Source organism: Argiope bruennichi, chromosome 7 (assembly GCF_947563725.1).
Source record: "Argiope bruennichi chromosome 7, qqArgBrue1.1, whole genome shotgun sequence".
NCBI lineage: Eukaryota > Metazoa > Arthropoda > Arachnida > Araneae > Araneidae > Argiope > Argiope bruennichi.
Genome location: NC_079157.1, coordinates 130,129,764 through 130,251,659, shown reverse-complemented (window position 1 = coordinate 130,251,659; position 121,896 = coordinate 130,129,764). Strand labels below are relative to the sequence as shown.

General features: G+C 30.5%; 1 protein-coding gene across 2 annotated transcripts; it reads right to left on the bottom strand.

Annotated features, from left to right (window-relative positions):
• Window positions 1-2,351: 2,351 nt before the first annotated feature.
• Window positions 2,352-67,750, bottom strand: LOC129976069 (phosphatidylinositol 4-phosphate 5-kinase type-1 alpha-like). 2 transcript variants are annotated; one of them, XM_056089441.1, is made up of 17 exons: window positions 67,204-67,750; window positions 50,280-50,320; window positions 40,005-40,166; window positions 38,365-38,495; window positions 38,148-38,265; window positions 37,078-37,230; window positions 33,481-33,540; window positions 31,548-31,868; window positions 29,406-29,463; window positions 28,703-28,850; window positions 23,734-23,866; window positions 21,963-22,050; window positions 19,241-19,354; window positions 16,023-16,248; window positions 9,235-9,422; window positions 5,995-6,084; window positions 2,352-4,453 (listed from the first exon to the last, which is right to left on the bottom strand). In XM_056089441.1, the coding sequence occupies exons 1-16, from the start codon at window positions 67,295-67,297 to the stop codon at window positions 6,008-6,010; spliced, it is 2,112 nt and encodes a 703-aa protein (XP_055945416.1). In that variant the 5' UTR covers window positions 67,298-67,750; the 3' UTR covers window positions 2,352-4,453; window positions 5,995-6,007. The 2 variants fall into 2 exon arrangements, with proteins under 2 accessions (XP_055945416.1, XP_055945415.1); XM_056089440.1 differs by lacking the exon at window positions 2,352-4,453 and having other exon boundaries at window positions 4,494-6,084.
• Between the last annotated feature and the right edge of the window lie 54,146 nt (window positions 67,751-121,896).

The window sequence follows — 121,896 nt, the reverse complement described above, 5'->3', positions numbered from 1 at the left end:
ATGTAGTACAAAAGCAAAAATACACTGGTAAAGTGTTTAAGAATGAAATAATTTGTTTCCTTCAAGTGGTTCTCACTTATCCATACTATTTACAATCAAGCAATTCAGAACTGAACAGTAATTCTACGAAGAGAAAGAAAAAATCATTTATAAATAAAAAATGAAATCTCTACATCAAAATTGCATTGACTTTTAGCCCAACTGCAGTAAAAAATTGCCTGTATGCTTTCTGAATGCTTAACTCCTAAAATAAGAGAAAGAAGTGGAAAATTGGACCTTATCTTTTTCTTTACTGCATAAAAAGAAAAATGTTTCAAAGGTATAAATTTAAAAATAGATAGAATGAAAGAATTTTGTACATTTTTGTGGCACTGAGTTTCATATACATCAGAACATATAAAAAATGCTGCCCTTCTTTAAAAAAATTTTTTTTTTTGTGTGTGAAAGCTATAAGCTAAATGTATATGTATATGAAACAAATTAATTTTTGATGCTTAGTATTATTTTCAAACTATACAGCATTTCGCTGAAGATATAGGGATTTTTAAATGACAACAAAATAAAAAAATAAAGAAAATATTAGCAATAAGGGCTATTCCAAGTCGTCCATATAAAGAATTTAGTATATTCATATTCATAATGTTTAAAAATAAACAAAAAATTGTTTTAAGGAAATATTAGCATTAAAGTCCCATATTTCATAATTCACTAAAAGGATCTCCAAGAAGGTAAAAAAATTATTGCAAAATGCTTATTTAATCAAAGTAGAGATTTTCAGCATTATAATAATGGGGCAACATTTTACAGCTATTTTAAATAGTTTTGAATATTATTACTCACAATTCACACTTCACTTTCGTAACACATGGTATGAATGATTTGACATTCAAAGAGAGATGAAAAAAATAGTTCCATATATATCTTTTTAAATAAAAGAGACCATTAAAGCTTAAAATCATAACAGTAATGTGAGTTGTGCTTTAGTTAGGCTGCTTTTTTTTCCACAGAACTGACATAATTAGCAATTGCACTTTTCACTAATTATATTGATACACTTGACATTCTGAAATAAAAGCAAACAAAAACTCTTTGGAAAATATTATATATATATATATATATATATATGCAATAAATTAAATGCGGTGGTCAATTTTCTTTTTCATTGTAACTTCAAATGTTAATTGAACCAACTTAACATACTAAACTGTTTTGATTAATGTTAAAGTTAGCCACAATTGTGACAGTATCCAGAAACGATGAATTAAAGAAATATAATATCATCAAATTAACATTGCAATATCATAAATAATGTAAAAATATAGAGTAAAGGAATAATTTTTTTTAGATAAGTATAAAGAATATAAATATAAGGCAAATAATAAACTTGTTAATAGACGCAAAACAGCCGGCACAATTTGAATCAGAAAACATTGTAAGCTAGATGTACAAGAATTAATCTTCAGCATGGAAGAAACTTCTTAAATATATCACTGACATAAACGAAATGTCTCTTAAATTTAAATACACAGCCTGGTGCAAAGTCAGAAATGTTTCTGTTTTTGATTATCAGTAAATGTTTGATTTTCATTAGTTGCCACCAACGTTTCATTCAATTTGTGAAAAAATACTAGTGAATTATCATGTTCGATAAGAATTACCAATTAATAAAAAAAGCTCCAGTTTTAACATAAATTTATCTGACTTTTTCAGATCTCCTGGAATTCTGTTTTCCCAGTCAGTTGACCACCTTAAAAATATTTTTTTTAATTGAATATTACTATTTTTTTTACCTAAATTGGATGTAACATTTGGTTTGAAGCAAGTGTTTAAATTACAAATTTTAGAAAACCAAACCACATGAATATATCATATTCTGTAGTCTTGAGATGAAAATTTTTACTTAAAATGGTGTTTAAAATTATTTTTAATTAATCTGTACACCCAGAAAAGATCAATCTCAATTTCTAAATTTTATAGTAAAACTGAAATTAATATTTAATTTTGAACACAGAAGCTATTTTTATAGAAAAAGTTCATTTATATAAATTTCTTGGCTTAAGTATTATTTACTGATTTTCAAAGAAAATGATGAATTGAATCACAGAGAATTTATTTTATAAAAATGACTGATAGAATTTAGATCACAACCATAAATAAAAATACATACACATAAAAAAATGCAAATTGTGTATATAGTTTATCATGTCACCAAAATGTTGTCAAGATATTTTTTGAATGTATACTTTAATGGATATATATATCCATTATATATCCCTCCAATATATATATATATATATATATATATTACGATTCTATAATTAAATTTTAATCACATTTAAATTTAATGCTCACAAGGGATATTGTACATTCCATACATATCAATTTCCAATGATCCTATACATTATGTAAATATAAGTAATTACATTTTCTGCAGATGACATTTTTAAGACAACTATCTGATGCAGCAGAAGATTCTGCATCTTCAGATTTAAGAATAGAAAGCTAATTAGTCAAGGATTTGGTCATCACTTTATCTCATTATCTTATCTGGTTATACTTATTTATAATTACACACCACATTTAGACTGCCGTAGCATATTCATACAATTTGCAGAATCTGCCAAGAAAACTTCTGTAATCTGCCGTATAATGAGGGCACTTTACACTAAATCCTGCTTTTTTACTGCATAATAGCCATATTTTCAATTTTCTTCTTCTTTTTTTTATTTTAGTGAATATATCTCATAATTATTTTCCACCATCTTTTTGATTATACTGATCCTAATATTCAATCATATGATCAATAATTTCTAATAATTTTAAATTTCATAATTATTATTTTTTTCATTGCACACTATATCTACGGTTGAATAATAATAATAAAAAAGGTGAAAACATAAAGACTGAACTCCATAAAAATGCATCAGCAGGTTCTTTAATCACATATTGGTATTGGTTTACAATTTGAACACCGCCATACCATATTAAAAAATAAGATATATCCAATAAAAAATATGCACTTTGGATATGAATTTATCATCTAAATATATAACTGGGTATCTAATTCAATGTATCATCATATTTGTTAAAATGATTAGAATTATTCCTCATTTCATATCAATTATTACCTGCCCAGGTTGAATTATCTTTCTTGGAGAAATTTAGTAAAGACTCGAATTAAAGAGAAATAAAAGACATTTAATGAAAATAAAACTGCAGGGATGAAAGAAAAATAAATATGACATAAGTTCTTTTGTAATATATATCACATATTTTTATTTAATGGGGGTTCCATTTAACAATTCTACAGGGATCCTCAAATTTCAAAGGTGTGGTACTAATTATATTTTCTACATGCAATGTGCTTTCTTTGATCACCAATTGATTATATTTATACATGAAATGACTGCAAAATAATAATTATATTTTTAGCATTTAATGAAAATATTCATCATTAAAGAAATCAAAAACATAATAATCTTATTAATAAACTTAAGTTCAGCTTGTGAAACTATGATTTAAAGAGCAAGCATGAACTGAAAAATAAAATTATGGGCAGAACATAAATTAAATTTATTGTTTAGTTTAGAAATATACAAATATAATATGGATAACAAATATTTTACTATCCAAATAGTAATCATTCATTCTCTGCATAAAGCTTAGAACAATTAAGTTGATAATAATAATCATATATGTTATTATGATTGTAATCCTAAACTTTATTCAATTGAAAATCAATCATTTAATTGAAATAGCATAGTTTAGTATAATAGATTAATTGTCATTTTGTGAATTTGAATGTGAGCAAAGTTTTGTGCATTCATAATTTTACAAATATTAATACCACATGAAAAGGCACATCATTTTGGCCACTAAACATAAAGCAAGATTTTATCTAATACTGAATGAAATTTCTGTACATGTTTAGCAAAAATTCTTCAATGTTGTAAAAAGTTCTTTCATATATATGTATCAAGTTTTTGATAAATTATCAAAAAAAAAAAAAAAAATTAACAAAATATTCAAGTAATTAATACCATTCAGTTAACAGCTAAGACAAGCACATAAATATCTATATATTAATATTCAATAAAATCCAAATAATGATATGTAAAAAAAAACATTTACAGAGTCATGTTTTTTAAAAAAACATTCAACAAAAAACAAAAATTTCACAAATTAAATTGTATCACACAAAAATTGTATCACACAAATGCAATTTCGTTAATAAAATTAATTTCATAAAATAGAACTCCTCACGCAAAAGTGTTAACATTCATCCAAAGTACTGATCTAAGAATTATCAACTATATGTTCATAAAAGATATCAACACTATATTCAGAGGATAAGTAGGAAGCAAAAGGTTTCAGAAGGCATTTCCTTTCCTTTTTTTTTTTTTTTTTTTTTTTTGAAACACTTCAAAAAAATAACAATTTAAAGTCTTCATGCCTGTATAAAAGAAACATATGTATATTTCAATCATTTACAGGAATACATAATACTAATTGTTAAAAAATTAAGACAACAATTCTATATTTATAATAAAACAAAAATAAATCTGCAAATTTTTAATAAAATTTCCCTTTTTAATTAATTCCTTTTACTATACCACAGAGAACTAAACACATAAACAAAGCATTTTACATTGAAGAAATAATTTTTGAAGAATGAATTAATAATGAAGAATGAATTTTGAACATCCAAAATAAAACACTATCAGTGTTTCCAAAAAAGACATTGCCAGTTACAATATTGACGTATAGATTTAATTTTATATTAAAAATTAATTTCTCCTCTATAGAAATAAATAGCAGAATAAATAGAAATAATAAAACATAAATCTTTCTTTCACTCTCTATTTTTCTTTTCCGGTTATCCGATAGAATTGACACAAAATAATTAAAATCCAAAATTATAAATTAATTAATAATATTTCACAGCTTTTCTAATGAAAACAAAATAAAGAAATGAACATAAACAGTCTTTATATAATTTCAAACGTACAAAGAATTTAAAAAGAACAAATCAACACACAAAGAATGATCAGAGCTAAACCTAGTTAGGGTAAAATGGTCTTTAAAAAATCTGTCTTATGTTATCTTGTGAATATGATGAGTGATTTTAATTTGATCCGAATCAGCAAGTAATATATTTTAGAGGGAAAATGTAGGCCAAATGGATTGCAACCCAGTTTAAAAGCAAATGGAAATAGTGGAGAACAGAAGTATTTGTTCCTCTAGAATTTCCTTAATATTAAAGATAGAAAAATAATTCAAATTGAATGAATTGTCTTATCATAACAGCCCCCCTTTTTTTTATAGCTGCAATTTCTTACAAGTTAAGAGCAGAAAAGCAATATTGAAGGAGAAGAAAATTTTAGCCCACTCTGACAATTTCCCTTGAATTTTTATAAGAGTTTAATCTTTAAGTGTGGAAGAGAATATAAATGATGAGACTGACTTTTCCAATGAGAAGCCACAAGTTTAGTTGAAATTCACTTCAAGAATTCATTTTTAAGAATTTAAACTTCAAAAATTTACTAGACAAAATTTAATTGAAATAGTTAAAGTTTGGGAGTTGAAAATCATTTTTCTGTCTCCAACTTCAAAAGAATAAAGCAAATAAAAAATTCATTGCAAATTTTGGAATAATCATAATAGATCATTTTACTCCCCCCTATCAATAGTAGGGAAATTATGGGGAAACACACTTCCACCATAGAGTTGGATAGTCAAAATATGAATCTGGGAAACATTTTCATCTTACCTATTATTCATCAGTTCAAATTTATCAAAATTCATCTACTTGCCATGTTTACAAGGTATATGAGACAGGTCATAAAGCACCCTACATTGCATCAAGGTTGAGTTTCCAAGCACACATTGTACAGTGATTTGAGCTTCCTTAGTTCTGTTCTGTCCTGTCCTGTCACTTCTTAGAAGAACTAACATGAATTTGATTAGTTTCTGAAAATATGGATACTAACTTACCACTTTGTAATTTTTATAATTCTGTTTCCCCTAATGATAAAATGGAATCCAAAGACTTTTTCATAATTTTTACAGGAGTTGTTGGGCAAGCTAAAATAAAATAAATAATAACTTATCAAGGAAGTAATGGATTACAAATATAAAAATATCAGTGCTGCAGTTTTTTTAAATAATCTTGAATTATTCTATTTAAAAATATTTAATTGAAAATGATATTTTATGCAGATAATTTAATCATGATCAAAAGTAAAAATATTATACTAGTAAAACAAATTTATGTTTAGATCAGCTCTTTGATAATACTGGCTTTGACATTCACATTCTAAATGCTGCTGTTTGCCATCCTTGTGCTAAATCCAGAATGATTAAACATGCACCCAATAACTTAGTCAACAAAGGGTGTTTCTTTATCATTTTTTTTTTTTTTTTTGCAGAAGCTTTATTTACATCATTATAAATGAAATCTCAAAAGTACCCCTAATTCTGCTATATGCTCTTCATGGAGTGGCTAAAACTGCAATTTAGTAATCTGTACATAGGCTTGTGACTGAGAAGCTACAAATCGGAAGAAAATTTATGGTTAAAATTTTATAACTTTAATTACTTCTGTTTTGAGCGAATATTCCAAATCCTCCCCCCCCCCCCGAGTAAAATGAAATATTTTTTTTCCAGTAAATTACTAGAGGATAATATTTTCAATGCTAAAATTGGTTTCCACAAAAATTGAGAAGCATAAAAATAAATGCAAAATAAATACTATTGTATATTTTGCTGCATAAGTATGAACACTAGCTCTTACTTAAATTCTGATGCTTTTCTAATTAAAAAAAACTCAATGTAAAATCTTAAATTTAAAATTTGGTTTTTTAAAATATATTTCAGGTTTTGATTACTTTCAAACTTACCTTATAAAATAATAAGATCATAATAATAATGCAAACTATTTGGTTATCATCAAATAACCAATAGTATATTTGAAAAACAAATTGCAAAATGAGTAAATAATTAGCACTTGGAAGCTCATCACAATTGATAATAAACAGGAATCTTTTAATCGCATGAATATATAGTATCATGTAAGAACATTTTCAATGCTTTTTAGTGACACATCTTCTCAGTCTCCTTATAGGAGAAAACAAGGTTTCATTCATTATCACATTTTTGTAAGATTTAGTAAAAACAAAATAGAAAAATTTTTCTGCAGTATATTAGCTAAAGCTATACTAATTCTCTTTAATATTAAAAAATGAAGAACCTTTTAATGGTTTAAAAGGGTATTCTTCCAATTAATATATAAATGGCAGAAATATTGATTCAAATATTTTAAAATATCAATTCCCATTAAATTCCTAGTTAATCTATGCTATGGAAATGGATTACAGACATAGAAACCAATCATACACAACAATCAGTTTAAATTAGAAAAAAAAAAATTTTTTTTTTAAGAATAACATGAGTGTGAAATTTACTTTATACAAATATTTTTCTTTTCTATCATTAAAATAAGAAAACTATTCACAGATAAAAAAAAATAACCTTCAGAAAATAAATTTCATACAAGAGTTGCAGTAAAATTTTTTCATTAATGTATGAAACCCTAATGGCTATTTGCTCAACCAATCAAAAGGAGATTTCATTTATTGTTATTTGAAAGTATGTGTGTAGCATTTGTGGCTTTGTGTTTGCAAAAATGCAATTCTAGTAACTGTTCTGGTTCTCACAATAGACATTTATTGAAGACTCAGATGGTACAATACAGAAACACACACAATGGAACTACTGTAATAGAAGAGATGTAACAAGATGCAGTCCTTGGTGAGTAAAAATAAAGATGGATCATATAATTTTGAAGGCTTTACAAGAGCCAGCATTCCTTTTTATAATTTAAATTATACTGATCATTTCACTTGATTGCTGCTGCACAATTAGTGCACAGCTATTTTGTTATCAAAGGAGCTCACCTCAGCCCCTTACTGTTATCCCTTTCTCTTTGATCTCCCCCAACCAACCAAAAAAAGTAGTGTCACCTCTTGGAAGGCAGGAAAAAGGAATAAGAACATTACAATGTGCTTGAAGTTATGATGATTTAAAACAATATTGCTTTCATGGTTATGATCACAGTGAAAAATTACGAAATTTTTGAAAGGCAAAACTCATTTTCTTCTGGCACAAATTGACCAGTGCAATGAGAAATCATAAATAGTGCTGGAACAATGCACATATGTTATTAATTGTTAATAATACCATCCTTAAATGCTTTGCCTTTCTTTTTATCTTTTATTTGAGTCACTTGTACCCATACATTCCTGTACAATAAATGATTGTTTTAATTAATGTACCATTGTTGAACATTTCATTAAGATGTTACGTTTTATTAAAATTTTATTCATGTTAAGTTAGAAACAATGTCTTGTTTCAGTTGAATTCATATACCCTATTTTTATTGATAAAGAAATGAATTGCAACTTAGGTTTTCTAAGTGAATATTATTTGGATCCTTGTTCTCTACCTCCCCTCCAAGTCTATACCATGAATTTGGAATCACCCTGTATAAAAATTTCACCATCTTAAATACTGAGAGTGCTGAAAGCCTTCAGAAAATCTTTTTCTGTTATTTTTTATAAATTCACAGGTAAAAATAAACAAACAAAAATAAACCCCTTTTGATCAAAATATTTCATCAAAAGTGATCAATAACAATTTTAAATTGAATTTATTTCTACTAATCAAAGCAATGCTTATTTATTTAATCGCTTATTGTGGAGCCATGATGAATTTTTCAACTTTTATGAGGAAAATATTTAATCATTTTTATTATAATTTAATTACTTATTAATATTATAATGGGGGATTATTGAATTGCTTTCTAAAAACCTACAGCCATTTTTAACTATTTCTCCAAATAGCTGTATAGTGTAAAAAGAAAGGGATATTGCAAAGAAATTATTTGTTATATGCAAAAAAAAAAAAAAAAAAATTATTATTATTATATTAAGCTAACATTGTTCTTGATTTCAAAATTATGTACACAAGCTTTGAATGAGAGCATCAATTTTGATATTATATTTTTTACAACGATTCAATATTATGCTGCATAACATAAAATATACATTACATATCTTTTAACAGAGAGAAATCTAAATAAAGAAAGATATTTTTTTATATTTAAAACGCTCATATTAAATAAGAGAAAATTAAAAACCTTTTTCATAAGAAACTGGTGTAGCCAGTGAATTATACCTGCATCTCCACTTGCACTGGATTCTGTGTATGATGGGGTTCCTTCCGTATGAGTGGGAGTTGAACCTTCAAAACTATGAGGAGGAGTATACACAACTGGTGGTGCAACAGAACCAAGACCTGAGGTGGCTTCAGATATACCTTCTGATGCTGATTCCATCTGAACAGTCATTTGGGATAAACTAGACCTGTGTAAAATTTCAAACATTAATTACTATCCTCTACATTTCAATCCATATAATTAAACTCATCTTTTACTTTTCCAAAAGACTTGATTTTTTTTTCTTCAATCCCAAAAGCAGATAATTTATTTGGACATTTTTCTTAACACTTAATTTTTTTTCTTTCATATTTCAACAATTTTACAGCATATTAAAAAAAATGCAGTAAAATCATTGAAATATCTAAAATATCATTTTAGAATTAAATTAGCCACTTAACATATCAAAATGATTTTGTTTAAATAAAAGTGAGGCAGGGAAAGAAAAATCAGAAGAAAAACTTATCATTCAGAAAAACTAAACACAATTATGAAGTTTTTAGGAAATCAAAGGACTATACAAAATTATCATTATTATTTGTAATGATTTTTTCACTCAATTAAAAATATCAACCGCACTCTAGTGAGACTTATGTCAATCGTGTTATTATTTCAAATGAGAAGGAATTGAGATTTCTTTGGATGAGAATAATGCAGTTAAAAAGAAACCCCACTATTGTTGTATATGGAGCAGCTCATCATAATAATATCATGCAAAATATTTTAAGAAATAAGTTTAAAGAAATTCTACATTATGAAATATTTTTTATAATAATGTTGATATGAATCAGTAATATTAGAAAGTAATGTCTCAAGTAATTGATTGAAAAAGCTGATCAGAAAATAATTTACAGCTTCGCAGGATCATTTTTACATTTAGCATGTGAAGTCATTCAAAACAGCATTAATAGTGCAGATCATTTAATATAAATCGACATTTTTAGAAATGTTTTACACATTTATGCCATTCTCATTACTTTGCAAAACCTTTTACTTTTAAAATTTTATATCGACACTTTCACCATAGACAGTGCTCATTTTATATCACTATTTGCATCTAATATTCAAAAAGGGTTGCTTTCAAATCTGGAAACAAAATTCCATTGTTTTCCTGAACATATATGCAACATAATAGAAAATGCCCGAACAGCATTCATGAGCAAGTTATAATGAAATAACAGCACTTTATAGTTTTAATGAATGAAAAGAGCAAGGTTCTTCAATAAATATGGATTTACAAAAGATGCAGTTATTAAAACATTATAATTTTTAGACATGAGTTCTAATACTTTTTGTAATATTCTTCACAAATACAAAATACTCTGTTAAAAATATTTTTATTTCTTCGATTAAGCTTCTTTTGACAATGGTAACAAAAATGAAAAGATTTTTATATAAGAAAGGCCCAATTGGATCAGATGTCTGAATTTTTTAAAGAAATGGCTGATGAATATTTGCAATATAAGAAAAGTTAATTTGAGTCAGAATCAATTTATCCTGACATAATATTATCACTTGTGGCAGATGCAAGAAAAGTTTTTTTTTTTATATTGAAATCTATGTATTCTTTTATGTTATCAAAAACTTATATTTATAAAACTTTAAGCAAACATGGATATTATCTACCCAGTGGAAGCAACAAAACTTCCAATAAAAATTCAGAAAACCCAATAATTTCCAGGAAATTGGTTTGTCCAGCTGGAATACCTTTAAATATTTTATACATTGCCCTTAGAATAAAATCTATTTTCCATTCAGTAGATTTATGTTCATACTGATATACTCCATGGATTAAGTGTAGTCCACAAGTATCTAGATCTAAAATTTTATTATCAATTTTTGCATGGAAGTTCTTCCTTAACATGTTTTAAAAATTTTAAATTTACATTTGGTCCACCTATACTAATTTGTAAAAATAACTGTATGTTCTACACTTAATACAACTTCTTCAAAATTCCCAAACAATTCTTGAACAGTGGTATGCCTAAAAAATATTGAATACCAAGATCTTGTGGAGACCCTAATGATTCATTCACACCAATATCTTATAATAAGATACATTTGGCATTTTTGTGAAATGTGGTTCAAAACTTTGTTATTGTTTAAAGATTTCTAAAGAGATTGTTGAAAAAATGGAACTAATCCGTAACAAATAATGTATGATATTTTTGTATGACTTAAAGTACACTTTTTAGTTATTTCATTATCAGTGCACATATGTGAAAATATTTGAAATATATCATTGAATGCATGACTGAATGACTGTGATGCAACAAGTAAATGCCCATAAAAGTTAAGTTTTAAATGATTATTCCTGAATTAAAAAGTACGAAATCGTCTTATTTTCGGATATCAAATTTCATGTGCTTTCTTCTGCATTCTTTTTAGATACAAAGTCCAATATCAGTGATGACTTTCTTGAACTGTCATGCAATTTTGAAAATTTTTCTCTTTTGGCATGATTAATATGTACATGTTTTTCCATGCTACTTAAACTTATTAAAAAAGAGAGCAGTATGCAATAAACAGATTTTGCGAAACTTTTCTAACCCATTCAGCAAAATTATTTAATTCATATTTTTATCCATCAAATCAGTATTAAGGATTTTGAGCGGCTCATTGTTTAAAAGCATTCTTTTAATCTTCTTTGAATAAGCTCACAATTTCTCAAATAATAGAGAAACCATTCAATAATCTTGTAGATAGTTGGTCCACCACACAGACACGACAGGCAAGTATGAACTAACTTTATTTACAATCAAATATTATATATATACAACATGAATAAATTTACATGTCGTTCAGAACGAGTAGTAACACAGGATCGTTGGAGATCAGGCTTTGGGACGGATGTCATTGAACTTGGCGTGTCACCGGAAAGGATACAGGATGGCTTGATGTGATCCACAGTGACGTGGACTGTCTTTGTATCAATGCGCAGCACAAAGACTTTTCCGAGACGCTGCACAATGTGATAAGGGCCTGAATAGGAAGGTTGCAAGGCTCCTCGAAGGGAGAAGCATAACAAAAGTACAAGTTTTTAAATCACTGAAAACAAAAGGCGCCATGCGTATGGCGAGAAGCAGGTAGAGGACGCAATTTGCCCATGTAAGTCCGACTGGTTGAAAGTTTTTTGGAGAAAAAAGCAAGCGGCCTCCAATTACCAATATCATATTGCATCAGTGCTGCTCCCACATAATGCTTCGAAGTATCAGGGAAAAGTCCCAAAGGAACTATCAGGGGCTGAGAGCGACCTTATCGCTATCGAGAGCGTATCACCCGAAACAACGCTTCCTTGCACTTCGTAAAAGTTGCCTCAAGTTCAGGAGCTCAAAACAAAGGTTGGGAGCTTCGAAGGCCGGACAACTAGCAGTAATTGGTAAAAAATAGCGGTAAAAATTCACCAAAGAGCAAGAAAACGTTGTAAATCTCGTGCAGTTTTGGGAATCGGAAAGTTCTGAAGATCACAATGCGATCTGGTACTGGACGTGTGCTGTCAGTGGACACTTCATAGCCAACGAATGTCACACTTGTTGCCCCGAAGACACTTTTGGGAATATTCATTAGGGGACCATAATCCGATAGGCCCTGCGAAAGAAAGTGAAGATGTTGTCTGTGTTTATCGTCATTTGTAGAGAAAACGAGAGTATCCTTAACATAGGCAAAGCAAAAATCCACACCATGCACACCACCGATCACTGAAAGGCTTGGCCCTGCCTTGAGAACCAAAGCACTTACACGGAAACTCGAATATTCCAAACGGTGCTGTTATTGCAGTTTTCGGTACAACTTCTGGATTTAAAGGAATTCGAGCATAAGCCTTCACCAAATCGATGATAAAGAAAATATTGCTACTCCTTAATCGGCTCAAGTAGTCATAGAAGTGCGGACAAGATAATGATTTGGGGTTGTTTGGACAGTAAGAACCCTGTAATCGCCGCACGGTCGTCAGTCCCCTGACTTTTTAGATATGAGATGAAGCAGAGACGCCCATGGTCTTTCACCACGTGTAGCTGTTCCTTCTCTTTCCATCGCCACAAATTCAGACTTGGCAATTTTCATTCATTCCGGAGGAAGACATTGTGGCCGACAAAAGACGGGAGGTCCCGGTGTCGTTTGTATATTATTAATTGTAGAATGACAAACGTTGCGAAGAATTCCGGCAGGACGTGTGAGTATTGGAAATTCCTTCGAAATATCGTTGTAGGGTGTAGACTCACCCGAAATGAATTTAACGTTAAACGGAGGGCGATTAACCAAATGTTGTAGTTTCGAATGTAGCTGTTGTGGATAAATTCGTAATTGTATCCAAAAGAAGTCTGTTTCTACAATCTGGAAAGAGTCCAAAATAAGGCAGGAAGTAAGATTCAGTTATAGACAAAGGAACGTGAGCAATAACAAAACGGCAGGGAAAACACCCATGAAGTTCAAGGACTAAAAATAACATCAGAAAAATCATAGGTATTAGAGTTGTTGGCTATGACCAGATAGAAATTTGAATCTGACTTTCAAGGAGGCAAGAGAGAGAGAGAGCGTAAGAACACACAAAGGTCCGAACTAATATCAATGAGAAATTGTCTTTTGGAAGGCTAATCGGTAATGAGGAGATGACTGTTTCTACCATGGCGACTACTGTTCGTTTCAGTATTCTGAGACGACCACTTTTCGACAATTCCATCTCATGAAGGGGAGAGACGAGGAAGGATGGGCACATTTCCGGAATTCTTCGTCATTGATCTTGATTTTTGCCTTATTAGATAACTTTTTGTTCAATTTTTTTTCCACGTGTATGTGAATATCGTGTCGTTTCTGCCCGTATTATTTTAATTCAGCCAGCGAGAAGTCCGAGTTTATTTGATTGTTAAATGTAAGCATCCAATCCTTTCATCTTTCGTATTTTCATATTTCGACGAATTAAACCGTGCTAACGCATCCGCAAAAGCGCGGAAATCCGTTTAGAATCCGTTGTCAAACAATAGTAGCCGCCGTTACTGGTTGCCCGGAGCGTTTACAGGTTTTATCCCGCGCTTGGCCTTGTATCGAAAACGTCAATGATAAAAACATACATTTGGTTCTAAAAGTAGGATGAAGACTCATGCAAAATCTATGCAATGAGCTCCGTAAATTCTTGGATTTGAGTTTGTTTGCAGCAGCTTTACTTGTTCAGCAAGATCCTCGATCTTTGCAGCAAGTAATCCAATGTCACTGCAGCTGCGGGAATTTAGAAGCAACCAGTGGTTGTGTAGAATTCGCAGAAAGCAAAGAAGATGGAAGAGAAATCTTTATGATTCTATCAGTCATTGTTCTGGTTCTAGAGAAGAAGAATCCCTGAGGAATAGCCTGTACGTGAGGAGGTAACGAAAGAATATGGATTTTATTTCGAGACTGCTGACCAATGGAACGTAGATATCAAAAGAACAGGGATGGTTTGAGATCTCCAAGTTCTTCAAGCTCCAAAAGCTGTCGCACACTCTGTTCTTCGAACAGTGCGAGTCAACGGATAAGTTGCTTTTTTAGCGTTTCGTACATAACTGTAGTTGGAGAGTTAGTAATAACAACGTCGATTTCAGAGGCATATCTACTATCCAAGTTAGCCACAATGTAGTTGAATTTTGTGCCGTCTGAAATTATGCGAGCTCATGCAAATTGAGAATCAGCTTAAGCGAATCATAATACTGCTTTGACAGGCCACAAAGAAGACTGTTTAAGAGAAATTAGATAAATTGCAGACATATCCATTAAATCGTTTTCATCATCTACAGCAGATGATATCTTTTGCTGACTTTGTAGCCGAAATATTTCTTGTAACTTCGTAATTTCTCTTTTCAAATTCTCTTCTTCGCTCATGATCAAATTTGAGGAAGTAGGCAGGAAACCAGAGGGTTTTCTTGAAGCGTGGCAAAGTTCAACTTTTCAGACTGAGAGAAATGGCCCTCCTGTACGTTCAGATTACGAAGACTCGATGGTTTCAAGACAGGGGACTAGCAGCGACATGAGTGGTGGAGACTAGCAACATTGCAAGGAAACTCAGGCACGAGCAGAATCGCGATTGGAGTAGGCAGCAGATCCACTTAGCATGAGCATTAAAAGAAACTGGATCACCAATGCAGATAGATAAACTACATAGACACGACAAAAAAGTCTTAGCTAACTAACTTTATTTACAATTGACATTATAAACATACAACATTTATAAATAAAAAATAATGGTAGTAAACAAGACAATATAATACGAGTCTATATTTTATAAAGATAGTGATAGAAATGTTGTTTAGCCACAAACTCATGTTTGAGTTACTAAACACCACTGCGATATTTCTGCAGATTGAATGTTGCTATTGTATTCTTTGACACACATACAACAGTCTCAACTATCCTCATTAGCTGCAATTTTGGAATCTTATGGAAAGAAAACAACTCTCTCTGAAACTGAAATGAAAAAGATCAACAGAGAATAAAAGGAGAACAGGTAAAAATGGGACGAGTTTCCCCGATTACACAATTGTTTCATTTTGATGCTATGGCTACGATCTTTTATTCTAGAAACGTTCCCAGATCGACAATTTTAGATACATAAAAAAGTCACAAACTTAAAATTTTCTGTATTTTTCCGATTTTTATGGAAATTTTCAAATTTCCCTCTGTTTTCCTGTTTTTTAGATGATTTTCAAATTTCCCATATTTTCAAGGTGCCGTTGAAACCCTGTCAAAATTAGAAATTTAAAAAAAAATAAGAAAGTTTTATTACCTCACATATTCCATTCTATCGCCTACAGCAGATGTTTTATATACATTGCTTGCAGAAGATCGCAGGGAAAGTACCCTTGGTGGAACTGCATCAGTACTGATAATACCAGATTGCTTTTTTGCTGTTAAAGGACTCCAAGATAGACCATTTTTTACTTCAGCACTAAAAGTTGCAATGTCTCCTTCAGGTAGTGTTGATGGTAAGGATACAGGGACAGGCGGAGAATCTGAAATGTAAATTCAATCTAGCTTCAAAATTTTACCCAAAGTGTCTCATAAGGATAAAAAAAAGTAAATTTTGATACAGTAAATAATAAACAGGGATATTATCCCTTTCACACACCCTATTTTATCTCACACTAACAAGATTTTGTGTTTTGTCATATAAGGAAGAAATTTAAGTATGCATTTTGGTTTCACTGATAAGTGTCAAACTAAGTAAGCATACTAAATGCATACTAAGTTTCACTAAGTATGCATTTTCATGACACTGACAAGTGTCAAAACTTTTATATAGATCTACATTTTTGAAGACAAAGCCACATTTAACGGAATGCATTCCTGAATTATTGCATTCATACCTACTGATCAATATAAAGGTCAGTGTGGGTGAGCAGCACAGCTAATAGATGGCCAATTATTGGCAATTTTATACATATCTACTTTGATACATATCTACAATTTAGATTAATAAACTTCACTGATGTAGCTTTTTTATTTTTGAATTTTTACTTATAAAAACTTTTTACTCTTTGAAAATGACAATTTTTTGTGGCTACAATGAACAATTTATGTCTGAAAATCCATTATTTATTGAAAATAAGAATAATTTTCTATTCATTAGATGTTGGGTCCAAATTATTTAATAAGCCTTTTTTTAAAAACTGAAAGTGTTAATGGGATGATGAAGAGTAAGACATATTCAATTTGATTTTTATTTAAAACCAGCAAAAATGAGTTCACCAAAACTTTTCTGTTTACTCACTAATAAACGCACTTGTGCATTAAAAACAGCTCGATAACAGTGAACTTTAATTACCAGAGAGCCTATTAATATGTGTTCTATGGCAATTAATTAATGAAATGCAGTTATTACACAAGCGCCATAACATCGAAACTATATTTGGAGATTCTTTTGTTTTTTGTTTGATACAAAAAAAAAAAAAAAGTTACAAAATTACTACAATTGTAGTCACGAAATCACAAACCAAATTCACATATTTAAGTCACTGCATTTACATGTTTCTGAAAGTACAGAATGATTGATGTTCGAGCATGACATATATGGTTTCAAATTTGAATGGTATCTGCAGTTTAGGTATCAAATCCATGTACAAAATGTTATCCACTATCCTCTTTTTAACTTCAAACAGCTACTTTGACAGAATTCCTCTGAATAGATTTTGTCCAAAATTACTATAAAGACCCTATAGCAAATTTCATGCTTCTAGCTCAAAGTATTTTTGAGTTGACAAACAGACAGATATAGTTCAGACTCAGGACGGTTTCAAATTCTGAAAATTGGTTAAATACTTGAGTTTGAAATTTTTAATAATTAGAATGTTTTCTTCTTTGTATATTTTGAATAAGAAAAAATAAAATCTGAAATTCTAAAGCTATCAACAATGCAATTTCTTCTCATGTTATTAGTGAAATAAATGCTAATGCATAAATTGTTTTGCATATTTATATTTCAATCAACCAGAAATTTCTTTTAATAAAATAAACTATCATAAAAAAAATTGGAAATACAAGCAATATTTTAAAATAAATGGCTAGGGAAACTAAAATGCTAAGTCCTGTTTGTTTTTAATTTTCTCCTGACATATTATTTAAAATGAAAGTTTGTTTACATTCATAAAACAGCTAATACTTTTTGGCACTGTTAGAAATAAATATTTATCTATATTTTTAGTAACAATAAAAACAATAACTAAATGATTCCAAAACATTAATCACAACAATTTATTTTAAAACCTTGTGCATCAATTAATAATTTCAAACCATAACAATAAACCATGGTTTGAAATTATTATGCATTTTTCATTCAAATTCAATAATTCTTTGTTTGAAAATCCTATAGTTACAAAGTTTCTAAGAGGTTTTATATTCATTATTCTTTTATTAAATAACATGTTGATTGAAAAACCAGAAAAATTGCCAAAAAGTCATGGATTTTACATTTGCTGGCACAGATTTCAGATTATAATGTATCAACATAAGCTTTTTTATTTATAAATATTTTAATCATGAAATATATTATTGTATGTATATTGCATTGAAATATATTATTGTATATCAAATAAAGCTACAATATTTTTAATGAATTTCAAATGCCTGCACCTTCAATAAATGCCAAAAATAATAAAAAGATATTTAATGAAAAAAAAATTTTAAAACGCTTCATCCTAGTCTCTAAAATACAAAAATTAATGAAAATTAAAATATAGAATTCAATTATATACAAATTAATTAAATAAAAACTTATTATATGCTGATGTCAAAAACAAAAGCCTGCATTACTCACCCACCATTCTTTCCTGTGAAAAATCATGACTGCATAAGATGAAATGCAGTCATGATTATAAGCAATACCTTTTAATTATTAGAACTTAACATTTTTACAAACCCATATACATAACAAGAAATAATCAAATGTGATACATTTTATGCAAGCTAAATATGGTTGAAGCTGAATCATTGTTTATGAAGGCATTATAAATAATAATAATAAAATAACTAAATTAATAAAATAAAGTAAAAATAAAAAATAAGAACGAGTACCAAATGAAAGAAAGACATAAAATTTGTATTTCTACATTTGAACCATTTCCTTTGTTTGAAAATCAACCAAAGGTTGATTTTCAAACAAAGAAAAAGGTTTTGTGCACATACACAAAATAATTAAACATAATTTTAGAATGACTCATTTAAAATCTATTTTTGAATAAAAGCTTTATTTTTTAATAAATATTAAAATAAGCAAGTTTAAAATATAATAAAGGAAAAGAATTCAACCTTTTCACAATGCCTACACAATTTCACAATATTCCACAAGGAAATACAATTACACATCACAAAATGGCAAAATTTTAACAAAATAAATATTATACTTTTGGTAACAAGATATTTGAACTAATCTTAGTTGCTAATATAGACTTTTTATATTAACTACATAAAGAGCAGTTTTAATACTATAGAAAAAAACAAGAAATCTACCTTCTCCTTGAGATTGTTCTGTTGTGGAAGAAATTTTTGAAGCATCTGGATTTTCAGAAGTCGAAACTTTTTTGATAGATGCTGCTTTTCGTTTTGAAGGCACATGCTTCAAAGCTGCGATTAAAAAAATTCCCATTTTATTTCTACAATATTTACACTACAATTGTTTTAATGTCATGACTCTGAGTTTAATTCATAACAGAAGATTGAAAAATTTTTTATAACATTTTAGAGTTTATATCATCAAAAATTATAGATGAGTTTCCTCAGATAATTTTTGTAATATATGTATTGATATCAGTAAAAGTATTACTCACTGACAATTAAAAAGCATGCAAAACTCAACTGACTTTAACTTTCGGTAAAATAACTATATAACACTGATCAAATTAAAGGACAATTTTAACATCAGATTTTTTTAAAAGCATAAATTTGTAATGCCACATATATTTGAAATGCATGATTGCAAATTTATTTCTTGTAGTTAAAATAAGTATTAATCACCAGATTTTTAAAGCATACATACTGAATAAAAACTAAACGGTACTTCTATTCTTCTGAGGGAAGAATATATTTAATATATATTTCTTATATTTAGAAAAACAATCTTTATTATTTCACTAAAAAAGAACATAATGACAGATATTTTTCTGATTCAAAATCCATTGACATGAATTTCCTTATGTGGAACAATTGATTATTCTAATCTTTTTAAGTCTATGATGGAATAAAAATTATCTTGAATAAATGTATGCAATGAACAATGAAGAATAAGTGTATGAATGTATTTCATATATTTATATTTCTTGATGTTCATTACTTTCCTTTTAATCAAATCAATTAATAAAAATAATGTGCAAAAAAAAAAAATTGTCTCAATAAAATAAAAGAATAAGAATCTACATTTTTTAACTAACTACATTTTCATAAATCCATTAGTTATACAATATGTAACACATAGCAAAACAAGTTAAGGTCATTTTTCTTTTCCCAAAATAAAATATACAAGAAAAGTTTTCAAAATCCAAAACCGATCAAATTATAATTAATTGGAAAACAAATAGATAAAATTAACTAAATTTGACATAGAAAATTGCAATGTAATCAAAAATTAAAATTATTGATTTTCACTTTTCTGAGAAAGAAAATTGTGGAATATACTTTTTAAATTATTCAGTAAAGTAACCATACCAAGAACATTAGTAACCACAGCCTTAAATTTACGGCTTTTTCCAGCTTTGGAGATTCATTCCATAAAGACAGGTAAAACAGGTGAAAAAAAAAGTAAACAATTTAGCTTATATAATCCTGCACATGCAATAGCACATATGATAAGGGTAGTGAGATTATAAATGAAACAGCACTTCATAGTAATCTAAAGATATTCAAGAAAATTGATAGAAAGTACGAGAATACATAAAAGAATATTTTTAAATTTAACTCTTCAAGTAGGATTTTAAAATAGCAGAGAAGACGCATCAAAGTAATTTTTTTTATGAATAAATAAATAAATACAAAGTCTTTCTATGTAAAATATACCTCCATATTCAATTTTATCAAGCAAACATTTTTGGTGTTGTATGTAGTTTTATACACTGGCATGCAAAACTTAACCAACAGGTGTGTTTTTTGCCATAACTTCACGAGAAATCATCCGAGAGACATGAAATTTAGAAATGAGAGACAACATTTTGTACTTTTGACAATGATGAAAGCATAGTTGCACAAAATAAGAACAAGGAAGATTGCTGATAGTACTATAAACTAAAACTGAGCATTTGAAAGAACACTTAGGAAATCGAAGGCTGCTGACACTGATAATCTAGTTTCATACTTGGTTGCTGATAAAAGTTTTATGTAATAAGATTCTTAAAAATGAAGTTTCTAAAAATTACAAGAATTATGATCCCTATTTCTATTAGAAATCAAGACCTGGAGATTTTTGTGGAAAATGCTGGGTGATATCACACTCTGTTATGTAAAAACTTATAAAAGGCAAAGCATCCTAAGGTGAATTGTACTGCAAGCTTGTGATGCTGAATACCATTGTCCTGTAGCCGTAATTTAATTTGTAATTGCATGCTATGAATTTTAACAAATGCTATACTTTTGCATTTTTAATACTCATGCCCCATGTTTTATGGAATATTCATGGCATAAAGCATCATATTCCATATGTTGTTCTTCATTCACTGCATGCTCAGCAGAAAATTTCGTAAAATAATTTGAATTCTAGATTTTTAAAGACAGAAAGTTATGACTGACAAAATAAAAAGATAGTTTTTATTTTTATTGATAAGTTTACATAATAGAGTATAAATTTTTTCAATATATTTTTTAAAATAAAATACCCTTAAATTAATAAAAAGAAAAGAAACCATTTCATTTGATTTACTTTGCATGTTTTCTAATGCTTGGCTTATTCTGCAGGAGCTTATTTTCTTGTGCAAAGGTTTATTCATATTTCATGACTCACCTCAATTAATTTAATGAATTTAAAATCAGCAAACAATTTTAATAAAGAATATATAATAAAAGTAAAGTAATAAAAACAATAATAAAATGGAACACCAATTGTACTGCACATAAAAAGAAACAAAAATGTAAAATATGAAATACATTACAAATTACATTAAATAAATTGAAACAATATTGCCAAAAGAAATTACTATCAAATATTACAAAGAGTTGCACACAAAAATGCATGATAAAAAACACTCACTTGATGGCATTTTTTTGAAAACTGTATTTGACATAAAATGTAAAAATCTTTGAGCATAGAAACTAGGTCGATGTACAGATACAGTATCCTAAAAATGTAAAATTTAATCAAAGCTATAAAAATAAATTGAATAAATATAAAATACTTTAAATGATCAACATTTTATAAGCAAGGACTACAACAGTTGTTTTATGCCTTTACTTATACATAGAAAATGCATTTTTTTATGGCACTGGAAAGCTGTAAATTATTGATAATCTTGGTTTTCAGTATTGATAATCTTTAATGCTATGAATGTAAAATAATCATTTTGATATCTGAAAGCTAATGCCATTAATTTTATAGTCCTAGCCTAGGAATGTCACATTCTCAATGTAAGAAGATAGCTAAAGTAAACAATCTATTTGATTTCTTAATTGGATTGGCATAAGTGACAAATTCAATGTACTGAAAAATAGATTTTAATACTAAAATTCCAGCCAAACAAAATAAAATAATGAATTTTTATTGAAAAAAGAAAAATTTCAAAGAAAAAATTTAAAGAATTCTTACCAACGGACATTATTTAAAAAAATAAAGCAACAAAGATAAATGAATTCAATAACAATTCAAATTCAAATATTATTTGAATTTTATAATATGCATTATTTGTAAAGAAAACAAAAATTACTGTCAGTGCAAAGAAATTAATATTCTTATATCTAATATTACATTACGCATTCTTATATCTAATATTAAAGAGAAAATTATGAATAACATGAATGAATTGCAAAATTATTAATGATATTTTATGACAAAAATAATTGAAATTGTGACTTATCTTTCACTAAATGCAATCGTTTTGCCCTTGAATTACATATTTGTATTAAATACCATTTATAAGAAACTACCAAAATTCATTCACAATAGATTTTACTAAGTTAAAATTTATTGCTCTGAACACAAGGTCAACTTATCTAGAATGTTCCTGAATATATAAAAAAAATTTCTCTCGGTAAGCTCGAAGGCAGAGTTAGATTTCTTATAATCTAAGTCAATGTTCTGAAATTCCTCTTGATTAGACAAAAATAAAGACATACTGCATCAAAGATCATGACTATTGTTATTACATAAAGTAGTATTTATAATAATAAATATTATAAAGATAAAAATTTAAACAGGGTTGTTTCAATGTTCAAATTTTTTTTATCAAAAATCATTCAAGTTTTTAAGCAAATATCAGAACATGTTGTCTGTTGGCAAGAATTTAACATTTATAGCCTGCATTTTAAACATATTTGAAGAAATTAATCATTAATTTATTATTTGAGTTTTCAATTAAATTGTGAAAAAACATCTGGATATTTCAATTTTTGTTGTTTCAAAATTCAACTATTAATTAGAATAAAAAAGAATATATCAACAAGTATTTTAAATATTTTCTGTTAAGATTGTCTTTTTTTTAAACATAGTGCCTCTTTAAAATACAGTAGAAATGTATTAAACGTTAGACTGCTAAATTTAAATTAAAATAAACATTGTAAAATTTTTTGTTCTAAATCTATTAATTCTTAGAAAACTAATGCTTTCAATAAATTGTTTACTTTTTATTGTTTTCATAATGCATGTTAGTAAAATTAACAAATAAATTGTTCTAAAACAATCTTCAAGTTCAATTAGTATATAAATCAGGTGGGAACACTGATCTATAGTAGAAAGATAAACATTTATCATGACTGAGTAGGATTTAAGTGGATATCATTAAAATAGCTTTGAAAACAACAATACTCACTCCATCATGCAACATAGATTTAAAAGTGTGTTCTAGCTTTTTCTTCAAGTGATAACTTTGCAAAATATCAATTATTCCTAAAAACATTAAGAGATTTTCTCCTTTAGCATTTTTTGCAGGTATACCACCTGGCCTGTTAAAAAAAATAATTTTCATAAACAAAACAAAATACATTCAATAAAAATTTCATATTTATCATTCAAATGACAGCATTTCTATAAAATTATGTAATATCAATCTCAAGAAATACAGCACTTTCATATCAAAATCATTCAACTACAATTAGATATCATGACAGATTAATGGTTACATCTATGGAAATTTTATATTCCGAGTTATTTATGGCAGAAAAAAATCTTTATCATAAAAGGGACAACACTGCCAACATGCCAAACCATATATCTTACATGGTGCTTTATTGTTTTGGGGATGGAAATGATGATATAAAAGTATCTTTTGCCTTTTTTTTTTAGGTTTGTGAGAGAATTCATAATTTCTCAAAATAATGAAATACATCAACAAAAATTATATACAGATGCCAGTCTCTCAATTATTTCAACTCTGAAGTTTCAAAAACAATTTCCTTCAAAGGTATCCTTTCTGAAAACAGTGAATAGTAATTAAGGTAACAAAACTATTATTAACCTTCTTTTAACATTCCATTTTATATCAATTTATAGAAAAAAATATTTTAAAGCAGAAATCCATTGCATTGCTAATTCATAGCATGTAATTTATTTTAAGATGAATAAATGTTTATTCATAGATAAGATTTGACCAAAAATTGAATAACCAGCTCAAGTCATTACTAGCTGGGTAAACACAGTTAACCATTAATAAGTAACATTTGTAATAAATTTTCACACAATTACTCACTCCACTCCTAAAATAGCTTCAGTTATGACTTTGGTTACTGAAATATGTTGAACAAATTGTTAGCTACAACACATTTCACTTGAATTTCTAGCCAATTTCACATAAAGTTAAGTTTACCAAAATGAGATTAAATTTCTTTTAATTTAAAGTTTAAGCAAACAATATGATTAACTCAAACAGTATTATATCACAAGTCAGTCAAAAAGTTTCATCCATCAATACTTTATTTACATCTAAAGGCTTCATAATAACTGAGAAAAAGAAATAATAATTACAAAATGATTTTTTAGTTTAGTTACATTAACGTCTTGATTAGAGCAACACTAGGGCTATTTTGGGACGGACCTCGTCGTTTTCAACCGTGGCCAGATGACGAGGACAACACCTGAGCTGGCAACGCCCCCTCTCCACTCCACACCAGCGCGGGATGTTTAGTTATGGTGGATTTAACATGCAACAGACACCCTTGCACGAAGCTTCTTCGGTGGAATCGGGTCATGAACCTGAAACCCTCCAGTTCCGAAGCTGAGACCTTACCACCAGGCCACCGCGGCCCAATTACACAATGATAAAATAATTTAAGAATGTTCACTGTTCAAAATATAGTATTTTTTTTATCCTAAGATCAATAACTAAACATTCTTCCATTAGCATGGTAACATAAAAGTATTCCTATATCAAGCTTCAAACAGTGACAGAATTTTAACATACTGCTTCAGTCATAATATCAGGACATTTTAATCCTTTCTAGGGCAGTAATTAGAAAAGAGGATATCAATTTAAAAATTTCCCTCTAAAAAAAACTATTGACTTTGAATTCCCAAAAATTACTGGAAAAATAGCATTTAGTCTCATTTTAGAAAAACAGATAACAGCATGAGCAATTTTCGTTACTTTTACAACATTAATTTTATATTAAAAATACCCCAATTTTTTTTGTTTCATTAAGATATGAAATTTTAACAAAATCAATCACCCATTTTAGTACAATATCTGTGATGCTTTATATAATAATTTTGTTTAATATTCCCATAAATTTAAGAGCGAACCAAATTAGCTGATTCACAGGTGTCCTTATCTGAGGTACGCCGCCCGCCTAGGATATCTGTTTCTTCATTCAGCCTCTCTTCTGCACTGTTGCCTCTATCCTACATCACCGTCTCTCTTTGTGTGAAAGATATAATTTTGATATTTTACAGAGAAGGATGTGATGTTGATTCTGTGTTCAATGGCTGGGGGACTTCTGTTTTTTTATCTTCAGATTCAGGAAAAAGAAACCCATATTTGAAGCCAGAAAATATTTCACATTTAAGATTTATCTTTTTATCTAGATTGTTACTCATGTTTTATCCTCAAGTTCAACTTTATTTTTTTCTGTAAATATTTAGTTTTATATATCCATAATTTTTTATTTAAACTTCTTTTTTTATTAAAATTATTGCATAAAGCATGTAAAAAGTGTACAGCGAAAGTTTTAAAAAATGTTCAACATATGCCCATCAAGTATCCCCTGAGAAATATTTGCTGTGCAATAAGACAGCAAAAATTCACTCCCTCATGCTTTGAGAAATTTCATACCAAACAATAAGTTATTTTTAATTTTGTTTTTTGTTTGATATTTTTCACTTTATTAATTAATAAAATTTAATAGTAAATATTTATTTTTAGCATTTTAATTAATTTTTATTCTTAGTTGAATTAAATTATAATTTTTTTATTATAATTCACATTAAATTGTAATAGTTCTTATTTTTTAATTATTTATATTTATAACGTTCAGTTAAAAATTTTTGTAGTAAATATATTGCATTTTGTATATTTAATATTTTCTATGTTTGAAATTAAATAGAACATGAATAAAAGTGCCTATAAACTTAAAATATTCATAAATACTACTGTTTTCATAAGGAATTTACACAACTATTTGGAAAGATTTCCTTACATGGAGACTGCTTTAGATGGACGGCAGCCTCATTTGAGGACACCAACCCCTGAGAAAGGAGGCAAGTTAAAAAAAAATTTTTGACTGTAAAATCCATGTGTATACATACAACCTAGTACAAAGATAATATCATAAAAGCAGTGTTTGTACATTAATATTCTGAATAATAAATTAAAATTATTCGCTGTCATCTTTCTGCAGTCCATAGTGTTAATCTATACTTATATAAAGCTCAATGTGTGTGTGTGTGTGCACCTGGAATGTGCACCTGTGCAGGGAATGTGAACCTGGGGACTTATTTTTGAATTTTTAATTAGAATTTTAATTATTAATAAAAAACTAATTTCCCGCCAAAAAATCTTTTCATTTCCCCACCGAAAAAAGAGTAAGGCTTCAGTTTTTCCCCCCACGCTGATGAGGATAGGTTTAACATATTTAAACCGATTATTTCACACGATTCTGTTTATTTTCTTAATGTTTGATGTAGTTAAAATTAAACATTGTTAATTAATCGATCTTTCAGATTCATTCTGAAGTACTTTTGAATTAAAATAAAACAGAATAAAGAAAATTAAAAACTACTAATCTGCATAGCGTTACCCTAACTGGCGTAGAAAAATTCGCACATGCGTATTGTGTTCCGATTGTTGGCAACTATTTTCAATGGATGCGGACTTGATTTAAATTATTTTTAGGTTAGTTTTATGCTTTTATAATTAAATTGTATTTATGTTAGTCATATATTTTTTGTATATGCTTATAGTTTTAAATACATCGTTTTTTTAACCTGTTTTCGACCGATTATTTTAAACGATTCTGTTTATTTCCTTAGTGTTTGATGCATTTAAAATCAAACATAGTTAATTAATCGATCTGATCATGATGATTGTAAAAAATTTTGTTGGCAAATTCTTGTGATATTACATAAGAAATGTATTCTTTAGTGCCCATAAGGTTTAAATGCTCTGCTTTCAGTAATCATATTACTAAAATAAATACTTCGTTTCAGTAAAAAATGTTCTTACATTAATTGCAATTTAACCATTTCCACTTTAATTTAAAGCATAAATTCTACGGGAGCTAACAGAAAATTACAGAGATACATATTACGTTATGACTGAAGGCCTTTATAATATTATGAGTGAATTATATGACTATCAAAATTTGAAGTTTTGAAATATTTTAATGAAGAAGCTATTAAAGTAGGAATTACATAAACTATTTAATTACTAAAATTTTAATGAGCATTAAGATTGGTGCATTTGCGTTACCATTATTGGTGTCGAAAATTCACGCATGTGCATTGTGTTCTGATTGTTGACAACTCTATTTTCAACGGCTACGGATTTGGTTTTGAAGGCTTCACATGTTTCCGACCGATTATTTAAAACGATTCTGTTAATTTTCTTAGAGTTTCATGCATTTAAAACTAAACATTGCTAATTAATTGATCCGTTCATGATAAATCTGAGAAAATTTTATAGAAAACTTCTTGAGATATTACATAAATTAAGAAAGATATTTTTTAATGCCCATAACGTTTAAATACTCAGCGACTCTGTTTTCAGAACTCATATTTTTTTAAAAATGCTTCGTTTCAGTAAAAAAATGTTCTTATATTAATTGCAATTTAACCGTTTCCACTTTAATTTAAAGCATAAATTCTACGGGAGCTAACAGAAAATTAGAGAGATACATATTACGTTATGGCTGAAGGCCTTTATAATATTATGAATAAATTATATGACTATCGAAATTTGAAGCTTTAAAATATTTTGATGAAGAAGCTATTAAAATAGGAGTTACATAAAATATTTAATTATTAAAATTTTAACGAGCATTAAGATTGGCGAACCGGCTGGTCGCCAAAGGTGGCTAGTAAATAATAAAGCAAACAAATTTTCTTTCATGGAAAGATAAATTTTCAGAAGACAAACAAAATGAATAACTGCTTATATTTAGATGGAAAGGAGGATAAATTTTCTTTTATTTTTATGAAATACTGTACACAATTGGCTATTTAGTATCGTTCATGATTATATATCATTCAGAATTTTAAAGAAATGGGCAAACAAAATGGATGCCAGATTAAAAGGATGCAAAATAAAATTGCTTAATAAAAGATATAAATTTTTAATAAAATATTCTTACGGAACATCATCATCATCTTCAGGAATATCAACTTCAGCCTGAATTGATTCCATAGCTGTAGAAAATGCTGCTAACCTGGTTTTATTAATAGATTTACTCCTAACCAAGCCAGAATCTGATTTTCCTGATGAAGCCTGGGTCGGTGAAGCTAAATAAATTGAAGCATTAACATAACAATGAATGATTTTTCCAGATAATTTCACTTATACAAAGGATTAACAAATTTAGAAGTCTTTGAAATAATTAGATCCACACACATTAATGGCATTTATGGGACAAGATTGCTCAGTGGATAATTAATGTCTGATATTATATAATCACATATGTAAAAATAATTAGAAAACAACAACAACTGAGTAATATTTCCATGATTTAAAAAAAAACAAAACTGCATTATAATTTAGTGTAATTTAAGGTAAACATGGTTTAATATGATGATGTTATATGACTAATAAAACTTGAAGCTTAAAAATATTTAGCTACAAAATTATTAATACCAAATTACATAAAATATTAGATTAAAAATCCTAGCCACCATTAATTTCGGTAAAACAGCTGGTCGCCAAAGGTGGTTAATATCAAGGGAATACAAATATTTATGATATGAAACAAAATATTTATAAATAACAGTATTTGATTTGCCATCTTCTTCCATATTATAACATATAATTAAGTTATTGATTTAAAAGATATGTACTAATACCTGAATCAGATTCATCAGAGATTTTATAATCTTCTTCTTTTTTCTGTTGCCGCCGTTCCTGAAATTTAAAATAATCAACAAAATCTTGTAACAATGCAGTTTTTATTAAAAAAAAAGACATCTAAATTTTATTATTCTATAGTTATTCAAAAATATACTGTACAAAAAGTGATCTCACAACATTCAGTGAATAATAGAGAGTCAGTGAAATATAGATTAATGATGAAAAAAAATCAGGTACTTATTTTCAAAGATAAATACCAAAATGAGTAAATATTTTTTAAATTAATTCTCTTAATTTAAAATGCCTACATTGGCCCATAATATAATATTGTATATACTTAAAGCATGACAAAAAATAAATAAAAATTATGAAAATATCAACCTTTTACAATTTTTTAATTTTATATAAAATATAAAAATTTAACCAGAAAAATACAACAAATATAATACCACATCAAGAATTTTATATCAAATACTTGATTTAAATATCAATTCTTTTGAATTACAATGTATAGTAATAGCCAATTCTTCCTATCTTTTTTTTAAAAAGAGCGGCTTTAATTGAATAAAAAAATTGCAGAAATTGCAATGTGGCTGCAACATAAAGAGTTAATAATGGGGCAAAAAAAAAAAAAAAAAAAAGAGAGAGAGAGAGAGAGAGAGAATTATATTTCTTTTGAATTTTTAGGCTGTAATTTAAACATTAAACTGGATCAGAATTTGAATTCTCTGATGTATCCATATCATTTTCTTTATTTGTAAATGATCACACATTATTTTCTGTGAGACATTTTCTTTGTGCATTAGATTTTGTCTTATCCCTTTTATTTTACCCCTTTTATTTTAACTTATCATCATAGTGTAGATATTTTCAATTATCTGATACTTTTGTAAGCTTAGCTACTTGTTTAGATGCTAAATTCTTTGTTCTATTTTTTTAAATAATGAATTCAACTGAAAGTTCTTTCATAATAGTGGACTTGTATTCTCAAATTCTTCCTCCCCACAATGTTTTACTTTCCCACAGACTAGATTTCCACTGTAATACACAAGATATTTTTTTTTCAGATGAATATCATTTAAATTCATTTGCTATTCATATTATAAATGAAAATTAAACCATAAAAATCAGATGGCTTCAAATCGCCTGCTTACATCAATGGATTTAAGATTCTGCAGCAATATGAATTGAATCAATATCAAATTCTTTCCTTCTCTTTGCCATTCTTACCCTTAAATTATCAAGAAGCTTTGCCTCAACTTTTTGCAAAGGGAGACATTGAAAGTTTGAACAAGATTTTCCCAAATTGTTAAATAGCTAATTGACCAGATGAGTTAGTAGAGATTCAGTATAACATAAATAGTGTTAATTGATCACACCTCACAAATATCTTTTTTTTTGGGGGAGGGGGCAAAATACACAGCTTTGAGGTATTTATATAAATTAAAGTAAATATCTAAAAAATATTAATTATTCAACCATCTCATATCATTAGATCATATTTACATTTTTTTAAAGCAATCCTACATTACATTAAAAAAAAGATTTGTGGTAAAAAAAAAAAGAGATACAATTCAAGTATTTCTGTAAATTTCTTTAAATTCAGTATTTTGAAAGAATTAGCATGAAAATGTTAATTTCATTAAAAAGCAGTTTAGTCATAGTATTATTAAAAAATTTTCAAAAAAAAAAAAAATTTTTTTCTGCCAATATTTTTTTAGTTTTGAAAAACATTATACATAACATGCACTTTCTAAGTTTTAGTTTTTTTAGCCAAAAGTAACTGCATTCATAAGAGTTAAACAAAAAATTTTAGCATGAATATGTAATATTGTTTACAAATATTTTTATATGCTATTAAAACAGTTTTTAAAACCATTTTGATTAGAAACAATTAAAATTAAACAAATAATTATCTTAAGAGGAATTTTTTAAATCTATTCTTAATTAATTTTTTTTATTTAATTCCAAGTCTCATAGTTAATAAATTTATTAAAAATGAAAATACAAACAAAATAATTTTTTCTTTTTTAAAATATGTTAGAAAATGAGAAAAACGTCAGCAGCACAAGTCTAAACTTTTTTTACAAAAGCTCAAAAAATGAAGTTATAAAGTGAGTTAATAATAATAATAATACCTTTTTTTCTTTTTTGGCTAAATCAAGATTGTGGATACCAACAAGTAGGCTGTAATCCATGATCTTAAACGATTCTAGAACACGACAATCTCTAGTTATAGTCTTAATCAAGGCATTATATTTTTCTATTTCCAGAAAAATTCCTTCAGGATGTCGTTCCATAAAATCCAAGTCTTTATAAGTTGGAGAGGACTTTTCTCTTTCACTTTTACTAGCTTTTCGTTTATACGTACTTCCCTTTAAGTCATATTTCTCATGCATAGTTATATCACTTGGCAAGAGATTGTTCATGACTACAATCCGTACATTCTTTCCAATACACTGAAATAAAAAAAAGTAAATAAGAATTAAACAAACAGCTTTCTTAACTAGTGAAGAAATCAAACATGTTTCTCTTCCTTCAAGTTTATTTTTTATTTTAAACAATTAACAAATTTCTCTACCAAAAAACAGAAAAAAATTAAATAACGATGAAATTTTCGATAAACTTTATAAATATAATTGTCCACCACTATCAATAATGTTAAAGGGCCCTTGCCCTTTATCCTTGCCCTTTTTACTAATGTCATTACCGGATGGGCAAATCCCAAGTTTTATTTTACCATTAAGCCCCTCAGAAAATGTTTTTTCATATTTTAAAGTAACTGCTTTATCGGTATAAGAATACAGCTAAGCATGAATGAACAGTAGAAATAGACTTTTCAAATCTTTCTTGCATATTCTGCATCGATTTTAATGAAACTATCGCATGAACCTTGGAGAATTTTTTGACCATTAATACCTGGCATAGGTTAATAGTATCCAAAATAAAATATGGGTTGTTTATTTTTACTGATTGAAATCGAAATCTGAAATAAAGCAACAATTGTAATCACAAAATTATATATCAAATTTCATTTACCAAGCTAACTTTTTTTTATAATTAGTTACTGTGTAATTTATATTTGGACATCCAGACAGATATATTTCAAAGATATGAATAGATTCTATTCAAAATTTGACAGAAATCTATAAATTTAGTGTAAAAACCATATTTGAATTCAAAGAATTTTTGAGTTATCATGTTCATAGATAGATATAATTCCAAAAAAGTGTTTTTCTGATTCAGGGATTTACATCCTGTATAAATTCTTTTTGTATGTATTATTGATATTAATTCATTTATTTGCATTGTACAGTTATATTTCATTTGCTTTAGTGAAAAAAGTTCATTATTGTATAAATGTTAGATCCTATTGATATAGTTAAATTTGTGATTTTAATGTGTAAGTTATTGAAAATCAATAATTTTTGTTATTCTTTTTTAAATATATTATTATTTTATCTATTGAGATTATTATTTATATTGTATTGGATGACCTGGTCTTCGGGAAGGGGGGGGGGGCAGAATGTTATGAATTACACAGGTAAGCAGGATTCAGTAATACTGCATGTATTCCTTTTCCACATATAGGGATTCATATTTCTCTGCCGCATAGCATTCATTTCAGAAACTATTTTAGAACAGAACTCGTAATCTTAGCTGTGATCAAAACACAATATCCATATAAACTATCACACAAGGATATTTGAATTCAAATAGGAGATTTAATGAGCACCAGGCATATATATATATGACAGGTTTCCAATTTGCAAACCTTTTCCTCTCAAGTTGAAAGAAAAGAAATAGAAGAGAAGAAGAAAAAAATTAATTACGAAGTTAAGATTTTTCTCCACTCGTGAAAATTTAGACAAACGAAAATATTCAAAATTCTATATATTTACTGCTATTGTTATAAAAAGTATTATTCACTTTCCATTAAAACAGATAACAACAAACTAAAAGAAGCAATTGATAATTAAAAAAGGAATCAAATTTATACTCTATTATACACAAATGTTGTAATATTTTGTTTTGTTGATGACGATTATCAAACAGAAGATTAAATCTTACCTGATAGCAGAACAAGCCATAGAATTTTGGAAGAAGAGTGCGAGGATTTTGATTTAAATTCTGGAAAGAGAATTATAAAATGTCTTTAAAAATTCATTGTTTATTAATAATATGTCTTCAATTCACATATTACCTAAAGGTAAAAGAAAATATTTCAAAACCTATATACATTATGTGCAATTTAAAAAAAAATCACAATTACTATTACCAATCCCTTCAAGGTCATTACTATTATCTCATGCAGTTCTAATTCCTACAATAAGAGCACGTAACTTCTTTGTGTTCAATAATTCATATATTGTTACTGGCTAGCATAATATATGTGGAAAACAAGAAGAGTGAAACATTGAACTCTATGTATGAGGATATTTTTACATTTTATTTAGTTGTCTTTTCATACAATCATCCAATTAGTCATTTGAATCAGAATTTTGCCAACAATTTAAAATCCTATAATAAGCTATAAAACTGAGATTTCTCAAGTGTACTGTATGAAAATAAGAACACAAAACGGAATGATAGAGGCATTTAAAAAGGTTGGACATATTTGAAAATGCCATAATTTCAAATTTAACTTAAGGGACACATCCCTTCTCCCCCTTTTTTTGTAAATTACTCAGCAATTTTAAGTTTACATTTTTCCCCATTTATGTAATTATCTTGTAGCTGTGACTTTCAGATTGTGAACAGTAGTGGTGGATTTCCAATTACGAAGTGCCTAGAGCATAGGTAGATTGATTAATACAGTTATAGTATACTCGTCAATGAAAGTTATAAAAAATACAAAAGCTATACATTACAAATATCAAAGCTACAAAGAGTGTTTACATTGGATTACTAAAATCACTATTAATTAAAATCTGATTATTTATATTTATTTGAATCTGATCATTAGAATGTACTTAAATGAATATTCCACCATTGTAAGAATATTTAAAGGGATTATTGTTCGTTGGAAATCAAAAATAAACATTAAAAGCTAAAATTTAATATATTTATAAGAGTTCAATGAACTACTATATACTGACAGTAAGACATAATATTATATATATATATGTGTGTGTGTGTGTGCATAAAATATATTTTGGCAGATAAGTGGCCAAGAAGAAAAAACTTTTGAAATTTTAAAAATTTTTAATTTATTTCAGATGCATGATTTACACAAATAAAAAGTGGTAAGAGACATCAGTCTACATCGTGACACAAAAGCAGGAGAGCAAGGGACCAAAATTTTTCCCTTCACTGGTTTTTACTATGAGATTTTGATAGGGATTTCTTTAACAAGTGTAGTCTTAGGAAAGAGAAATGTAGGTATCTTTTAAAAAATGTTGTAAACATTAAGGATTTTTATAAGTTTGCTCAGAGCATGAGAACCTGCTGAATTCAGAAATTTTGTAGAGATCATATGGAATTAATTAAATAAAAAAAAATTGGAATTGGATTAGAAAATAAGAGAACATTTCATTTTAGAATGAAGTTAATATGGGTTAAACCAAGAAAAAAAATTAAGATTTAAATTAGATTTAAAAAATATCATTACATATACATATGCAGTTCTTCAAAGCATGACACTCAACATGCTTCAAAAATGGTGTTATCAATTAACACTCAATATTTGTCATGTTTCTGAAGGGGATCATACTTAACACCTGAAATTATGTTGACTTTAAATTTTCAACTTATATACTTTTCCGATGAACAAGGTTATATTTTGTTTTAAAAATTATTATTAATAAACATAATTTTTGATATTATATTTCCCATTTATTTGTAATAATAATTAAATGCTTTTAATTACAATTAAGAAGCATCTAATAATTATGATCAATTTTTGAAAAATTTAATTATTTGGATCATTTTTTCCATGATAGAAATATTAAAAAGTAAATAAACACATACACTGAAGAGCCAAAAATCATGGGATATGGAAATATAAAAAGGGTCAGTGCAATGATAGAGGACTTTCATTTGTAATTAAATAATTCAAATGAAAAGTTCACTAACATCAATATGGTCACACAAAAGGAATTAACAATCTTTGAATTTGGAATACTGTTTAAAACTACATCCATAGAGCATTCATTTCAGAAATTGTTAAGGAATTCAACAGTATTAGGAATGTGCTAAGAATATACAAATTCAGACTTTCTATCATGTACAATACAATGGCTAACTGTATTTATTTATGAATGTTAGTAGACAACGTTGAATCTGATAACAATAATAAATTTGAGATATACAACAATTGTGTTCACATAAATCATGATGCAAAATTTGACATTAATTTGGTGTGGAAGCAAAAGATAAATTGGAATGCCTTTTCTGACAACATGCTATCAGTTGCAATAATTCTGCTAAGTTTGGAAACACTAGATCCTAGATGACTAGAAAAAACATCTCGACATCAAATGAGTTACGATTCCAGTTGTTAAGAGCTGATGGGTTCGAATGTGGTACACACCCATGAGATTAAGGTGCCAAATTGTCAACTAGCGGAGGTTCCATAATAGCGTGTGCTGTTTTTGTATAACATAGATGAATCCTCTTGTGAAACTGTATTAAATTTTGATCGAAAATGGTGATGTCTAATTACTTTGAGATCATTTGCAGCCATTCATGGTCTCAATGACTTCAAACAATGAAAACATTCTGAGCAATTCCTGTTAATGATTTGGTCCCCTAAAAAGTCAAATATGAACCTCATTGAATATATAAAAGATGCCAGTTTATGTACAAAATCCTGCCTTGTCACTATTTTTGTAATCATAGATAGCTTTGGAAACAGAATATTCCTTCAGAGAATTCAACAAATTTGTTGAGTCAATGAATGTGAGACCTTGTACTGTGTCAAGCGAAATTAAATCCCAAATGTAATTGGAGATATCCCATGACTTTCAGCAATTCAATATACAAGTTTTCCCAAAGTTAACTAAAATAAATAAATAAATAAATAAAAACCCAATTGATCATTTAAGGTGAAACACGAAATTAAATTGGTCAGTTATTAAAAAAAGTGTCTAATAATGTGCACTGCCTAGAGCTGCAACATGCCTAATTCTACCACTGATGATCAAAACTGATGAATGATGCATTCAATTGATACAAAAGCTACTATTAAAAAGAAAACAGAGTTATGGTGCTCACCAAATTTTATATTATATTTACTACAAAGATTAACTTTCAGTAAATAACATAAAATGGTGCTAAAGCATTAATGAATCTAAATAAATGGGAATTTGGGTACAGAAAATTCTTCTAAATACACACTGAGCACACGAAAGTAAATTCTGAACAATTTTTTTAAAAACAAAACCATATGTTACGGAGATATTTTGAAAAAACACAAAAAGTCAAGTTTTCTGACATCAAGTGGTATGATGACTCAAAATTTTTATATTGTTTAGCACAGGTCTAACATGCACATGCACACACACATATATATAAAAGAGTAAAAATTACTTGAACTCTCGCACAGTAATCAACTCACCTCTTCCCCCCCCCCTTGATAATTTTACTGAATTATGAAATGCATTTTAAAATTAATTTTAACAATCAATATCAATAAATTAAATTAATTTCAGAAAGGCATTTACTTACCATATAGTATCCAGGTAATAACTTTGTTAAGAATTCAGCTTCTTTGTGCTGAACGGTTTTGATAATGAATTCATCATCTTCAGAAAGATAAAAAATGCTACCACTAGCACCAGGATTAGTTAGCTCTATTAGAGGATAATGACACAGAGAAAGCTATAATAAACATTTGAGAATATAATATTATTCTTAAGAAAACATATATTATTCATTTTAGAAATAACCTTTTTTTAATATAGAATCCAGTTACTTATAACATTTATTATTCTAATGATGAAAATACAATAAAAAGTAAAGGATAGATGAAATGAGTTTTAATTATATCCCAGTAAAATCGAAAATGAGCTATAGCAGAAGATGATTTATGCAAAATATCAAAAATATACAGAGCTTTTAATTTTGGATTTATTGAAAAGAACTATCTTAGTATAAAAAATAAAATAGAGCTAAAAGATATTAACAAATATATTCTATGTTATGATTCATTAACCAATCTAATTGTATATAAAATAATTTGGTATTCAGAGCAATAAAACTCAATACATAAAATAAAAGTCACCAAATTTCATGGTGCCTCTTCATACAGCCCTAAGAAAAACATTTTACATCAATTACTCATGATCTGAGCATCCATAACTTTTTGTTTTCAATCTATGACCTCAGCACATATGGCCATTCAAGCTTACAACAAATTTTAAAATAAAATGACATTTCAGAATGTAAGATAAAGAACATTATGTATTTTCACCACTATCTGTAATAATTACACATATATAAATCTAATTTTTATATTTTATTTATAATTTTTTATAACACATTTGAAGAAAACCAAGTCCAATTAATGACCAGTTGGTCAGAACTCAATATGTTTATAAGTTAGATTAATACAATTAACTTGAGTTGCCAATGATAAAGGCAACAAATTTTTAAGCATTATTTTAAATCATGTAATTATAGTCTGTTTTAATTATATGTTAATTCATTACAGGTTTCTTAAGATAACAATTAAAATATGATTGGACAAAACATATACATTTCAGAAATTAATACATTCAAGAAATCTAAAGACATACTAAGAAGTCTGCTGTTTGTATTCCAAAAAGATGTCTGAAATAGCGGAAAGCAACAGGAGAATACGTTTTAAAAGTAAATTCATTAAAGCGATGTGCTGGTGTAATAGTGCTTCCATTCCTGTAAGGTTAAAAAATATATATAAATAATTTAACAGCTATAGGTAAAAACTACAAGCAAATAAAAATAATGTTAAGAAACTTGTATATGCTTACTAACTTTGGAAAAGTGATTGTTTCAACAATAGTAAAATCTTGAATTAATAAATCTCTCTCTGGTTTTGATGCTAATGAACTGATAGCTATAGAAATTCCTAATTGAATAGAACCCATAATTTGAGATGTTTCAATCTAAATAAAAAATGATGCATTATCATAAGCTGAATTTGAATTTTTGTTAAAAAGTTGTTAGCTTATTTACACAAAAAATAATTAGAATTAACACAACAAAAGTCAAAAAATCATAAATTGTTAAATATAAACATTCTTCTAAAATTACAGTGCATTTATTTACACAATCCAAGAACAAAAGCAAAACAGAAATTTTTTACACAGAAATAAAAGTAGAAAATTAATTACAATAAGTTAATTATTTATTTATTGAGGATTCAAAAGCACTTTAGAAATTTGAATAAGTTTGAAAATTTGTGTAATTTTTAAATCTTATAATTCAAAAATTAATGTCTAAAATTGAAATTTAATTAAAATACTTAATAAAATGCCATTTTCAATAAAAAAATTATTAGTTAATATCTCAGAATTTCTTTTCAAAATAATAGACATGTACCATAAATATAAACCATGTATTTTTAACTGATTATCAATCTTTTTTCTAATAAATTAACAACATACTAGCTATGAAATAAAAAAAAAAAAGAAAAAGAAACATCTACTAATTGAATTCCATGAAGTACTAGAATTATTACATTCATGATAAATCCATATTAAGTTAAATTAGGATTCTTTCTTCTTTAAATCACGCTTTTATAGCATGGAGTTAGATTTAAAGTAGGGGAAATAATGATAATAAAAAAAAAGTGCAAAATTTTTTATTCTTCTCCAAATAGATGTTAATAATATATAAATAAAATCCCATCCTGCTTCAGTGTAAAATTTACTTCAAATCTCAAAAATTATGGGAAATAAATGTGCTTCTTAGTATAACTGAAATCCATCTCAGCAATCCCATCTCCCAAGAACATTATAGACATTGTTCTTGATTAAATATGTTCAGTATTTTTTTTCCCTCATTATTATTACAAAAGGAAAAGAATTTCTTAATAAGAATTGTTCTAAATGTATTTTTTTTAAGTAATCATCTTTTTTTATAAATATTTATCATTGTATAGTTGAAATTAGATGCATATTACATTACAATGCATTATGGTTAAATGCTTAATGCATACTTATGGTTTATTGCTTTCATTTTTCAAAATGATAAAAAACTTCACTTTAAAAAAGAAATATCTTTAAAACAATTTAAAAATTAGATTTACTTATAATGTGACATTTTTTCTTCATTAGTTAATACAATAAAAGGAATCATGTTTACACATTATCTTTTACTAATTTATATATTGGGACATTTTTAAAAATATTTTAATCAAAATTTATAAAAAAAATCAAAACAAAAGATATAATTATTTAAAAAAATCAGTACTTTGTATTACATAATAATATTTATATCTTAGAACATAATATTAAAACACTATGAATTTTACTGACTCTTTCACATGACAGCAAGGAACTGCACTTGCATTTCCACTACAAGTGCCCTGTAGAACATGAGTTAAAAAAAATTTAAACACATGTGAGGGAATTAAAAAAAAAAAAAATCCAAGATACTTAAAATTTTATTACTTTTTTATATGTGATTCGACCTTCTTCATTAATTCTTCTATGACCAATTTTTCTTTTCTTAGCCTTTCGATGATCTACCACACCTGGTGTAACAGGAGAAGCACTAGTAGGTGTTTTAGGACCAGCCATAGCCTGTTGTTGAAGTTCCTGAGCTGCTGTAACCTGAATAGGAAACATACATTTTACAAATTTCATATATATATATATATAGATAGATAGGTAGATAGATAGAGCGAGAAGGAGCAGGAGGGAATATTGAATTATCCTAGAAGTTCAATATGTAAAAATTTCAATATACACAAAAATAGATATTTCAATTTTTTAACAAAATATAACTATGCATAGTTTATTTTTAAGGTTAAAGAAGATATGCAAAAATTAAACTATCAAAGAAATTCATTTTTAAAAATGTATATGATTTGCAATTTTGCTTACTATTAACTAATATTATATTTCCGATTTTCCCCAATGCTTTCACTCCCAACATTTGACAAAATCTCATATTTTATTGGAACTCTTTCATTTTTTCATTCCACTTTCCACAATTTTTACTAAGTTGAATATCTCTTCCATTTTCTATTTCGTTGTTTCCTAAGAAATAGAAAACTTATTTAAGTTTAAAGCAAATCTCTTTCTTCAAGCTAGGAATGGGAACAGAAGCTGCAAACAACATATGATTCAGCAGCATGTTGCTATTGTCACGTAGATACTTTAGTGTGGAACGCAATGACACACACCAGAAGTAGAGCTAAACCAATTTATTAACTCAACTCTGAATTGAGAACACAGTGACTGACAAATTTTCTGCTTTTATACTAGCAGGGAAAGTTCCAGAATACGTTTCTGGAGACAATAAGAAAAGTCCAGAACACTTGTCTGGTAAGCTAAAGAAATGTCCAGAATCTTCTGGAACATGAAATAAAGGGAAACATAAAATCAAGGAATTAAATATTTACAAAAACTGTGAATCGCATTGTCTCTAGCGGGATTCGAACTTACAATCTCTTGATTATGAGATCAGTGCTATGACCATTCGGCCATGGAGAATCGACTGCCTCTTTTCAATGTGGCATTGCTCTCTTCTTAGAAGAACAGCGTCTCGATGCTATGATACTTAATTTTGTGGCTATAGTTCTTGATCAAGTCATAGGGCCAGTATAAGTCGTTGCGTCTTCATGGGGAGTAATCTCTTGAGAAATGTCTCTTTCCGGAACCTCCATACTTTCATAAGAATGTTGGCCGTCTTGTTCTTCTGGGTGATGGTATGGCTTCATACGTAAGACGTGGACAACTTCCTTCGGTTTCCGCCTTCTAGAATTAGGATCGAAATCGGCTACTTCATAGGTGACGTCGGACAACCGTCTCAAGACTTGATAAGGGCCGAAGTACCACTTTAGGAGCTTCACGGAAAGCCCTTTTTTACGAACCGGAATAAAAATCCACACCAAATCCCCAGGTTCGTATGTCACCATCCGATTTTTGGAGTCATAATACCGGCGATCTTTCTGCTGAGCCTCGAGAGTTCGTGCACGAGCTAATTGCCTCGATTCTTCTGCCTTATTGATCAGATGACTAACGTAATCGTCTTCTTGGCTGAACTCGTTGGGGAAGAGAGGAAACATCGTATTCAACGGCGTTTCAGCTTCTAGCCCATGTAGTAGGTAGAAGGGCGTAAAACCTGTCGTGTCGTGCTTGGCAGTGTTGTAGGCGAATGTGACGAAAGGCAGTATCTGGTTCCTATTCTTCTGTTCAACATCAACATACATAGAAAGCATATCTGCTAGCGTTTTGTTGAATCGCTCTGCAAGGCCATTGGTTTGCGGATGATAGGCTGTTGTCATTCGATGAGTGATATTGCACAGTCGATTAATATCGGATACCAGCTTGGACTGGAAAACTTGTCCACGGCCTGCAATGATAACTTGTGGAGCTCCATGCCTCAGCATTATGTCCTTTAGTAGGAATTTGGCGATTTGTGTAGCTTCCGCCGTCGGTAAAGCTCTGGTGACTGCGTACCGTGTCAAATAATCGGTGCATACTACAATCCATTTGTTGCCGTCGTCAGATTTTGGAAATCGTCCTAGCAAGTCGATTCCGACGCGATGGGAAGGAGCGGCAGCTGGTGGAATAGGCACGAGATGACATGGTGGCTTCTGATGAACAGATTTTCTCCTTTGACATTCTCGGCAGTGCATCACATATCTTCGAACATTTCTGTACAAGCCTGGCCAATGAAATCGCCTTCTTATTCTATCATACGTCCTGGTGAATCCTAGATGTCCGGCGGTAGGGTCGTCATGGAGAGATTCTAGAATACTGAGCCGCAAATGCTTCGGGATCACTGGTAGAAATTTCTTTCCGGACGGATCAAAATTCTTCTTGTAGAGAACTCCTTCGACTAATTCAAAGTTTCCCAGCCTGCTTGCTTCGGTACTTTGTTGTTCTCTTACTATTCTTGCCAATTCTGGATCTTTCATCTGTTCTTCTGAAAGATTAATGAATAAAGTAGCACCTATGGAGTCCCCAGACCATGAAGCATCGACTTTTAATGGGTTTCTGGACAGACGATCAGCATCTTTGTGTTTCCTTCCACTTTTGTACACCACTAATACGTTGTATTCTTGGAGTCGCAGTGCCTATCTAGCGAGTCTTCCAGAGGGATCCTTCAGTCCTGTCAGCCAACACAAGGAATGATGGTCAGTGACGATCTTGAAAACCTTTCCAAAGAGATATGGCCGAAACTTAGTTATAGCCCACATGGCCGCAAGGCATTCACTTTCAGTTGTGGAATAGTTTGTCTCAGCCTTCGTCAGAGTACGCGAGACATAAGCTATTACTTTTTTCTTCCCATCTTGTATTTGAATGATACTGCCCCGATTCCGTATCCACTCGCGCAAGTTCCGTTGGTGCATTTTTGTCATAAAGGCCTAAGACAGGATCGGAGGTAAAATCTTTCTTTAAGTTATTAAAAGCTTCCAATTGTTCAGGTCCCCAACAGAATTTTGTGTCCCTCTTCAGTAACAATTGTAGAGGTTCGGCTTTATGGCGAAAGTCCTTTATAAATCGGCGATAGTAAGAGCAAAGTCCCAGAAAGCTTCTGATGTCATGGGTATTCCTAGACACAGGAAAGTCACTCACGGCCTTTATTTTTTCTGGGTCCGGTCGCATGCATCATTGGATACTAGGTGTCCCAAGATCTTTATCCCTTTTGCTCCAAAGCGACAATTTTTTGGTTTAAGAATAAGGCCTGCGTTCTGTATACACTGAAGGACGGTATTCAACCTCTGAAGATGTTCAGTGGAATTTTTCTGAGAACACCACAATGTCATCTAAATAGCAAAGGCACATTGTCCATTTAAAATGTCGCAGAAGATTATCCATCATCCTTTCAAAAGTTGCAGGAGCGTTGCATAAGCCAAATGGCACCACTTTAAACTCGTATAATCCCTCAGGTGTTAGAAAAGCCGTTTTATCACGATCGGCTTCATCAACTTCTATTTGCCAGTGACCGGAGTAGAGATCTATAGACGAAAAATATTTTGCCCCTTCATCAATCCAAGGTGTCGTCAATACGCGGCAATGGATACAAGTCTTTCTTGGTAATTTTGTTGAGTCGGCGATAACCAAAACAAAAACGCCAACTTCCATCTTTTTTCCTGACCAAGACGACTGGAGATGACCATGGACTTTCTGATGATTGAATGATGTTTTTCTCTAACATTTTGGTTACCTCCTCACTGATAATGCGGCGTTCGGATGGGGACACTCTGTAAGCTCTCTGACTGATAGGTAAGTGGTCGCCTGTGTTTATTCGGTGTTTAACATTGAGTTGACTTCCGTTTTTGAACATCCTTTCTTGATCGAAAATTTTTGAAAACCTCTGGAGTAGATGAAACATTCTTGCTTTTTGGTCGATCCTCAAATCCAGAGCTATCATCGTGGTATAGTCAACGACACCCAACTTTGCCTTTGAAGTGGTCGTGAAATAAGTCGATCCTTCATCCTTCATCTATGGTATTTAGGCAGTCTTTGCATAAGGGTTCGGCATATCCGATGCACATGCCTTTAGGGATGATTTGAGGTTCCCCTTGTCCGTTCGCAACCCACAGTTAGGCTTTACCATTAAGGAGCGTTACTATAGTAGACGGAATAGCAACTTCCTTGTTTAAGAGAAGCATTCTATTTCCTTCTACTATTACGTCGATAGCTCGAAGGTTCTTACGGCCTAAGACGGTGATCTTTGTGATAGAACGAGCAGGTACTGTATAATCTTCTAACGTGAATAAACGGCTGGAATCTGGAGTTTGGGATTCTCGAATGACGTCTTGAAACAAAAGCTCCGAACGGCCACAATCTATAACAGCTTGAGAAGCGCCCAAAAAGTCCCAACCAAGGATGATATCGTGACTGCATTGCGGCAAAACAATAAATTCAAAAGCTTGAGGTCGGCCATTGATTTCGAGACGAAGCGTACATTTTCCCACTGGTCTCATGTAATTTACATCGGCGACTTTTAAAAGAACATTGTTAGTTGTTGGAAACATAACTTTCTTCAGTAGGCGACGATACTTCTCCGAGACAACAGAAAATGAGGCTCCAGAGTCCACAAGGGCAGGTATTGGCTCATTGTCGACGATTACTTCAATGATGTTTCCGGACATCTTTGAGGCAAACGGAGGATTTTTGTCACTAGCGGTCTCACCCCCAAGGAAGATCGCACCGCTTAGATTTCTTCATTTCTCCGGCTAGGAGATTGACTGGATCTTCTATATGGCGACGGAGATCTATAGCGGTGTGTCGGCGATCGTCTTCGTGATGGGCTGGGCGACAAACTTCGGGCTGCTGATCGGCTGTATTCGTCGGCATAGTGTCTCTCATTCGACGGCGGACGGCCGAAATCTCTCCTATTAGCCCGATATGCCTCAAAAATAGCTTTGCGATTTCGGCAGTATCGAACTAAATGGCCTGGGCGGCCACAATGGAAACAGACGGGTCTTCTATCAGGGGTGGGCCAGACATCTTCCTCTGTGGTTGCTGTGCCACGGTCGTTGGTCGTCTGGCAACGTCAGCATAGGAAGGTAGGCGTCTTGATTTGACCTTTTTTTCCCTATGGAGGAGACTCTGTGACAAAGGAGCCAAAGCATTTTCCACTTCCTCTCGAACAATGGCCTCAATGCCTTTGTCTTGGAGTTCGGGATCGACTACTGGAGATATGAGGCGCTGGACCTCCTCACGCACTATTTGACGTACTAGTGATACCAGATCCAGTTGTTGGTCAATTGCAGCCGTTGGTACCACATTTGGGAGCCTTTCAAATTTCCTACCCCGGATCCTCTTTTGCTGCATCTCTTCGATCTTTCTACACCATTTAATAAAGTCCTCTGCAGTGGTTATTTCTTTCGTCAGTAGTGCCTGGTAAACATCTTCGGTGACTCCTTTCATCAGATGAGACACTTTCTCTTTTTCTGACATATCTGGTTTGACTTGATGGCATATCCCCAACACGCTTTGGATGTACGGCTGCGTGCTTTCGCCAGATTTTTGAGCTCATCTTCTGCCTTCTTTACATAGTGCTGTGTTTCTCCAAATGCATCTTTTAACACTGATTGGAAAATATCCCAGGAAGTCAATTTATCTTCATTATTTTCGAACCATTGTTTCGCTGTGCCGTCCAGGAAGAACACGTTTGCGAGACAAGTCATGTCATCCCATCTGTTGAATTTTGACACTGTTATATTCTTTAAGTCATTTGTTTTGGGTCCTGTCCCACATCTCCTTTAAATACAGATGGATTCCTGTATTTTGGCTGTGCTGGTGTCAGGATGACAGGTTTAGTTTCCTGTTCCACAGGCATTTTCCTTGTCTTTCTAAGTGGTGGAATATAAAGTCTAAATTCTGGTTCAAGACCTTTAAGGCGATCGCTTCTTCATAAATCCGTTTCCACGCTGACTGGAATCGTACCCGGCGCCTCCACCAAAGAATGTCACGTAGATACTTTAGTGTGGAACGCAATGACACACACCAGAAGTAGAGCTAAACCAATTTATTAACTCAATTCTGAACTTAGAGCACAGTGACTGACAAACCTTCTGCTTTTATACTAGCAGGGAAAGTTCCAGAATACTTTTCTGGAGAAAGTAAGAAAAGTCCAGAACACTTGTCTGGTAAACTAAAGAAATGTCCAGAATCTTCTGGAACATGAAATAAAGGGAAACATAAAATCAAGGAATTAAATATTTACACACACTGTGAGTCGCATTGTCTCTAGCGAGATTCGAACTTATAATCTCTTGATTATGAGATCAGTGCTATGACCATTCGGCCATGGAGAGTCGACTGCCTCTTTTCAATGCGGCACTATTGCCTTTTCAAAAACAATTTTCCAGTTTACCACTTCACATTTTATGTAATTTCCATTTTTCCCAATGCTTTTCTCACAGTAATATTTGGGAATATATATATATATATTCCCTTATAGAATTCATAATATTTGACTTTGGAGATACAATACTATATTAAAATATTAACAACTTTTAATAATTTCAATCAACTTTGATGAGCCGCATCTTATCACATTAAATGAAAACACAATTTCAAAATTTTTGTATGTCTTTTGCTAAGTCGAATCTCACTTTCATTTTCAATTTAATTTTCTTATAAAAAATATAAAATTAAGAGTCAACATAGAATATACCAACTGGTTAGAGATGCATAAAAAGGAAAAAAAAAAAGTATTCCAGTTGTTAAGTTTGAGAGCCGTCTTAAGATTTCATTTTAAGACACCTCTAAAAACAGCTGGTGATGGTGGCAACTATTAATGACATATTTAGAGGGATGCACTTCATAATAAATAAAAATTGTCAAATTGTGGGCTGTGATTGGGGCTAGGAGATTGGCTCTTTGGTCTTGCTAATTATTTTCAATATATAAATCGGCAACAATAGGCCAGTTGTTAAGGCTGGGAGCTGTGCTCAAGTTTTATTTTGTAATATATATCAAAACTTTAAGATAATGTGAGACAAATAACAATTGATGACTTAACTACAATTCAAAAGTTTATCATGTAAGATAAAAAATTTCGAAATCAGCACAATGGTTGCGGCTGGGAAACTCTGTCATGGTTTATTCCCATTGAGAATACAATACTTTGTATATAGTGTTTGTAAAATTTCTCTTGGAAATGGAGGTTGATAGAGGACAAATGACCAATGACAACATATCTAGAGATCATAAAAGACCAAAAAGGAGGTTCATAGAAGCCATATGAAACAAAAAATTGATGAATTTTAAATCAGTGGCTGGGGCTGTGGGAATACTTCATTGGTTTTCCCTTATTATTTTAGATGTATAAATTCCTTCTTATGAATAAAATCGAAGGGCATTTTTTAATATTTTTTTGTTTAAAATATAAACATTTTATTCAATATACAATAACTGTTTTTCTAATGTAAATCCATGATTCTTGAAAAAAATTAAATATAAGGAAACCAATCTATGGAAATCTGATTTTATACAGCACAATTATAGTGTCTCAGTTTATAAATTAATAAACAGACATTCTAAAAATATTAACAGTCTTTTAATGTAGTTTCAACTACACAATTCAGAGATCAAGGACATCAAATTAAGCATTTCTTAGGAAAAATGTAATTTTTTTTTTAACCTATGGCCATTTTAGGACATTGTGTACAGTACTAACAGACTTCAAACTTCAGAAAGAGAATACTAAATAAAAGGTTTTACTTTTCGCAATTTCAAAACAGGAGGAAGAAAAAAGTTTAAAAAAAAATGCAATATTTAAGAGGTTTTCTAAAAATTTATCTCGAACGTACAATCAAGTTGAGAAAATCCATTGCAGTAATATAAAATCCGTTGAAGTAAAATATTTTGGAATGTACAGATAAATGGGATTTATTCCATGTATATAACCTTTGCAAAAACTGCATGAATTACTTCAAACAAATCATTTAAAATAATGATCCACATTGTATTTATTTTCCTGGAACTCTGTGTCATTTTATTAAAAAATTTATTTACTGTACTTGACAATTGCTAAGGAACAAATGATTTATGCAAAATTGCGTCTCAGACAGTTGACCAATAAAAGTGAATTCAGGTTGAGAGCGTGATAGACCAAGACTCGTTATCTGTATAAAAGACATTGCATACAAGCTCATGATTCATACGAAAATTCATGCTGTTTGATGTTTGATCCAAAGTAGCGCAGGATGTTATAAAAGTTTTTTCTCTGAAATTCTGTTTGGTTCTTCAATAATTAAGAGCAAAATGTCAATAAGATATCATTTGAGTGCCTACGATCGTGGACGAACAGTTGGACGACTGGAAGCAAGTCAATGTGTCATCACGGCAGCTGTTGCAATGCGTGTATCAAAGAGTGTCATATCGCGATTAAAGAAGGCCGCTGAAGGTGGAAATGCTTTGAAAAAGCATGCCGGGGGTTGTGATAGGAACATCACACCTTTAGAGGATCACTATGTAGCCCTCGTGGCAAAAAGGAACAGAAATTTAACTCTTGGCCAGATAGCTGCAAACCTTGCAACCGCTACCGGTACGCATGTTTCTGCAAGAACCATCAAGTTGGTTTGCATACGCGGAAGCTTGTTCGTTGCATTCTGCTTCAACCACGCCATCGTTCGTGAGAGATTACGCTGGTGTAAGGAAAATGTTGGTTGGGATATCCCAAATTGGTCTAGAATGATGTTATCAGACGAATCTCGTTTCAGTGTGACAAGCGATTCTGGCCACCAATTACTGTGGGGAGAGCGTGGAACACACGTTATGCACAGCAGTTTGTTAGTGGACGTGATCGGTACGGCCCAGGCGTGGTGGTGCGGGCAGGTATCATGCACAATGGTAGAACACCGCATCACATCTTTGAGCGAGGAAGCGTTACATCGTACGGTATCAACGGTATTGCAGAGAGGTTATTCTGGATCATATTCGTCTTTTTAGGGGTGCTGTAGGTCCAGCCTTTTTGTTTATGGACGATAATGCGCGGCCACACAGAAGCGTTGAGTTATCGGACACACTGCAAAGTGAAAATATTGTCCGTATGCAATGGCCTGTTTACTCTCTCGACCTAAATCCCATTGAACATGCTTGAGATGCTCTTGGCAGACGTGTTTTACAAAGAACCATCACTCCCCGAACAGTGCAGGAGCTCAAAATCACCTCGAGAGAGGAGTGGGACAATATCCCCCAAGAACTCCTCGATAGTTTAGCGGAGAGCATGGACAACAGATGCAAAATGTGCATTAGAGTCCGTGGTCATCACACATCTTACTAAAGTATTTATGTCTGCATCATTTTTACTTGAAGATCAATTTTTGTGAAGCTTTTTGGAAATCATCCAAGAAACATCTTTTTAATTTTTAATTTTTTAATTTTTCGATGTGTCGACATCAGCACCATTTTGCACTATAATAAATTCTCCCTACTAAATATGTACTTAGTTTCATTTCTCCAATCATTGTCTGTACTTAAATATTCCGAAAAACGTAATTGTTCCTTAGCAATTGTCAAGCAGTGTATTTACTCATGACAAAATTATAACATTACAATCAAAACTTTCACATTTTCAGAAAAGTTTCAAAAGATCAATAATATTCTCTAAATAAAAATTTAATTCCATACATTTTATCCGTAAATCTCTTGCAAGAGAAAAAGGTTCTGAAAGACATTGAGCAGCCACAACCAGAATTAATGAAGTATGCGCGTACAGATTATTTCCATTGACTTGTTAGCGATAATAGTCCACACAGAACAAACATAAAATTTTAAAAAGCTACTTTTGAAATTGTGAGAAAAAAAGTTAACAACAACATTTTATGGTTATCACATGAGATACTTTCAAATTTATGTGGAAATAACTATAAATTCAACTGTTTACTTAAAATATTTTTTTAATAATACAATTATTATTAGATTTTATTTATAATAATGCTAAAATAAGTATCTCATAATCAATTTACACTAATACATTTTAATAAAATTTACAAGTTTTTTAAAGTCCCCATTTTTTAATTAAGAAAATGGTATATTTTAAAGAAGTCAGAAATAAAAGAAGGTTTTTAAATAGATTTTATTGGAAATTTTGAATTTCCATTTCATTTTAGAAACAATCATAAAGTTAGATTTTTTTATACATGCACAAGAAAATAGTAACATTACTAAGCAATGAAAGATATGCCTTTTATATTAGAACATATGGAGAATAAATACTATCTTTTTTATATATAATAGAAGATTACTTACATCTATTGGTGGTGGCCTTGCTTTCTTTTCAGATTGTGCATCTAAAGGAAAAAATTTTGAACAACTTAAATCTACAGAAGTATTTCTTCAATCAGTTACAGAATTGCATATAGAGGGTTTGAAAAAAGATGCAACAAACTTAAAAGGTGACAGTTCACACTAAAGTAAATAATTTTTATTATAAAAACGAATATTTGAAATAGACTAGAGAAATTAAACACTTGCACTCAGCAAACAATAAAATGGCATTTCTGCTATAACACAGTTAATTAGAAGGTATTATTAAAATACCATTTTCTGAAAATAAAACATCTGAGACCCCAAATTTTAGGATCTTAATTAATAAATAAAAATATATCAAAATGAAGGCCAACGAAAGATAAGTTTTAAAAAATTTCTTCTAGTTTTAACTATTAATCTCAAACCAAATTTGGTTATTATCTGATCCAAAAGATTAAACAGAACAACTGAGGAGATAGCAGGACAACATATGACTGATTGTTTTAATACCATAGATTAGTAAATAAGTCATCAGAATGATGGTTAAACGATAAAATACCACCATTTTTTATTTTACTTATGCCTGTTTTGAAACAAAAGGAGGGCTATTTTGAGAAAGATCTCTTAATTTTGAACTACAGTTGCACGACACCGAGGTAACACATCCCTCTCCAAATCTACATGCCGCATCAGCAAAGTAAAGTTTCCCACACAATGTTAGAATTAAAATCCATTAAGAATATAGAACAGGATTCTGGGATGAATTTTGGTTTCAAACTTCTGATATTCCAAATACAAAACAGAAATCTTCCGACCAGCACAGAAGGCTTTATATTTTGGAAAGAAGTTTTGTTATTGTTATAAATTATTTATTTGAATATTATTATATTTTAATATATTACTAATATAAATGATTAAGTTACCAATTACCAATATAAATGTTCTAAAAACTGCAACGTTTTATAATAAATGCAGATATATAATAAATGTAGATGAAAATTTAATTCAAATAATTGTTTTGCTACTGGATTTGATTTTGAGTGAAAGGGATGTAAAAATCGCTCACCACACATTGCAATACATACTAATTAATAATTATAATAATTTCTTTCTCAGTTGTATTAACTATGTTAAAACTTTTCTTTACATTGCCAGTTACTATAATAAGTACTGAACGCTCTTTCTGCAAATTAAAATTAATAAAGAATTGTTTTCGATCATGTGTGCCTAACGCTTAAATGCACTTGCTATAACTAAGTATCAAAAAAGAACTTACACAAAATTGTTATTTTCCTGAAGTAATTAATAGCAAAAATAAAGTCACGCATTAAATAAACAGACAATTGTAATATGCGTTCGTGTTTGTATTTTTTTTTTTTTTTTTACTTTGCAAAAAATTTAGGGCCCCAAATGGTTTTTTGCACCCGGGCCCCTTCGTAAAGAAGCTCGGCTCTGCCGAAACTAATCTTTTGCTCAATGACAATGCAATACAATATGAACAACTCTGTACTGTCAGAGCTTTTATTTTACTCATGTAAAAATCAAAAGAGATACAAGAACACCCAACCCTAAATTATTGTAAGACAACTGAAGACCAAATAACGCTGCCTTTTAATAATATATCAATTGTAGTAGTACATTTAATGAATGTAAATATCTCTGTAAGATCTATGGCAAATAATCAATCAATCAAAAAGTTCAAAGAATGATCCTTATATTAGAATTGTAATCAAATTTTGATTGATTACAATTAATCAAAAATTGACTGATTGCCAGTATACATGAAGGCAGTATATAGGAAGAATTAAGTTTGATAAGTGATCCATAAATTTACATCAAAATGCGGATCAAGAGAAAGAAGTCTTATGACTTTATTTAAATTTTTTTTTCTTTATATCATGTAGTTCAAAACAAAACGTGCCTTATTAAGAAAATATACAAGAGGAGAGCACACTTGGTAATTTTAGCTTTTCTTTAAATTAAAAAAAAAAAATCAAATTTTTAATATTAATCCTACTTTTTTTCTTGACAGTATTTGTAATTACAAAATTATTATACTTAATTTCAGCAATTTCTGATTAGTAGTAGAAAGCTCAGCATCATTTGTCCAGTGGCCAGCATTCCTACAGTTTGCAGAATTCTTTTATTCGCAGATTTAAAAAGGGGGGAAAAAAATGACTTTTTCCGAAATTTTCAGAATAACTTTGATGCATTTTCTTTCTCTTATGTATTGCAAAGTACAATCGCTTGAAAAGAGGCAGTAACTTAATGTTATTCTGCTGCCAATTATCATACAGGGTGGTTATAATTAAAGTGACCCTATTCAAACCCCTCTAAAATAGATCTGGCGATTGGATTTGGATGAAACTTGGTGTATACATTATATGGACCATGGGAAAAAGACTTCTGCAATAAAAGAAGTATTCAAAATTTTAATCACCAGGTGAAATTGTGACGCCCAAAGAAGAGCAGAAAAAAAAATCTGTCAGAATCATTAAACAGAATTCAATTACAGAATGTACTCAACGTGGCATTCGGTTGACATTAATTACGTGTTGAAAGCGCATTATAGTATTTTCAACGGTAAGGAGAAGAAACCCTCGAGGAATTGCAGCAACATGGCGTGTAATGCAAGCTTACAGTTCAGGTAAAATCTTAATTCCTCCATAAACATGGTATTTTAGTAATCCTCAAAACAAGAAATTGCAGGGATTTAAGTTGGGTGAACGAGGAGGCCAAGCATCCGGAAAAGTTCCGGATATTGCATAATTCCAACCAAAGTAGCACGAAGCAGTTCTTTGACTTGGCATTCAATGTGGGGCAATGTGCATGAAGACAGTCTGCAAATATTGCTATTCTTGTAAAGCAAGAAAGATTTGTTGTCAAAGGAGTTCACTGTACCGTGCACTTGTAACAGAGAATGTTTAGGACTTTGAGGAATTTCAAAGAGAAATGGTTCGAGTATAAAATCAGCAGTAAATTGTTGTTGATGCAGGTCATTAGGAGGTGAGGCACCCCATTCGCAGCTCCATCTAACGAAAAGTACGCTTCATCTGACTATAGAATTTGTGAAGGCCATCAACTTCCATTCTCATCGAAAATCAACAAGCAAATTCATAGCATGTTTGGTCGCAGCATTTGCACCACGTGGATCGTACACAAATACCATTTTAAAATGAATTGCAGAATTTTCATATTGTCGACCATGGATTCGCCAACTCATGTAACACAGATCGAGCACTTGCTGAAGAATAGCTGAAACTGAAGGCTCTTTAGATCACAGCAAAGCGACTTCGACAGTTTCATTCGCAACCGGTTTCTGTCGTCTTCCTGGCAGCACAATCAAGTCTCTAGTTTTCTTCAAATTTCATAATCATCTTCATTAAACTATTTTTCACCATGGCCCTTTTCGTAATTCCTTCAAATGAGACATTCAAGCAGTGCAGCTAAGCTATTGCTGCCGTTTTAATAAAGCAGTTTTACTAGTAAAGCTCGACCTTTCTTTTGCAAGGGCACGATTAATAATGACAAAAGCACGCAGAATGATTTTTGGGTTCTGACTAAAAGTCTCTTTATAGATTTCACTAATTTGTATAAGAAACTTTAAAAAAATGCTCTCTGGTGGTCAAAATTTGAACTATTTTTTATTGCAGAAATCTTTTTTTCCTAGCCCACATAACATGTATACCAAGTTCATCAAAATCCGATGGGTAGAGAGGGTTCCAGAGGGATCTGAATAGGATCATTTTAATTATAACCACCTTCTGTATGTGAAAACTAAAAATACTATTTTAAAGTTAGTAATGTGTTTTGAAAGATTATGTACCTAAAATGTTAGGTACATAAATGTAATGCTGTACCTGAATAGGCAATTTTATAAAGAATTGCCTATATATTTAAAACAGTATAAATTTTGAAATTTCCTCTTGCAACAATCTTTTTTGATGTCATGAATGATTGATTCCCCATGAAAATATTTCAGTTGATATACCATGATTAAATGGGAAGTAGCATATAAGTTTATCGGGAAGTTCCTTTAATTTGTCACCTTTTACACTGCACTCACTAAATTAAATGCAGAATATTTTGGGTGCAGGAATTAAATTGGCATTAGTTATTTAGTGAAGAAATAATTTCAGCTAAGAAAGTGCTCTTCCAAAACTTACAATCATTATATTACTAATATTCCATCCATAAAAACGTAGTCATCGTTCTAATGCAATTGAAAAAAAAAAAAAAAAAAACGCTTAATACAAACTGTATTTTTAGCGAAAGTGGTTCCTACAAAACGTTCTTGCAAATATCTAATAAAGGTGTTATCACCCCGCCCCCTCCTTACATAGAAATTAGGGAAAAAGCACAAGAATTTTTACTGTCGTGAGACATGAAAAACCAAGTATACATTTTGAGGAAAGAACACCGTGAGGAAACATGAGGAAACAAAACCAAGTATGCATTTTGTAATGCATTTTTGGCTGTCTGAATGACACAGAGTTATAATTTTGATAACAAGATTATTTACCAAATTTCATTCTAATAGTTGCATCTTCGAATCATCACATTTATATGCATGTGAATGTACAGACTGACAGATGGTCAAGTGACTGAAAGATTTGATTTTAAAGTTGATATCGATATATATTCTTTGCCAACGAATTCTAAAACCATCCGCGCTTTTGCGCATGCGCTTGGATAGGCTTAATTCGACCAATAGGGGTGAGAGGAAAGATGAAAGGTGGAGATGGTTACATTTAACAATAAAGTGAATTCCGGAAATACGAACACCATTCTATGTCTCACCCCTTAATGGGATAGAATCGTTGAAAAGTGAACGTTTTAGGGTACTGAAATGAACAATATGTAGTGCCAGACGTCCTGATTGGAAAGTTGTTCCTGCTCACCAGCGCCACTAACGGACTCAACCAGAGTTAGTGAGATGGATACCAGGCTAGACAAAACGACACGATACGACTAGCAGACGGTTCTTAGAAGGAACTTTAAAGAATATGACGAACTGTAACTTAAAGGCGATGACGAATTGCGTTTTTATTCTCTATTTTTTAAACTTTATTTTTATATAATATTCTAAATCTAAATCCGTGAAATATTTTATATCAATTAAATATCTATAATTTAATAATCGAGATTATTGCCGCCGACCATCCTTCACAAATAATCAGAAGTGGAATGACAGTAGGATTCCGGACTACAATATACTAGGATTCAGCCTTGCTACGAAAGATGCTATAAAACAAAAGACGATTAGACTTCCACTTAAGATGACTAAAGACTGGATTATAATGGATAACTATGGATTACATGAGTGAACTCTAGACCAGCTTTAAAGAAAAAGAGGAATGTAGCGTTTATTTTTGTATTACAAGAAGAAAACTATAAATGACATTAAAGAGATATGCACTGCATTAAGAATTGCAGAGTAAAAAAAAATAAACAAATAAATAAATAAGAATAATGTATAAATTTATTTTTGATTCTGATGGAGATCGCTCAAATCGAAAACGAATAAAAAATTGCCCTGACTTTGGTTTTCTAGTCGGAAGCGATGACTTTAAAAAGAAATTACAAAACCTGCATGACTCAGTTTCGCAGAACGAAATGATTACTGTATGTAATATACTAATTACATTTGTTCATTTGACGGCGAGAAGCCGGAATAGCAAATACAATTATGTTTTTATTATGCGACCTTGAGAAGCTAGTCGAAATTTTTGGTGGAGGTGTTACGTCTGAGTCAAACAGCGAGGAACAAAATTCGACAAATAAGAAAAATTTTAGAAGGGAAAAAAAAAAAAAAAATATTCTTGCATGCAATGTGAAAGTAAAAATAGAAATAATTTTTTCCATGCAGTGTAGTAGGAATAAGATTTATAATGTGCAATGTGATAATGATCATAGAAGTAATCAAAATAGAAGTTCTGCTATTCATAATATTGGTATTAATTATTCAGATATCGAAAGTACCATTTCCAAATTTAATGCAGAATTACAAGGAAACATAGTTAATTGGGTCGATCACTTCGAAAACATTTCTGAATTATTTAGTCTGTCAGACTCACAAAAATTTGTCTTTGCTGAAAGATCCTTAAGAGGCATTGTTGATTCGAAAGAACAAGAAATCAATTCGTAGCGAAAACTGAGACAAGGCACGATTGATAAATTTTCTTTTGAAGTAAATTCATCTCATTTGCATGAACTTTTGAGCAGAAGAAAGATGAGAGATTCTGAATCCGCCTCAGAATATTTTCTAAAAATAAAAAAATTGTAAAAATTGAAGATTTCGCTTTGACGCACTTCGTTATCAAAGGGTTAAATGATAGGCAAGAAAACGAAATTATTTTGAATAAATGCAAGAATTTATTTGAATTTAAAGAGAAACTTAAAGTTTACAAAGTAAATAAGAGTGATTCTGCAAAAAGTAAAGGTGCTTTTGATAGAGTAAAACAAAATATGATCTAAATCATAAACTTAATACTTTTGAAAAAAAATAAACCAAAATTTGAGCATGATGATAGATTAAAAACGAAAGTACGAATAAAGTAGAATTTAGTGGTGGTCCTGGAAGTATAAAATATAGTGATTTTAAAAATCTTAAGAATAAAATTTGTTTTAACTGCGGGGACTCATGGTTTTGCATTAAATGTTTTAAATGTGGAACTTTTGGCCATAAAACTTCATAATGCCCAAAAGCAAATCACAAATATCCACCTTAGATATCAAGTTCAAAACAACAATAAAGCAATGATTGATATAATGTAAGCGTTAGTTCACTTATCGATGCCGAAATCAAACGACATTGCTGTAAATCAGCGTTTGATAAACTAAATGTCAAGAAATTGTCTCCATTGGGCTCTACCTTAAGTAGATTTGGTAAATGCAGAGTCAAACCATTGGGTTATTTTAAAGAGATTCAAATTAATGATTTTACGGGTAAAGCAGATATATTTATTGTAGAAAATTATGTTATGTCTTAAGGTATGATCGTTGGACTTAATGTGCTAATGGCAGGGTGAAACATTAATGAATGAAAATGAAACTGCGATCAAAGATATATTTCAGCGCGCAGAGGATACCAACTCACTATTCGTCCTATCAGTTGTGGTGACCCCTAACAAAGATGAACTGAACGCAGAACATGACGTTCCAAATACTTTTAAACATTACGTACAATAAGCAATTTCAAGTTACGCACTGCACAAGACTAAAACAACAAGTGTTGAATTAAACATTTTGGTGAACATAACGAAGCTATATTTCATTAGTCCGTAGACTACCATTTTTGGAAAAAGAAATTGTCCAAGCTCAAATAGCTGAATGGTTAAAACAAGGGATTGTAGAACCTAGTTCTTCAAAATACTGTACATAAGTTGTAATCGCGAGAAAGAGAGATGGAACCCTTTATGTTTGCATCGATTATAGGAGATTAAATAGTCATTGTAAAGGATAGATTTCCCCTTCCTCTAATCAAGGATATATTGGACAGATTGCATGAAGCGCGCGCACCTTCAATACTATCGATCTCAAAAATGTATTCTTCCATGTGGATGCAAACAAACATAATAGAAAATATGCCTCGTTCGTCACCTATGAAGGTAGATACCGATTTCTCAAGATTCCTTTTGAACTTTATAATTCTCCACCCGTGTTTAAAAGTCAAGTGAACACTATTTTTTGACCTCCGATTAAGGATGATTATTATTTTGGCCTTTATGGACGATATAATTTTGTCTTCCTCATTTCAAGAAGGAATCGAACGAGTTTTAAACATTGCCAGCGCATACGGACTAGAAACGAACTTTGGGAAATCTCATTTTTTGAAGAAGCGAATCGAATTTTTAGGCCATGTCATAGAAGGTAAAAGCTTCCCATCTACTGTAAAAAATAAAGCTCTTCTTAATTTCCCGAAACCAACGACCTAAAAAGAAATTTACAGTTTCTTAGGACTCACTGGACACTTCTGAAAGTTTATCCCAAAATACTCCATTACAGCTCGATCACTCTTGAGAAAAGACCGAAAGTATAAATTTGGCAAAGAGGAAATAAACTCTTTTAATAAGTTAAAGTCATTTTTAACTGAAAAACTGTTATTAAGAATTTAGAACCCTAGTTACAAAACTGAACTACACATCGACGCTAGTTTAGTGGGATACGGAGCTATTTTAATGCAAAAATCCCCTGACGATAAAAACTTTCACCTCACTTGTTTCATGAATAAGAAAACATCAGATGCCGTAACGAGTTATGAACCTGCCGTTATCGAAACAATAAAGAAATTTTCAGTATACTTATTGAGAATCCCATTCAAAATTATTACAGAACACTAAGCAGAAGACAGATCTGTCAACTTGCGTTGCACGTTGGGCTCTATCGCTACAAGAATTCGGTTACGTCATTGAGCATCGCTCCGGTACACGCACGATTCATACTGACACCTTAAGTAAATCTCCCATAGACGTATTTTGTATCTCATTCAATAACATCTTACCAAGAATAAAAGATAATGAGTGCTCAAGATAATGAAGTAATCAAAGAATTTCTAATTACGAAGACTACTGCAATCGAAACGGAATTTTGTATAAATTTGTTGACGGTAAAGACTTAGCAGTTGTACCTGACAACATACGAACCGAAATTAAAAGAAAAACACACGATAAAGGACAACTGGAATCAAACACACAAACACTTTCATTATTCGCATTGTTGTGCCCACAGATTCGGAAAAAGGGTATTTTCAATGTATTTTGTAATTTCCCGCGTATATAACAGTTATTTTATAGCTTTTCCGTAGTTTTTATTATAGATGCATAATTCCGCAGTTTTCATCTAATTTCTGTAGCAACTATGGAAATTCCATAGTTGTAGGTGGGTATGTAAAAGAAAAAGAAAAATTTAAAAAAAAATGCCAATTTAAATTCTTTTTTAAAAAAAGTATTTTTTGAAGTCAATGCGAGACAATATATCGCATTACTTCAAAATTTAACAAAATGTATCAAATAAAATATCTTATTCAATAAACTGCTAAAACATTTTAATTAAGTTTAAATTAAAGCAAACAAAGTATTTTTTAATCATGACTTTAACAATGGTAAGATAACACTAATCGAAAAATCAATGTATATTGTTTTGAATTTCATTATAATAAAAATCATTACTACAAATTGTGTCCAAAACTAATTTTTCAAAAACTAAAGACAAAAATGCATTCAATTCAAACAAAATTGGTATCACTGAAAATCTGATTTTTTAAACCTTTAAAATTGTTCATAAATATTTTTTTTTACACCGATAATGCGAGATAATATATTATGATATTAAGGAATCCGAACATGTTCGGAGCACTTTTTTAGAAAAACAGGCTGTAGACATACTTTAACCATATTCTGGGTTTAAGACTATTCAAAATTAGTAATTGGATGTCAATATTTGAAATGAACATTAAAACTTTTTGAAAATTGGCATTTAATAGCATAAATTTAAGCAAATTCTTTAAAAACAAATTGACTACACCAAAAACTATTACTCTCATCCGAACAAAACTTATAACAAAATAAACTACATAGTTTTCTCTAGAGAATGAACTACAATCGTATGGTTATAATAATAAATAAAATTTTTAGAACCAGTCGAAGAACTTATCATGACATTTTTAGTAAATTTATGACGCTATTGTTCAAACAACAGGCTGTAAATTAAAAAAATATTCCCTCACTCTAAATTCTTTTAGTTCATTCCCTAGAAAATAGTAGAAAGACAAAGTCCACCAAATTTCATAGTAATATGATAATTATATTTTGAGTTACTTGATTTAAAGTGAGCAAAAAATAAGAAAAAAATCAATTTTGAGAAAAATGCATTTAAAGTATAGACTAACATATTTTAATAATAAATTATGTGTGTACATACTTAAAATTCACCATATTATACGTTATACTTTCTTTCACCTCAGCATTTAATAACCTCCCTTTTTAATCATTTTTTTTTCTGGCAATTTTTGTGTTTCGCAGTGAATGGCACCTAGATTCGCATATTCTGTTTTTATCGAGCTCAGCAAATGCTCTAACTGCATTTGCACTATTATACACTCCAACAACCTTAAGAACATTCAGTAATCTTTATAACTATGAGTTATAAAGAGAAAAAATCGGTATAAAAAGACAGAATCTGAACCCTGAAGAATGGAAGTTTTGAAAACTTTTTGCTTATTTTTTTCTTAATTTCCAGATCCAGCAAGGCCCTGCCCTTCGCAAAAGCCAAAATTTGGTGTGTGGGGACACTAAAAAGAGAGAGAGATAATGGAAGAAATTGCTATCATTGAAAATTTATGGCGGCATTAAGTTAAATATCTCATCATACTAGATTTTATGCGATCAACTAACGAAACTGCAAATCGCAATTCAATATAGTACAGTGAAATCCTTTTAATAGGTCGTTCGAGGTATTGTTATAAAACGGCATATTAATGAGAATGATGACTGAATGTGAAATGTACTATAAAGACTTCACCGTAAGTGTTTTTAGAACAGCTTCTTCCATGTGACATATTTCGGGGTGATGTATTTCTTTGGTACACCAAATTCAACCTGCTGCATTCTTATTTTCTATTGATCGGACTAATGTGCGTATTCTTTTTTAGAACATACAAAAGGTTAAACATATATTTACCAACCATAACTTAAATTCTTCAGTATCTAAAATACTAAAAATTAAAGTTCGAACATTTTTCGAATAGCAACAAGTATGGTACAAAACTTATTATCATTCTCCTTTATTTCATTTTAAATTCTACACTTCACATTACGCATCTTTTTTTTTTTTTTTTCACTCCATGGAATTTTACACATCACAAGTCATAGCCCTACTCAAAATGCAGCTGAAGGCCCCGGTCGGTGGCCTATGTACTGCAATAAACCTCCAAAACGGCGACGTATTTCGTATTGCCCTTTGCAGTTAACTGTCTCGTTCAGTGGTAGCAGAGTGGTCGGTTATACACAAGTCAAATTTTTTCAATAAACGGCAATGCACATTGTTGAAGAAGGATTGAGAGGCGAAAATAATTACGAGTTTAATATATGTTGGATTTCATGGATCTATTTAAACCTGGATTCTTTCCCCGAATTCTTACCTTTTGTTGGTTTTCTTTCTCAATACATCCGGTAAACAAGCTTTAAGATCATACTTTCGAATTATCGTATTCAACATGTGAAGAAACAAAACAAAAAGCTTTTTTTTTTTGCACATCTCGAGAAAATTCAGTATTTTTAAGGTGCTTAATTTTTTTTTTTTTTTCTTTTTAAGATTAAGCATTTCTCATGATGCTACGCACCTGTTTTATTTTTGGAAGCATTAAACAATTCAGTACACGCATTTCTGAAAGTTCATAGTGAATTAAATCTACATACTATTAAAAAGTTTTAAAACTTCTTATGCGCAAAAATTTCTTGTCGTAAAAATATTTAAATAAATTAATTTACTAAATAATTTTGAAATAACTAATAACAAATGCTCAAAAGAAAAAAAAAAAAAAAAAACTAATGTAGAAAAGCACACGACTTGCTGAAAACATTGTTAAAAACTTAACTCATATGGTTTTACATGAATACATAAAATTATCCTTAAAAAGGGGGCGATTTCCTCCCATCTAAACAAGCGAAAGGAGAAAAAAGAAAGGCCCAAGAAAAAAAAAATGATAGAAACACATTTTTTCTTTATTATCAGTATTTCTCTAAATCGAAATAAAACCCTCCCATTGAAACAATTTCGGCAATAAAAGATCAAACATCGCAAAAAAAATAAATAAAATCCTAACTATAAGAACCACAAAAAATTAACAGTTTTTAAGGACTTCTAATGACATGGATTAATAATGAACGCACCCCCAGCTTTTATCGCCTAGCAGACTAGAGATAGATGGTTGCATGCTTGCCAATCTTGGCATAACCTGGAAATCTCAAAGAAAGCTGGGGACCGTATATATCCACAAATAGTAATTTTTCCCTATAAAGTTGAAAGGCAATGTCTTGAAATGAACAATTACCTTACTGCATTTACCAATTTAGCATTTGAAACTGATTTTTTTAATTGATGTAATTTAACAAAAACTTCTTTCGAGCTTTTACTTTTTAAATAAATGAGTGTTCAAATAGAAGCAGTTATAAAAGATGAAGTTGTGAGTAAACAACTCTTCTCATCTATCTGTCGACTGTTCCTTTATTGGAAATTCTATGTATAAAATCATACATAAATAAATTATGGCATTCATGTAACAATGGATTATTGATATTTCATCTTAATATTGCTTTTTTTCCCACTGTCTTTTAAACATCTAATGCATTGTAATTTAAAAATAAAAAGCCAAATTCTTCTTTATGTATGATTTTCCTGTTAGTTAAGGTAAAATTGATTGCTTATGCTTTGGCTTCCTCCATCTATCATTCAACTGCTATAAATGCAAAAAATTTCAGACTTTTTCACAAAACATTGTACATTAAAAATTCTGCAGAATGTCTGGAAATTTCTTTGAATTATCATTCCTAAGACAAGGTAAATGTAATTCAAATTAATCTAACAATAAGCAGAAAGAGGAAAATGCTTTGCGACAATAGAAATTGAGGAAATGTTAAGCATTACTGTAATCAGATGAGAGGGTAAATTTGTAAAAGGAAATAAAATTACTCTAAAATAGAAAAATTAAATAAAGGAAAATATTAGAAATCTTAAACTAATGTAAAAAAAATTTAAGAATAAAATATTGACGCACTAAGATAGGAAGCAAAAAATATGAGCACATCTGAAGAGATGCTAAATTAATAACTCTTAAATGATTGATTGGCAAAGGTAACATAACAGAATATGATGATGATTTTCAATGCAGCTGTTTCTTTTTCTATTTCATATTAGTGCTTTTACTTTTAACATTTTAAGAAGCAAACCATCTTTTTCCTGCTTTTCATGTTCATTTCATAAGCAGACAATTTATCTCCATATGTATATTATTGCAATAATATACATATGGACATATATATATTTCCACGAATAAAATATTTTAAAATCATAGGTATCGAACGAAATAGAAACAAGATTAATTTATTCTTAATTAAGATTTTAGTTTTTCAAACAAAATCTTAACAACAAACTAGTTTTTCAAGACAAAAGTTACTTGACCAAAATTTCTAAAATTTAGCTATTTATATGAAATAAATGTGAGCAGATCTAAATACTTAAGCAACAAAGCAAATTTCACATGCATAATAGTGTTATTAATAATAATTTCATATGTATAATAATATTATATATTTTGTTTAAAATTAATCTATAATAATACTGCAAGTGAAATGACAGAATAACTAAGATAAGATTTTAAAGTTCCCCAATGCAAGAAGATTAAAGACAATATAGAATTGAATTTTGTTTCCTAATCCTGTTGTGATGCAACAAATTAAGAATTATTACTTACAAGTAAATAATATCTTAGCTTCAATTCAATTCAGAATCTGAAATTTGCACATATATTTATTTGCAATCTTGTTTTGTGCTAATTAATTATAAATAATTAACTTCCTTCCATGTAATTGACAATTTATTAAATCATGGACTATTACACGACCATCAAAAATAAAGTACAAATGTTACAATCACCATTTTGAGTAATAAAGTAAAGAAAAATAATAAGATTCAGATTGATCTAAAGATTTTAAACAATTGACTTTTTTTTTTTTTTAAATACATAGCAAATTTCCTTTAAAAAGAACAAACAAAAATCATGAAGAAATCATTAAATAAGACTTTCTGGTTATAGTTATCAAGTTAAAGTGATCATGGAAAAAAAAATAAGAAATAACTAGAAATAAATATTGAAGAAAGTTAGAATCCTTCATTCCATGGTAAATCAATGCAAATAATAATAAAAAGAAAAACAATTGAATTTTCAAAATTAAAAAAAAATGTTAAAATAAAATAAATAAACAATTTAAATAAACTCATATATATCTGAAAGTTAAGACATGAATGGGAAGCAAAGATGATAAAACATTTTCATCAAGAAAACAAAATAAAAGTAATCAGAAGATATCATCAGCCTCTATTAACAGTGCAAGTTTCCCCCCCCCCCTTTAAACTCAATTGTGTGTAGCATCCACTCATGAAACAATGGAAAAATGTTCAATAACCCTTCATCCATAGCATATACACATAAACAACTGACTCTCACGAACATCTGTATATAACAAACTCTGTGAATTATTCAAAAACAATAATTGACCCTGTTTCTAGAAATGAATTAACATCTCATTAACTATAAATGGCATACAAAAATATTTACAGATATGTCACAATTAGATTTGACTCTACGTTTGTTACCATCCATGCCAACATTTAGACTTCTGGGTATTTAATTAAATAAAATCAAACATTTACATTATCAGATTGGCCATTTTAATAAGAACATCTGCAGGATTTATATTTACATATACATTTTATTTTAAATTTTACTATACATTTTATTTTAAATTGTTACTCCATAATCTAATAGAGTCTATTTGTCTTAATCTAAAATTGCACCCCCCCCCTTTTTTTTATCTCTCTGTTAAGTCAATATAATTTTTATTCTTATAATTTCAAGGAAAGAGCTTTACATAGATAACTTGATATTGATTGCACTCATAAATAATGTACTCAATTTTCCTTCAACCAACCCACAACTAAAAATTTTAACTTTACTGAAGAATCTTCCTTGGCTCAACTTTTGGATATCTGCAAATTTTTATGAATATCAGATTTAATAACCCCTTGCTTAGGCAATTTACCTGTTTTTTAATGTTCACATAAGCTTAGCCAAAGAAATGCATAATTTTTAAAATTATATCATTTCCACTTTATTTTTATTACTCTAAATCTTTCCATTTCTACAGAATCTAGAGCTATTAAAGCTAATATTAAATATGAATAAATATTAACTTTTTATCTTATATTTCTAAAATAAATAACAAGCTTGAAGATAGCAAAAATTTTAGACAGAAAGGCAGTAGATAAATAGCTTTTTCAGTACTAAGATTGCAGTGGATGAAGAATTTTAAAAATTACTAATAACATTGGATTTCAGTAAAATCTTGATTTGGATCAATACATTGATCGGTTATTACATAAAGAATACTGAGAAAAATTATAGGATAAGTACAAAAATATAAATATTATATTGCTTGCGGATGATACTATCATACTGACAGAAGAGACAGTATTGTATCAATTTATATATACAATATTTAAAATAGAGAATTGGGCTAAAACAGTTCAAGCTTCAATTAAATTGAAATAAATTTGCCTATATCATGTTTACCATAAAGAAATTAGGCATCATTTTGCATAAGGAATTAGATCCATTTACAATTTTAAATCGATTTTGAGACAAATTTTATTGTCATCAATTAAAAAACAAATATATTGATAATCTTAAAGATTTTAAAAATTATAAAAAACAACAAAAAAACATGATTCATTGTATATATATATATATATTCTTTCTCATTCATAAGACAAATATAGTTTCACTACTTTATTAATAACCATGCTAACAAAATTAAAACAATCTTTGGCACATAAAAATCTTTAGGAATGCACACACAAGGAAAACAACAAAAGGTATCAAAGCAAGCACAATTAATTTGAACTAAACAGATTTCTAAAACTTCATGGATGATACAGAGCAAAACCATTTTTTTTTTGTTTTTTTTTTTGCTAAGATTTATAAATACAAAAAACTACCTATATTATAACTTCTGAATTTCTGACTAACCCAAAATCTGAAACATCTTCTCATATAGATATTAGTAATGAAATGAGAAGTTGTTTTATATGTTTTTTAAGTAAGGACAGAATGAGATATGGCACCTTCCTAAATCATTCATACAGTTACTAGTTTTGACCACTCTGTTTAACAAATAGTTTAATAAATTTACTTATTTTATATACAGTAACAAAATGAATATAACATTTGCTATCTTATTCATGTTTATGGATTTTTTTTTCTTCACTACATTAGCCCTCTAGCTGTGTAATTCTTTAAAATTACTATTTAGATGCAGTTTTTGCAAACAAGCAACAGAGAATGGACTAAATGCCAACCCGTGGAAATCGCAGAATATGCAGATGGAGGGTTAAACGATTTGTATAATTTCATTTTGTGTGTTTTTTTATATGTGGTATAATAAAATAAATTTCTTTTATATTTTTCTAATTTATTCTATTAAAAAATCTAATAAAAACTAATTCTAATGTATCAATCATTCATATGCATAATTTTTCGAATTTCTTTAGTCAGTTAAAAGGGACTAAAATAAGTCCATTGTAATTGACTATAATAACAATAAAATAAGTTTTCTAAGAAAGTTCAACAAAATTTCATTAAAAATTTTTGAAATAACTTTATACAATTTGCTTTTTTAAATTTTTTATATGTTCTTATGCCTTTGATATGACAGAGCTGTCTGTTTAATGCCCTACATGGAATTATTTCTGCTATTACTGATAAAAAAAAAATGTGTACATCAATTGTTCTTACAGAGTATATCATTATATGTTTATTCTTTTTAAAATTTGTGGCTTCTGTAAATGGAAACTAATCTAAAACAGTACAAATAATTTTGAAAGTTGCTTATGATTACTGTTTGATTTTATTTCTACACTTAATTTCTAGTTTATAATTAAATCGACATGAATTTCACAGACAAAAAGATTTTTGTTCGTGTGTGTGTATGTTGTAAAATATCTTTTCAAACATAGGAAACTTTAATTCTTTTTTATACATACAAGAGAAAGCTACAAAATGACATTTTGTTTTTAAGGTTAAACTTTGATTTTAGATATATTACATTGGCAAGTTTTATATATATATAAGAAGAAAAGAAAGATTTACCTGTGGAACAATTATTATCATTTGTTGACTTTGATTTGTTTGGAAGCTCACTAAGACTTTTCACAGATACGCCAGAATTCACTTCTTTGTCCATTTTTTTAGTTGATTTCGGCACGAATTATAAATTTTTCTCGAAGCAAATTTTATTTCCGCATTCGCAGGAAAATTTATATTTGAAAGTAGGTATCCGGAATACAAATGAAAATGTTATATTTAGCATGAAATAAGTTCAAAACTGATGAATACACCATCAAAAGTCTTTATGACTTCATATTTATTTATTTAACAATTGCGATGATTGTAATTTTATTTCCACTTAAGGAAACAAAAAGTTCACAATTCAATATGAGATTACACTCTATCTGTTCAGTAAGTAGACACCGCAGAAATAAGTTTAATGAATTAAGTTAATAAAAACTTAAAACAAGCAAGCAGGGTGATTACACACCACAAAACAAATACACTCTTGGCGCAATCAAAATAAATAAATAACAACTTAAAAGCAGACGATTACTGCGACAAGCAATGAACATCATGCAAAACTTTATTTTGGTTGGTCGAGTCATTCGTGAGTTATCCATTCACGTGAACAAGACCGTAAGCATTATTTAGTATATCAATTTGCTTAATATAAAATTTTTTCCTTTATCAAATTATATAGATGTATTTTTTTTAAATTGATTCACAGCAATATGAAACTATCAAATTAAAGAGTATGAGTCAGTGAGTCAGAAGCCCTTGAAAAAGCTTTGAGGAGTAAATGAAACATAATTTTAATGCAGATTTCATTAATATTTAAAACTAATCTGGACATTCTGAAAAGAATAATTTTTTTTTTACAAATGTTCCGATTTTCCAGACTGCTTCTCTTAAAATATTCGATATTAAGTCTGGCCACATTGGAAGCCATCAGTTGAGATTTATTTTTTAATACAACGAGTGGAAATACGGTAAAGAGCGCTGAATTCGAATTCTCAATCGAATATTTTTGCAAAGTTTCGTAAATACTTACTTTTCTTTTCTTTACTTTTTCGTCCTCTCTTTCTACTCCTTTTACTTGTATTTTGTTTATTTCTATTATTTATATATGATTAAGAAAAATGTCTTTGTCGAGCTGAAAGGCGAGCTGGAAAGATACTCTACTATAATGCTATAATTAATTTAGATTTCTGTAGTTTTGATAATAATAGAAAACCTGCTCAAGAACTTATTTTCTCATTTGTTCGAAATCTTAAAATGAAGTTAAGGTATAGTTTCAAATGTGAATCTGAAAAACCTGGGATATTTGAATACTTTCATTTTTCCAAAAAAAGAAAGAGTAATTAAATTTTATTTATAACTAAAACTTTAATGGCCATTGTATATGAGAAAAGGAAAATGTAGCAACTTTAACAAATATTCATATCATTACCTCGTGATGTAATTTAAAAAATATATATTTAAACTAAAATAATTTCAAAGTTCTAAGAAGTGTATAAAATGAAACTACTCAACTTTGTATTGAAACGATTTTTTAAACGAAAAAGATTTATGTGAATATATATTGAATATATATGTATATATATATTGAGGTTTGTGATTCATTTTTAACTAACCTGTTTTATTATAATTTGAACGAAAAGAAAAGATATTATTTGCAAATACAGCAGAGGCGGCGTTAAGCAGAAGGGCATTTGCCCGCTCCGTCGGCAACTGTTGGTTCCCCTCCTCGATTTCATCGACAAAAGTTTTCATCGCTTCAGGACGATTGTGGTAAAGCTGGAACGAATAAATTAATTCAAAAGTCATCTTAAAGTTAATATACTGTAAAAATCGAAATATTTATTTATTTTTAATATTAATCTCTAAATTCCACCCAATATATATCTTAAAATAATTTTTTTTTTCAAAGTGCCATTAATATATTTTTTTTTTCAATCTCAATATGATGCACATTTACAAAAATTGCTAACTTCAGGACTTTGTGCTTTTAAATCAGGAGCTCATCGCATTTCAAATTATGAATATTTAATCATAATAAGGAGTTTATCCTCCTTGTGGTTCGTAGGATATGCGGCCTAATGGATTGAGGTAGCGTTGAGATTCGGAAAAGTTTGAGGTTTTGAGTTCGAATATCGGATCGCAAGAATCGTTTTAAATTTTTTCTTCTTTTATATTTATTTTGAATATTATTCTCCAGACAAAATCTAAATTTTTTAGGAATTAATCATCCTAAAATAAAATTTTGTCTCAAAAATATCTATCATATTTCTTATTTCAATCCTAAACGATTTCCTGGACTCAGGTCAGAAAATATACACAATGTATTCCTATGGAAGAGTCACAGACTTCATTCGAATTTGAAATTCTCGTTATTTGTCATAAATTATTATTTTTAAAAATAATTTTTTTAATGGTTTTAGAACTTTCATGGAATTTTGAAACAAAACAGAAGAAAATATAATCTCACCTGCCATGATATTCGAACCCAGGATGCTGAAATTAAAAGAAACATTTTCTTATCTTACCCACTACATCACGAACCTAACTGTGTATTCAAACTCTTTATCAAAATATGTATTAAAACACGAACTTATCTGTGTGTATCACCAGAAATGAGTTGAAAGCAACTTACGGTTCTACGCCACACATCCCTTGATCTACATAGCGTTCTAAGATACGTATCCGATTAACCAATTCAAGTTTTAAATCTGATGGAAATCTGGCTCGAAATGCACAATGCTAAGCATACCGATGATATTTGCGCATGTGCAAAACATCGACTCTTAAAATTTCTATTAAATTTAAAGATATTTTCTCATTAAATTTTATTTTAGGACGTATGAAAATGGATGGAATTCGTAGTAAATATAAAATAAGCACGGAGAAAAATTATAAATAAAAATATATAAAAAATAATGAATAAAAAAAAATTATTCGTTTTGCTTCCAGGCTTGAACTCAAGACCACGAAAAAGATGTGCAAATCATGCGACTCTATCTGTCAAGCCACGCATCAATAGTGCAGCGCAGGAATCTTAGATTCTTAATACCATAAATAAAGTTTCAGATGTGAAGGCAATCTGGATCGAAATGCACAATGCATATGGATGATATCTCCGCATGTACAAGACATCGACCCTTCAAATTTCTGTTAAATTTATAGATCTTTTCAGATCAAATTTTATTTTAGGAAGTATGAAAATGAATGGAATTCGTAGTAAATATAGATTAAGAACGAAGAAAAGTTATAAATAAAAATATATAAAAATAATGAATAAATAAAATTATTCGTTTTGCTTCCAGGCTTGAACTTATGACCACGAAAAAGAAGGGTAAATCATCATGCGACTCTATCTGGCAAGCCACTCATCCCTCGCGCAGCGCAGGAATCTTAGATTCATAAGAACATAAATAAAGTTTCAGACGTGAAGGAAATCTGGATCGAAATGCACAATGCTAAGCATATGGATGATATCTGCGCGTGTGCAAGACATCTAACCTTAAAATTTCTATTAAATTTATAGATATTTTCACATCAAATTTTATTTTAGGATGTATGAAAATGGATGGAATTCGTAGTAAATATAAAATAAGAACGGAGTAAAGTTATAAATAAAAATATATAAAAATAATTAATAAATAAAGGAATAAATAAAATTATCCGTTTTGCTTCCAGGCTTGAACTTATGACCACGTCCTTCACGTCTGAACTTTGCGCATGTCTGGCACATGCGCAAAGAAGGGTAAATCATCATGCGACTCTATCTGGCACGCCACTCATCCCTCGCGCAGCGCAGGAATCTTAGATTATTAACACCATAAATAAAGTTTCAGATGTGAAGGAAAACTGGATCGAAATGCACAATGCTAAGGAAATGGATGATATCTGCGCATGTGCAAGACATCGACCCTTAAAATTTCTGTTAAATTTATAGATCTTTTCAGATCAAATTTTATTTTAGGAAGTATGAAAATAAATGGAATTCGTAGTAAATATAGAATAAGAACGAAGAAAAGTTATAAATTAAAATATATAAAAATAATGAATAAATAAAATTATTCGTTTTGCTTCCAGGCTCGAACTCAAGACCACGAAAAAGAAGTGCAAATCATCATGCGACTCTATCAACCATGCCACGCATCCCTCGTACATCGCAGAAATCTTAGATTCTTAAGACCGTAAATAAAGTTTCAATGTGAAGGAAATCTGGATCGAAATGCACAATGCTAAGCATATGGATGATATCTGCGCATGTGCAAGACATCGAATATTAAAATTTCTGTTAAATTTATAGATATTTTCACATCAAATTTTATTTTAAGAAGTATGAAAATGGCTGGAATTCGTAGTAAATATTGAGTAAGCACGGAGAAAAGTTATAAATAAAAATATATAAAAATAATGAATAAATAAAATTATTCGTTTTGCTTCCATGCTCGAACTCAAGACCACGAAAAAGAAGTGCAAATCATCATGCGACTCTATATACCATGCCCCGCATCCCTCGTACATCGCAGAAATCTTAGATTCTTAAGACCATAAATAAAGTTTCAGATGTGAAGGAAATCTGGATCGAAATGCACAATGCTGCATATGGATGATATCTGTGCATGTGCCAGACATCGTCCCTTAAAATTTCTAGATATTTTAACATCAAATTTTATTTTAGGAAGTATGAAAATGAATGGAATTCGTAGTAAATATAGAATAAGAACGGAGAAAAGTTATAAATAAAAATATATAAAATAATGAATAAATAAAATTATTCGTTTTGCTTCCATGCTCGAACTCAAGACCACGAAAAAGAAGTGCAAATCATCATGCGACTCTATCAACCATGCCACGCATCCCTCGTACATCGCAGAAATCTTAGATTCTTAAGACCGTAAATAAAGTTTCAGATGTGAAGGAAATCTGGATCGAAATGCACAATGCTAAGCATATGGATGATATCTGCGCATGTGCAAGACATCGAATATTAAAATTTCTGTTAAATTTATAGATATTTTCACATCAAATTTTATTTTAAGAAGTATGAAAATGGCTGGAATTCGTAGTAAATATTGAGTAAGCACGGAGAAAAGTTATAAATAAAAAGATATAAAAATAATGAATAAATAAAATTATTCGTTTTGCTTCCAAGCTCGAACTCAAGACCACGAAAAAGAAGTGCAAATCACCATGCGACTCTATCTGGCAAGTCACGCAAACCACGTGCAGCGCAGGAATCTTAGATTCTTAATACCATAAATAATGTTTCAGATGTGAAGGAAATCTGGATCGAAATGCACAATGCTAAGCATATGGATGATATCTGCGCATGTGCAAGACAACGAATCTTAAAATTTCTATTAAATTTATAGATCTTTTCACATCAAATTTTATTTTAGGATGTATGAAAATGGATAGAATTCGTTGTAAAAATAGAATAAGCATGGAGAAATGTTATAAATCAAAATATATAAAAATAATGAATAAATAAAATTATTCGTTTTGCTTCCAGGCTTGAACTCATGACCACGAAAAAGAAGTGCAAATCATCATGCGACTCTATAAACCATGCCACGCATCCCTCGTACATCGCAGAAATCTTAGATTCTTAATACCATAAATAATGTTTCAGATGTGAAGGAAATCTGGATCGAAATGCACAATGCTAAGCATATGGATGATATCTGCGCATGTGCAAGACATCGACCCTTAAAATTTCTGTTAAATTTATAGATATTTTCAGATCAAATTTTAATTTAGGAAGTATGAAAATGAATGGAATTCGTAGTAAATATAGAATAAGAACGGAGAAAAGTTATAAATAAAAATATATAAAAATAATGAATAAATAAAATTATCCGTTTTGATTCCAGGCTCGAACTCAAGACCAAGAAAAAGAAGTGCAAATCATCATCCGACGCTATCTGGCAAGCCACGGATCCCTCGTACAGCGAAGCAATCTTAGATTCTTAAAACCATAAATAAAGTTTCAGATGGGAAGGAAATCTGTATCGAAATGAACAATGCTAAGCATATGGATGATATCTGCGCGTGTGCAAGACATCCACCCTTAAAATTTCTATTAAATTTATAGATCTTTTCGCATCAAATTTTATTTTAGGAAGTTTGAAAATGGGTGGAATTCGTAGTAAATATAGAATAAGAACGGAGAAAAGTTATAAATAAAAATATATAAAAATAATGAATAAATAAAACTATTCGTTTTGCTTCCACGCTCGAACTCAAGACCACGAAAAGGAAGTGCAAATCATCATGCGACTCTATATACCATGCCCCGCATCCCTCGTACATCGCAGAAATCTTAGATTCTTAAGACCATAAATAAAGTTTCAGATGTGAAGGAAATCTGGATCGAAATGCACAATGCTGCATATGGATGATATATGCGCATGTGCAAGACAACGAATATTAAAATTTCTATTAAATTTATAGATCTTTTCGCATCAAATTTTATTTTAGGATGTATGAAAATGGATAGAATTCGTTGTAAAAATAGAATAAGCACGGAGAGAAGTTAAAAATAAAAATATATAAAAATATGAATAAATAAAATTATCCGTTTTTATTCCAGGCTCGAACTCAAGACCACGATAAAGAAGTGCAAATCATCATGCGACTCTATCTGGAAAGCCACGCATCCCTCGGCCATCGCAGAAATCTTAGATTCATAAGACCATAAATAAAGTTTCAGACGTGAAGGAAATCTGGATCGAAATGCACAATGCTAAGCATATGGATGATATCTGCGCATGTGCAAGACATCGACCCTTAAAATTTCTGTTAAATTTATAGATCTTTTCAGATCAAATTTTATTTTAGGAAGTATGAAAATGAATGGAATTCGTAGTAAATATAGAATAAGAACGGAGAAAAATTATAAATAAAAATATATAAAAATAAGGAATAAATAAAATTATCCGTTTTGCTTCCAGGCTCGAACTCAAGACCACGAAAAAGAAGTGCAAATCATCATGCGACTCTATCTGGCAAGCCACGGATCCCTCGTACAGCGCAGCAATCTTAGATTCTTAATACCATAAATAAAGTTTCAGATGGGAAGGAAATCTGGATCGAAATGAACAATGCTAAGCAAATGGATGATATCTGCGCATGTGCAAGACAACGAATCAAAAAATTTCTGTTAAATTTATAGATATTTTCACATCAAATTTTTTTTAGGATGTATGAAAATGGATGGAATTCGTAGTAAAAATAGAATAAGCATGGAGAAATGTTATAAATCAAAATATATAAAAATAATGAATACATAAAATTATTCGTTTTGCTTCCAGGCTTGAACTGATGACCACGAAAAAGAAGAGTAAATCATCATGCGACTCTATCTGGCAAACCACTCATCCCTCGCGCCGCGCAGGAATCTTAGATTATTAACACCATAAATAAAGTTTCAGATGTGAAGGAAATCTGGATCGAAATGCACAATGCTAAGCAAATGGATGATATCTGCGCATGTGCAAGACAACGAATCAAAAAATTTCTGTTAAATTTATAGATCTTTTCAGATCAAATTTTATTTTAGGAAGTATGAAAATGAATGGAATTCGTAGTAAATATAGAATAAGAACGGAGAAAAGTTATAAATAAAAATATATAGAAATAATGAATGAATAAAATTATCCGTTTTGATTCCATGCTCGAACTCAAGACCACGATAAAGAAGTGCAAATCATCATGCGACCCTATCTGGCAAGCCACGGATCCCTGGTACAGGGCAGCAATCTTAGATTCTTAATACCATAAATAAAGTTTCAGATGTGAAGGAAATCTGGATCGAAATGAACAATGCTAGGCATATGGATGATATATGCGCATGTGCAAGACAACGAATCTTAAAATTTCTATTAAATTTATAGATATTTTCACATCAAATTTTATTTTAGGATGTATGAAAATGGATGGAATTCGTAGTAAAAATAGAATAAGCATGGAGAAATGTTATAAATCAAAATATATAAAAATAAAGAATAAATAAAATTATTCGTTTTGCTTCCAGGCTTGAACTCATGACCACGAAAAAGAAGGGTAAATCATCATGCGACTCTATCTGGCAAGACACGCATCCCTCGTGCAGCGCAGGAATCTTAGATTCTTAATACCATAAATAAAGTTTCAGATGTGAATTAAATCTGGATCGAAATGAACAATGCTAGGCATATGGATGATATATGCGCATGTGCAAGACAACGAATCTTAAAATTTCTATTAAATTTATAGATATTTTCACATCAAATTTATTTTAGGATGTATGAAAATGGATGGAATTCGTAGTAAAAATAGAATAAGCATGGAGAAATGTTATAAATCAAAATATATAAAAATAAAGAATAAATAAAATTATTCGTTTTGCTTCCAGGCTTGAACTCATGACCACGAAAAAGAAGGGTAAATCATCATGCGACTCTATCTGGCAAGACACGCATCCCTCGTGCAGCGCAGGAATCTTAGATTCTTAATACCAGAAATAAAGTTTCAGATGTGAATTAAATCTGGATCGAAATGAACAATGCTAGGCATATGGATGATATATGCGCATGTGCAAGACAACGAATCTTAAAATTTCTATTAAATTTATAGATATTTTTCCATTAAATTTTATTTTTGGACGTATGAAAATGGATGGAATTCGTAGTAAATATAAAATAAGCACGGATAAAAATAATAAATAAAAATATATAAAAATAATGAATAAATAAAATTATTCGTTTTGCTTCCAGGCTCGAACACAAGACCACGAAAAAGAAGTGCAAATCATCATGCGACTCTATCTGGAAAGCCAAGCATCCCTCGCCCATCGCAGAAATCTTAGATTCATAAGACCATAAATAAAGTTTCAGACGTGAAGGAAATCTGGATCGAAATGCACAATGCTAAGCATATGGATGATATCTGCGCGTGTGCAAGACATCTACCCTTAAAATTTCTATTAAATTTATAGATCTTTTCACATCAAATTTTATTTAAGGAAGTTTGAAAATGGGTGGAATTCGTAGTAAATATAGAATAAGAACGGAGAAAAGTTATAAATAAAAATGTATAAAAATAATGAATAAATAAAATTATCCGTTTTGATTCCAGGCTCGAACTCAAGACCACGAAAAAGAAGTGCAAATCATCATGCGACGCTATCTGGCAAGCCACGGATCCCTCGTACAGTGCAGCAATCTTAGATTCTTAATACCTTAAATAAAGTTTCAGATGTGAAGGAAATCTGGATCGAAATGAACAATGCTAGGCATATGGATGATATATGCGCATGTGCAAGACAACGAATCTTAAAATTTCTATTAAATTTATAGATTTTTCACATCAAATTTTATTTTAGGATGTATGAAAATGGATGGAATTCGTAGTAAAAATAGAATAAGCATGGAGAAATGTTATAAATCAAAATATATAAAAATAAAGAATAAATAAAATTATTCGTTTTGCTTCCAGGCTTGAACTCATGACCACGAAAAAGAAGGGTAAATCATCATGCGACTCTATCTGGCAAGCCACGCATCCCTCGTACAGCGCAGCAATCTTAGATTCTTAATACCATAAATAAAGTTTCAGATGTGAATTAAATCTGGATCGAAATGAACAATGCTAGGCATATGGATGATATATGCGCATGTGCAAGACAACGAATCTTAAAATTTCTATTAAATTTATAGATATTTTCACATCAAATTTTATTTTAGGATGTATGAAAATTGATGGAATTCGTAGTAAAAATAGAATAAGCATGGAGAAATGTTATAAATCAAAATATATAAAAATAAAGAATAAATAAAATTATTCGTTTTGCTTCCAGGCTTGAACTCATGACCACGAAAAAGAAGGGTAAATCATCATGCGACTCTATCTGGCAAGACACGCATCCCTCGTGCAGCGCAGGAATCTTAGATTCTTAATACCATAAATAAAGTTTCAGATGTGAATTAAATCTGGATCGAAATGAACAATGCTAGGCATATGGATGATATATGCGCATGTGCAAGACAACGAATCTTAAAATTTCTATTAAATTTATAGATCTTTTCAGATCAAATTTTATTTTAGGAAGTATGAAAATGAATGGAATTCGTAGTAAATATAGAATAAGAACGGAGAAAAGTTATAAATAAAAATATATAGAAATAATGAATAAATAAAATTATTCGTTTTGCTTCCAGGCTCGAACTCAAGACCACGAAAAAGAAGTGCAAATCATCATGCGACTCTATCTAGAAAGCCAAGCATCCCTCAACCATCGCAGAAATCTTAGATTCATAAGACCATAAATAAAGTTTCAGACGTGAAGGAAATCTGGATCGAAATGCACAATGCTAAGCATATGGATGATATCTGCGCGTGTGCAAGACAACGAATCTTAAAATTTCTATTAAATTTATAGATATTTTCACATCAAATTTTATCTTAGGATGTATGAAAATGGATGGAATTCGTTGTAAAAATAGAATAAGCATGGAGAAATGTTATAAATCAAAATATATAGAAATAATGAATAAATAAAATTATCCGTTTTGATTCCAGGCTCGAACTCAAGACCACGAAAAAGAAGGGTAAATCATCATGCGACTCTATCTGGCAAGCCACGCATCCCTCGTACAGCGAAGCAATCTTAGATTCTTAATACCATAAATAAAGTTTCAGACGTGAAGGAAATCTGGATCGAAATGCACAATGCTAAGCATATGGATGATATCTGCGCGTGTGCAAGACATCTACCCTTAAAATTTCTATTAAATTTATAGATCTTTTCACATCAAATTTTATTTTAGGAAGTATGAAAATGAATGGAATTCGTAGTAAATATAGAATAAGAACGGAGAAAAGTTATAAATAATAATATAAAAAATAAGGAATAAATAAAATTATCCGTTTTGATTCCAGGCTCGAACTCAAGACCACGAAAAAGAAGTGCGAATCATCATGCGACGCTATCTGGCAAGCCACGCATCCCTCCTACAGCGCAGCAATTTTAGATTCTTAATACTATAAATAAATTTTCAGATGTGAAGGAAATCTGGATCGAAATGAACAATGCTAGGCATATGGATGATATATGCACATGTGCAAGACATCGACCCTTAAAATTTCTGTTAAATTTATAGATCTTTTCAGATCAAATTTTATTTTAGGAAGTATGAAAATGAATGGAATTCGTAGTAAATATAGAATAAGAACGGAGAAAAGTTATAAATAATAATATAAAAAATAAGGAATAAATAAAATTATCCGTTTTGCTTCCAGGCTTGAACTTATGACCACGAAAAAGAAGGGTAAATCATCATGCGACTCTATCTGGCAAGCGACGCATCCCTCGTGCAGCGCAGGAATCTTAGATTCTTAATACCATAAATAAAGTTTCAGACGTGAAGGAAATCTGGATCGAAATGCACAATGCTAAGCATATGGATGATATCTGCGCGTGTGCAAGACATCTACCCTTAAAATTTCTATTAAATTTATAGATCTTTTCACATCAAATTTTATTTTAGGAAGTATGAAAATGAATGGAATTCGTAGTAAATATAGAATAAGAACGGAGAAAAGTTATAAATAATAATATAAAAAATAAGGAATAAATAAAATTATCCGTTTTGATTCCAGGCTCGAACTCAAGACTACGAAAAAGAAGGGTAAATCATCATGCGACTCTATCTGGCAAGCCACTCATCCCTCGCGCAGCGCAGGAATCTTAGATTATTAACACTATAAATAAAGTTTCAGATGTGAAGGAAATCTGGATCGAAATGCACAATGCTAAGCAAATGGATGATATCTGCGCATGTGCAAGACAACGAATCAAAAATTTTCTGTTAAATTTATAGGTATTTTCACATCAAATTTTTTTTTAGGATGTATGAAAATGGATAAAATTCGTAGTAAAAATAGAATAAGCATGGAGAAATGTTATAAATAAAAATATATAGAAATAATGAATAAATAAAATTATCCGTTTTGATTCCAGGCTCGAACTCAAGACCACGAAAAAGAAGTGCAAATCATCATGCGACTCTATCTGCAAGCCACGCAACCCTAGTACAGCGCAGCAATTTTAGATTCTTAATACCATAAATAAATTTTCAGATGTGAAGGAAATCTGGATCGAAATGAACAATGCTAGGCATATGGATGATATATGCGCATGTGCAAGACAACGAATCTTAAAATTTCTATTAAATTTATAGATATTTTTTCATTACATTTTATTTTTGGACGTATGAAAATGGATGGAATTCGTAGTAAATATAAAATAAGCACGGATAAAAATAATAAATAAAAATATATAAAAATAATGAATAAATAAAATTATTCGTTTTGCTTCCAGGCTTGAACTCATGACCACGAAAAAGAAGGGTAAATCATCATGCGACTCTATCTGGCAAGCCACGCATCCCTCGTGCAGCGCAGGAATCTTAGATTTTTAATACCATAAATAAATTTTCAGATGGGAAGGAAATCTGGATCGAAATGAACAATGCTAGGCATATGGATGATATATGCGCATGTGCAAGACAACGAATCTTAAAATTTCTATTAAATTTATAGATATTTTTTCATTACATTTTATTTTTGGACGTATGAAAATGGATGGAATTCGTAGTAAATATAAAATAAGCACGGATAAAAATAATAAATAAAAATATATAAAAATAGTGAATAAATAAAATTATTCGTTTTGCTTCCAGGCTTGAACTCATGACCACGAAAAAGAAGGGTAAATCATCATGCGACTCTATCTGACAAGCCACGCATCCCTCGTGCAGCGCAGGAATCTTAGATTCTTAATACCAAAAATAAAGTTTCAGACGTGAAGGAAATCTGGATCGAAATGCACAATGCTAAGCATATGGATGATATCTGCGCGTGTGCAAGACATCTACCCTTAAAATTTCTATTAAATTTATAGATCTTTTCACATCAAATTTTATTTTAGGAAGTTTGAAAATGGGTGGAATTCGTAGTAAATATAGAATAAGAACGGAGAAAAGTTATAAATAAAAATATATAAAAATAATGAATAAATAAAATTATCCGTTTTGATTCCAGGCTCGAACTCAAGACCACGAAAAAGAAGTGTAAATCATCATGCGACGCTATCTGGCAGGCCACGGATCCCTCGTACAGCGCAGCAATCTTAGATTATTAACACCATAAATAAAGTTTCAGATGTGAAGGAAATCTTGATCGAAATGCACAATGCTAAGCAAATGGATGATATCTGCGCATGTGCAAGACATCGACCCTTAAAATTTCTGTTAAATTTATAGATCTTTTCAGATCAAATTCTATTTTAGGAAGTATGAAAATGAATGGAATTCGTAGTAAATATAGAATAAGAACGGAGAAAAGTTATAAATAAAAATATATAGAAATAATGAATAAATAAAATTATCCGTTTTGATTCCAGGCTCGAACTCAAGACCACAATAAAAAAGTGCAAATCATCATGCGACTCTATCTGGCAAGCCACGCATCCCTCATAAACAGCGCAGCAATCTTAGATTCTTAATACCATAAATAAATTTTCAGATGGGAAGGAAATCTGGATCGAAATGAACAATGCTAGGCATATGGATGATATATGCGCATGTGCAAGACAACGAATCTTAAAATTTCTATTAAATTTATAGATATTTTCACATCAAATTTTATTTTAGGATGTATGAAAATGGATGGAATTCGTTGTAAAAATAGAATAAGCATGGAGAAATGTTATAAATCAAAATATATAGAAATAATGAATAAATAAAATTATCCGTTTTGATTCCAGGCTCGAACTCAAGACCACGAAAAAGAAGGGAAAATCATCATGCGACTCTATATGGCAAGCCACGCATCCCTCGTATAGCGCAGCAATCTTAGATTCTTAATACCATAAATAAAGTTTCAGATGTGAAGGAAATCTGTATCGAAATGAACAATGCTAGGTATATGGATGATATATGCGCATGTGCAAGACAACGAATCTTAAAATTTCTATTAAATTTATAGATATTTTTTCATTACATTTTATTTTTGGACGTATGAAAATGGATGGAATTCGTAGTAAATATAAAATAAGCACGGATAAAAATAATAAATAAAAATATAAAAAAATAGTGAATAAATAAAATTATTCGTTTTGCTTCCAGGCTTGAACTCATGACCACGAAAAAGAAGGGTAAATCATCATGCGAATCTATCTGACAAGCCACGCATCCCTCGTGCAGCGCAGGAATCTTAGATTCTTAATACCATAAATAAAATTTCAGACGTGAAGGAAATCTGGATCGAAATGCACAATGCTAAGCATATGGATGATATCTGCGCGTGTGCAAGACATCTACCCTTAAAATTTCTATTAAATTTATAGATCTTTTCACATCAAATTTTATTTTAGGAAGTTTAAAAATGGGTGGAATTCGCAGTAAATATAGAATAAGAACGGAGAAAAGTTATAAATAAAAATATATAAAAATAATGAATAAATAAAATTATCCGTTTTGATTCCAGGCTCGAACTCAAAACCACGAAAAAGAAGTGTAAATCATCATGCGACGCTATCTGGCAGGCCACGGATCCCTCGCGCAGCGCAGGAATCTTAGATTATTAACACCATAAATAAAGTTTCAGATGTGAAGGAAATCTGGATCGAAATGAACAATGCTATGCATATGGATGATATATGCGCATGTGCAAGACAACGAATCTTAAAATTTCTATTAAATTTATAGATATTTTCACATCAAATTTTATTTTAGGATGTATGAAAATGGATGGAATTCGTATTAAAAATAGAATAAGCATGGAGAAATGTTATAAATCAAAATATATAAAAATAATGAATACATAAAATTATTCGTTTTGCTTCCAGGCTTGAACTTATGACCACGAAAAAAAAGGGTAAATCATCATGCGACTCTATCTGGCAAGCCACACATCCCTCGCGCAGCGCAGGAATCTTAGATTATTAACACCATAAATAAAGTTTCAGATGTGAAGGAAATCTGGATCGAAATGCACAATGCTAAGCAAATGGATGATATCTGCGCATGTGCAAGACATCGCCCCTTAAAATTTCTGTTAAATTTATAGATATTTTCAGATCAAATTTTATTTTAGGAAGTATGAAAATGAATGGAATTCGTAGTAAATATAGAATAAGAACGGAGAAAAGTTATAAATAAAAATATATAGAAATAATGAATAAATAAAATTATCCGTTTTGATTCCAAGCTCGAACTCAAGACCACGATAAAGAAGTGAAAATCATCATGCGACTCTATCTGGCAAGCCACGCATCCCTCGTACAGCGCAGCAATCTTAGATTCTTAATACCATAAATAAAGTTTCAGATGGGAAGGAAATCTGGATCGAAATGAACAATGCTAAGCATATGGATGATATATGCGCATGTGCAAGACAAAGAATCTTAAAATTTCTATTAAATTTATAGATATTTTCACATCAAATTTTATTTTAGGATGTATGAAAATGGATGGAATTCGTTGTAAAAATAGAATAAGCATGGAGAAATGTTATAAATCAAAATATATAAAAATAATGAATAAATAAAATTATTCGTTTTGCTTCCAGGCTCGAACTCAAGACCACGAAATAGAAATGCACATCATCATGCGACTCTATCTGGCAAGCCACGCATCCCTCGTGCAGCGCCGCAATCTTAGATTCTTAATACCAGAAATAAAGTTTCAGATGTGAAGGAAATCTGGATCGAAATGAACAATGCTAGGCATATGGATGATATCTGCGCATGTGCAACACATCGAATATTAAAATTTCTGTTAAATTTATAGATATTTTCACATCAAATTTTATTTTAAGAAGTATGAAAATGAATGGAATTCGTAGTAAATATAGAATAAGCACGGAGAAAAGTTATAAATAAAAATATATAAAAATAATGAATAAATAAAATTATTCGTTTTGCTTCCAGGCTCGAACTCAAGACCACGAAAAAGAAGTGCAAATCATCATGCGACTCTATCTGGCAAGCCACGCAAACCTCGTGCAGCGCAGGAATCTTAGATTCTTAATACCATAAATAATGTTTCAGATGTGAGGGAAATCTGGATCGAAATGCACAATGCTAAGCATATGGATGATATCTGCGCATGTGCAAGACATCGACCCTTAAAATTTCTGTTAAATTTATAGATCTTTTCAGATCAAATTTTATTTTAGGAAGTATGAAAATGAATGGAATTCGTAGTAAATATAGAATAAGAACGGAGAAAAGTTATAAATAAAAATATATAAAAATAAGGAATAAATAAAATTATCCGTTTTGCTTCCAGGCTTGAACTCAAGACCACGATAAAGATACGCAAATCATCATGCGACTCTATCTGGCAAGCCACGCATCCCTCGTACAGCGCAGCAATCCTAGATTCTTAATACCATAAATAAAGTTTCAGATGTGAAGGAAATCTGGATCGAAATGAACAATGCTATTCATATGGATGATATATGCGCATGTGCAAGACAACGAATCTTAAAATTTCTATTAAATTTATAGATATTTTCACATCAAATTTTATTTTAGGATGTATGAAAATGGATGGAATTCGTAGTAAAAATAGAATAAGCGTGGAGAAATGTTATAAATCAAAATATATAAAAATAATGAATAAATAAAATTATTCGTTTTGCTTCCAGGCTTGAACTCATGACCACGAAAAAGAAGGGTAAATCATCATGCGACACTATCTGGCAAGCCACGCATCCCTCGTGCAGCGCAGGAATCTTAGATTCTTAATACCAGAAATAAAGTTTCAGATGTGAAGGAAATCTGGATAGAAATGAACAATGCTAGTTATATGGATGATATATGCGCATGTGCAAGACAACGAATCTTAAAATTTCTATTAAATTTATAGATATTTTCACATAAAATATTATTTTAGGAAGTATGAAAATGGATGGAATTCGCAGTTAAAATAGAATAAGCATGGAGAAAAGTTAGAAATAAAAATATGTAAAAATAATGAATAAATAAAATTATACGTTTTGCTTCCAGGCTCGAACTCATGACCACGAAAAAGAAGGGTAAATCATCATGCGACTCTATATACCATGCCCCGCATCCCTCGTACATCGCAGAAATCTTAGATTCTTAATACCATAAATAATGTTTCAGATGTGAAGGAAATCTGGATCGAAATGCACAAGGCTAAGCATATGGATGATATCTGCGCATGTGCAAGACATCGACCCTTAAAATTTCTGTTAAATTTATAGATATTTTCACATAAAATTTTATTTTAGGAAGTATGAAAATGGATGGAATTCATATTAAAAATAGCATAAGCATGGAGAAAAGTTATAAATAAAAATATATAAAAATAATGAATAAATAAAATTATTCGTTTTGCTTCCAGGCTCGAACTCAAGACCACGAAAAAGAAGATCAAATCATCATGCAACTCTATCTACCATGCCACGCATCCCTCGTGCAGCGCAGGAATCTTAGATTCTTAATACCAGAAATAAAGTTTCAGATGTGAAGGAAATCTGGATCGAAATGAACAATGCTAGGCATATGGATGATATATGCGCATGTGCAAGACATCGACCCTTAAAATTTCTGTTAAATTTATAGATATTTTCACATCAAATTTTATTTTAGGAAGTATGAAAATGGATGGAATTCGTAGTAAAAATAGAATAAGCATGGAGAAAAGTTATAAATAAAAATATATAAAAATAATGAATAAATAAAATTATTCGTTTTGCTTCCAGGCTCGAACTCAAGACCACGAAAAAGAAGTTCAAATCATCATGCGACTCTATCTACCATGCCACGCATCTCTCGTACATCGCAGAAATCTTAGATTCTTAAGACCATAAATAAAGTTTCAGATGGGAAGGAAATCTGGATCAAAATGAACAATGCTAGGCATATGGAGGATATAAGCGCATGTGCAAGACAACGAATCATAAAATTTTTGTTAAATTTATAGATATTTTCACATCAAATTTTATTTTATTATGTATGAAAATGGATGGAATTCGTAGTAATAATAGAATAAGCATGGAGAAATGTTATAAATCAAAATATATAAAAATAATGAATAAATAAAATTATTCGTTTGATTCCAGGCTTGAACTCATGATCACGAAAAAGAAGGGTAAATCATCATGCGACTCTATTTGGCAAGCCACGCATCCCTCGTACAGCGGAGCAATCTTAGATTCTTTATACCATAAATAAAGTTTCAGATGTGAAGGAAATCTGGATCGAAATGAACAATGCTAGGCATATGGATGATATATGCGCATGTGCAAGACAACGAATCTTAAAATTTCTATTAAATTTATAGATCTTTTCACATCAAATTTCATTTTAGGAATTTTGAAAATGGGTGGAATTCGTAGTAAATATAGAATAAGAACGCAGAAATGTTATAAATAAAAATATATAAAAATAATGAATAAATAAAATTATTCGTTTTGCTTCCAGGCTTGAACTCATGAAAACGAAAAAGAAGGGTAAATCATCATGCGCCTCTATCTGGCAAGCCACTCATCCATCGCGCAGCGTAGGAATCTTAGATTATTAACACCATAAATAAAGTTTCAGATGTGAAGGAAATCTGGATCGAAATGCACAATGCTAAGCAAATAGATGATATCTGCGCATCTGCAAGACATCGACCCTAAAAATTTCTATTAAATATATAGATCTTTTCACATCAAATTTCATTTTAGGAATTTTGAAAATGGTTGGAATTCGAAGTAAATATAGAATAAGAACGGAGAAAAGTTATAAATAAAAATATATAAAAATAATGAATAAATAAAATTATTCGTTTTAATTCCAGGCTCGAACTCAAGACCACGAAAAAGAAGTGCAAATCATCATGCGACTCTATCTGGCAAGCCACGCATCCCTCGTATAGCGGAGCAATCTTAGATTCTTAATACCATAAATAAAGTTTCAGATGTGAAGGAAATCTGGATCGAAATGAACAATGCTAGGCATATGGATGATATATGCGCATGTGCAAGACATCGAATATTAAAATTTCTGTTAAATTTATAGATATTTTCACATCAAATTTTATTTTAGGATGAATGAAAATGGATGGAATTCGTAGTAAAAATAGAATGGGCATGGAGAAATGTTATAAATCAAAATATATAAAAATAATGAATAAATAAAATTATTCGTTTTGCTTCCAGGCTTGAACTCATGACCACGAAAAAGAAGGGTAAATCATCATGCGCCTCTATCTGGCAAGCCACTCATCCATCGCGCAGCGTAGGAATCTTAGATTATTAACACCATAAATAAAGTTTCAGATGTGAAGGAAATCTGGATCGAAATGCACAATGCTAAGCAAATAGATGATATCTGCGCATCTGCAAGACATCGACCCTAAAAATTTCTATTAAATATATAGATCTTTTCACATCAAATTTCATTTTAGGAATTTTGAAAATGGTTGGAATTCGAAGTAAATATAGAATAAGAACGGAGAAAAGTTATAAATAAAAATATATAAAAATAATGAATAAATAAAATTATTCGTTTTAATTCCAGGCTCGAACTCAAGACCACGAAAAAGAAGTGCAAATCATCATGCGACTCTATCTGGCAAGCCACGCATCCCTCGTATAGCGGAGCAATCTTAGATTCTTAATACCATAAATAAAGTTTCAGATGTGAAGGAAATCTGGATCGAAATGAACAATGCTAGGCATATGGATGATATATGCGCATGTGCAAGACATCGAATATTAAAATTTCTGTTAAATTTATAGATATTTTCACATCAAATTTTATTTTAGGATGAATGAAAATGGATGGAATTCGTAGTAAAAATAGAATGGGCATGGAGAAATGTTATAAATCAAAATATATAAAAATAATGAATAAATAAAATTATTCGTTTTGCTTCCAGGCTTGAACTCATGATCACGAAAAAGAAGGGTAAATCATCATGCGACTCTATTTGGCAAGCCACGCATCCCTCGTACAGCGGAGCAATCTTAGATTCTTCATACCATAAATAAAGTTTCAGATGTGAAGGAAATCTGGATCGAAATGAACAATGCTAGGCATATGGATGATATCTGCGCATGTGCAAGACATCGAATATTAAAATTTCTGTTAAATTTATAGATATTTTCACATCAAATTTTATTTTAAGAAGTATGAAAATGAATGGAATTCGTAGTAAATATAGAATAAGCACGGAGAAAAGTTATAAATAAAAATATATAAAAATAATGAATAAATAAAATTATTCGTTTTGCTTCCAGGCTTGAACTCATGACCACGAAAAAGAAGGGTAAATCATCATGCGCCTCTATCTGGCAAGCCACTCATCCATCGCGCAGCGTAGGAATCTTAGATTATTAACACCATAAATAAAGTTTCAGATGTGAAGGAAATCTGGATCGAAATGCACAATGCTAAGCAAATAGATGATATCTGCGCATCTGCAAGACATCGACCCTAAAAATTTCTATTAAATATATAGATCTTTTCACATCAAATTTCATTTTAGGAATTTTGAAAATGGTTGGAATTCGAAGTAAATATAGAATAAGAACGGAGAAAAGTTATAAATAAAAATATATAAAAATAATGAATAAATAAAATTATTCGTTTTAATTCCAGGCTCGAACTCAAGACCACGAAAAAGAAGTGCAAATCATCATGCGACTCTATCTGGCAAGCCACGCATCCCTCGTATAGCGGAGCAATCTTAGATTCTTAATACCATAAATAAAGTTTCAGATGTGAAGGAAATCTGGATCGAAATGAACAATGCTAGGCATATGGATGATATATGCGCATGTGCAAGACATCGAATATTAAAATTTCTGTTAAATTTATAGATATTTTCACATCAAATTTTATTTTAGGATGAATGAAAATGGATGGAATTCGTAGTAAAAATAGAATGGGCATGGAGAAATGTTATAAATCAAAATATACAAAAATAATGAATAAATAAAATTATTCGTTTTGCTTCCAGGCTTGAACTCATGATCACGAAAAAGAAGGGTAAATCATCATGCGACTCTATTTGGCAAGCCACGCATCCCTCGTACAGCGGAGCAATCTTAGATTCTTCATACCATAAATAAAGTTTCAGATGTGAAGGAAATCTGGATCGAAATGAACAATGCTAGGCATATGGATGATATCTGCGCATGTGCAAGACATCGAATATTAAAATTTCTGTTAAATTTATAGATATTTTCACATCAAATTTTATTTTAAGAAGTATGAAAATGAATGGAATTCGTAGTAAATATAGAATAAGCACGGAGAAAAGTTATAAATAAAAATATATAAAAATAATGAATAAATAAAATTATTCGTTTTGCTTCCAGGCTCGAACTCAAGACCACGAAAAAGAAGTGCAAATCATCATGCGACTCTATCTGGCAAGCCACGCAAACCTCGTGCAGCGCAGGAATCTTAGATTCTTAATACCATAAATAATGTTTCAGATGTGAAGGAAATCTGGATCGAAATGCACAATGCTAAGCATATGGATGATATCTGCGCATGTGCAAGACATCGACCCTTAAAATTTCTGTTAAATTTATAGATCTTTTCAGATCAAATTTTATTTTAGGAAGTATGAAAATGAATGGAATTCGTAGTAAATATAGAATAAGAACAGAGAAACGTTATAAATAAAAATATATAGAAATAATGAATAAATAAAATTATCCGTTTTGATTCCAGGCTCGAACTCAAGACCACGATAAAGATGCGCAAATCATCATGCGACTCTATCTGGCAAGCCACGCATCCCTCGTACAGCGCAGCAATCTTAGATTCTTAATACCATAAATAAAGTTTCAGATGTGAAGGAAATCTGGATCGAAATGAACAATGCTAGGCATATGGATGATATATGCGCATGTGCAAGACAACGAATCTTAAAATTTCTATTAAATTTATAGATATTTTCACATCAAATTTTATTTTAATAAGTATGAAAATGGATGGAATTCGTAGTAAAAATAGCTTAAGCATGGAGAAAAGTTATAAATAAAAATATATAAAAATAATGAATATATAAAATTATTCGTTTTGCTTCCAGGCTCGAACTCAAGACCACGAAAAAGAAGTTCAAATCATCATGCGACTCTATCTACCATGCCACGCATCCCTCGTGCAGCGCAGGAATCTTAGATTCTTAATACCATAAATAAAGTTTCTGATGTGAAGGAAATCTGGATCGAAAGGAACAATGCTAAGCATATGGATGATATCTGCGCATGTGCAAGACATCGACATATAAAATTTCTGTTAAATTTATAGATCTTTTCAGATCAAATTTTATTTTAGGAAGTATGAAAATGAATGGAATTCGTAGTAAATATAGAATAAGAACGGAGAAAAGTTATAAATAAAAATATATAAAAATAAGGAATAAATAAAATTATCCGTTTTGCTTCCAGGCTTGAACTTATGCCCACGAAAAAGAAGGGTAAATCATCATGCGACTCTATATGGCAAGCCACTCATCTCTCGCGCAGCGCAGGAATCTTAGATTATTAACACCATAAATAAAGTTTCTGATGTGAAGGAAATCTGGATCGAAATGCACAATGCTAAGCATATGGATGATATCTGCGCATGTGCAAGACATCGACCCTTAAAATTTCTGTTAAATTTATAGATATTTTCACATCAAATTTTATTTTAGGAAGTATGAAAATGGATGGAATTCGTAGTAAAAATAGCTTAAGCATGGAGAAAAGTTATAAATAAAAATATATAAAAATAATGAATATATAAAATTATTCGTTTTGCTTCCAGGCTCGAACTCAAGACCACGAAAAAGAAGTTCAAATCATCATGCGACTCTATCTACCATGCCACGCATCCCTCGTGCAGCGCAGGAATCTTAGATTCTTAATACCATAAATAAAGTTTCTGATGTGAAGGAAATCTGGATCGAAAGGAACAATGCTAAGCAAATGGATGATATCTGCGCATGTGCAAGACATCGACCCTTAAAATTTCTGTTAAATTTATTGATCTTTTCTGATCAAATTTTATTTTAGGAAGTATGAAAATGAATGGAATTCGTAGTAAATATAGAATAAGAACGGAGAAAAGTTATAAATAAAAATATATAGAAATAATGATAAAATAAAATTATCCGTTTTGATTCCAGGCTCGAACTCAAGACCACGATAAAGAAGCGCAAATCATCATGCGACTCTATCTGGCAAGCCACGCATCCCTCGTACAGCGCAGCAATCTGAGATTCTTAATACCATAAATAAAGTTTCAGATGTGAAGGAAATCTGGATTGAAATGCACAATGCTAAGCATATGGATGATATCTGCGCATGTGCAAGACATCGACCCTTAAAATTTCTGTTAAATTTATAGATATTTTCACATCAAATTTTATTTTAGGAAGTATGAAAATGGATGAAATTCGTAGTAAAAATAGCATAAGCATGGAGAAAAGTTATAAATAAAAATATATAAAAATAATGAATAAATAAAATTATTCGTTTTGCTTCCAGGCTCGAACTCAAGACCACGAAAAAGAAGTTCAAATCATCATGCGACTCTATCTACCATGCCACGCATCCCTCGTGCAGCGCAGGAATCTTAGATTCTTAATACCAGAAATAAAGTTTCAGATGTGAAGGAAATCTGGATCGAAATGAACAATGCTAGGCATATGGATGATATATGCGCATGTGCAAGACAACGAATCTTAAAATTTCTATTAAATTTATAGATATTTTCACATAAAATTTTATTTTAGGAAGTATGAAAATGGATGGAATTCGTAGTTAAAATAGAATAAGCATGGAGATAAGTTATAAATAAAAATATATAAAAATAATAAATAAATAAAATTATTCGTTTTGCTTCCAGGCTCGAACTCATGACCACGAATAAGAAGGGTAAATCATCATGCGACTCTATATACCGTGCCCCGCATCCCTCGTACATCGCAGAAATCTTAGATTCTTAATACCATAAATAATGTTTCAGATGTGAAGGAAATCTGGATCGAAATGCACAATGCTAAGCATATGGATGATATCTGCGCATGTGCAAGACATCGACCCTTAAAATTTCTGTTAAATTTATAGATATTTTCACATCAAATTTTGTTTTAGGAAGTATGAAAATGGATGAAATTCGTAGTAAAAATAGCATAAGCATGGAGAAAAGTTATAAATAAAAATATATAAAAATAATGAATAAATAAAATTATTCGTTTTGCTTCCAGGCTCGAACTCAAGACCACGAAAAAGAAGTTCAAATCATCATGCGACTCTATCTACCATGCCACGCATCCCTCGTGCAGCGCAGGAATCTTAGATTCTTAATACCAGAAATAAAGTTTCAGATGTGAAGGAAATCTGGATCGAAATGAACAATGCTAGGCATATGGATGATATATGCGCATGTGCAAGACAACGAATCTTAAAATTTCTATTAAATTTATAGATATTTTCACATAAAATTTTATTTTAGGAAGTATGAAAATGGATGGAATTCGTAGTTAAAATAGAATAAGCATGGAGATAAGTTATAAATAAAAATGTATAAAAATAATAAATAAATAAAATTATTCGTTTTGCTTCCAGGCTCGAACTCATGACCACGAAAAAGAAGGGTAAATCATCATGCGACTCTATATACCGTGCCCCGCATCCCTCGTACATCGCAGAAATCTTAGATTCTTAATACCTTAAATAATGTTTCAGATGTGAAGGAAATCTGGATCGAAATGCACAATGCTAAGCATATGGATGATATCTGCGCATGTGCAAGACATCGACCCTTAAAATTTCTGTTAAATTTATAGATATTTTCACATCAAATTTTATTTTAGGAATTATGAAAATGGATGGAATTCGTAGTAAAAATAGAATAAGCATGGAGAAAAGTTATAAATAAAAATATATAAAAATAATGAATAAATAAAATTATTCGTTTTGCTTCCAGGCTCGAACTCAAGACCACGAAAAAGAAGGGTAAATCATCATGCGACTCTATATACCATGCCCTGCATCCCTCGTACATCGCAGAAATCTTAGATTCTTAATAAAATAAATAATGTTTCAGATGTGAAGGAAATCTGGATCGAAATGCACACTGCTAAGCATATGGATGATATCTGCACATGTGCAAGACATCGACCCTTAAAATTTCTGTTAAATTTATAGATCTTTTCAGATCAAATTTTATTTTAGGAAGTATGAAAATGAATGGAATTCGTAGTAAATATAGAATAAGAACGGAGAAAAGTTATAAATAAAAATATATAGAAATAATGAATAAATAAAATTATTCGTTTTGCTTCCAGGCTCGAACTCAAGACCACGAAAAAGAAGTTCAAATCATCATGCGACTCTATCTACCATGCCACGCATCCCTCGTGCAGCGCAGGAATCTTAGATTCTTAATACCATAAATAAAGTTTCAGATGTGAAGGAAATCTGGATCGAAATGAACAATGCTAGGCATATGGATGATATATGCGCATGTGCAAGACAACGAATCTTAAAATTTCTATTAAATTTATAGATATTTTCACATCAAATTTTATTTTAGGAAGTATGAAAATGGATGGAATTCGTAGTAAAAATAGCATAAGCATGGACAAAAGTTATAAATAAAAATATATAAAAATAATGAATAAATAAAATTATTCGTTTTGCTTCCAGGCTCGAACTCAAGACCACGAAAAAGAAGTTCAAATCATCATGCGACTCTATCTACCATGCCACGCATCCCTCGTGCAGCGCAGGAATCTTAGATTCTTAATACCAGAAATAAAGTTTCAGATGTGAAGGAAATCTGGATCGAAATGAACAATGCTAGGCATATGGATGATATATGCGCATGTGCAAGACATCGACCCTTAAAATTTCTGTTAACTTTATAGATCTTTTCAGATCAAATTTTATTTTAGGAAGTATGAAAATGAATGGAATTCGTAGTAAATATAGAATAAGAAAGGAGAAAAGTTATAAATAAAAATATATAAAAATAAGGAATAAATAAAATTATCCGTTTTGCTTCCAGGCTTGAACTTATGCCCACGAAAAAGAAGGGTAAATCATCATGCGACTCTATCTGGCAAGCCACTCATCCCTCGCGCAGCGCAGGAATCTTAGATTATTAACACCATAAATAAAGTTTCAGATGTGAAGGAAATCTGGATCGAAATGCACAATGCTAAGCAAATGGATGATATCTGCGCATGTGCAAGACATCGACCCTTAAAATTTCTGTTAAATTTATTGATCTTTTCAGATCAAATTTTATTTTAGGAAGTATGAAAATGAATGGAATTCGTAGTAAATATAGAATAAGAACGGAGAAAAGTTATAAATAAAAATATATAGAAATAATGAATAAATAAAATTATCCGTTTTGATTCCAAGCTCGAACTCAAGACCACGATAAAGAAGTGCAAATCATCATGCGACTCTATCTGGCAAGCCACGCATCCCTCGTACAGCGCAGCAATCTTAGATTCTTAATACCATAAATAAAGTTTCAGATGGGAAGGAAATCTGGATCGAAATGAACAATGCTAGGCATATGGATGATATATGCGCATGTGCAAGACAAAGAATCTTAAAATTTCTATTAAATTTATAGATATTTTCACATCAAATTTTATTTTAGGATGTATGAAAATGGATGGAATTCGTTGTAAAAATAGAATAAGCATGGAGAAATGTTATAAATCAAAATATATAGAAATAATGAATAAATAAAATTATCCGTTTTGATTCCAGGCTTGAACACATGACCACGAAAAAGAAGGGTAAATCATCATGCGACTCTATCTGGCAAGCCACGCATCCTTCGTGCAGCGCAGAAATCTTAGATTCTTAATACTAGAAATAAAGTTTCAGATATGAAGGAAATTTGGATCGAAATGAACAATGCTAGGCATATGGATGATATATGCGCATGTGCAAGACAACGAATCTTAAAATTTCTATTAAATTTATAGATATTTTCACATAAAATTTTATTTTAGGAAGTATGAAAATGGATGGAATTCGTAGTTAAAATAGAATAAGTATGGTGAAAAGTTATAAATAAAAATATATAAAAATAATGAATAAATAAAATTATTCGTTTTGCTTCCAGGCTCGAACTCATGACCACGAAAAAGAAGGGTAAATCATCATGCGACTCTATATACCATGCCCCGCATCCCTCGTACATCGCAGAAATCTTAGATTCTTAATAAAATAAATAATGTTTCAGATGTGAAGGAAATCTGGATCGAAATGCACAATGCTAAGCATATGGATGATATCTGCGCATGTGCAAGACATCGACCCTTAAAATTTCTCTTAAATTTATAGATATTTTCACATCAAATTTTAAATTAGGAAGTATGAAAATGGATGGAATTCGTAGTAAAAATAGCATAAGCATGGACAAAAGTTATAAATAAAAATATATAAAAATAATGAATAAATAAAATTATTCGTTTTGCTTCCAGGCTCGAACTCAAGACCACGAAAAAGAAGTTGAAATCATCATGCGACTCTATCTACCATGCCACGCATCCCTCGTGCAGCGCAGGAATCTTAGATTCTTAATACCAGAAATAAAGTTTCAGATGTGAAGGAAATCTGGATCGAAATGAACAATGCTAGGCATATGGATGATATATGCGCATGTGCAAGACAACGAATCTTAAAATTTCTATTAAATTTATAGATATTTTCACATAAAATTTTATTTTAGGAAGTATGAAAATGGATGGAATTCGTAGTTAAAATAGAATAAGCATGGAGAAAAGTTATAAATAAAAATATATAAAAATAATGAATAAATAAAATTATTCGTTTTGCTTCCAGGCTCGAACTCATGACCACGAAAAAGAAGGGTAAATCATCATGCGACTCTATATACCATGCCCGCATCCCTGGTGCATCGCAGAATTCTTAGATTCTTAATACCATAAATAAAGTTTCAGATGTGAAGGAAATCTGGATCGAAATGAACAATGCTAGGCATATGGATGATATCTGCGCATGTGCAAGACATCGAATATTAAAATTTCTGTTAAATTTATAGATATTTTCACATCAAATTTTATTTTAAGAAGTATGAAAATGAATGGAATTCGTAGTAAATATAGAATAAGCACGGAGAAAAGTTATAAATAAAAATATATAAAAATAATGAATAAATAAAATTATTCGTTTTGCTTCCAGGCTCGAACTCAAGACCACGAAAAAGAAGTGCAAATCATCATGCGACTCTATCTGGCAAGACACGCAAACCTCGTGCAGCGCAGGAATCTTAGATTCTTAATACCATAAATAATGTTTCAGATGTGAAGGAAATCTGGATCGAAATGCACAATGCTAAGCATATGGATGATATCTGCGCATGTGCAAGACATCGACCCTTAAAATTTCTGTTAAATTTATAGATCTTTTCAGATCAAATTTTATTTTAGGAAGTATGAAAATGAATGGAATTCGTAGTAAATATAGAATAAGAACGGAGAAAAGTTATAAATAAAAATATATAAAAATAAGGAATAAATGAAATTATCCGTTTTGCTTCCAGGCTTGAACTTATGCCCACGAAAAAGAAGGGTAAATAATCATGCGACTCTATCTGGCAAGCCACTCATCCCTCGCGCAGCGCAGGAATCTTAGATTATTAACACCATAAATAAAGTTTCAGATGTGAAGGAAATCTGGATCGAAATGCACAATGCTAAGCAAATGGATGATATCTGCGAGTGCAAGACATCGACCCTTAAAATTTCTGTTAAATTTATTGATCTTTTCAGATCAAATTTTATTTTAGGAAGTATGAAAATGAATGGAATTCGTAGTAAATATAGAATAAGCACGGAGAAAAGTTATAAATAAAAATATATAAAAATAATGAACAAATAAAATTATTCGTTTTGCTTCCAGGCTCGAACTCATGACCACGAAAAAGAAGGGTAAATCATCATGCGACTCTATATACCATGCCCCGCATCCCTCGTACATCGCAGAAATCTTAGATTCTTAATACCATAAATAATGTTTCAGATGTGAAGGAAATCTGGATCGAAATGCACAATGCTAAGCATATGGATGATATCTGCGCATGTGCAAGACATCGACCCTTAAAATTTCTGTTAAATTTATAGATATTTTCACATCAAATTTTATTTTAGGAAGTATGAAAATGGATGGAATTCGTAGTAAAAATAGATTAAGCATGGAGAAAAGTTATAAATAAAAATATATAAAAATAATGAATAAATAAAATTATTCGTTTTGCTTCCAGGCTCGAACTCAATACCACGAAAAAGAAGTTCAAATCATCATGCGACTCTATCTACCATGCCACGCATCTCTCGTACATCACAGAAATCTTAGATTCTTAAGACCATAAATAAAGTTTCAGATGGGAAGGAAATCTGGATCGAAATGAACAATGCTAGGCATATGGATGATATATGCGCATGTGCAAGACAACGAATCATAAAATTTCTGTTAAATTTATAGATATTTTCACATCAAATTTTATTTTAGGATGTATGAAAATGGATGGAATTCGTAGTAAATATAGAATAAGAACGCAGAAAAGTTATAAATAAAAATATATAAAAATAATGAATAAATAAAATTATTCGTTTTGCTTCCAGGCTTGAACTCATGACCACGAAAAAGAAGGGTAAATCATCAGGCGACTCTATCTGGCAAACCACGCATCCTTCGTGCAGCGCAGAAATCTTAGATTCTTAATACTAGAAATAAAGTTTCAGATGTGAAGGAAATCTGGATCGAAATGAACAATGCTAGGCATATGGATGATATATGCGCATGTGCAAGACAACGAATCTTAAAATTTCTATTAAATTTATAGATATTTTCACATAAAATTTTATTTTAGGAAGTATGAAAATGGATGGAATTCGTAGTTAAAATAGAATAAGTATGGTGAAAAGTTATAAATAAAAATATATAAAAATAATGAATAAATGAAATTATTCGTTTTGCTTCCAGGCTCGAACTCATGACCACGAAAAAGAAGGGTAAATCATCATGCGACTCTATATACCATGCCCCGCATCCCTCGTACATCGCAGAAATCTTAGATTCTTAATAAAATAAATAATGTTTCAGATGTGAAGGAAATCTGGATCGAAATGCACAATGCTAAGCAAATGGATGATATCTGCGCATGTGCAAGACATCGACCCTAAAAATTTCTATTAAATTTATAGATCTTTTCACATCAAATTTCATTTTAGGAATTTTGAAAATGGGTGGAATTCGAAGTAAATATAGAATAAGAACGGAGAAAAGTTATAAATAAAAATATATAAAAATAATGAATAAATAAAATTATTCGTTTTAATTCCAGGCTCGAACTCAAGACCACGAAAAAGAAGTGCAAATCATCATGCGACTCTATCTGGCAAGCCACGCATCCCTCGTACAGCGGAGCAATCTTAGATTCTTAATACCATAAATAAAGTTTAAGATGTGAAGGAAATCTGGATCGAAATGAACAATGCTAGGCATATGGATGATATATGCGCATGTGCAAGACATCGAATATTAAAATTTCTTTTAAATTTATAGATATTTTCACATCAAATTTTATTTTAGGATGAATGAAAATGGATGGAATTCGTAGTAAAAATAGAATGGGCATGGAGAAATGTTATAAATCAAAATATATAAAAATAATGAATAAATAAAATTATTCGTTTTGCTTCCAGGCTTGAACTCATGATCACGAAAAAGAAAAGTAAATCATCATGCGACTCTATTTGGCAAGCCACGCATCCCTCGTACAGCGGAGCAATCTTAGATTCTTTATACCATAAATAAAGTTTCAGATGTGAAGGAAATCTGGATCGAAATGAACAATGCTAGGCATATGGATGATATCTGCGCATATGCAAGACATCGAATATTAAAATTTCTGTTAAATTTATAGATATTTTCACATCAAATTATATTTTAAGAAGTATGAAAATGAATGGAATTCGTAGTAAATATAGAATAAGCACGGTAAAAAGTTATAAATAAAAATATATAAAAATAATGAATAAATAAAATTATTCGTTTTGCTTCCAGGCTCGAACTCAACACCACGAAAAAGAAGTGCAAATCATCATGCGACTCTATCTGGCAAGACACGCAAACCTCGTGCAGCGGAGGAATCTTAGATTCTTAATACCATAAATAATGTTTCAGATGTGAAGGAAATCTGAATCGAAATGCACAATGCTAAGCATATGGATGATATCTGCGCATGTGCAAGACATCGACCCTTAAAATTTCTGTTAAATTTATAGATCTTTTCAGATCAAATTTTATTTTAGGAAGTATGAAAATGAATGGAATTCGTAGTAAATATAGAATAAGAACGGAGAAAAGTTATAAATAAAAATATATAAAAATAATGAATAAATAAAATTATTCGTTTTGCTTCCAGGCTTGAACTCATGGCCACGAAAAAGAAGGGTAAATTATCATGCGACTCTATCTGGCAAGCCACTCATCCCTCGCGCAGCGTAGGAATCTTAGATTATTAACACCATAAATAAAGTTTCAGATGTGAAGGAAATCTGGATCGAAATGCACAATGCTAAGCAAATGGATGATATCTGCGCATGTGCAAGACATCGACCCTTAAAATTTCTGTTAAATTTATTGATCTTTTCAGATCAAATTTTATTTTAGGAAGTATGAAAATGAATGGAATTCGTAGTAAATAGAGAATAAGAACGGAGAAAAGTTATAAATAAAAATATATAAAAATAATGAATAAATAAAATTATTCGTTTTGCTTACAGGCTCGAACTCATGACCACGAAAAAGAAGGGTAAATCATCATGCGACTCTATATACCATGCCCCGCATCCCTCGTACATCGCAGAAATCTTAGATTCTTAATACCATAAATAATGTTTCAGATGTGAAGGAAATCTGGATCGAAATGCACAATGCTAGGCATATGGATGATATCTGCGCATGTGCAAGACAAACACCCTTAAAATTTCTATTAAATTTATAGATCTTTTCACATCAAATTTCATTTTAGGAATTTTGAAAATGGTTGGAATTCATTGTAAATATAGAATAAGAACGCAGAAAAGTTATAAATAAAAATATATAAAAATAATGAATCAATAAAATTATTCGTTTTTATTCCAGGCTAGAACTGAAGACCACGAAAAAGAAGGGTAAATCATCATGCGACTCTATCTGTTAAGCCACGCATCCCTCGTACAGGGGAGCAACCTTAGATTCTTAATGCCATAAATAAAGTTTCAGATGTGAAGGAAATCTGGATCGAAATGGACAATGCTAGGCATATGGATGATATATGCGCATGTGCAAGACAACGAATTTTAAAATTTCTATTAAATTTATAGATATTTTCACATCAAATTTTATTTTAGGATGTATGAAAATGGATGGAATTCGTAGAAAAAATAGAATGGGCATGGAGAAATGTTATAAATCAAAATATATAAAAATAATGAATAAATAAAATTATTCGTTTTTCTTCGAGTCTCGAACTCATGACCACGAAAAAGAAGCCATTATTCATTATTTTATTTATAACTTTTCTCCGTGCTTATTCTATATTTACAACGAATACCATCCATTTTCATACTTCCTAAAATAAAATTTGATGTGAAAATATCTATGAATTTAATAGAAATTTTAAGGGTCGATGTCTTGCACATGCGCAGATATCATCCATATGCTTAGCATTGTGCATTTCGATCCAGATTTCCTTCACATCTGAAACTTTATTTATGGTGTTAAGAATCTAATATTGGTGCAGTACGCGAGGGATGCATGGCTTGGTAGATAGAGTCGCATGATGATTTGCATTTCCTTTTCGTGGTCTTTAGTTCATCTCTGGAAGCAATACGAATAATTTTATTTATTCATTATTTTTATATATTTTTATTTATAACTTTTCTCCGTGCTTATTCTATATTTACTACGAATTACATCCATTTTCATACTTCCTAAAATAAAATTTGATGTGAAAATATCTATAAATTTTAGAAATTTTAAGGGTGGATGTCTTGCACATGCACAGATATCATCCGTATGCTTAGCATTGTGCATTTCGATCCAGATTTCCTTCACATCTGAAACTTTATTTATGGTGTTAAGAATCTAATATTGGTGCAGTAAGCGAGGGATGAATGGCTTGGTAGATAGAGTTGCATGGTGATTTGCACTTCTTTTTCGTGGTCTTCAGTTCAAGTCTGGAAGCAAAACGAATAATTTTATTTATTCATTATTTTTATATATTTTTATTTATAACTTTCCTCCGTGCTTAATCTTTATTTACAACGAATTCCATCCATTTTCATACTTCCTAAAATAAAATATGATGTGAAAATATCTATAAATTTAATAGAAATTTTAAGGGTGGATGTCTTGCACATGCGCAGATATCATCCATATGCTTAGCATTGAGCATTTCCATTCAGATTTCCTTCACATCTGAAACTTTTTTGATGGTGTTAAGCATATAAGATTGTTGCGCTTTACGTGGATTGTGTGATTTGGTAGATAGAGTCGCATGATGATTTGTACTTCCTTTTCGTGGTCTTGAGTTCGAGCCTGGAAGCAGAACGAATAATTTTATTTATTCATTATTTTTATATATTTTTATTTATAACTTTTCTCCGTGCTTATTCTATATTTACTACGAATTCCATATATTTTCATACTTCCTAAAATAATATTTGATGTGAAAATATCTGTAAATTCAATAGAAATTTTAAGGGTCGATGTCTTGTACATGCGGAGATATCATCCATATGCTTAGAATTGTGCATTTCGATCCATATTTCCTTAACATCTGAAACTTTATTTATGGTGTTCAGAATCTAAGATTGCTGAAATAAGCAAGGGATGCATGGCTTGGTAGATAGAGTCGCATAATGTTTTGTACTTCTTTTTCGTGGTCTTGAGTTCAAGCCTGGAGGCAAAACGAATAATTTTATTTATTCATTATTTTTATATATTTTTATTTATAACTTTTCTCCGTGCTTATTCTATATTTACTACGAATTCAATCCATTTTCATACTTCCTAAAATAAAATTTGATGTGAAAATATCTATAAATTTAATAGAAATTTTAAGGGTCGATGCCTTGCACATGTGCAGATATCATCCATACGCTTAGCATTGTGCATTTCGATCGAGATTTCCTTCCCATCTGAAACTTTATTTATGGTGTTAAGAATCTAAGATTGCTGAAGTAAAAGAGGGATGCATGGCTTGGTAGATAGAGTCGCATGATGATTTGTACTTCTTTTTCGTGGTCTTGGGTTCAAGCCTAGAAGCAAAACGAATAATTTTATTTATTCATTATTTTTATATATTTTTATTTATAACTTTTCTCCGTGCTTATTCTATATTTACTATGAATTCCATCCATTTTCATACTTCCTAAAATAAAATATGATGTGAAAATATCTGTAAATTCAATAGAAATTTTAAGTGTCGATGTCTTGCACATGCGTAGATATCATCCATATGCTTAGAATTGTGCATTTCGATCCAGATTTCCTTCACATCCGAAACTTTATTTATGGTGTTAAGAATCTAAGATTGCTCCGCTGCAACAGGAATGATGGCTTGGGAGATAAAGTCGCATAATGATTTGAACTTCTTTTTTCGTGGTCTTGAGTTCGAGCCTGGAAGCAAAACGAATAATTTTATTTATTCATTATTATTATATATTTTTAATAATAACTTTTCTAAGTGCGTATTCTATATTTACTACGAATTCCATCAATTTTCATACTTCCTAAAATAAAATTTGGTGTGAAAATATCTATAAATTTAATAGAAATTTTAAGGGTCGATGTCTTGCACATGCGCAGATATCATCCATATGATTAGCATTGTGCATTTCGATCCTGATTTCCTTCACATCTGAAACTTTATTTATGGTGTTAAGAATCTAAGTTTGCTGCTAAAAGCGAGGAGTGCATGGCTTGGTAGATAGAGTCGCATGTTGATTTGTTCTTGTTTTTCGTTCTCTTAAGTTCGAGCCTGGAAGCAAAACGAATAATTTTATTTATTCATTATTTTTATATATTTTTATTTATAACTTTTCTCCGTGCTTATTCTATATTTACTACGAATTCCAGCCATTTTCATACTTCCTAAAATAAAATTTGATGTGAAAATATCTATAAATTCAGTAGAACTTTTAAGGGTCGATGCCTTGTACATGCGCAGATATCATCCATATGCTTAACAATGTGCATTCTCATCCAGATTTCCTTCACATCTGAAACTTTTTTTATGGTGTTAAGCATCTAAGATTCCTGCGCTGCGCGAGGGATGAGTGGATTGCCAGATAGTGTCGCATGACGATTTACCCTTCTTTTTCGTGGTCATAAGTTCAAGCCTGGAAGCAAAACGAATAATTTTATTTATTCATTATTATTATATATTTTTATTTATAACTTTTTTCCGTGCTTATTCTATATTTACTACGAATTCCATCCAATTTAATACTTCCTAAAATAATATTTGATGGGAAAATATCTATAAATTTAATAGAAATTTTAGGGGTCGATGCCTTGCACATGCGCAGATATCATCCATATGCTTAGCATTGTGCATTTCGATCGAGATTTCCTTCACATCTGAATTTTTATTAATGGTGTTAGGAATCTAAGATTGCTGCACTTTACGAGGATTGTGTGGCTTGGTAGATAGAGTCGCATTATGATTTGAACTTCTTTTTCGTGGTCTTAAGTTGTTGCCGGGAAGCAAAACGAATAATTTTATTTATTCATTATTTTTATATATTTTTATTTATAACTTTCCTCCGTGCTTATTCTATATTTACGACGAATTCTATCCATTTTCATACTTCCTAAAATAAAATTTAATGTGAAAATGTCTTTAAATTTATTAGAAATTTTAATGGTCGATGCCTTGCACATGCGCAGATATCATCCATATGCTTAGCATTGTGCATTTCCATCCAGATTTCCTTCACAACTGAAACTTTATTGATGGTGTTAACAATCTAAGATTGCTGCGCGTACGATTGATGCGTGGCTTGGTAGATAGAGTCGCATATTGATTTGCACTTCTCTTTCGTGGTCTTGAGTTCGAGCCTGGAAGCAAAACGTATAATTTTACTTATTCATTATTTTTATATATTTTTATTTATAACTTTTCTCTGTACTTATTCTATATTTACTACGAATTCCATCCATTTTCATACTTCCTAAAATAAAATTTGATGTGAAAATATCTATAAATTTAATAGAAATTTTAAGGGTCGATGCCTTGCACATGCGCAGATATCATCCATATGCTTAGCATTGTGCATTTCCATCCTGATTTCCTTCACATCTGAAACTTTATTTATGGTGTTAAGAATCTAAGATTGCTGCGCTTTAGGAGGATTGTGTGGCTTGGTAGATAGAGTCGCATGATGATTTGTACTTCTTTTTCGTGGTCCTGAGTTCGAGCCTGGAAGCAAGAAGAATAATTTTATTTATTCACTATTTTTATATATTTTTATTTATAACTTTTCTCCGTGATGATTATATATTTACTACGAATTCCATCCATTTTCATACTTACTAAAATAAAATTTGATGTGAAAATATCTATAAATTTAACAGAAATTTTTAGGGTCGATGTCTTGCACATGCGCAGTTATCATCTGTATTCTTAGCATTGTGCATTTCGATCCAGATTTCCTTCACATCTGAAACTTTATTTATGGTGTTAATAATCTAAGATAGCTGCACTATGCGAGGGATGCATTGCTTGGTAGATAGAGTCGCATGATGATTTGCACTTGTTTTTCGTGGTCTTCATTTCGAAAATGGAAGCAAAACGATTAATTTTATTTATTCATTATTTTTATATATTTTTATTTATAACTTTCTTCCGTGCTTATTCTATATTTACTACGAATTCTATCCATTTTCATACTTCTTAAAATAAAATTTGATGTGAAAATGTCTATAAATTTATTAGAAATTTTAAGGGTCGATGCCTTGCACATGCGCAGATATCATCCATATGCTTAGCATTGTGCATTTCGATCCAGATTTCCTGCACATCTGAATTTTTATTAATGGTGTTAGGAATCTAAGATTGCTGCACTTTACGAGGATTGTGTGGCTTGGTAGATTGAGTCGCATGATGATTTGAACTTCTTTTTCGTGGTCTTGATTTCGAAAATGGAAGCAAAACGATGAATTTTATTTATTCATTATTTTTATATATTTTTATTTAGAACTTTTCTCCGTGCTTATTCTATATTTACTACGAATTCCATCCATTTTAATACTTCCTAAAATAATATTTGATGTAAAAATATCTATAAATTTAATAGAAATTTTAAGGGTCGATGTCTTGCACATGCGCAGTTATCATCTGTATGCTTAGCATTGTGAATTTCCATCCAGATTTCCTTCACATCTGAATTTTTATTAATGGTGTTAGGAATCTAAGATTGCTGCACTTTACGAGGATTGTGTGGCTTGGTAGACAGAGTCGCATGATGATTTGCACTTCTTTTTCGTGGTCCTGAGTTCGAGCCTGGAAGCAAAACGAATAATTTTATTTATTCATTATTTTTATATCTTTTTATTTATAACTTTCCTCCGTGCTTATTCTATATTTACTACGAATTATATCCATTTTCATACTTCCTAAAATAAAATTTGATGTGAAAATATCTAGAAATTTATTAGAAATTTTAAGGGTCGATGCCTTGCACATGCGCAGATATCATCCATATGCTTAGCATTGTGCATCTCGATCGAGATTTCCTTCAAATCTGAAACTTTATTTATGTTGTTAAGAATCTAAGATTGCTGCAGCATGCTAGGGATGCATGGCTTTGTCGATAGAGTCGCATGATGATTTGCACTTCTTTTTCGTCGTGCTGAGTTCGAGCCTGTAAGCAAAAAGAATAATTTTATTTATTCACTATTTTTATATATTTTTATTTAAAACTTTTCTCCGTGCTTATTCTATATTTACTATGAATTCCATCCATTTTAAGACTTCCTAAAATAAAATTTGATGTGAAAATATCTATAAATTTAATAGAAATTTTAAGGGTCGATGTCTTGCACATGCGCAGATATCATCCATATGCTTAGCATTGTGCATTTCGATCGAGATTTCCTTCACATCTGAAACTTTATTTATGTTGTTAAGAATCTAAGATTGCTGCAGCATGCTAGGGATGCATGGCTTTGTCGATAGAGTCGCATGATGATTTGCACTTCTTTTTCGTCGTGCTGAGTTCGATCCTGCAAGCAAAAAGAATAATTTTATTTATTCACTATTTTTATATATTTTTATTTAAAACTTTTCTCCGTGCTTATTCTATATTTACTATGAATTCCATCCATTTTAATACTTCCTAAAATAAAATTTGATGTGAAAATATCTATAAATTTAATAGAAATTTTAAGGGTCGATGTCTTGCACATGCGCAGTTATCATCTGTATGCTTAGCATTGTGCATTTCCATCCAGATTTCCTGCACATCTGAATTTTTATTTATGGTGTTAAGAATCTAAGATTGCTACAGAATGCGAGGGATGCATGGATTGGTAGATAGAGTCGCATGATAATTTCTACTTCTTTTTCGTCGTCTTAAGTTCGAGCCTGGAAGCTAAACGAATAATTTTATTTATTCATTATTTTTCTTTATATTTATATTTATAACTTTCCTCCGTGCTTATTCTATATTTACTACGAATTCTATACATTTTCATACTTCTTAAAATAAAATTTGATGTGAAAATGTCTATAAATTTATTAGAAATTTTAAGGGTCGATGCCTTGCACATGCGCAGATATCATCCATATGCTTAGCATTGTGCATTTCGATCCCGATTTCATTCACATCTGAAACTTTATTGATGGTGTTAACAATCTAAGATTGCTGCGCTGTACGATTGATGCGTGGCTTGGTAGATAGAGTCGCATGATGATTTGCACTTCTTTTTCGTGGTCTTAAGTTGGTGCCTGGAAGCAAAACGAATAATTTTATTTATTCATTATTTTTATATATTTTATTTATAACTTTCCTCCGTGCTTATTCTATATTTACGACGAATTCTATCCATTTTCATACTTCTTAAAATAAAATTTGATGTGAAAATGTCTATAAATTTATTAGAAATTTTAAGGGTCGATGCCTTGCACATGCGCAGATATCATCCATATGCTTAGCCTTGTGCATTTCGATCCAGATTTCCTTCACATCTGAATTTTTATTAATGGTGTTAGGAATCTAAGATTGCTGCACTTTACGAGGATTGTGTGGCTTGGTAGACAGAGTCGCATGATGATTTGCACTTCTTTTTCGTGGTCCTGAGTTCGAGCCTGGAAGCAAAAAGAATAATTTTATTTATTCACTATTTTTATATATTTTTATTTAAAACTTTTCTCCGTGCTTATTCTATATTTACTATGAATTCCATCCATTTTCATACTTCCTAAAATAAAATTTGATGTGAAAATATCTATAAATTTAATAGAAATTTTAAGGGTCGATGTCTTGCACATGCGCAGTTATCATCTGTATGCTTAGTATTGTGCATTTCCATCCAGATTTCCTTCACATCTGAATTTTTATTAATGGTGTTAGGAATCTAAGATTGCTGCACTTTACGAGGATTGTGTGGCTTGGTAGACAGAGTCGCATGATGATTTGCACTTCTTTTTCGTCGTCTTAAGTTCGAGCCTGGAAGCAAAACTTATAATTTTATTTATTCATTATTTTTATATATTTTATTTATAACTTTCCTCCGTGCTTATTCTTTATTTACTACGAATTCCATCCATTTTCATACTTCTTAAATTAAATTTGATGTGAAAATATCTATAAATTTAATAGAAATTTTAAGGGTCGATATCTTGCACATGCGCAGATATCATCCATATGCTTAGCATTGTGCATTTCGATCGAGATTTCCTTCACATCTGAAACTTTATTTATGGTGTTAAGAATCTAAGATTGCTGTGCTTTGCGAGGATTCTGTGGCTTGGTAGATAGAGTCGCATGATGATTTGTACTTCTTTTTCGTGGTCTTGAGTTCAAGCCTAGAAGCAAAACGAATAATTTTATTTATTCATTATTTTTATATATTTTTATTTATAACTTTTCTCCGTGCTTATTCTATATTTACTACGAATTCCATCCATTTTCATACTTCCTAAAATAAAATTTGATGTGAAGATATCTATAAATTTAATAAAAATTTTAAGGGTCGATGTCTTGCACATGCGCAGATATCCCCCATATGCTTAGCATTGTGCATTTCGATCCCGATTTCATTCACATCTGAAACTTTATTGATGGTGTTAACAATCTAAGATTGCTGCGCTGTACGATTGATGCGTGGCTTGGTAGATAGAGTCGCATGATGATTTGCACTTCTTTTTCGTGGTCTTGAGTTCGAGCGTGGAACAAAACGAATAATTTTATTTATTCATTATTTTTATATATTTTTATTTATAACTTTTCTCCGTGCTTATTCTATATTTACTACGAATTCCATCCATTTTCATACTTCCTAAATTAAATTTGATGTGAAAATATCTATAAATTTAATAGAAATTTTAAGGGTCGATATCTCGCACATGCGCAGATATCATCCATATGCTTAGCATTGTGCATTTCGATCGAGATTTCCTTCACATCTGAAACTTTATTTATGTTGTTAATAATCTAAGATAGCTGCACTATGCGAGGGATGCATTGCTTGGTAGATAGAGTCGCATGATGATTTTCACTAGTTTTTCGTGGTCTTGATTTCGAAAATGGAAGCAAAACGATGAATTTTATTTATTCATTATTTTTATATATTTTTATTTAGAACTTTTCTCCGTGCTTATTCTATATTTACTACGAATTCCATCCATTTTAATACTTCCTAAAATAATATTTGATGTAAAAATATCTATAAATTTAATAGAAATTTTAAGGGTCGATGTCTTGCACATGCGCAGTTATCATCTGTATGCTTAGCATTGTGAATTTCCATCCAGATTTCCTTCACATCTGAATTTTTATTAATGGTGTTAGGAATCTAAGATTGCTGCACTTTACGAGGATTGTGTGGCTTGGTAGACAGAGTCGCATGATGATTTGCACTTCTTTTTCGTGGTCCTGAGTTCGAGCCTGGAAGCAAAACGAATAATTTTATTTATTGATTATTTTTATATCTTTTTATTTATAACTTTCCTCCGTGCTTATTCTATATTTACTACGAATTATATCCATTTTCATACTTCCTAAAAAAAATTTGATGTGAAAATATCTAGAAATTTATTAGAAATTTTAAGGGTCGATGCCTTGCACATGCGCAGATATCATCCATATGCTTAGCATTGTGCATCTCGATCGAGATTTCCTTCAAATCTGAAACTTTATTTATGTTGTTAAGAATCTAAGATTGCTGCAGCATGCTAGGGATGCATGGCTTTGTCGATAGAGTCGCATGATGATTTGCACTTCTTTTTCGTCGTGCTGAGTTCGAGCCTGTAAGCAAAAAGAATAATTTTATTTATTCACTATTTTTATATATTTTTATTTAAAACTTTTCTCCGTGCTTATTCTATATTTACTATGAATTCCATCCATTTTAAGACTTCCTAAAATAAAATTTGATGTGAAAATATCTATAAATTTAATAGAAATTTTAAGGGTCGATGTCTTGCACATGCGCAGATATCATCCATATGCTTAGCATTGTGCATTTCGATCGAGATTTCCTTCACATCTGAAACTTTATTTATGTTGTTAAGAATCTAAGATTGCTGCAGCATGCTAGGGATGCATATCTTTGTCGATAGAGTCGCATGATGATTTGCACTTCTTTTTCGTCGTGCTGAGTTCGATCCTGCAAGCAAAAAGAATAATTTTATTTATTCACTATTTTTATATATTTTTATTTAAAACTTTTCTCCGTGCTTATTCTATATTTACTATGAATTCCATCCATTTTAATACTTCCTAAAATAAAATTTGATGTGAAAATATCTATAAATTTAATAGAAATTTTAAGGGTCGATGTCTTGCACATGCGCAGTTATCATCTGTATGCTTAGCATTGTGCATTTCGATGCAGATTTCCTTCACATCTGAAACTTTATTTATGGTGTTAATAATCTAAGATAGCTGCACTATGCGAGGGATGCATTGCTTGGTAGATAGAGTCGCATGATGATTTGCACTTGTTTTTCGTGGTCTTGATTTTGAAAATGGAAGCAAAACGATTAATTTGATTTATTCATTATTTTTATATATTTTTATTTAGAACTTTTCTCCGTGCTTATTGTATATTTACTACGAATTCCATCCATTTTAATACTTCCTAAAATAATATTTGATGTAAAAATATCTATAAATTTAATAGAAATTTTAAGGGTCGATGTCTTGCACATGCGCAGTTATCATCTGTATGCTTAGCATTGTGCATTTCCATCCAGATTTCCTTCACATCTGAATTTTTATTTATGGTGTTAAGAATCTAAGATTGCTACAGAATGCGAGGGATGCATGGATTGGTAGATAGAGTCGCATGATAATTTCTACTTCTTTTTCGTCGTCTTAAGTTCGAGCCTGGAAGCTAAACGAATAATTTTATTCATTCATTATTTTTCTTTATATTTATATTTATAACTTTCCTCCGTGCTTATTCTATATTTACTACGAATTCTATCCATTTTCATACTTCTTAAAATAAAATTTGATGTGAAAATGTCTATAAATTTATTAGAAATTTTAAGGGTCGATGCCTTGAACATGCGCAGATATCATCCATATGCTTAGCATTGTGCATTTCGATCCAGATTTCCTTCACATCTGAATTTTTATTAATGGTGTTAGGAATCTAAGATTGCTGCCCTTTACGAGGATTGTGTGGCTTGGTAGATAGAGTCGCATGATGATTTGCACTTCTTTTTCGTGGTCTTAAGTTGGTGCCTGGAAGCAAAACGAATAATTTTATTTATTCATTATTTTTATATATTTTATTTATAACTTTCCTCCGTGCTTATTCTATATTTACGACGAATTCTATCCATTTTCATACTTCGTAAATTAAATTTGATGTGAAAATATCTATAAATTTAATAGAAATTTTAAGGGTCGATATCTTGCACATGCGCAGATATCATCCATATGCTTAGCATTGTGCATTTCGATCGAGATTTCCTTCACATCTGAAACTTTATTTATGGTGTTAAGAATCTAAGATTGCTGTGCTTTACGAGGATTCTGTGGCTTGGTAGATAGAGTCGCATGATGATTTGTTCTTCTTTTTCGTGGTCTTGAGTTCAAGCCTAGAAGCAAAACGATTAATTTTATTTATTCATTATTTTTATATATTTTTATTTATAACTTTTCGCCGTGCTTATTCTATATTTACTACGAATTCCATCCATTTTCATACTTCCTAAAATAAAATTTGATGTGAAGATATCTATAAATTTAATAAAAATTTTAAGGGTCGATGTCTTGCACATGCGCAGATATCCCCCATATGCTTAGCATTGTGCATTTCGATCCCGATTTCATTCACATCTGAAACTTTATTGATGGTGTTAACAATCTAAGATTGCTGCGCTGTACGATTGATGCGTGGCTTGGTAGATAGAGTCGCATGATGATTTGCACTTCTTTTTCGTGGTCTTAAGTTGGTGCCTGGAAGCAAAACGAATAATTTTATTTATTCATTATTTTTATATATTTTATTTATAACTTTCCTCCGTGCTTATTCTATATTTACGACGAATTCTATCCATTTTCATACTTCCTAAAATAAAATTTAATGTGAAAATGTCTTTAAATTTAATAGAAATTTTAAGGGTCGATGCCTTGCACATGCGCAGATATCATCCATATGCTTAGCATTGTGCATTTCCATCCTGATTTCCTTCACATCTGAAACTTTATTTATGATGTTAAGAATCGAAGATTGCTGCGCGTTAGGAGGATTGTGTGGCTTGGTATATAGAGTCGCATGATGATTTATACTTCTTTTTCGTGGTCTTGAGTTCGAGCCCGGAACAAAACGAATAATTTTATTTATTCATTATTTTTATATATTTATATTTATAACTTTTCTCCGTGCTTATTCTATATTTACTACGAATTCCATCCATTTTCATACTTCCTAAAATAAAATTTGATGTGAAAATATCTATAAATTTAATAGAAATTTTAAGGGTCGATGTCTTGCACATGCGCAGATATCATCCATATGCTTAGCATTGTGCATTTAAATCCAGATTTCCTTCACATCTGAATTTTTATTTATGGTGTTAAGAATCTAAGATTGCTGCAGCATGCTAGGGATGCATGGCTTTGTCGATAGAGTCGCATGATGATTTTCACTTCTTTTTCGTGGTCCTGAGTTCGAGCCTGGAAGCAAAAAGAATAATTTTATTTATTCACTATTTTTATATATTTTTATTTATAACTTTTCTCCGTGCTTATTCTATATTTACTACGAATTCCATCCATTTTCATACTTCCTAAAATAAAATTTGATGTGAAAATATCTATAAATTTAATAGAAATTTTAAGGGTCGATGTCTTGCACATGCGCAATTATCATCTGTATGCTTAGCATTGTGCATTTCGATCCAGATTTCCTTCACATCTGAAACTTTATTTATGGTGTTAATAATCTAAGATAGCTGCACTATGCGAGGGATGCATTGCTTGGTAGATAGAGTCGCATGATGATTTTCACTTGTTTTTCGTGGTCTTGATTTCGAAAATGGAAGCAAAACGATTAATTTTATTTATTCATTATTTTTATATATTTTTATTTAGAACTTTTCTCCGTGCTTATTCTATATTTACTACGAATTCCATCCATTTTAATACTTCCTAAAATAATATTTGATGTAAAAATATCTATAAATTTAATAGAAATTTTAAGGGTCGATGTCTTGCACATGCGCAGATATCCCCCATATGCTTAGCATTGTGCATTTCGATCCCGATTTCATTCACATCTGAATTTTTATTTATGGTGTTAAGAATCTAAGATTGCTGCAGTAAGCGAGGGATGCATGGCTTGGTAGACAGAGTCGCATGATGATTTGCACTTCTTTTTCGTGGTCCTGAGTTCGAGCCTGGAAGCAAAACGAATAATTTTATTTATTCATTATTTTTATATATTTTTATTTAAAACTTTTCTCCGTGCTTATTCTATATTTACTATGAATTCCATCCATTTTAAGACTTCCTAAAATAAAATTTGATGTGAAAATATCTATAAATTTAATAGAAATTTGAAGGGTCGATGTCTTGCACATGCGCAGATATCATCCATATGCTTAGCATTGTGCATTTCGATCGAGATTTCCTTCACATCTGAAACTTTATTTATGTTGTTAAGAATCTAAGATTGCTGCAGCATGCTAGGGATGCATGGCTTTGTCGATAGAGTCGCATGATGATTTGCACTTCTTTTTCGTGGTGCTGAGTTCGAGCCTGCAAGCAAAAAGAATAATTTTATTTATTCACTATTTTTATATATTTTTATTTAAAACTTTTCTCCGTGCTTATTCTATATTTACTATGAATTCCATCCATTTTAATACATCCTAAAATAAAATTTGATGTGAAAATATCTATAAATTTAATAGAAATTTTAAGGGTCGATGTCTTGCACATGCGCAGTTATCATCTGTATGCTTAGCATTGTGCATTTCGATCCAGATTTCCTTCACATCTGAATTTTTATTTATGGTGTTAAGAATCTAAGATTGCTGCAGCATGCTATGGATGCATGGCTTTGTCGATAGAGTCGCATGATGATTTGCACTTCTTTTTCGTGGTCCTGAGTTCGAGCCTGGAAGCAAAAAGAATAATTTTATTTATTCACTATTTTTATATATTTTTATTTATAAATTTTCTCCGTGATTATTATATATTTACTACGAATTCCATCCATTTTCATACTTCCTAAAATAAAATTTTATGTGAAAATATCTATAAATTTAATAGAAATTTTAAGGGTCGATGTCTTGCACATGCGCAGTTATCATCTGTATGCTTAGCATTGCGCATTTCCATCCTGATTTCCTTCACATCTGAAACTTTATTTATGGTGTTAAGAATCTAAGATTGCTGCGCTTTAGGAGGATTGTGTGGGTTGGTATATTAAGTCGCATGATCATTTGTACTTCTTTTTCGTGGTCTTGAGTTCGAGCCCGGAACAAAACCAATAATTTTATTTATTCATTATTTTTATATATTTTTATTTATAACTTTTCTCCGTGCTTATTCTATATTTACTGCGAATTCCATCCATTTTCATACTTCCCAAATTAAATTTGATGTGAAAATGTCTATAAATTTATTAGAAATTTTAAGATTCGATGCCTTGCACATGCCCAGATATCATCCATATGCTTAGCATTGTGCATTTCACTCCTGATTTCCTTCACATCTGAAACTTTATTTATGGTGTTAAGAATCTAAGATTGCTGCGCTTTAGGAGGATTGTGTGGCTGGGTATATAGAGTCGCATGATGATTCGTACTTCTTTTTCGTGGTCTTGAGTTCGAGCCCGGAACAAAACGAATAATTTTATTTATTCATTATTTTTATATATTTTTATTTATAAATTTTCTCCGTCCTTATTCTATATTTACTACGAATTCTATCCATTTTCATACTTCCTAAAATAAAATTTGATGTGAAAATGTCTATAAATTTATTAGAAATTTTAAGGGTCGATGCCTTGCACATGCGCAGATATCATCCATATGCTTAGCATTGTGCATTTCGATCCAGATTTCTTTCACATCTGAATTTTTATTAATGGTGTTAGGAATCTAAGATTGCTGCACTTTAGGAGGATTGTGTGGCTTGGTAGATAGAGTCGCATGATGATTTGTACTTCTTTTTCGTGGTCTTGAGTTCGAGCCCGGAGCAAAACGAATAATTTTATTTATTCATTATTTTTATATATTTTCATTTATAACTTTTCTCCGTGCTTATTCTATATTTACTACGAATTCCATCCATTTTCATACTTCCTAAATTAAATTTGATGTGAAAATATCTATAAATTTATAAGAAATTTTAAGGGTCGATATCTTGCACATGCGCAGATATCATCCATATGCTTAGCATTGTGCATTTCGATCGAGATTTCCTTCACATCTGAAACTTTATTTATGTTGTTAAGAATCTAAGATTGCTTTGATGTGCGAGTAGGGATTGCAATACCGGTATACCGGGATACCGAATACCGGTATTTTGAGCCATTTGTACAATTTCGTAATACCGGTATTCACAAGTTTAAATACCGGTTTTTCGGTATTTACTAGAAATTTTTTAAATTGTCTCCACTCTATGTTCAGGTATCGCGAACATAGCAAAACAGTATACGTTTTTGTTTTTATGTCTCCATAACGGGCGAAATTAATTAGCTAATTAATGGCTTAATTAACTGCTTAAATCTAAATTATCGAAACATGGATTATCCCTGAAAGAAAATATTGTATCCATAACGACTGATGGGGCAACAATTGTGAAAAAAGTTGGAAAGTTGATTGGTGCAAATCAGCAGTTGTGATATGCTCATGGAATTCAATTAGGAGTAATAGATGTGTTATACCGAAAAAATAAAGAACAGAAGAATCCAAATACTGTGGATATAGAAATTTCGGATTCCAACTTTGAAAAGAGTAAGAGTGAGAGTGATATTGACAATGAAGATAATGACAATGTAATTGTTGAAGAAGATATTGCTAATGAGGATGAAATATTAACCTATCAAGAATTGCTTATTATAATTTATAAAGTTCGAAAAATTGTTAAGATATTTAAACGTTCCCCTATAAAAAGGATATATTACTAAAATATATACTAACTGAAAATAAAACAGAATATATGTTAATATTAGATTCTAAAACACGTTGGAACAGTTTACTCCTAATGATGGAACGATTTTTGAAAGTAGGAAATCCAATCAAAAAAGCAATAATCGACTTAAACCTGTAAGTTAATTTTTCAGATAGTGAATTCGGCTTAATATCCAGAACTATATCAGCTCTACTTCCAATAAAACTGACTATTGAGACATTATGTCGGAGGGATTTTAATTTATTAACAGCTAATGCAACAATAAATTTCATGTTGCAGTCATTGAAAGTACAGCACACATCACTATCTGAAGAATTATATATTACATTGAAAAATCTCACAGAAGAAAGGCATACCGAAATAGAAAATGTCTTATGGTATTTACATAATTATAATGATTTTAAAAATGAAAATGAAAAAGAAGAAAAGAAAATAACCAATTCAAATCTGATTAAGTTTAGAGTAAATTTTCTTAAAATTGTTTACCCACAAACCTATCCACATTCGGAAGAATTCGGTTCAATTATCGAAGATTATGATGTCATTACTGTCGATAGTGAAAAGGAATTGTCTCTTGAACAAAAATTAGAATTAGCGATAAATAAAATTTCAACGAACCAAAAATACAATACAGAAATCAGTTATATCCAAAACCATCCGACGAGAAATCGATTTATTTGAAGATGAGGGGTTTAGAGGTAAATACTTGGAAAAAGTACATCGCGCATTGCTAACAGTACCACCAACTAGCGTAGATTCCGAAAGAGCGCTTTCGGCAGCTGGTCATTTTTACACAAAATTACTTTTCAGGCTTAAGGACAGTACAATTAATGCATTATGTTTTTTAAGATCACATTTCAAAAATTTGTAATAGTACCACAGACTGAATAGTGATATTTATACTTTTTTTGTGATTTAAATAAATAAGATGTTTCTTTACTTTTTTGTGATTATATACTGTTATAATTTATAAGTTACAAATTATTTTTGTGATATTTACACTCTCTAACAAAACTGGCAAATAAAACAAAGAAACACCTGTCTTTTCTTTCTTTTTCTAAAATTTCTAATACCGGTATTAAAACCGGTATCCCGGTATTAAGATTTAAAATATACCGAATACCGGTATTGAAATTTTGGTCCGGTATTGCAATCCCTATGTGCGAGGGATGCATGGCTTGGTCGATAGAGTCGCATGATGATTTGCACTTCTTTTTCGTGGTGCTGAATTCGAGCCTGCAAGCAAAAAGAATAATTTTATTTATTCACTATTTTTATATATTTTTATTTAAAACTTTTCTCCGTGCTTATTCTATATTTACTATGAATTCCATCCATTTTCATACTTCCTAAAATAAAATTTGATGTGAAAATATCTATAAATTTAATAGAAATTTTAAGGGTCGATGTCTTGCACATGCGCAGTTATCATCTGTATGCTTAGCATTGAGCATTTCGATCGAGATTTCCTTCACATCTGAAACTTTATTTATGTTGTTAAGAATCTAAGATTGCTTTGATGTGCGAGGGATGCATGGCTTGGTCGATAGAGTCGCATGATGATATGAACTTCTTTTTCGTGGTCCTGAGTTCGAGCCTGGAAGCAAAAAGAATAATTTTATTTATTCATTATTTTTCTATATTTATATTTATAACTTTCCTCCGTGCTTATTCTATATTTACTACGAATTCCATCCATTTTCATACTTCCTAAAATAAAATTTGATGTGAATATATCTATAAATTTAATAGAAATTTTAAGTGTCGATGTCTTGAACATGCGCAGATATCATCCATATGCTTAGCATTGTGCATTTCGATCCAGATTTCCTTCACATCTGAATTTTTATTTATGGTGTTAAGAATCTAAGATTGCTGAAGCCTGCTAGGGATGCATGGCTTTGTCGATAGAGTCGCATGACGATTTTCGCTTCTTTTTCGTCGTCCTGAGTTCGAGCCTGGAAGCAAAAAGAATAATTTTATTTATTCACTATTTTTATATCTTTTTATTTATAACTTTCCTCCGTGATTATTCTATATTTACTACGAATTCTATCCATTTTCATACTTCCTAAAGTAAAATTTGATGTGAAAATATCTATAAATTTATTAGAAATTTTAAGGGTCGATGCCTTGCACATGCGCAGATATCATCCATATGCTTAGCATTGTGCATTTCGATCGAGATTTCCTTCACATCTGAAACTTTATTTATGTTGTTAAGAATCTAAGATTGCTTTGATGTGCGAGGGATGCATGGCTTGGTCGATAGAGTCGCATGATGATTTGCACATCTTTTTCGTGGTCCTGAGTTCGAGCCTGGAAGCAAAAAGAATAATTTTATTTATTCACTATTTTTATATATTTATATTTATAACTTTTCTCCGTGATTATTATATATTTACTACGAATTCCATCCATTTTCATACTTCCTAAAATAAAATTTGATATGAAAATATATATAAATTTAATAGAAATTTTAAGGGTCGATGTCTTGCACATTCGCAGTTATCATCTGTATGCTTAGCATTGTGCATTTCGATCGAGATTTCCTTCACATCTGAAACTTTATTTATGGTGTTAAGAATCTAAGATTGCTGCTCTGTACGAGGGATGCATTGCTTGGTAGATAGAGTCGCATGATGATTTGCACTTGTTTTTCGTGGTCATGAGTTCGAGCCTGGAAGCAAAAAGAATAATTTTATTTACTCACTATTTTTATATATTTTTATTTATAACTTTTCTCCGTGCTTATTCTATATTTACTACGAATTCCATCCATTTTAATACTTCCTAAAATAAAATTTGATGTGAAAATATCTATAAATTTAATAGAAATTTTAATTGTCGATTTCTTGCACATGCGCAGTTATCATCTGTATGCTTAGCATTGTGCATTTCGATCCAGATTTCCTTCACATCTGAAACTTTATTTATGGTGTTAATAATCTAAGATTGCTGCAGCATGCGAATGATGCTTGGCTTGGTAGATAGAGTCGCATGATGATTGGTACTTCTTTTTCGTGGTCTTAAGTTCGAGCCTGGAAGCAAAACGAATAATTTTATTTATTCATTATTTTTCTATATTTATATTTATAACTTTCCTCCGTGCTTATTCTATATTTACTACGAATTCTATCCATTTTCATACTTCCTAAAATAAAATTTGATGTGAAAATATTTATAAATTTAATAGAGATTTTAAAGGTCGATGCCTTGCACATGCGCAGATATCATCCATATTTTTAGCATTGTGCATTTCGATCCAGATTTCCTTCACATCTGAATTTTTATTTATGGTGTTAAGAATCTAAGATTGCTGTAGCATGCTAAGGGTGCATGGCTTTGTCGATAGAGTCGCATGATGATTTGCACTTCTTTTTCGTGGTAATGAGTTCGAGCCTGGAAGCAAAAAGAATAATTTTATTTATTCACTATTTTTATATATTTTTATTTATAACTTTTCTCCGTGCTTATTCTATATTTACTACGAATTCCATCCATTTTCATACTTAATAAATTAAATTTGATGTGAAAATATCTATAAATTTAATAGAAATTTTAAGTGTCCATGCCTTGCACATGCGCAGATATCATCCATATGCTTAGCATTGTGCATTTCCATCCAGATTTCCCTCACATCTGAAACTTTATTTATGGTGTTAAGAATCTAAGATTGCTGCAGCATGCGAATGATGCTTGGCTTGGTAGATAGAGTCGCATGATGATTGGTACTTCTTTTTCGTGGTCTTAAGTTCGTGCCTGGAAGCAAAACGAATAATTTTATTTATTCATTATTTTTCTATATTTATATTTATAACTTTCCTCCGTGCTTATTCTATATTTACTACGAATTCTATCCATTTTCATACTTCCTAAAATAAAATTTGATCTGAAAATGTCTATAAATTTATTAGAAATTTTAAGGGTCGATGCCTTGCACATGCGCAGATATCATCCATATGCTTAGCATTGTGCATTTAGATCCAGATTGCCTTCACATCTGAAACTTTATTTATGGTGTTAATAATCTAAGATTGCTGCAGCATGCGAATGATGCTTGGCTTGGTAGATAGAGTCGCATGATGATTGGCACTTCTTTTTCGTGGTCTTAAGTTCGAGCATGGAAGCAAAATTAATAATTTTGTTTATTCATTATTTTTATATATTTTTATTTATAACTTTTCTCCGTCGTTATTCTATATTTACTACGAATTCCATCCATTTTAATACTTCCTAAAATAATATTTGATGTAAAAATATCTATAAATTTAATAGAAATTTTAAGGGTCGATGACTTGCACATGCGCAGATATCATCCATATGCTTAACATTGTTTATTTCGATCCAGATTGCCTTCACATCTGAATTTTAATTTATGGTGTTAAGAATCTAAGATTGCTGCAGCATGCGAATGATGCTTGGCTTGGTAGATAGAGTCGCATGATGATTTGCACTTCTTTTTCGTGGTCTTAAATTCGAGCCTGGAAGCAAAACGAATAATTTTATTTATTCATTATTTTTCTATATTTATATTTATAACTTTCCTCTGTGCTTATTCTATATTTACTACGAATTCTATCCATTTTCATACTTCCTAAAATAAAATTTGATGTGAAAATATCTATAAATTTAATAGAAATTTTAATTGTCGATGTCTTGCACATGCGCAGTTTTCATCTGTATGCTTAGCATTGTGCATTTCGATCCAGATTTCCTTCACATCTGAAACTTTATTTATGGTGTTAATAATCTAAGATTGCTGCAGCATGCGAATGATGCTTGGCTTGGTAGATAGAGTCGCATGATGATTGGTACTTCTTTTTCGTGGTCTTAAGTTCGAGCCTGGAAGCAAAACGAATAATTTTATTTATTCATTATTTTTCTATATTTATATTTATAACTTTCCTCCGTGCTTATTCTATATTTACTACGAATTCTATCCATTTTCATACTTCCTAAAATAAAATTTGATCTGAAAATGTCTATAAATTTATTAGAAATTTTAAGGGTCGATGCCTTGCACATGCGCAGATATCATCCATATGCTTAGCATTGTGCATTTAGATCCAGATTGCCTTCACATCTGAATTTTTATTTATGGTGTTAAGAATCTAAGATTGCTGCAGCATGCGAATGATGCTTGGCTTGGTAGATAGAGTCGCATGATGATTGGCACTTCTTTTTCGTGGTCTTAAGTTCGAGCCTGGAAGCAAATCGAATAATTTTATTTATTCATTATTTTTCTATATTTATATTTATAACTTTCCTCCGTGCTTATTCTATATTTACTACGAATTCTATCCATTTTCATACTTCCTAAAATAAAATTTGATGTGAAAATATTTATAAATTTAATAGAAATTTTAAAGGTCGATGCCTTGCACATGCGCAGATATCATCCATATTTTTAGCATTGTGCATTTCGATCCAGATTTCCTTCACATCTGAATTTTTATTAATGGTGTTAGGAATCTAAGATTGCTGCACTTTACGAGGATTGTGTGGCTTGGTAGATAGAGTCGCATGATGATTTGCACTTCTTTTTCGTGGTCTTAAGTTGGTGCCTGGAAGCAAAACGAATAATTTTATTTATTCATTATTTTTATATATTTTTATTTATAACTTTCCTCCGTGCTTATTCTATATTTACGACGAATTCTATACATTTTCATACTTCCTAAAATAAAATTTAATGTGAAAATGTCTATAAATTTATTAGAAATTTTAAGGGTCGATGCCTTGCAGATGCGCAGATATCATCCATATGCTTAGCATTGTGCATTTCCATCCTGATTTCCTTCACATCTGAAACTTTATTTATGGTGTTAAGAATCTAAGATTGCTGCGCTTTAAGAGGATTGTGTGGCTTGGTAGATAGAGTCGCATGATGATTTGTACTTCTTTTTCGTGGTCTTGAGTTCGAGCCCGGAACAAAACGAATAATTTATTGATTCATTATTTTTATATATTTTTATTTATAACTTTTCTCCGTGCTTATTCTATATTTACTACGAATTCCATCCATTTTCATACTTCCTAAATTAAATTTGATGTGAAAATATCTATAAATTTAATAGAACTTTTAAGGGTCGATATCTTGCACATGCGCAGATATCATCCATATGCTTAGCATTGTGCATTTCGATCGAGATTTCCTTCCCATCTGAAACTTTATTGATGGTGTTAAGAATCTAAAATTGCTGCACTTTACGAGGATTCTGTGGCTTGGTAGATAGAGTCGCATGATGATTTGTACTTCTTTTTCGTGGTCTTGGGTTCAAGCCTAGAAGCAAAACGAATAATTTTATTTATTCATTATTTTTATATATTTTTATTTATAACTTTTCTCCGTGCTTATTCTATATTTACTATGAATTCCATCCATTTTCATACTTCCTAAAATAAAATTTGATGTGAAAATATCTGTAAATTTAATAGAAATTTTAAGTGTCGATGTCTTGAACAAGCGCAGATATCATCCATATGCTTAGCATTGTGCATTTCGATCCAGATTTCCTTCACATCTGAATTTTTATTTATGGTGTTAAGAATCTAAGATTGCTGCAGCATACTACGGATGCATTGCTTGGTAGATAGAGTCGCATGATGATTTGCAATTGTTTTTCGTGGTCTTGATTTCGAAAATGGAAGCAAAACGATTAATTTTATTTATTCATTATTTTTATATATTTTTATTTATAATTTTTCTCCGTGCTTATTCTATATTTACTACGAATTCCATCCATTTTAATACTTCCTAAAATAATATTTGATG

Coding starts and splice junctions, on each gene's coding strand:
- LOC129976069 (XM_056089441.1), bottom strand. CDS start 67,297: ATGGACAAAGAAGTGAATTCTGGCGTATCTGTGAAAAGTCTTAGTGAG. Junction 40,167..50,279: donor CAAGGCCACCACCAATAGAT/GTAAGTAATCTT, acceptor TTTCCTATTCAG/GTTACAGCAGCTCAGGAACT. Junction 38,266..38,364: donor GAAACAATCACTTTTCCAAA/GTTAGTAAGCAT, acceptor TTAACCTTACAG/GAATGGAAGCACTATTACAC.